The sequence below is a fragment of the Primulina eburnea genome, chromosome 13 (assembly GCF_022965805.1).
Source record: "Primulina eburnea isolate SZY01 chromosome 13, ASM2296580v1, whole genome shotgun sequence".
Taxonomy (NCBI): domain Eukaryota; kingdom Viridiplantae; phylum Streptophyta; class Magnoliopsida; order Lamiales; family Gesneriaceae; genus Primulina; species Primulina eburnea.
The window spans coordinates 1,544,224-1,679,445 of NC_133113.1; the positions used below are offsets into that span (position 1 = coordinate 1,544,224).

Sequence of the window (135,222 nt, forward strand, 5' to 3'; positions counted from 1 at the left end):
GGCTTACCTTTTCAATACTAATAATTAAATAATAAATGGATTTGGTCACTTTACTCGACATTGGTCTTTCCAAATCATTTATTTGTTTGTACGCTTACAAAATATATTAATTAGCTTGAATTTCTTTAAAAAAAAATACAAATATTTTTATTTGTATGTTCATTTCACTTCCAATTCAACATCAATTTTTTATTTTTATTTTTAAATTTTAATCTAAATTTCCATGTTAATAAATATTTCAGCATCGTTTTTAATAAATAAGCTTAAAACAACAATGACACTCAATAATAATGCTGTCCACTTAAATCGAAAACTTTTTATGTAAAAATCAACTATATATATACACACAAGATCATTTACATTAATTTTTTTAAAATGGATTATAATTCGATTTCGATTTAAGTAATAGATAAAGAATCATAAATAACGAATCGAAGCGACGAAGAACTCACTGTTATTATCTTAAACATAACAAAGTGGGAAAGCACTAGGACTTTTCAATATAGTGGCTTGCATTATTAATGGAAAAGATTCAGCCGTTGGGGACAGTCAAATATAAGAATCAAAAACATATTTACAAAAATATTTAATTTTTATTTTTATTTTTTAAAAACCTCTCCAACAAATTCTATAGCAATTGTATTGATGGTGTTTTTCCATTTTCAAGAAACAATGGGAGTCATCCTATAATGGGCAGCCATTGAATTTTGCCAATAATTCGGACCACACAGGCATTTCTTTCACTGGTAATTTTTTTTAAAATTTTTGGTTTCTATGAATCTCTCTACCCTCAATAGCCCTCTGGCTGTTAATTAATCCCCAGAAATTGTTCAAAGTTGAGCTCTTAAATTTGCGCAGATCATTTTTTTCTATGCTAGTATTATGTGTTTCTTGATTTATAAAATTTATTTCTGTGTTTGAACATAGAATGTTGAATGTGTTTTGATCCCTCCATTACTATCATCATCATCAATGGGGTTTGACCCATTTTGTCATGAACTTTGCTGTTGTCTTCTTTCTTGAATCATAGAATGTTTAATATTTTTCTGCATTAAAATAAATGAAACCATTCTTCTATGAAATTTGAAAAACGATTCTTCGCGGCTTTAACAAGTCTTATAAACTGTACAGTCGTCAAACACCACGTTTGGATTGTTCTATCCGCATGGTTGATTGTTGCTCCACGATAACAATCGAAAATCCAATATTTGTGGATGATAAGTTTTGTGCCAGTTTCGTGTTTAACAGTAAAAACTGTAAATATTCTGACTCCATTTTAAAAAGTTGTAGGCCATCTGCAAGTTTGTGGTTTTTGGGACTGTAAATATTGCTCTGCAAACTTGCCAACTGTGTGATCATGAGTGACACAATGTCAGGACCTCTCGAACTCCCTGTTAGGCAGAGTAAGCATGTTTTTTGCATGTATCCTACGTTTCTTCTTCGAAACAGATCAAAAACTTTAGTTGTGGATATGAGTCAATGCCATTTTTGTGTAAAATTCTTTGCAGGTCTTGAGAAGATCGATGTTGAAAACTTGGAGGATGAGAGGAAAAAGAGGCTTGGATCCCTCAAGAAGAAGGCAATCAACGCCTCGACCAAGTTCAGGAACTCCTTGACCAAAAAAGGGAGGCGTAACAGCAGAATTATGTCCGTTGTGTTCGAGGATGAGCATGATGCCGAGGAAGTTCAGGTCGTGGATGCTTTGCGTCAGGTGCTGATCCTGGAAGAATTGCTCCCTTCCAAACATGATGACTATCATATGCTATTGAGGTATCTTCCTTTTTCATCCCATGTATCAGACAAAAGATTACAAGATTTCTGTTTCCAGCACGGTATATTTTTTATGATTATGTTCACTTATCCGTGGTCAGTGGTTGATTCAAAAGGTTGTCCGATTGGGTTGAATCTCAGGCCTCTCAAATTACTGAGCTGGCCTCGTTTTAACAAAAGTCATAGCCGATGTTAATGATACATTTCAGATGTTTCACATCATGCACCAACTTTAGTGCAATTTCTCGATCACTCTGTCACATGGACAGCAAAACAGAATGACAAGAATAATTAGTACTCCCCGGACTTCATCACCACAAATAGAAATGAGTTCCGGCTTACAGTGATCATCCCCAGATAAGAGCTTTTCGATGAAAATAATGAACGAGAACTTTCGAGAAACGAGCGTAAAATTAAGAATGTGACTTTAAACACAAAAACAGAAGGTGGTTCACATTATATTTCTCGGACTATGCAGGTTTCTGAAGGCCAGGAAATTTGACATTGAGAAAACAAAGCAAATGTGGGTTGATATGCTTCAGTGGAGGAACGGCTTCGGCGTTGACACTCTTATGGAGGTACTTATAATCATAGTACACTGCAGACAATCATCTCTATTGATCGAATAATCAAATATTTAAAATATACTTTGAACTTATGTGCGGTTTAAAATATTTCAGACACAAATTTTTTGCTAGGACTTCGATTTCAAGGAGAAAAGCGAGGTCTTAAAATACTATCCCCAAGGGAATCATGGTGTCGACAAGGATGGCAGGCCAGTTTATATTGAAAGGCTCGGGCAAGTGGATGCAACCAAGTTGTTGCAAGTCACGACCATTGATCGTTATCTGAAATATCACGTTCAAGAATTCGAGAGGACGTTTAACGATAAGTTTCCAGCCTGCTCCATTGCTGCCCAAAAGCACATTGATCAGAGCACCACTATTCTGGATGTACAAGGAGTGGTACGTATCGTAGGGCGTCTTGAAGGTTTCTTCACCTCAAAATCAGACTTCTTTTAACAACTTAGGTTTTTATCTAAGAATGTAAATGAATCCAGCTTGACTCAGCGAGTTTCTTAGCCGGCTCTAAAAATCCATAGTCTAGATTATCGAATTCGAGTCAAACTCGAACATGCTCAAAATTTTATCAAAGTAAATTTGAGCCCAAATAATTATGCTCAAGCTTTTGTCAAACTGAATTTGAGCTCAAATAATTTTGTTCATCAATCTCTGACGAGTTCCAATGTTTTATTAATGTAATATAATTTATATTAAACAAATATATTTCGAGACATGAGATCAATAGTTCAAACAACTAGCAAACATTTTCAAATATTTCGAGCTGACCTCGAATTTAAGCTTTTATTCAAGCCAACGATATTAATTTTTTTGAGCTTCTAACCAATCTCGAGCTCGATTTTAATAAAAAAAATACAAAATAGTTGATAGATGGGTCGACTGTGCCGAGTCTCGTTTGTGGTATTAAAACTTTATATTATCTAATTATGATTTAGGGACTGAAAAACTTCAACAAGTCTGCCAGGGAACTGATTCAACGTCTTCAGAAAATAGATGGAGATAATTACCCTGAGGTATATACTTTCCTTTCCAGATTAAATACGGGTTGTTTTGGTTTTTAATTTTAGAATTATATTGATTATTGACTTCTAATGAATACCATATAATTGGTTTTTTTTTAAAAAAAAAAATTTGAATTTCAGACGCTATGCCGCATGTACATTATCAATGCAGGATCAGGATTTAGGCTACTGTGGAACACTGTCAAGTCATTCCTTGACCCTAAAACCACTGCCAAGATTCATGTAAGCCTCATTTTAGCTCTTCTAAATGACACTGTGCATTCTTGTACCGATCCAACCTCCACATACTCTCATTCCTTCTGAGTAGCCGGTTTTCTAAAAATGGTGATATCCACACGAAGGGAGGGCGTACATGATAGGTCTCATATTGGTTAAGAGATCGTTCTTAGTCCCCAATTATATGGTGGGCAACTGGCTTTATGGGAACTGATTAGGACAAAACATTTTGCTTGAATTTCATGAAAATCAAGATTCAAGCTGCTTTCTTCTTACCAGGTTTTGGGTAACAAATACCAGAGCAAGCTGCTTGAGATCATCGATGCGAGGTAAATATTCTCCAGACATTCAAATACTTAACATTATAAACGAACCTTTTCTTGTTAAGGTTCCGTCATTGAATCTATTATTTTGCTCTTGCACAAATCAGTGAGTTACCAGAGTTTTTGGGTGGAACTTGCACCTGTTCTGATAAGGGAGGCTGCATGGTTTCTGATAAGGGCCCCTGGAATGACACTGAAATTATGAAGGTTATTATTTTTTGCATCAAATCTCTACTGTGCTTAAGTCTTCACATCAAGAATTATCTAATTTTGTAATTATTGTGACTTCAAGATGGTTGGCAATGGTGAACACAAATGCTCAAACAAGATCGATGTTTCAGCCAATGTGGATGAGAAAACTATTTCAGAAGATGACTGTGCTATGTCCAAGGTATGCAGTCTTGAAGAGATTTTCACAACTGTCATTCTTGAAATTGAAACCGGCGGCTACTTATGAAATATGCAGAATGTGAAGAAAAACTATTCGTTTAACTCAATGACAAATTCTCCAAGAGACTACTTTGCACATCCACAACTTTCCCCTGTTCGTGAAGAAGTAAGTTCTCACAACGATTAAACATGGTAGTATTACATTCGCTTGCTGCATCCATTGTATAATCATGCTTAGGTCTTGTATAATCTAACTGAGATCAAGGCAATCGATAGATATCACTTTGCATATAACAAAATTAGATTTCTCAAGGCATAAAGCAACAACCAAGCCAGAATTCTTGTTCAAGAGGAGCCAAATTATTAAATCATAAAAAAGTTCAGGGCCGTGAAAATACATATGATCCAGATTGAAAAAGGCAATCATACAAATGTAAAAAAAATGAAAACAGATTGGAGTTGATTGCCACTGCTGGCCCCCTCTCTCAATTTTTGTTTTTCCTTACCATATCATCTCTTTCACTTCATAAATGTACCTCCACCTCAAAGAACTAATCTTGAGGCACGGACGTTCGACTTTCCCTACTTGAACACCTATCATTTGTTGTATTCTGAACGAACCACCTTTCTATAGATAATTGGATTATCAGTAACTGATAAGAATTTCTCCTTAGGTGACCAATAACCGTGTCAATGCATATGAATCTGATACATATGCTCAAACGGTTGACAAGACTGTTACTGCAACATGGATAAGGGGAGGATCAAAACATGATAACTTTGCTGTTTCTAAAGGTACAAAGTCATCATTTGTTCAACATTTTTCCTTGGATTTTGACTAGGAACAACTTTTTACACATAATCGGGTGGTTTACCCATATCTTCTTCCTACATCAACAGATAATTTCCCTGTGCATGATATCTGTAAGCCTTCAAAAGGACTTAGCAACTATCTCTTTGCTGGAGTGATGACCTTACTAATGGGCGCTGTTACTATGGTTCGTATGAGTCGTAACATGCCTAAGAAGCTCACAGATGCTACACTCTATTCTAGTTCTATGTGTGATGTTGACACGATGATAAAAGGTTCCAAAAATGCATGTGAGTTACCTGGAACTGCCATTTCAAGTGAAGATTACTATATGATGATGAAACGCATGAGTGAACTAGAAGAGAGGGTAATGGTTCTCAACAAAAAGCCAGCAGTAATGCCTCCTGACAAAGAGGAGATGCTAGATAATGCTTTGAACCGCGTAGATACTTTGGAGCAAGAGCTGTCAGCAACCAAGAAGGTATTGACTAGATTTTTCACTTTTTTCTTTCACATTTACGCATCCAATGTAGATCAGAGCCGCTCGTGATCTTGCCATGAAAAATCAAAGTATTTTACCACTTAATTCAGAGTAGGTTGGTTACTGAAGGTATATCTTCAGTGAGGCATTATCTTGTCACTGAAGTTGGTGATAAATCTTATTAACACTTGCTACCATTTGCCATGTCTCGCATGACACTATGTTCTAGTAAGCTTTGAAGTCATGAGGTGTGACTTCCGATCAGTACAGCAAATAATGCAACTCCAACCGTAGCAAAACATAAGAATAGATCTACAGCTCTATTTTTTTTCTACTTACAGCTCTTTTTTTTTCTGCTTACAGCTCTTTTAAGTGTATTGATTCTTGTTGAATAATCTGAAACTCATGGGAGACACAGATGATATTGATAGATTTAATTAACCCTTTTAAAATATTAAATTTACAGGCTCTCGAGGATGCTCTCTTTCGACAAGAGGAGGTCCTTGCCTACATAGAGAAGAAAAAGAAGAAGAAGAAGAAGAAGAAGTTTTTTGCTTTCTAAGTGGAGAAACCTAAACAAAACTGAGTTAGAAAGTGTTACGATTCTTTTAGAGATGGTGATTTTAGACTCAAGAAACACCATTCTTTGAACTCCCCACATATTTTATGCTCGCTCCTGTTTTGCTAATTTTAAGGCCTTTGTAAATCACAAGGTTTGCTACTTGTGTCTTGTGCTAGGTTTCTTTGGGGCGTTTTAGGATAGCATCCCTCCGTTGGCATGCCATGCATCTTCTTTCATGCCAGCAACTTCTTGGAAAGGCCAATTGAATACTTTTGGTTTTGTGTTAACCTAAAAAAATATGTTTGATTTTGTTGATTAAAGATTCTATTATCTGCTTTTGCTTATGCTTGCGAGTTTGAATGGTAATCACAAATCTTCAAATTTCAGATTGATTTTTTTAATAGAACAAAATAACTTGCATCCTAATGATAGAGCTCTTCAACACAAGAATAATTTCTCCAAGACAAACAACCATAACTTCAAATAATATTCCATGTATCTCCCATAACATCATTCAAGAACACACCGTACAAGATGTTTGCAGAAAAAAGATGCATACATGTATGCATTCAATAAAATTTCTCACGTAAGATAAGTCTCGTCAATGAAGTTCACAAAGCCAATTTTTCTCAAAATTATGCTGTGCTTAAGACATGAAACCGAGATGAAGATAACCTCAACCCTCGAAGCTCCAACGATGAACCATCTCACCAGCAAAACTTTTTCTTCTGGAACATGAAGCAGGAGGCAAGTCAGCACCAAACCTTACCAAAGTCCCACGATAAAATTAAAAATTTTAAGAAATAAATTCATCTTGACTCACCCGATACTTGGCTTCTTGACCGTCTAGATAAGCAAGCAGATCATCTTGCATCATTAAAGCCTCGTGCAGAGCCTGCTCAAATACAAATTTAACTCTCATTTCAAAAGCTTCTGAAATATGAAGGTTACGTAGATAGGTAGATTGCAGAATAATATATCTTGAACAATGGAAAGACAAAATACATACATAACACACCAATGCAGAGGGCAAGAAGTGTGCAACAATTACCAGAACTGTGCGAATAGTTAACATGAATTTTGTCATTTATTATTAGCTACATAGTTATTTGGGTTGCAAGATGCAAAGCGAGTGCACGCTTTATCGAAATAAAGCGCGTTTGACACAATTTCAAAATTCAACATATAAAAAGTAATTTATATTATTTAAATTAAATATTTTCTAAAAAATAACAAACAATATAAATAAAAATTCATTAATATATCGTAGACGTAGAGACAAACAAGCGCAGACGCAGAAAGAATTTGAGACAAAGACGCACAGAGCCGCAGAGAATTTGAGCGAGGCCCAAGGGAGATGAAACGAATGCATGCATATAGCAAGGCTTTTTTGAACATTAAATAGGGACGGGCTTTGTTATCGGGCATTAAAATTTGTGGGCTTGATTTATGTTATATATGTATTATGTACGTCACAAGCGCACGGGCACACATCTTTAAGCAGCACCGCTCCTGGGCAGAGTCGCGCCTTAATGCGCTTGGTAATAACCCAGGAACTCGCGCGATAGGTGCAGGCTGATGCTCGCCTTTTATAACTATGATTAGCTCCTGTTATCTGATTATGATTTTCCTTTTTATGTATAGTCTAGTTTTAGTGTTCACATATACTTCAGATTTAACATAGCATCAGACGTGAATATTTCTCTCTTTATAAGCATTATTATAAATCCGAGGTAGTGACCACACACTTAAGTCCTTCCAAACAAAGAGGCTTGTGTGCTATAATTCTTCACAAAGTGTATCCGATGAGACAGTAAATCCTCAGTTACGTAGATTAAAATTGTATATTTTTCCATTATGTGCACAGTTTTCACAGTAATAACATCATACAGGATATACTGGGGATTTACCTTTTTGGTTGCAATCAACTCTGCTTCTAGGGCATCCACCCGGCAAACAGCAGCATTCAGAAGCTCTTCTTTCTCGTAGGGCATCTCAGATGGTTTTGCCTGAAGAGAACTGACCTTGTCTTCAAGCTCGCCCAACCTCTTGAGGACAGAAGATAGGAGATCTGTCTCTGTAAAAACCGGTGTTGGCGATGGTGGCCGGAACTCCTCTTTTAACATTGTGTCAAAGGCAAATCCTTGAACGGTTAGTTCATGCTGTGATGAAGCATCACAAAGTTTCTTGGAAGCACGGAATGATATTGAACGGAAGAACATGAAAAGGGTCATGAAGAAAGCCATAAGAGCTGCCAAAAACCGAGCCTGCGACCCTTTTGGTGTGATTTGAGAATCCGGCAGTGGAAATATCTCTAAATTAAAATTTACATTAACATCCTAAATAAATATAATTTTACATGGAAATAGAAGTAGGGACATCGTGAAAGTATTCCAGGTATTGCACATGGAGAAAAAGTCTACCTTTAGAAACATAAGACTTTGTGGGGCTTGTTTGCTTTTTCCATCCAGAATCAACAGCCTTGTCAACCATGGGAACATACTCATCATATCCTGGGAAGTTGCCGACATAACTAGCCATTCCAGTAACCTTGCCCTGGAATAAGAGAAATATTTTCACAATAACTCGATAAAAGATAAAACAACTTCAATTTTTTAGGGTTTAAGATAAAAGTAGAAATAAGTTAAAATCATCACGTATTTCTTTATTCCATATTTTCCAAACTTACTATGATGGAAAAGGGACTGTGAAACATGATGGTTCCAGAATTTATGAAAAACTAGAGATTATCTACCACAGCAAACAATTAAATTGTATGGCCAACAATAAATGAAATTTACATTCATCCACCTAAATAGAAGGGAAAAAAGGAGAAACACAGAAAGGACGCAGTGTTCGTCAAGCAATACAGGACAAATCAGACTCAGAAAGCCATCTCATTCACAAAAACTGTATTATAGCCATGAATATTTAGGATTAACATTACCTCCTCACGAACTGGAGTCAACCGAAGATGTGCATAACTCCTAACGGCTTTCGGTGAAGCAACGTCTTCAGCATCAGAACCAGATTCTGCTGTAGAAGTATCACTGCCTTTCAGCTGCTCCAACCCCAATAAGCGTATACTAATATCAGTCAACTCAAGAAAGTGTGTTCCAAGAAAGTAAAACCAATGCAGAATCCTTACCCTTGCGTAATGAGGCTTAGCATAGACTACCTTCCCCTCACTATTGATAATTTTAACCACCTGTCTGGCTCGTCGTGTTTCACCATTAAGCACCATCTGAAGAGCAATGTCGATCAATCATTTTTCTTTAAAATGAAGCTAAATAGTTCCTAGAAAATCTCATTCATGTATCACAACAATCTATCATAGTTGTCAGTCGCGCATAGCGCCCCGTAGCGCAAAGGTTAAACATGGCTAAAGCGCATAACGAATAGCGTAGCGAGGATTATTTGAAAGTAAAGCGCCACAAGTATATAAATATATAATATATAGCATATAGTAACATCAATTCAAAAACCTTAATTTCCAACATAATATTCCATCAACTTTAATTGTAAAATAATAAAACCTGAAATTATTTTAAGTTTTTTCATTGAAATATCATAGAAGGCACAAAAATAAAGTAAGAAATGCAGAAAAATATAATTTCCAGCAAAAAACTAACTAACTACATGTAAAACAAAAAAAATTAGAAAAAAAGGACAGAAAATAAGCATTTAGCTTCGCTTTGCAATAGCGCTGCTATTTCAGCTATCGTGATTGCCGCTATAGTGCCAATAACGAGGATAGCGAGCGCTACTGCAAAGTCCATGGCGCGAAGCGATTTGGTGTCGCTTCGCCACGCTATTCGCTATAGCGAGGGCTATGGATGCTATTGACAACTATGCAATCTATGACTTTAAATATCCAGGCAAGTCAAGACCTTCAGTATCTCTGGATTCTTCCATGGCCCTTTATCAGAGCGAAGGCAACCCCCTTGGTCGGCGCAAGTGCACATTCCTCCCAGAAATTCAGGCAGTTCACTGCACAGGCCCAGATCAAATTTTTAGAACTGTTCTGAAGGCATCTCTGTAATAGTTTTCTTTTTATGATATCTAAAATGATAAAATGGGTATCTCATAAAAAATAATTTTCTTAATTTTCACCTTGCATCTATAATTTCAAGCAACTTGTTTTGATATTTGTTTCCAAGAACCTGTAAAAGCGATCGTAAGACTAAGATACCGGTTATCACACAACTCAAATAAAAGTTTCCGAATGACAAGAAGATAAGAATCGGCCTACGTGAATCTTAGTGGCAGTCCTGGGATCTACAAAATTTTTAACAGTATTCCACAATAGCCTAAATCCCGGACCAGCATTGATGATAAACATTTGATGAAGTGTCTGCAGAAAGGTATAACGTTGTGACAACAATAAATTAAACATAATGCAGTAACTAAGCTAGAAATATGAAGGTTACTTCAGGATAGTTATCGCCATCTATCTTCTGAAGCCTTGTAATGAGGTCTCGAGCGTTCTTGTTAAAGTTTTTCAAACCCTAAAAAACAGAATAAAGATACAACTCTTCAAAAAGACAAAAGACAATGGATTTTTGAATCAATATAATTAATAGACATGCCAAAAGGTGTGAAACATACCACACCATGAACATCCAAAATTGTTGTACTTGAATCAATGTGTCGCTTCGCAGCAATTGTACAGGCTGGAAACTTGATAGCAAAGCTTTTCTCAAATTCTCTCACATGGTATTTTATATAACGGTCAATAGTGGTAACTTGCATAAGTTTGTTTGGCTCAACTTTCCCTAATCTTTCAATGTACAATGGCCTTCCCTCTTTATCAACGCCATGATAGCCATGGGGGTAATACTTTAAAACTTCATTCAACTCAGCGAATTCAAAGTCCTGATGGGAAACACAATTGATCGATCAAATATTTATTAGAACATTTTGAACACCAGTACAACAGGAAATATACTGATCGACAATTAAAAACAAGGAAAATTATGTATCAAGTCCGGCTACCTCTGCAATTGTGTCAGTCCCAAATTCTTTCCTCCACTGAATCATATCAGCCCACATGAGCTTTGACTTCTCAAGATCAAATTTCCTTGCTTTCAAAAACCTGTAGCAGATGTCTCAAAGATGTTACTAAAAATTTTCACAGCAGGTAGGAAGCAGGTTTCAATTGTTAACCCATGAGTGCAAATGTCATCTGTTAGTTATCTCCAGAGAATCTTCGGACAAGTAAACATGCATATAACCACCTCTACTAAGTAAGAAATAGAGTTTTGTCCTAAATGTCTTTGTGCCATAATTGTTTTAAAGTAAGGATGTGCAATGCAAGGTGAGCCAGCCAAGCTCGGGGTAAGATCACGATTGCAAATTTTTTGAGCTCGAGCTTTTCTCAAGGTCCAAGAGCCCTAATCTAAATTTACAATGTCATGACTAATTGATAAACATGTGCATACAACTAACATAAAGCCGTCAAGAATACTAACCTCAACATCATATGATAATCATCAAACTTTTCTGGCAACAGCTCATCTAATATCAAGGCTTGTCGAAATGACTCAACAGCTTGCAATTCTTCAGCATCGCGAATATCTTCAATAGAAACAGAACTGACTCGGCCATCACTCTTTCTTCTTCCACTTTTCTTCTTGAGAGAATGCTTGAATTTAGATGATGCATTGAGAGCTTTCTTTTTCAAAGAACCAATCCTCGTCCTCCTTTCATCCTCTGAATTCTCAAAATCAGATTTCCTTTCTCTTCTCTCATCATGTGCAGATGACCCTTCAAAGCCTGTTTACAAAGAAAATACATATGCAGGAAGAGGAAAAAATTTATGGACTGGATAAAGAAAAGGAAAGCATGATCTACACAGTACGCATTGTTTCGTAATAAATTTGTGTTCTCTTAGAAGCTCTGCATCAACTAATTTCACAAGTGTAAGTTGAACAATGTATCACTGATAAATCCCATTCACAAAATACCAAGTAAGAGTGGTTCACCAATCAACCACAGTCTCCGCTATGACAAGAACATACATGCATATCAAAACAGAACATGCAAACTTTAACCAAGTTTTAAAACAGGCCCAACCGTTTAAAGACTATAGAACTCCATTATTAGCTTTGAATTTCAAGGAAAAATAATGATTTCAAAGAAGTATCGAAAAAAAACACAAGCAGACAATTTTTTACTGTTGCAGAAGAATATTTAACTAATAGACAAAGTAGCCACGACTTCAAGAACTAAGGTCTTCTACAACAAGAGATTTGGTCGGGAAAAAAAAGTAAATAATGTTGCTCCTCGAGAAGGGATATCACAATTCTAATCAAGAATACACCATTCAAAACCAAGTAAAATCATTTAAATCAACACACAGAATGACATCAAGATACCCCAACACAAAACTCAGAATTTCACAAGCCGAATCATACACATCATAAACACAACTCAGTAAAGATGAAACCCATAAACCTCGAAGTCAACGAACTCCAAAAAACAAAAAAGCCACTTACAAGGCCTCGCAAACCGATCCAAGGGTCCCGACATCCCGATTTCTTTATCACCAAAGCAATTCCCAAGTTCTCGATGATCGAACAATCAACCGCACGATCCAAGCATCGAGCCAAATCTGAAAAGCTCAAGAACCACACCACAATTCAATTAAATTCAACAAAACCCTAGAAAGAAAAACCCATGATCGAAAACTCCAGCAAGACTCTTTTTTTTTTCACCAGAGGAAAAAAAACCCACCTCAAAAACTATCGGCACGGATCACGAGATCGAGTTAATGCATAGTCATTCGTAACGGTAGTCGATTCAATTAAGAGGAAGAGGATAATAAATCCAAAAAAACGAACACGTCTCAATTTCTTTATATCAATTTACGATTATAAACAAGCAAACATACGAGTAAGAATCGCCGTTTAATTGAGCGACGGCGATTTCCAAGTGGAGAGACGGAAAGGGGAGGACGGATTCAATGCGAGAGGCGGTTGTTGTGGTTTAACGGGATCGTGGAGTGGTGGCCCAGTACACGTGGCAGGAGGAGCGCGGTGGGATGAACAATCTGCTGGCGGTGGTTGGAGTAAATGGCCAAAAGGACTTTGAACAGTGATTATTGAGTAATGATTCCGTGACCGGTCTGTCATTTTGTACGTTGCAGTCGTTGGATCAGTGGTCCCACATATTTTAATTTTTGATATATTTATTCTATATTTTTTATTTTTATTATTTTACTAATTTAGTATGTAATTAAAAATTCAGTTGTATAACAAATTAATTTTTAAAAAAAATCTCTATTTTAACCTTTTTTTTTATCATAAGTGTAATAGTCTACATAATTTCAATTTAGTAATTATACAAGTTTGTGTTCAATATAACATTGACAAAAATACTTGAGTTTGCAAAATTAAAATTTAATTTTGTAAAAATAACCAAATGGACATTTAAGTTAAAAAAAAATCAATTAATTATCTAAAAAAATGATGAGGGATGACATTGAAACAAAAGTAAGTATCTTGTGAGACGATTTCACAAATCTTTATCTGTGAGACGGGTTAACCTTACAGGTATTCACAATAAAAAAGTAATACTCTTCGCATAAAAAGTAATATTTTATCATGATAACTCAAATAAGATATATGTCTCACAAAATACGACATGTGAGACCGTCTCACACAAATTTTTGCTTTGAAACAATTTGAAATGTTGGCATGTGGAAGTTTTGGAATTGATTTGTGTGATTTTAATCCGTTGATGTAATAAATAAATGTAATAACATCATTAAAGTGAACATCTTCCATAGCCCAATTGATATTTCATCATCTTTTCCTTATAATGATTCGAGATCTCTTTTTTTTTTTTTTTTTTCTTTTTGTAATATTCAATTATAATGAAAAATGATCCAAGAAGCTACAGGCCAATTGATTCTTAAATACTTTAATATAAAAATTAAGACATCAAACTATATTTTATAAATGAAGAAAATTTAAGAGTTATGCTATAATCGATTTAAAAAAAATGGATATTGCACTCACTCTAAATCCAATTATTATCATTGGTTTAAATATACGGGTTCATGTTTTACCTCGCATAAAATTATTTGTTAATACAATGACATTCATTAGATTTATCATGAAGATAATATTCTTCAGGTTGGTTGAATTAAACTATTTTTTTTTATGTTTGCACTAATATCACTTTATTAAAGGAGATCTTACTATGCAAGCATTGTTATGATAAAATTTGAGCATAGTTTTGATAATTAAACTGATCCGATTTTATAAATTTTTAAATGCAGATCGCTCGAGAAATTGTCTACAATGGATCATCTGAACTGATAAGCTTACAATGGAGATCAATTGATGTTCTTACAATGGAAATTTGTTGATATGTAGACATTATCTAAAGGTATGCTTGGTAAGAAAGAATGAGCATTTCTATCTCATTCCATATACTCATAATTTGTAATACATTATTGGAATGAGAATGCTCATTTCAATAGGAATGGTCATCTCATTCATTTTGGATGTGAATGATCATTCTCAATCTCAATTCTTACCTATTTTACAAAAAAATTATCTTATTTAGTTTAACTAATTAAGATCTATATCTTCATTATAACGATAATATTCTTTTAGATATTTTATTTTTAATCTTGATAATAAAAAAAAGGTAAATTGGAGGTAAATCACAAACCAAAACATAAATTGACTCTAACTCCCTACATCGAAAAAAAAAAATATTGTTTAAACTCCCTAAAAATATATAAATGAAAAAATTGCTCTTATATTTGATGAATTTAATTGATTGATTTACTGATGCCAGAAATGGTATTAGAGCTTATAAAGAGCCACAAGCCTCTATCGTGTGATCTAACACGAAGCACGACTCGTCGTAGGGGACAACCTAGGCTTTGATAAAGAGTTACAGGTTAGCATCTTGATAGGTACTGTGGGGACCCGGACGCTAATCAAGTTCTTAATAATCATTGGGACTAATTAATCAATTATAAAACAGGGTCTAAAAATTTTTCTTTTTAAATTGCGGAACGTAGTGAAATAAAACATATATACATCTCAGTATATAAAATACAAATCCTGTATTACAAAACATTTATTCAAACTAGAGTTTAACATCTAATATCAATTGTTCAAACCCTATCTCAGATCAAAGTCCGAAGTCTCCACTCTAACTCGATCTCTCCTCATCTCCTCGACCCTGAACCTGTCCCACATGTTGTCAAGTACACATACAGACAAGACAACAACCGGATAAACCGGTGAGAATAACTCCCAGTATAAATCAATGAAACATGCAATCATATAACAAATATAAAGCATGTAATCAGGTATCAACAATATGTAACGAATCTGAAACATAATCAATAACACACTGTCAACTATACTTGTAGCTACAAAATTCAGACTAGACTCAATCCTAGTCTAGGGATCCCGGTTCCAGACGTCGGTCTGCATATATCGACTAACAGTAATAGAAAAGACTCCAGTTCTATCCACGTCGATATAGTATCGATTAACAGTAATAGAAAAGACTCCAGTTCTATCCACACCGATACAGTATCGATTAACAGTAATAGACGAAGCCCTGATTCTATTCACATTGATATATTATCGATTACCAGTAATAGAGCAAGCCCTGATTCTATTCACATTGATAGGACATCGATTACCAGTAATAGAACAAAGTCCGATTCTATCCACATCGATATAACATCGATTAACAGTAATAGAAGGAACGATGAATCTATCCACATCGATATAATATCAATCAACAGTAATAGAAAAAGCTATACATCTATCCACATCGATATAATATCAACCAACAGTAATAGAAGAAGCTATCAGTCTACCCACATCGATAATCAATCATCCAGTGACAGTCTTTGGCACAACCGCCAATACACCATCTTATGACATCGTGCAATGTGCCCGTGGCGATCCCACCACTAACGGCACTTCTGTCATAAGATTACTCTTCTAATGCCTGTAATCTATAACTCAAGAAAACAAGTATAACAATCAATCAATGTAAATATCAATGCAATAAAGTAAAGTATGTGATTTAGGAAAACTCAAATCTAAACCGACTCAAGTCCATCTCCCAATACCACATTGACTTATACCTTTATCTTCTCGTTCAGAAGATGAAGAAAAATTCCCGACTCTATCTCGGTCCATTCCCAAATCTGGTAATCACAATATTGAACAGTCACAATATCAATAAATAACCCAATCCGGAACATGCTCTGATCAATATTTAAATCAAAATATACTCTGATCAATATTTAAATCAAAATATACTCTGATCAATGTCCATCGACATACAGTATCATAATACAATCTAAATCAATACCGACTCTGATCAATATCAATCAACTGATGTTTTCGACGGTATAATAATATTGTCTCGATAATCCCGTCAATCCAAACATCACAGATATAATACCAAAACTCATAATCAATACTGACATAACTCCTAATCTCAACGATAACACAAATCTGATATCGAATCTCTGTCAATATCTTTCGAAAATCATAATAAATACAGAAACAATCTGTTCTTCAATCTGACTTCAATTATATAATATCTACTGTAGCAGGAAAACCATATCTGAATCATATTTAATTCTGACAATATCATAAATTCAAATCTTGTCTAAACGTAACAAAACTTACGTCCAGTTGTAGCCTGCGTTGATAGGAACACAGTACTATAATCGGATTCAAAAACAGACGGACGGATTTCTCACAAAAGGCGTAAGGATTTTCGGATGAAATTCTCTTTTCTTTCTTACCTCTGAAGCAAGAATCGTACATGTATATATATATATATATATATATATATATATATATATATATATATATATACAAACTTGCATGTAAAAGAAACGTGGCATCTTTTCTTACATCTTGGTCGGCGCTCGGGCGGTAATAATTTACCGCTCGGGCGCGACCCTTTCTGCCCAAGCCTTTCGAAATGTACCCTTGGCGCTCGGGCGGTCAAAAACTACCGCCCGGGCGCCACCTCTCTGCCCGAACTTGTTCTTGTTGAACATTGGCGCTCGGGCGGTCGTCATCTACCGCTCGGGCGCCACTACTTCTGTCCAACACTCGTGTAATTAGTATACTTTGCCCCAATCTGGTCTCGCAATGGCCCGGCTACATCATTCACTTTCGTATAATCTCAATCATATCAATTAATCAACGTCTGATTACATGAATTAATTCTCGGGCATTACATTTCTCCCCCTCTTAGATCTGAGTTCGTCCTCGAACTCACAAGCAATCAATTCTGATATACCAGAAAAAATGTATAATAGAGTTTAACATCCAAACTCATCTCACTAACATCATTCTGAGGTATTTTTCTTTGATCAATCTCTGATTCTATTCTGAAATAAGAATTCAAGAATTCTAATATCATAATACTTCTCAAAATCATTCTGACAGAATCCATCTCGCATTACTGGCTATATAACATCCGTCTATGCCCATTTATTCCTTCGTAACAAAGCAATAGCAGCAATTGTTATGTCATATGTTTATCCCAATCAAATATCTATTCTATCTTCGACTTCAAGTACCAATCATCACCATCCGACGTTGGTTTATTAATTCTATCCATTCTGAACTATCTTAATAGCTATTGTCATGCAGTAAGTCATGCAGTGACAATAAATCATAACAACTAGTGCTAACATCCAGCACCAAAATTCTACCAATATCTTCCAATATCTGGATAACACCCTCTGACTATCTGTCAATCTGTGAAAAATCTGCGAAAGAGCTCATGATATCTTCTATCACAAGTAAAAACTCAATCAAAATCACAATCTGATATAATCTACTTAAATTTTCTGTTCCATCTGAACATTTCTTTGACATCGATCTACGTCATCTAGTTCTGTTTGTACGTAGTCTGGTACAAACTGATAGATATGGATTGAGTAATCTGTCAATCATAATCATATCATATCTCAATCTGGAGAAAATGACGGTACTTTCATTACGAAAGCCATAGAAATGTACTCTCATTTCTATTCAGAAATATACAAAATCTGTAATAATCTTCTGATTTCTATCTTTTTGTCTTCTTCTGTTAGCGATTCAGACATATCTGTACAATTTCTGCTAACATTGCGGTACAATTTCTGTCATAACTGATTTAATCTGTTTATATTACAACTATCTGTTCGAATATTATACCTTATCAAACATCAAGATGAAAACTGAATCCACTACTGTGCATTTCTGACACTATCTGTGCTTTCAGATTCGAACTATTCTGTATAACCAATCAGTTAATAATAAAAAAATAAAGAAGAAATACCTACCTGGTATTCGGCTCTGACTACAGATATCAAATTCTGTTATACAATTCTGAAACATTCTGATATAACATTTCTGAACTGTTGCAACTCTCAACTGTTTACAATATTCTGTATCAAACATACATGCAAACCACAGTAATAACAGTCATATTCGAAATAAAGACAACCTATACAGATCTAGTGAGTTTAAGAAAACTCATAAAACAACGATTGCTGGCAATACTGATAATTCTGACTACTGATCAATCTTCACAGTGCCTAAATCATCTGCCATATCTCATGTGCAAATAGAATATGCTCCCAAACAATATAAGATGTCTCAAATACTGATTTAGAGCAATCACAATACGCAAGCAGATATAACATAATAAGGGATCTGTAAAACTCAGCAATTCTGACTTTCTGACATTTTTGCTAATTCTGATATATCTGTTACCTGTGTCGTTTACAGTCGCTGATTTCTGTCTCAACTGTGCAAATAAATCGGTATACAAACTGCAGATATCACATATTCTGAATACAATCTGTTTCAATTATGATTCATACCTGACTAATTTCTGTATACAATAATCACGGTTCTCTGAATATTCAATAAAATCTTCAAATATTCCATTTAATCAATCAGATGCTGTTAACATATCAAATATCATAGATATAACAAGCATAAAATCATCAGAATATCCCTGAATCTAAGAGTTAGCAATCTGTACCCTTCTATTAATCTTCCATATCATTCTGTACTGAATTTAAGTATATAACCATTACCTGGTATCGATTCAATTCTGAAATCTACCTTTCTGATATCAACACATCTGAAATCTTATCTAGGCAAATATCAATCAATCCTTACGTAACTATCAAATCTGTAGTTGCTAAACTCGATTTCAGTAGGTCTACTGAATACATAAGGATACTATATGTTCCTTTCTGTAATAATCGAGTTATAAACAATGCATATATCACAGAAATTCTGAATCTAGAGTCCTTACCGGAAAATCTCCGTTTATCAGCCAGATCTGGTCTGAATCTTACCATTTCTGTAATAATTTCTACAATATCTCTGTACTTGTTCATCATTACAATTTCAGTAATGCAATTAAATCAGATCATCATACACAAGTACAGCCCAGTCTAACTCCATCTCATTCTTATCTTACTGCAGTATATATATATCATCATAAAAATCTTAGATATCATCATTTTCCTCAACAATCAAGGACATTAATACCACAGTATAAACAAACTCCATAGATACAGCATATCTCCATGCTACTCAATCACAAATAATCATAAAAATGCCTTAGTACATATCAATACATATGCAATATAATCATAAAGAAATAGTACCTATGATGTTCTGGGTCTGTTCTTCTGTCATTATCACCAATGACTCTGCTCTCTAGAATCTTCGAGGACCCTTCTGGGGACAGACTCTAGCAAAGTGTCCCTGTTGTCTGCAGATATGACAAGTACCAGTCACTCCCTGGCATTGCTCTGTGGGATGTCTTCCCCCACAAGTTCTGCAATACACCCCAGTATAGCTCGGGCTAGAACCGCTGGAACTAGAGGAACCACCTCCTAATTTCTTGAACGGTTTCTTTCGAGCTTTAAGCAACTCTTGCTTTCCACTCGTGCTGCCACGTTCAAATCGGAGAGGGGATTGCTGTGTCTGGGATTGCTTCACGCTCAATCTTCCCAATTGTCTAATCAGACTCGCCTCCGCCCTCCTTGCTTTACTCAAAGCATCAGCAAAATGATAAGGTTGCTGCATGTTCATCAATGCAACTATTTCTGAATTCAATCCTCTGACGAACTGATTCACTACAGTTTCGTCATTTCCAGCCAAATGAGGAGCAAAATGCAGTAGCGTAGAGAATTTCGCAACATATTCTTCAACATTAAGTTGACCTTGTCTCAAATTCTCAAATTCCGCTCTTTTGTCCTCCTGATATAAAACTGAGAAAAATCTTTGATAGAATTCAGCTTTGAAGACTTCCCACGTGATCACAATACCACGTAGTTCTAAGATGCCTCTGATCGTAATCCACCAATTTCTGGCAGCCTCCCGTAACTGATAAACTACCAATTTAACTTTCTGTTCATCGGTACAATCCAGTAAATCGACCAGTATTTCTATGTCATCCAACCAGTTCTGACAATCTTCCGATGTCTCAATACCACTCAGAATCGGTGGCTGAAGTAACTGAAATTCCCTCAACTTCGTTTCCATTGGAGTTTCTGACACATCTATCTGAGATTTTGATCTATCTATCTGATCATACGAAGTACTGCCTTTTTCAGGAATCCTTCGGGGAGCTATATCTGATTACCAAAACATTAGTAATCCAGTACAACCAATCTGTTCTAATCTTTCTCTGATCATCTTACTGCTGATCAGGAATCAGATCTGATTTATATTCAAGAATACATAATACCCATTCAAATCAAATAATCAGGGAAACATGTATCTCAAAGCAGAAACACATAGTCTCATGCTAGCACACAATGTCAATCAACATTAAAATAAATCTCATGCTAGCAATCACATGCAAGGAAGAAAATTCAATCTACCCCGCTCATTCTCTTCTATCTCAGTCTACAGAACCTACGGCTCTAGAACCTACTGTTCTGGAACCTAATGCTCTGATACCACCTGTTGTGGGGACCCGGACGCTAATCAAGTTCTTAATCATCATTGGGACTAATTAATCAATTATAAAACAGGGTCTAAAAATTTTTCTTTTTAAATTGCGGAACGTAGTGAAATAAAACATATATACATCTCAGTATATAAAATACAAATCCTGTATTACAAAACATTTATTCAAACTAGAGTTTAACATCTAATATCAATTGTTCAAACCCTATCTCAGATCAAAGTCCGAAGTCTCCACTCTAACTCGATCTCTCCTCATCTCCTCGACCCTGAACCTGTCCCACTTGTTGTCAAGTACACATACAGACAAGACAACAGCCGGATAAACCGGTGAGAATAACTCCCAGTATAAATAAATGAAACATGCAATCATATAACAAATATAAAGCATGTAATCAGGTATCAACAATATGTAACGAATCTGAAACATAATCAATAACACACTGTCAACTATACTCGTAGCTACAAAATTCAGACTAGACTCAATCCTAGTCTAGGGATCCCGGTTCCAGACGTCGGTCTGTATATATCGACTAACAGTAATAGAAAAGACTCCAGTTCTATCCACGCCGATATAGTATCGATTAACAGTAATAGAAAAGACTCCAGTTCTATCCATACCGATACAGTATCGATTAACAGTAATAGACGAAGCCCTGATTCTATTCACATTGATATATTATCGATTACCAGTAATAGAGCAAGCCCTGATTTTATTCACATTGATAGGACATCGATTACCAGTAATAGAACAAAGTTCGATTCTATCCACATCGATATAACATCGATTAACAGTAATAGAAGGAACGATGAATCTATCCACATCGATATAATATCAATCAACAGTAATAGAAAAAGCTATACATCTATCCACATCGATATAATATCAACCAACAGTAATAGAAGAAGCTATCAGTCTACCCACATCGATAATCAATCATCCAGTGACAGTCTTTGGCACAACCGCCAATACACCATCTTATGACATCGTGCAATGTGCCCGTGGCGATCCCACCACTAACGGCACTTCTGTCATAAGATTACTCTTCTAATGCCTGTAATCTATAACTCAAGAAAACAAGTATAACAATCAATCAATGCAAATATCAATGCAATAAAGTAAAGTATGTGATTTAGGGAAACCCAAGTCTAAACCGACTCAAGTCCATCTCCCAATACCACATTGACTTATACCTTTATCTTCTCGTTCAGAAGATGAAGAAGAATTCTCGACTCTATCTCGATCCATTCCCAAATCTGGTAATCACAATATTGAACAGTCACAATATCAATAAATAACCCAATCTGAAACATGCTCTGATCAATATTTAAATCAAAATATACTCTGATCAATGTCCATCGACATACGGTATCATAATACAATCTAAATCAATACCGACGCTGATCAATATCAATCAACTGATGTTTTCGACGGTATAATAATATTGTCTCGATAATCCCGTCAATCCAAACATCACAGATATAATACCAAAACTCATAATCAATACTGACATAACTCCTAATCTCAACGATAACACAAATCTGATATCGAATCTCTGTCAATATCTTTCGAAAATCATAACAAATACAGAAACAATCTGTTCTTCAATCTGACTTCAATTCTATAATATCTACTGTAGCAGGAAAACCATATCTGAATCATATTCAATTCTGACAATATCATAAATTCAAATCTTTTCTAAACGTAACAAAACTTACGTCCAGTTGTAGCCTGCGTTGATAAGAACACAGTACTATAATCGGATTCAAAAACAGACGGACGGATTTCTCACAAAAGGCGTAAGGATTTTCAGATGAAATTCTCTTTTCTTTCTTACCTCTGAAGCAAGAATCGTACATGTATATATATATATATATATATATATATATATATATATATATATATATATATATATACAAACTTGCATGTAAAAGAAACGTGGCATCTTTTCTTACATCTTGGTCGGCGCTCGGGCGGTAATAATTTACCGCTCGGGCGCGACCCTTTCTGCCCAAGCCTTTCGAAATGTACCCTTGGCGCTCGGGCGGTCAAAAACTACCGCCCGGGCGCCACCTTCTCTGCCCGAACTTGTTCTTGTTGAACATTGGCGCTCGGGCGGTCGTCATCTACCGCTCGAGCGCCACTACTTCTGTCCAACACTCGTGTAATTAGTATACTTTGCCCCAATCTGGTCTCGCAATGGCCCGGCTACATCATTCACTTTCGTATAATCTCAATCATATCAATTAATCAACGTCTGATTACAGGAATTAATTCTCGGGCATTACAGGTACCCTTTCTTCTGTCACTCTATGATTGATCATTGGATCTCTCATCCCATAATGGAGAAGTCTAGGCTCTGAGGGGAGGACCAGAAAGAAATTGTATTAGAGTCTAGTTAAAATTATTTCAAACAAACAAAATTGTTATTACTATAAAATTAAATGTTTGAAGATGTGAATTTTCTCAAATAATATGGATCTGAATACAAGTCGAGATTAATTATTTGCGGGACTTATTCCACAACTTTAGAATATTTAAAACAAGAAGATTTAACTTTAGATATCAGGAGCAAATGGGAGCTTATCAGAATCCAAAGGTAAAATAATGGTTCGGTCTAATAAGTTCCAGGAAATAGTACCAGATTATGATAGTATGTTGTATTATGTACCACAAAAAGTGGAAAAAATATTTGAAAAACAAGAAGAAATACTTCTAACACTAAATGATATTCAAATAAGAATCCAAACTCTAAAACAACAAACAAGTTTTAGTAAAAGATTTTCGGTAGGAAAGTTACCACCATATTTTGGTACTGAAACCTTATTAAACCAAAGAGGGACGACCAAAATGATGCCAAAACCTTTAACCGAAAAAGAAAAAAAAATGATCAATCTAATTAAAAATATTTCAGAGAAAAAAATTAATCTGATGACAAATTTAGAAAAGATTGGCTTCGATGATTTCCAAGACCTTGTAGAATCTTTTGCAAATCTCAAAGTCGTAGATCTAAAGATGAACACAATTGGCGATGAATCACCCGCAATAACTTTGTGGGGACCCGGACGCTAATCATGTTCTTAATCGTTATTGGGACTAAATCAATTATAGTAATCAGTGTCTAATTTTTTTTTTAAAATGCGGAAGGTAATGGAATCAAACTCCTATATATATCAGTATAAAAGTATAAATCTGATAAAATATACAATCATACATACTCAGGTTCAACAACTACTATCAAGTGTTCAAACCCTAGCTCTAATCCAAGTCCGGTATCACCACTCTAATCTCGATCTGTCTTCACCTCTGTGACCCTGTACCTGTCCCAACTGTTGTCATGCACACATACAAACAAGACAACAGCCGGATAACTCCGGTGAGATATAAATATCCCAGTATAAACAATGTATTAAATGCAATCATATAAAATATATATAAAAGCATAACAAACATCAAAACATGTATCTAATCTGACTACATAAATCAATGACTCGTGATCTAATCTTATCTTATCTCAAATCTAGGGATCCCAATCTAATTTAGACTTTGGTATGCTGTATCGAGTGTCTGAGATAGACGTCGATCTACATCTAAGGCTCTTCGATACACCGTAAGTCTAGAGTCTTATCGGTTCTGAGAAAGACTCGGCGGTTCTGCCCTAGCTAGGCTGATCTGCCCTAGACTCGGACTCTGACTTTGTTCTAAGTCAATAAATTAACATATCAATCTGATAATCTGCAAATATCAATGCAATATCCATCTGATAATCTGCAAATATCAATGCAATAAAATAGAGTATGTGATTTAAGGAAACTCAAGTCAACCTAACTCGAGTTGTGCAATCCCGAATCAACATTTATTTATACCTTTCTTGCTGTCGATCTGATACAATCAAAGTCTTGATTCAAAGTCTGTCACTGTTCAATCTGGCAATGACAATATCAATATTCTGTATCAATATTCTAATCAAATCACAATGTCTCTGTTTTATCAAATCCTGACAGTACAACAGTACAATCTTGCGATACTGGTAATACTATATCAGTCTATACCAATTCTAATAATTTACAATCAACCACTGTACAAATCTGATATCAGTTCTAGTCAATTTCATTCTGAAATTCATAACAATTCCATATTCAGTCCGTTTCTTAATCTGACTTCGATTCTACGCTGTCTAACATGTCAAGAACAACATATATGAGTTTCATTCAATTCTGACAATATCATAATTCCAAAACATGTCAAAACGTAGTAAAACTTACGTCCAGTTGTAGTCTACGTTGCTAGGAACTCGATACCGAAGTCGGATTCAAAATCTAACGGAAGGATTTCTCGCAGAAAGCGTAAGGATTTTCGATACAATTTCTCAGCCCTTTTTTCGACTTTCCTTACTGATTTTCGAAGGATTTCGTACATATATATACTCGTGCATGCAAGCTAAGAGGTGTCTTCATTTTTCGCACAACACGTCGCACCGCGAGTGCGGTAGATGTAAGACCGCGGGTGTGCTCATGCTTCGGCAGTCTTATCTATTTGCTAAAATTGCACGACCGCGGGTGCGGTCTTGTTCGCACCGCGGGTGCGGTCTCAGTTTTTCAAAAATTGCTACCCTACTGGACATGCACCGCGGGAGCGGTGTCTTCCTGAGCGCGGGTGCGGTGTTGCTTCGGCAACACATGCTGAAATTCAAAATAAATAGCCGCACATTCTCTTAAATCATGTCTCAATTGGCCCTTTCGTAATCACGTTAAATTATAAGTCAATAATCCTTGATTAACAGTGATTAATTCTCGGGCATTACAAACTTGGTCATCTTCTCATGAACCACCAAGGGAAAGTGTAAGATCTCATATACAAATATGAGAGAACCCCAAAAAGATTTTCATGTTGGTAGAGAAACACACCAAGCGAGAACCATGTCAAGGATAAGTCAAATTCTCTTGTATCAAACACCATATGAGAAATATGTTTTAGAACATATACATCCTTATGGGGTTATGCTTAACCTTAATATACTGGATTTCAAAAACAGAGAAGATCTCATAGATGATTGGATATCAGCTATGAGAATCAAAGCAGGAACGCTTGATTCCAATAGAGAATGATTCATTAAACTTTTAGAAATAAGTATTATGGAATCAGTGAAAATTGCCTGGGACATGACTTCGATATAAACCAAATAGTCGGTCCTAGTCGAAGAATCTCTCAGTGGGATAGCCAGAAGAATGACTACCCTATTTAAAGCATCATAATTTATATGGATAGACTATTTCAACAGTCAAGACACAGATAAGCAAAAGAAATATACTCAAGCTCTGTATGGAGAGAAAGAAATATATGTAAGCTTTGTATAGTCTTGAATTACATGACATCTGTTTAGTGGATGAATATATTATGTTATTCACTGAATATAGATAGAATTCAGAGATCGAAGAAAATATAGCAATATAATTTTTCTTCGCTAAAGTGTCAGGTCCCTGGAGAGAAATGCTAATTAGGAAATATGTCTTTGAAAATCCAGATATTTTAGCACAAATAATCTCTTTTCTCAAAGGAAAATTGACATAATGGTGGCATATGACAACATTACAAAATAATTACAAACAATTAAGAGGTATCAACAAACATACTCATTTGAGTTGTAAAGAAAATGATCTTCTAATAATAATTGGAAATAAGCCACAAAAGCAAAAAAAAAAAAAAAAAAGAGCTTTAGATGTCATCCTTATGTCAAAAGTGGAAGAAGTGAAACTAGTTCTTGGAAACCAAGATCAGTGTGGTCCAAGAAAAAAGTTAGAACTTACAAATGTGGGTAGAGAAGTAGACCATCAAGAAGTACGATTTCATCCAAAGCATCGAGCACATCTCGAAGCACGGGAAAAATATCTACAAAGAAACTTTCAAATGAGCTCACACTCGAGATAATGAAAATTATAAAGATTGTAATTGCTTGGTATGTGGAGCAAGGGGTCACATTTCGACCAACTGTCCAGAAAATTATAAAATGGGAATAAAATGCTTCGATTCTACCCCAAATATTGACGAAGCAGTTTATTACCAAAATATTATTAAAGTATATCAGTTTGATGATATAGCATCAGATGAAAGTATATATGAAAATGAAAAAATTTTGAGTCAAGAAGAATCTGATTGAATAGAATCAGAATCAGAATCAGGTTGAAGAAATTAAAGATGAAATACAAAAACTCAAGATAGAAATAGCGCGAACTATACCCTGGATTTATATAGGAGCAATCCAAATTATGATAAAAGCTACTTTAAAGAATGAATAGATTCTCCCATAGATGTTGCTATATGTGATAAACGAATGGATAGCCTTCAAGATTCAATACCAAGAACAATGTCAAGGAATCTCTGTGCAGGGAAAATTGTAGCAGTAATTTATCCAAGAATTGCTTATAAATTTCATATGTTCTATTTAATACATATCATTCAGAATTTTTTATTAAAATGAGTTTATTGAAATACCAGAGATATTCGGAAAAGTTCATCGGGCAATTTATCGAGAAAGAATTTGAGTTTCAATTAATACAAGAAACATATATCCAGATCCAAGACAAAACGATATTGACTGGAACCAAGAAGATTATCTTTTCAATGAGATAGAAAACCAAGTTACAGGTGAGGAAAAACACATGCCCAAGAAGTCCAACTGAGAACAAAAAGTTTTTCAACAATAGGAAAACTTAGATGTTCGGAAGGATGGATGTAAATCGAAATAGTATATGATATTATAAGACAAAAAAATCAATTTACTTTTAATATTATATACTATTTGGAACAACATACGATATGAACTTACCAAAGAACGATCAATATCGAAGAATTGTAAGTTCATATCAAAGAATTCCAAGAAAAATAACCAGATCAATTGGTTTTGGGACTAGAGTTTCTCGAGAAACATAAACCTTGGAAACATATGGAAAATGAAATGAAATTCATGGTAGATGATAGAACATAGAAGATCCAATGACCACGAGCCAATTTTCGATATACATGCCAGTATGATGTTATATAAACAATATAAAGAATAATATTTTGCTTCTTATATTAATTCAGGTGCTGGAATCTGTACAACAAAAAGAGAGTTTTTCCAAAAGAATTGGAAGAAGAATTACCTCATATTGCTGGACATGATTTCTCTAAAAGAATCTTAATCTTATGTAAATGGATTAAGATGATAGAAGTATTAATCGGAGGTATTGGAAAAACACCTTGGTACAAGGTAAATACACTACCGCTTTATTTTCATTATATAAAAGCTGATATTATGTTGGAAATAATTTCTTATAAATGTTTTAATCTTATACACAAGAAAATGAGACTAGAAAATTAGTGTTCCCAACATCATGTGATCACAAAGTCACATTCCAGAGACTAAGACATGCATTTTACAGAAAATTAAAAATCCAGTTTAGCAGCAAGCGCGTTGATGAAGGAAAACTTATGAATCCAAAAATGAAGAATTCTAGACGGTTTGGAGAAACAATGCTCCAATTAAGAACAGATAAGGACCTCAAACCAGAGGAAACAGAATTCCTTAAGATAGCTTTACATCAGAATGATGTATAGTTTGAATAGAAAGTATCCCTAGAAGATGCCAACAAAAGGATCAAAGAGAATTACAATGAAGATCCCTTGACATGGTGAGATAAAAATCAACTCAAAGTCAGCCTTAAAATCAAGGAAGACAAAGAGTATAAATTTTTCAGACGCGAGCCTAACCCGATGAACATAACTGGTCAAAAGATATGTATATTATTATCAAGAAACATCTGGACCTTGGTTTAATAAAAGAAGAAATTTCATCATATAGCAGTACATGCTTTCTTGTAAGAAAATCATGATGAAAAAAAAAGAAATAAAAATAGATTAGTTATTAATTACTAAGAAATTAATAAGATTCTGGAGTTTGATTGGTATTTTATACATAATAGATAACATGTAATCAGTTATATACGAACGTTAAAATATTCTTTAAATTTGATTGTAAGTCTTGTTTCTATCACATTCGGATACAGGAAAAAAACAAGAAATTCACAGCTTTCTTCACACCACAATGACACTATATCTGGAAGCCTTACCAATGAGATTGACTAATTCACCCTGGATATTTTAAAGAAAAATTGATAATCTATTTAGATATTATTTGAAATTCATGTTTGTCTATATTGATGATGTTTTAATATCATCTAACAAAATAGAAGAACATATCAAACATTTAAATATTTTTTCAAAAATTTGTACAAAAAAATATTGGTTCTATCTTAAAATAAATCAGTCATTGATATACAAAAGATTGAATTCTTCGGAATAGAAATAAATGAGCTATGAATAATTTAGCAAGAACACAAAATAGAAAATGTGCAAAAAATTTCAGATATATTAAAAGAAAATAAACAAATTCAAAGTTTTAAGGAGTTGTTGATTTTGCTGCAATGTTCATTAAGAATCTATCAAAACACAGGAAAGTGTTTAGTCAATTACTGAAAAAGATCTAAGATTTATATGTACAGAAGAACACACGAAGAGACTTGGCCAATTAAAAGAAATTTGAAAAAATCTTCCAAAAACGGCTATTCTCCAAGATGAAGATGATCTGATATTATAGACAGATGTAAGTGATCATTGATAGACAATAGTTTTAACAAAGCTCACTCCAGAAGGAGAACAACCATGCAGCTATTGCAGTGAGCTATTGCACTGATCTATTCTCAGAAGCAGAAACCATACGATGACATATCAACAAAAAAAATTTAATGCAATATAAAGGTCCTTTGAAAAATGACCACTATTTTTATTAACAAATAAATGTACTTTAAAAGTTGATAACACTATTTTAAAATATTTTTTGAAAAAAGAATAAAATCTAAATCCAAGAAGACTGGATTATTAAGATGACAAGCTTTATGTCGAAATTATAATTTTGATATTCTGATTATCAAATCTCATGAAAATATTCTTGCAGATTTTTTAACAAGAGATAGACAGCGGTGATATCGATGTCATCATAAAAATGAGAGACATTTGAAAGAACATCTTGAAATACTTCAAAACAAATTTAACAAGCTTACTCTAAATGCAGAAGTTGCGGGTATGCGACAACAAGCCAATAAGAGAATTGTATCTGATCGAATTATAGGATATTTATTGGCTTATACATAGCTATGGTCTGTAATGCAACGACCTATCCTCCAAGGCATTAAGAAGCAATTGGTTTCTCATATGGATAATTTTCGAGTACATGAATATATATATACATGTAGCAGAGAATTCAAGTACATATTGCACAAGTGTTAATTTTGTATCATCTCCAGATGAGTCGGTCAAAACAAAAATTGAGACTCCAGTTCTTTATCAAGAGTCTTCAAGTCAACCCTTTACCTCGGGGATTGAAAAAGAGATATCAACCTTAGACCTCATATAGACAAGGGTATATCTAAAGTTGGCACTAATGAATCTGCAGTTTTTTTCATTTTAGGTATATCAACAGAAGTGGGAGAAATCGAAGAAAATAATATGCATTAACCCAACCACAATCAGAGTTGATGTAGTTGGAAAATATCATAGGGTATAGATGAAACCAAATTCATATCCAAAGGACATAGTATGAATTTGGGTTCTAGTATCAGTTTATACTACATCACTCAGCTTTCTAGAAATTTCAGGATGACCTAAGTGGATCTAGAAAGTTGTTCATGAAACATGAGCAATCAACGACTATTTTTCCAGATGAGACATTCTGGAACTATACTTTTCAGCACAACACCAAAACCAGCCGGAAAAAAGCTCACATGAAGCCTTTCATTTTAGAGGCTAGATACAAATACTCAAAAAATGTATAAAAATCCTCCATCTCTTGTTACCTTAATAACTGAAGATGACATCTCTACCAGAAGTACGTGTGGTCTATGAGTTTATCTAACCGATATTGACAAATTCAATTTTCATTTAAATTTTATCATAATTATGTAAATGGATCTGTCATGTTAAACACTATTACAGGGAAAAAAACAAATTTTGCAGAAGAATTATTTAAAAAGAAAAGAAATCTTCTTTGTAATAGCAAACTCTCGGGCGGTAACACGGCTCATGTGGAAAGATAGTCAGAAAGCATCTGTCCAGAATGCCAGAATCAAAAAGAGCTAGAATTTGGGAAAGATTTTCGGCCAAGATCTAATCAAAAGCATAATGCAGATACAAGTCCAAATGGTGAAAGAACACACAAAAAACAATTTTCTCGGGGACCACACAAAAACATAAGTTTCTCGACAAAGATAAAGCAGACATGTGATCCAACTACTTTGCCAGTGGAGAATTGACTACCATTAAAAGACGATTCCACTAACTGATGGAAAGATGGACCACTCAACTTCCAATAAAGTTAAGCCACCAACTAGTGGTTGAAGGGACCACCACTCACAAGATGTTGTCGGTCACAACTAACAGAATAATTCACAAAATTTGAATTCTAGATTCAAATCCATCAAGACTTCTATAAATACCATGGTAGAAGGAAGATGAAGATATCATTCAACCTCTTTATTTTCTTTCAAATAAATTGTAATATTTATCTTTCTAAATTTATGTGTTATAGTGTCCTCTCATGTATTATTTTCATATCGAACTACTTTATTATTTACCCTGATGTAGGAAGCCAAAAGAGTTGTGTTATGTATTGTTGAAGGAATATACGTTGGACCCATATGTTGCGACTGTGTGATTGGACTATGAGGAGCAGTCTATAAAACCCAATATATACAACCCAACGACACTCCAGTCAAAAACCTAAATTATTCAATTTATTCTACGGAAGCATGATAAGCCATTAAAAAAACAATCATCTGAAACATGATATATAGGTTGGAAACTTTGTGTAATTGCACGTCTTTGTTTTATATGTCTTTAAGAACATGTTCGATATGTATAACAATGTCATATACCATAATTATGAAGATGAAGGATATTTTTGGAAAATTTACAAGATTAGTGAGCTCAAACAAATATTCGGAAGAATGACGAGTGCGGAGAATGTTATTTTATATTTGGGGATGAATAGTTATTAATAGTTTGCCCAAAATATAATGATGATAATCTAACAATAATATTAATAATAATATTATTATTATCATAGATATATGACACGTTAAGATCATCAACGAGTTCAACTTGAGCGTTTCCAGCGACCATTCCCGTGGATTATTTCACCCTACCCCTGCAGGCAGGGGTACATCCAAGGGCCAGAATTTTTTCTGGCCCAATTTTTTTTTTTTTTATTTTTTTATTCCTCATAATATGAATCTCAACCTTTAATCCTGAGTGGGGGCTATGCCCCCACACCCAAGATCGAACCTTCCCATTCCCATTTAGATCGACGGTTTTAAGATAACCAGTTATAAATTTCATGCCATAAATAAGACAGCAAACCAAGAACCGATTTACTACTCATTTGTTGTTTTTTTGTATCTTTCGACAGCTGACGCCAAAATCAACGGTCTACCCCAAGGCCAGACAAATTTTTCCTCGAAGAAAATGGCAAGCCAACATTCAAGAATCCAGTTTCCTACAAAGAATTCTATCGAAATTCCGCGGATCGAGATTCCATCTTGTTAGTGTTTTCTTATTGCCTCACCATGAAATCTGAACCTGCGACGAATTAATGTGAGGTTCTTCAAAAATTATGATAATTTTTTTTTGCGGTTTCGTTTCTTTTTCTTCTGAAATTGTAATCATTTTGGTTGTCCATATGTTCTTGAAAACACCTGCATTGAAAAAGCCAACAGATATTTTTTTATGGGTTGGAGTTCTTTATACTCTTGAATAAATGTGCATTATGCAATGCAGTAAAGGGATCAAGAATTCTGACGAGATGTTTTTTTTTTTCTTTTTTTTTTGTGTGAAAATATGCATAAAGTTCGATTTTTTTTTTTGCTTCCCTCGTGCATTTGTTTATAAAAGTTTCCAAAAAGTAAGTTTAGAGGGTGATTAAAAGGGGAAAAAAACCAAGACTGACTGCACAAAGTAAGTTTAGAGGATGATTATCAAAAGCGAAAAAAAAAAACCAAGACTGACTGGCAACAAGTGTGCTTGATGAGCCAAAAAGCTCAGGCCTTTTAGTTTCGATATTAATATTATAATAATTTAGTATCCACTATGCTTTAGCTTGCAATACTTAATGTTAGACTTTGGTGTTTCGCCAAGTTTCGATCTTTTTAGACCTTGGTTTACATGCTCTTGAATTGTTTTGAGATTTAATTTTCAATTTTGTCATATTTGCTTCTTAGGTGAGAGATAAAACATGGTTTTGGATAAAGGCTATTATGATATCTTGGGTGTTGAAGTGGATGCCTCACATTCCCAGATTAAGAAGGCCTACTACCTGAAGGTGATCTTTCGAATTGAATGACTTTCATTTTCAAACTTTTTATGATTGTTTCGTACTTTGAGTTTTAGGCAAGGGTTGTGCATCCGGATAAAAATCCTGGAGATCCAGAAGCTGCTAATAATTTCCAGGTAACATGAAGTAAACTAAGATGCAACTAAGTTGTAATCTGATTCCAGTTCGTTTACTTTCAAAAATTTCTTTTGTATGTTCGTGTTATAATTACCTCTCTACACATACAAGAAGTTGTAGTGCGAGAACTTGAATACAAGAATGATCTCTAATGCCATTAGCTCTTATGTTAACTTTAAGTTAGAACGCTGGTGTTTTCGATGAAAGTCGTTAGGTAACATGTGAAAATGCTACGGTTGTGTCAGCATGGAAATTAGTATAAGGTTTTAAATTTCATTTGGAAAATAACTAACAAATTTGCATTCGTTAGTAGGAGAAAGGCTGATCATCTTGTTCATCATTTGTTTCGTAGTTTGGTTTCTCTCTCTGGTTCTTAATCCCAAGAATTTTAGCCGGAATTTTCGTAAATTTATGTTGGGGGAGATGACCAACTCAATTTTTTACAGTTTTCTGACTTAATGTGTTATGTCCATGACATAGCTGAAAGATTAAATAAATTGTAAGCATTAACTTGAATTCTAGAGAAAAATGGATACTACATAATAGTTATCGGTTTATCTCAAAACTTCTGAAGTTGAAGACACATAGGCAATATATATAATATGAAAAAATAACATTAATTGGAAGACAAAAAACCGAGATAAGGATTTCGTGCAGCAAGCACTAATAGTCATAGAGAGAGGGTCCTCGAGTCCTAGCTTTGCCCCTGAGGTAAGTGAAACGGTTTATTGCGAGTCTACTTAGGTAGCGATTTCTCAAAGAGTTGCCCTGTTATGAGATACCTTTTCATCTATTAGGCTAGTTTTTTCAGTTGATTTTTCATGTTATAAAGTGGCTATCGTATGCTTTCATCGGATTCTAATTGTGTGTAGGTACTTGGAGAGTCTTATCAGGTGCTAAGTGATCCTGGAAAGCGTGAAGCATATGATAAATATGGGAAACAAGGAGTACCAAAGTATATAAAATATGAAAGTTTTAGAATTCATTTGACATGTGGGAGTGCCACTTTGATTTGAAAAAAGTAATAAGAAGTTGAACATGAACAATTTATTGTTTTTTGTGTATTCTCCTTTTATCCAGCGACTCTATGGTTGATCCTACAGTTCTATTTGGGATGATGTTTGGAAGTGAATATTTCGAGGATTATGTCGGGGTGCTTTCATTGCTTTCATCGCCACCACCTGAATTTGATCCGGGATTACCCCCTGAGGTTCAGCAACCAAAACTTGAGAAGATAATGAAGGTTTGCTACAAACTTGTTTTAAATTTTAGGAAATATTTGTGTGTGATGCATAAGTGGTTGCGTGTTTCTTTAACCTACACGAAGGCGATGCAAGATGAAAGGGAAGAGAAGCTCGCAAAAATTCTGAAAGATCGTCTTGAATTATACGTTAAAGGTGAAAAGGATGACTTTGTTGAGTGGGCAAGATTAGAAGCTCAGCGTCTCTCTCAAGCTGGTAAGCCATTTTGTCGCTGCCAATTAATATCTATTAATGAAGTGACCCTTAGAGTTTGGTGTGGATGGTGAAGCTTTTCTCACAATTCCACTGATACTCTTGTGTCCTCAACCTCTTTTTCATTGTAATTTTTCAATCAACTAACCAAACAATGAAATATATTAATACTTAGCATAGTTATAGATGTTTTTATATTTATGCTATTTTCTTTTCATGCAAATTAAATTAATTTTAGATCATTTAAATTTATAATATAAATTATTAATTATATATATATAAATATTATGCACAACGCAACGTGTGTGCATTGACGACTAGTATTTACTGAGTTTATTAGTCATAGGACAGAATAGCACCAAAAGACGACTCACATTGTAACCGAAAACCGAATTAATTGGGGAACAATGAACATTCAGTTAGTGTAGTGGAAGACTTTTTAAATAAATTTTGAGTCTCTGAGTGAATTTTCTCGTTCTGAAAGAGTGGACACATTTTTGTATTCTCTAGCTTTTGGCGAAGCCATGTTACATACTGTTGGTTACATCTACACGAGGCAAGCTGCAAGAGAACTCGGAAAGGGTAAGCGCTACATGAAGGTACCATTTCTAGCCGAATGGGTTCGGGACAGAAGGCACTCCAGAAATACCCAGGCTGCAGCAGCTCAAGGTGACAATGCCCCCCCCAAAAAAAAATCAAATTTCATTTATAGTTTTTCTACAATCTTAGGCTCTTCAGCCCCCAAACAAGTGATCTTTTTGGACAAACTTTGAAGCTGGTATTTGTTGGCATTTCAGCTGCTGTTTCGTATATTCAACTCCAAGAGGAATGGAAGAGGTGTAACAATGAAGAGAATAAAGATGAAAGGATGACGAAAACCGCTGAGGAAATAAAAGACGCGATGTTTGGTTCTTTCTGGCAGATGAATGTGGCAGACATAGAGTTTACCTTATCTCATATCTGTCAAATGGTAAGTTTCGGTTCGAGTCTTTTGCAACATTCGATGCTATTCTCTACTACACAGTGTCCCGTAACTTTAAATCTTTTCAAGGCATCGCAATGTCATCAAGGAAGTATTGATGCATTTCATGCAAGTCTTGATACTTATTTAGCGGTTTCATGTTGGAATTAACAACCAAGTTGAGCACATATGGTATGAAAATTCTTGACAAGATCTTGAATTATTACATCAGGTTCTCAAAGATCTTAGTGGTTCCAAGGATATTCTCAGGTTACGGGCGAAAGGTTTGAAAAAACTCGGGACAATTTTCCAAGTAAGTTATTTCCCTAGTGTCAATCTGTTGCCTACTGATCACACCGGGGGTGTATGTGTGAATATGTTATTGATGAATACTCAAAGAAGCATTGGTAATCACCAAAATGTACAAATCTCCTTGTATTAATAATTTGTCCTATATGTTAGACTGCTTTCAGGTTTTTGTCCACTAATTAGTCAAAATTTAGTCTTAGCCTGGAAACCCTTTTTTTGTTACTTCTAGTCCTTTTTAGCCGGAGTTATCTGGTGCCATGTCAACAATATCCGACGTCATGTCAACAATGTCGTCATCATTTAACTACACATACATTTTCCTGCACTTGTTGAGGTTAATTTATGTTAATTTTGCTTTGTTAATATTTGTTCTTTTAACATTAAAGAATTGTTTTTTTTATATATTTTCTTTTTAATGCTGGGGCTTTATAATATACACACACATATATTTATATATATTGAGTTTTTTTTTTATATATATATTTTAGGGTGCTAAGGCAAGATACAGTAGAGAAAACAGCTTGCGACTGGAAAGCACCAGCAGCATAATTGATGTTACTCTGTTCAAGCCAACCTTAAGTTGAGGTTATTTTTGGATGATGTAACATGTAAGTATTCAAATTTTGCTTGTATTTTGATTTTTCTTTTTTCATGTTTCGTCCAATCGTATGTATTAAAGCCAATCAAATAATAATCCAACAATATAACTATTGATTTTCCCTGTACATTGATTCTTCTTTGTTTAATATGAGATCATTTATGGTGTGTACGTGTATGTGTGTGTGTGTCTATATATATATATATATATATATATATATATATGTTGAAGCATCAATAACTTCACAGACTTTGTGATAAAATCATGATACATATATTATTCTACGATTTAAAATATTTGAACATGACGATTAAATTGTCATATTTTATATGTAAATCATTGTCACATTTTATATGGATGATTTACAGTTCCTTCCATTTGGAAACATCATTAACCCATTAGATAACATCTTTCATTAAATTTTGGTCTGATTATATCTGAGGTTTGTCATAAATACAAAAACTCCAACTACATTTAAATATTATGTTTACCTCTTGTTATTTGTGAAAAATAACTAATAAATCTAATAAATTCTAAAATTAAACATACATCCGTCAAAATTATTTTTATCTTACATTTTACACCTTTAAATTTATATTTATTTTACATTTTTAGAGAGTTAATTGTATATAATTGAATTTTTTTTGTTAATATGAAAAATCTATGGAGAAGTAGATATAATTAATCTTAAAATTTTTATGGAAACACAAAATACAAGCTCTTGAGTTGTGCGCATCTAGATTACTCTAGTAAATGATAATTTTTTTTTTTTAATTTACAAAATTCAAATTCTAATGATACCGAATGATGAAAAATCTATTTATATTATGGTGTAAATATAGAGTCAAACGAGGTGATTGTAATATCATTTAAATTGGTACCAGTAATCTAATCTATTTCAGTCACATGGTTCAAATTGACTATCATATATGTCAAACCAATCTTTTTAAAAGTAAACCAGCAATCGAACATGCAAACTTATTTCAATGATTTGGTTAAGAATTTGTTTTACGACATATTTAATTGCATGCCAATAGTATGAAACAAATGTAACTTGAAAGATCACAGACAGAAATATCTTACAACCCCGTTTGGAAAATACAAAGGCTCCTAATCTTTCCCAAAATCCGTATTATAATGTGCAGTTGATTCAAGCTTCTTAGCTTCATTCAGTTTCCTTACGGCCTGAAAAATTATCCACCACGAGAGTCGATTATAATTCCATCTCAAAGACATTTAAGCACCTTCCTAGTTGGCTAAATGCATTGAAAAAAATTAATTTGGATAATGGGAGTTGAGAAAATTTTACCTTCATGAAATCTTCATGGATAACATAATCGCGCTCTGCACGAATTGCTGACATCCCAGCCTCCGTGCACACGTTTCGAAGATCAGCTCCATTAAAACCCTGGCCAGCCCAACCCCTCAATAACAATTTGTACTCCAACTATATTTAAAAAAATCGACTGATGTAACATCTCTAGCTTACCTCAGCAAGTTTAATCACAGCCTCATAATCTATTTCACCATGTTTAGCTATTCCGGCAGCATGAATCTTCAGAATTTCCATTCTTGATTGCTCATTAGGCAGTGGTATTTCTATTTTTCGGTCTAAACGACCAGGGCGAAGAAGGGCAGGGTCCAGAACATCAGGTCTATTTGTGGCCATTATCATTTTCACCTACACACGCCAGTCAAGACAAGTCACATTCTAGACAAACTAGCTGCAGTCGGTTCCTCTTCAGCTCCATGAATTAATATCGTATTGACACTCAAATGCATATTTTGACATTTAAAAATATTGAGCAATACCTTTCCAAGCTGGTCGAACCCATCAAGCTGGTTCAGCAATTCCATAAGTGTCCTTTGAATTTCACGATCCGCGCTAGTTCCTTCACTGAAACGACGCCCACCAATGGCGTCAATCTCATCCATAAAAATGATGCATGGCTACAAATGAACAAAGTTATCGTCTTTTTTGCGAATCAACTAAGATTTTTATCAAACTCATGTTTGTGAGCCAAAATGTGAAATTGTCGTATCTACATATTCCTTACTTGATGGTCGCGGGCATAACCAAACATTTCTCTGATCAATCTTGCACTCTCGCCGATATACTTATCGATAATTGCACTCGATACCACCTACAATCACAAATTCGCAAGAACAAGCGCACGTAACACAACTAAGTGATTCCAAGAAAATAGGAGAGTTGTGCATAAAACACAGAGCAATAATAATTTCTTACCTTTAAGAAATTTGCATCAATGTTGCTAGCAATTGCTCTGGCCAATAATGTCTTGCCAGTTCCAGGAGGTCCATACAGAAGAACCCCCTAAAGAGATGTGCATGATTATGAACACGTAAATATACAAGCCAGGTATACATGAAACTTGCCAACTTCACAATCATTTGTTACCTTGGGAGGTTTAATGCCGACCCTTATGAAAAGTTCTGGATTCATTAAAGGTAATTCAATAGATTCCCTTAGTTCTCGGATTTGATCGGATAACCCACCCACAGCAGAATAACTCACATTTCCAGGGTCTTCATGAAGCATACTATATACGACTGGATCAACCTGAGGGATAAACGAAAAACTAGTCACAAAAAAAGTTGGAATGAATTATCACCATGAATAATTGCTGACAAACACCCAATCACTAGCACATCCATGTACCTCACGAGGGAGTGCTCGCATAATCGTGAGCGTAGTCATATCAAGAACTACTCTGGTGCCCGCTGTGAGTTTCTCTTTATCCACTTTACTGCGGCAGCCCACCACGTATCTTGGTCCGCTGCTGGCTTTGACTATCACTGAAAGTGATATATAATGTCAATGGAAGTTTATAAAAGATGAGCAAACCAAAAGGCCAAAATCCGAAAAATGATAATACATATTATTAGCCAAAGCTCTGGGATAAGAATCCTTCATTCCAGTAAAAGGATAAGAAACGTCAACAAGAAGATAGATGCGCACTAAAAGGTTACTCACAGCGTTCATTATCCAGAGGCCTGAGAACTTCACCGATGATCTGTCCAACACTCTGGAGAGACTTCAAGTCATCCTCCGTTTTAGCGTATTCCTTCTTTGTTGCTCTCAAATTCTCGCGTACTACATCAATGGTATTTTGTGATTTTTATCGTAGTCTCACGTGAGATGATACAGAAGAAGAAAAGAACATGCTTTATGAGATAAAACCAAAACTTCCAGAAAAACCTTGTTGGCATCTAATTTATTGTGAGTAAGCAAGCAAACAGCCTTTCCAAATCGGGAGTCACAAAAATCCAGAGATACAAACTACCAAATACAAATAACAAGGGCTTCAACATCTACTCCTATTCAACGGCAGCAAACAATTAAAATAGAAGGCACAGACACTCTAATTGACCTGTCCTCTAGATAATGACACATCTATACAAACATCTTTTTATAGTGCAATTGACCCGACAAATCATTAACCAGCTTAGACAGAGGCAGAACATGGAGGCGGGACGGCTTGGTCTATTTTGAGAGACAAACTTCTAAACAAAAAAATGTAACAAATGTGAAGTAACAGAAGATAGACGTACATGGAAAACCCTTGAAGGGCTTAAAATACACGGGCAGAAGAGAATACTCACTGTATTGAAATCGAGTACAAGTAAAATAATTGTCTGCAAGACCCAAAGTCGATGCATATATATATGCAAAAATTATCATAATTAAAATTGCACCAAATTAGTAGCACCACGAAATTTTCGGGCCAAACCCAACAGATTCGGGTAACGGACCTCTAACAGTTACAAAAGTAACTCACGAGTCATGACATTTCAAGATTTTATCTTTTAAGGAGAGGCGACTGTCGTCTAGCTCACAATTTCGCAAGGAAAACCATACTTAACAATTCAACTTCCTTCAACCATTCATTACATACACTCATACGCGAAACACTACACATATAAAAGCAATTGGTGAAAAGACAACTCCGCGGCAAACGATACATGTAAAATTAAATGAAGAAAAATTAGGGTTCAAGAGATTGAAACCAGATCGAACGCGGCCTTCGAGCTCTTTATGATGAAGGAGCTTTTTCCGGTAATCTGCAACCGCCGTCTTGCGGCGGGCGGCATCGTCGTTCTCGCTTGCCATTAACGTTCTCTTTTCTATTTGATAGTATTGTTGGATCAAAGGGATGTTCGATTCAGCTTATAGTTCAAGGCAGAAGCACTTTCTTGTACGGTCTCAGAGTTATTGGGCTAGATTAGGATATTGTCCTAAGATGGCCCAAAATAAAATATTCTAATTTTTTTAAAGAAAACTATTTAATTTTAAGTTTTTGCTCGATACTAAATAATCGCCAAATTTTTTTTGTTATGCTATATTTAAAGCAAGGTTCTAAAAGTGTGAAGCGTTTCGAAACGCGGATGTCGAGCTCCAAGCTTTTTAAATTTAAGCGAGATTATCATATGCTTAAGCGTGAAAAAACTTTTTTACTTTTAGTGTAATTGTAATTATCTCAAACATAAATAGAGAAAATAATACATAAATATGATAAATTTAAGTCTGATGTATAAGCGGAGCTTATCAGCTTAAACAGGCTTTTTAGAACAATGATTTAAAGATTTTCTATGAGTTTGATGAAACAGAAGAAACATACTGCAAATACCTCAAAAATGGACAAGATGGAACAATGCTTAAATACAGAGCAGGGGGGAGCGATGGCCGCTGAGCGCCAACTGCGTGCATTGGAGTGAACTGTGGAGTGCTCGGAACATCATGATAAAGACGTGTAAATGCACTATTCCTTTCAATCTTTCCTTTGTCATTTAATAATGTTATTTTGCTTATTTCTTTTTTCAGAATCGACGAATCCGATGATATTTCGTTTCAAATTGTCTCTTTCTTTGAATCAAACTTTTCCTTACCACAACCGTTCGGGTCCATTCCAGTTAAAGACCTACATGATATCCAGACTCATAAAGAGAGCTTACAAGATAACGAGTGCCTGAAAGTGTGGCATTGAAAGTACGTATGAAGGAAAGCCTAGAGAATAGAATCGCCAGTGCCAACAGAACCTTCTTTAGCTGAATTCCAAATTCCTTCATACACGGACCCTGATAATCATATATTACATGGTTGATCCTACCTATCCTTCTGAGTTAGGATACATCACAAAAACGAGGGGAGAATAACGCATCCAAGGCCGATCAATCCAAGCTCGTTTTTAAAACTGGAGGCACCATACAAGCACCAAAAGAATCACCAATTCTGTACTTTACAAAGCTAGGGGTGAGATGAGCTATTTAAAACGAAGCTAAAGGAAAAAAGAAGTGCCTATTGCTCCCTCTTCTTCTTGCTACAGTCGGATACCCCGTCGTCAAGCATGACAAGATCATCAGTACCATCGATTTCTTCCACTTTTCTTTTAAATTTTGTTTCACTGGTAACAGAATGATTCAAAAGAGAAGAACCAGGTATGTCGGATAGCTTTCTTTTGTTTCCAGTTTGTGTCGGGATAATTTGTAATTCATCTTCTTCAGTTTCAAGAGAGTAAGCCACAGGTACAGCGGATGTGCTAGCACCATTGTCAACAGCAGGCTCGTCGATATTTTCTTCTGATGGGGGTTGTGTCCAGCCAGAGAGAATCATCGCATCAGGTTCTTTCTCCTCGTCAAATTCCTCCCTGAAAAACAAAAATTATTTGCATGTCGAGCACTTTAATTTTTTTTTTTTTTCAAATTGGCAAATTTAAGCAGCGGGGCAAATTGGGACTACCTATTGGGTATCAAACAGAACGTGAAATCATAAACCAAATAAACTTCGTATAACAAAATCGAGCAAGTGATATGGATTCACCAACTGATTCAGAAAAAATTATACTAGTAGAAACATGAGGGAAAATGGAGCAAGTAGGAATTAAAGAAGAAATTTGTCTCATTATGTCTCCAATCTGAAGGACAGAGAAGGGGTGTTGATTTTGGATACTGCAAACACATTAGGAACCATGCAGACTGAACACCTTTTGATTTAGGGAATGCAATGTTTCGTACACACATGTTAATCTTCGTGATAATTAAAAATCAAGGCAGTTGGCAGTCAACACAAATGGAACAAGTACCGAGCTTAAATAAATACTTAAATTCAATTTGCTTTATAATTCAAACAATCAGATCCGAAATATGATTAAACCATAGTCAGTTATCTTCCCTGGACTAAAATCTATTGAAAGAGTGACATCTTAAAAGTGGAAGTGTAGAACAAGTATAACGTAATGCCACACATCTAGAAAGTTCGGTAAAGAAAATTGCATTGGGTTCTAGAGAAAAAAAGCTGTGAAATACTGAACAGGAGGCTGTATCATGAAACAAACCTATGCTCGACATTTATGCTACATTTAAGCTCTTGCTGTAGATCCTCAACTGTGAGCATTGTTCCGCTAGTGACTGGAGAAGGAAGTTTAGCCAGTACCTAAAGCAGATGCAAAAGCCAAGTGTAACACCATCATTGCAAAAAAATTGGGAACAAATTGAAAATAAAAAAAGTACACACACACACACACACATATATATAGAATTATGAAATTTGAGGCAATCTACCTTTTCAAGGTTAGCTGCATAATTAGCAACCTCGTCTTCCTCAAGATCTTCACCAACCTCATAAAGAAGCAATGAACCATGCATGATCAAAGGCAAATTCATGCCAAGCTTTGCTTTCACAATCTTGTCAACTATGTCCCTCAACTTTGAACGATGTGTATTTACCACAAGAGTCAATGGTGTCTAATGGCAAAGATATATGGTGGGATTAGAATAAAAATGTAAAAACTTGAATTTGTTCCCTTTTGTCAAAATAAAACAAAATTCCATGCAACACTGACAAATTTGAGGAGAGAAGGAAGGCGCCAACAACCTTGGAACAGACATAGCATGACTTGTTTGGCTCAAACGGCTCAACTGGCATAAGAAGCATTTTTCTTGAAGAATGTTCAAGACAATAAGTCATCCTACAAACACAAGATCCTGTTAGGACGTAAAACAAAATTAATACAATAAAGTATTAGTGTTGTGATCTGTTTAAATAGGAAAGAAAGCCAATTCAAGTCAATCTCAATTCGGTCACATAGTTCCTCAGAAGATTCCTACTGTGCAGTGAGTATTGTTAGGGTAGTATTCCCCTAAAATCCGAAACAAAAGGAAAAGAGAGAGAGGAGAAAATGTATAACTGCCTAGGGTGAGGGTATTGTGCATTGCCGACCAGCGTCTGCTAAATCTTTAAAATGTAAATAACCTTATGTATGAATGACTAGGCAATACATGAAGCACATGGTGACAGAGTAAATATAACCCACCTGTAGCTTTTAGCATCATTTTGCAGCACCTTAACAGCCTCAATCACAATCAACCCAGCAATGATGGCATTTGTTGTGGCAACAGCATGCACGATATTGCCAGCAATACCTTTAGCCTCAAAGAGGCTATGCAACTGGATGCCAAATGAAGAAGCTCTGATATTTGCAGCAGCAGTAACAAATTCCACTGCCAATTGATCATCTTTATCAAAAATCATGTTACCAATCTCCTGAAAGATAAATGTTTTTAACATGCCAAAAATGAAGACATTGCATAACAGACATTACATATTTTCACCAGTCTCAAACCTTTTCTCGTTTTGCAAAGAATAATCTTACAGCCTCCAAAAAGACTTTTGAGTTTTCCTTTAAGCTCCAAAGATCTTGTGGGTTTTTCAGATTTAGAGACGCCATTGCAGAAACCGATAAAGTATCTCCGGGGACAGAATTCTTCTCCAGATTCCCATTCTGGCCAATCAGTTCAGCCGGTAGCACATCTTTGCTATAAATAGGCCTCGGCCTTTTACGATTTTTCCATGTCTCTTCATTGGACAGAGCTACCTCAATGTTATAGCCAAAAACATGATCATATATTCTCCTTGCATATTTTTCAATATTCTCGTCTATTTTGCGCTCGAAAACATCTTCTGTTGGTTCTGACGAAACGGAGGCATCACTTGAACGAACATTCAAATCATTTTCTCGATTTTTATCCCCAAGTAACTTAGCAAAAAGCAGTTCCTTTGCCCAAACAATGCAATGAACAAACTGCAATATTAGCGTTCAGTATCATAGAAAAATACTTGTAACATATGAAATATGAGACTATAAGAGACAAATCAAGGGCTTCCTTCAATAACTACTTATGGCATCATAAAAATTATAACACTTCTCAAATTGACAAACGCTGTGATAAAATATGCACAGTGTATGTAACAACTGTAGGTCTTTATATTGAAAATAAAAAAAGGAAAATAGAAGAAGCAAAAATAATGATAAAGTGCTCACACAGACTTTGCTATCCTTATTCAACTATAAACCATCAACTCAATAACCCAATCCTATATCATCATCTACTTGGTAAGTAACTAAATTATGAATACCAAGTACTCACTGCTCACACATATAAACATAAACATAAAGCCAGTCACCCATATGCATCACAAGAACAAAGGAGTATTGACATTAAGCTGTTGTTACCTTTGATGGAGTACTTGTGATAGTACAAACGGGGTAAGTTTTAGGAGCTGGCTTGGACTGGCATTCATAACATTCTGTTCTACCCTTTACATGAACGGTAACCTGTTTCCGTAAATTAAAAAAAGAGGGGGTGAGATATCATGAAAAATTAATAGCAAGTATATGAATTAATATATGGCAATTGACACAGAAAAAGAAAAAAAAGTCACAACCTGTCCAAGAAACCCAGTAGTTCCACTTTCAATCAACGGAACAGAAGCGGCCAAGCAAAGGCGGTTCACATGTCGCCGGGCATCTAAATTGTCAAGCCCATTCAAAACAACATTGAATTGCCTGAAGAAATCAACATTGAAATCAGGATCCCTTACGTTTGCATGGTATGGTGTGATGTTGATGTGAGGCCTAAATCTTAAGACAGCATCACGAGCAACCTGGTTTAACGTTTAGCCAAACAACTTGAGGAAAAAGGGCTCAGTAAAAAAGCAGGCATCTTGAAAGAGACTATGTCGACACTCACTTTAGCTTTTGATTGCCCAACATGTGATTGTCGAAACAAGAATTGTCTATTAAGGTTGCTCACTTCAATTGTATCCATGTCAATCTGAATTGAGGCAAGGTAATTATTCTCGACGAGCATCACATTTTTAATACCACCATTTGGTGGCACAAAATATTAAAATCAAAGCACCATGAAGACGCAACAGCTGAAACAATCCAAAGCAGCACAGATAAAGTAAAACCAAATTCAAAACAAACCATTTTCAATTCAAAATTCAAATCCCATAATTTTAAGTTCCGAAGCAGCTTAAATAACACGTGTAAACTCACGCATAAAACGTTGCCACAATAGCTGAAGTAAAACCCACGGAACAAACACTACAAAGTGCAAGTAACAAGCAAGACCAACAACTAGGTCCACCAGATTGGCATTCCTAAAACCCTAGTGGTATATGAAAGAGCCGAGTCCTAAATCACCAAAACAAAACAGCCGACGTAATAAGGAGATACAGACAAAGTACACTCACGATATGGATATCTTCGAACCCTGAGAGTGCCAGGGTTTTGAGAAGCTCACACCCTATGCCACCGGCTCCCACCATAAGCACTTTAGCGCCCTGAACACACCACGAAATCGCAGCAATTCACCAGCTAATTCGAGTAAAAACAGAATATAACTCCTCATTCGCATAATCACGTACATAATCTACCTTGATTGGAGATGACTGTTGCAGTTCCGTAGCCATTGCAGAGAGTGTGTGTCCCCAAAGTCAGCAGTTGAGGAGTCTTCGCCTTCAAATTTCTTAATGCGCTGCGAATCTATTCTTTTCACCACGCATCCACACGCATCGTACAAATTTTTTTTTATCATTATCGATGAACTAAAGTGTAATTTGACAATTTATGAAGTGATTAAATTAATATTTAAATTGTTGAAATAAAAAAATAAAATAAAAATATATGTTAAAATTTAAAAAACAAAACAAAACAATAAAAAACAAAAATATAATATTAGTATTATATAAGGGTAAAATAAGAAAAAAAAGTTGATGTCCTCTTAAGTAGTTACTATCATGTACTCAAACTTAATATAATAGTATAGATTTAAAAAGAAATTAAGGGATTTACATTTAGCTCTCCAATTTAAGGAATTTGTAGATTTATTATCGTTACAGCAGATTTATGCTCAAGCGCTGTCATGTTGCATAACTTTTTAACCTAAAATACATAATAAATTTTTAAAAAACATGAAATTACATATAATTAAAATTTTAAATTTTACATGTCATTTAAAAAATCAAAAATAAAAGAAAATTATGAACTACACACGGAATCTTTTACGAAAATTTGTTCTAGCATCTTGATAAATTATTTACGTTGTACGTCATTCAACTTTAGATCGTTAACATTTTTCTGTACGATATGATATTATTGCTCCGTCTCCCTTACTTCATTCTTCTATGTCCTAGATTGCTCAATTTTTGCATAATCTTGCGAGTCTTTGCATCCTCCATTGCATATCTTGATCAAATCCACGGCTATTGGAATTTTTTATCCTTTTCGTTTCATGATTTTTTTGAAGTCGTTCATTTTCATCAGTATATTGATCTTGCCAAATTCATGCACGTTGTTTCCTTCATCGGTGGTGCGTGCATTGGAGCGCAATGAATTATCTACTCCACTTAATTGATATTTCAAATGTGTTATTATTTGTTCGAACAAGACATGTTCGCACAAATTATTAAAAATTAAACGTATCAAACATTATATATAAAAAAATACAATAAATTACACACAAAAAAAGTGGTTTATAAAAAAAAATCTCAAGCAACCGTAAACAATTTACGGTTGATTTGTTTATATGAATTGAGTTGTTTTGTTTGCATTTAATTTATTATATTTTGTTTATACATAATATTTTATGAGTTTATTTTTTTAATAATTTGTGTAAACGAAGCTTGTTCGATCAAAATATAACCCAATTTGGAGCACCAAATAGAGAGAATTTGAAGAAAGATTATGAAAACAATTCACCATCAATATTTTTCAACTTATGATTATTTGAGTATTTACTATTTACTTCAGATTCTTCTACATTATATGCAAATAAAAATGTCAATTATTTTTATTATATGCTTCCCCACATCATTTACAATATTCAATGATATCCTTAGTTTTAAATAGCTAAAAATTCACAATCTGGCAACCCAATAACACCTTTTATTCGTAAAAAGAGTTTCGACATGTTAATCATTTTTTTTGAAAGGATAAAGAGTGAGTCTCATGTGAGACCGTCTCACGGATCTTAATCCGTGAGATGGGTCAACCCTACCCATATTCACAATAAAAAGTAATACGTTTAGCATAAAAAGTAATACTTTTGTATGGGTGGCCCAAATAAGATATCTGTCTCACAAATACGACCCGTGAGACCGTCTCACACAAGTTTTTGTCAAGGATAAATCAATGAAAAATAATAGCAATGAGACAGATGAGTAGAGAGAAAAAGTTAAGCGTGTTGAACAGATTATTTTTGCAATAAAGAAAAAATTTCGAAATTATTAAAAAATACTTTGAAAATTTTAGCATTTTAAAAAATATTAAATTACTGTAATATCAACACTGAAACTAAAAAGTAGACATCTTTTACATATTAAACATGTTTTATGTGACCAATCATGATTTTGATCATTTTATCCGATAAAATCAAGTCATTAAATTAAGTTCAAGGAGTTTCCTAAAAGTTACTTCCTCAAATTTTTGTTATTTATCGAAGTATGTTTCCATCAATTTCGGCATCAATTTTTAGCAAATGTAACAAAATAAGAGCCGACGACTTTAATAAAAGTTGAGACGACGTGAGTAAATATTTTCAGCGTGAAACATATTCTCATTGAAAATATCACTTAAATACTGTGAGATATGTTATAAAGGTCGTTGTTTGTTGTCATCTTCTTCGGACCTTTGCCTACTCGTATATAGGGGTGTCAATCGGGTGGGTTGGGTCGGGTTTCGGGTCAACCCGCAAATTTTTTTTATTTTTTTTAAACCCGAACCCGAAACAATCCGAAAACCCCCAACCCGAACACGAACCCGTATAACCCAATTCAACCCGTCTAACCCGAATTTTATTAATTTTTTTTAAATTTTTTTAAAAAAATTAATGAAAAAAATTCAAAAAAATAAGAAATAATAATAGTATTTTAATTTAAACACACAATAACAAAATTTTCGATTTAAATTTGAAAGTTTAATCGTAGAAAATTAAAAGTATATTTACTAAATGAAATAAAAAATTGTTAAAAAAAATAAAAATATGCAAAATAAATATCAAATGATGAAAATTTAGCACATAAATATACAATAAATTTTGTTCAAACATACAATATATAAAAATATAGGTAATATTTTCAAAAAAAAGTTCGTGGGTCAACCCGCGACCCAACCCGAAACCCGCCTAACATGACACTAACCCCAATCCACCCAACCCGAACCTGAAAAACCCCAACCCGAACCTGATTTTTTTCGTGTTGAGTCGTGTCGGGTTGACGAGTCGTGTCGCATTTTGACACCCCTACTCGTATCCATACTGGATTTATTTTATCATTTGGGGCAATGAATTCTTGACTCATATTTACCACAATTGGTGCTCTTTTTTTAAAATAAAAATATAAAACGTAATGTATAAAAGAGGAAAGAAGAAGACCGAGGGTTTTACGGTCAATGGCGACAGATTTGATATGCACTAAAAACAATTGTTCTGGCATTAGTAATTTCCCCGTGTGGAAAAAGGAATAATAATAAAATACAAATGAATTAGCTTGCGTCGTCTGTCTCCGTAGTCAGCAGTTGAGTGTCACGAGACCATCGGACTTCCCGAGAAGCATTTCATATGTCTTCTGCTTCTACTGATTTCCCCCCAAAAGAAGAACCCACCCATATCATTTTTTCATTTAAATCGGCAGCAATGTGAGTAATTATTCGTATCTCCATGAAAAGGATTTTCTATTATTAGTTGTACTTTTGTCTGGGTTTTTGTTTTTTTGGTGCTTTTCGAGCATTTTGAAGTAAAAATAAAGATATTGTTACCCTTGTTTTGAAACCCGTGGATTAGTGTTGTTTTGTTCGAATATCGACATCTGATTTGGAGTAACTCTCCCTTTTTAATTATTTTTTGTTGGTTTAGTGTAACATGTATGCAGCTACTGAAATGTATTAGGGGGATGCCTTTGCGAAAAGGTTTCCGGACACTACTCCAGTCGGTAATTTTCTCATAGGATTTTTCTTTTGTTTTTGCTTTTTTTTCCTTTTCTTTTTTGTCTGGAAGTATGGGCACGTTCTATATGGAGGCATGTTTGTATGTACATCTTGTATTGGGAAATCTAGGGGAGAGGGAGTACATTTTGATTTATCTAAAAAATAGGATCCATAAGTCAATTTATATAAATGTCTCTATGTTTTAATATGTTTTAAGTGTAAGTTCACCGTTAAATTTGATTAAAACCCTTAATATTGCATTCATTCTACTTTCATTCAGTCGACTCAAAACCTAAATATCTCTTTCGACGTTTTTCCTTCCGTTCCCTTCCCTCGATGCAGATCTATTTTTATTTCCGTAAATTCCCTTCTCTCGACGCTCGGAAATTTTCGACGCAAACTCAATCGAAGAAATGGCTAACCAAAACCTGGTAATGTTCATGTTTATTTCGATTTATTGCTTCTGCAAGCGTGATTTGTGGTTTGTGTTTGTGTTGAAAAAGAAAGGGTTGACCTACACTTGGGTCGACACAAGCTTGGTCGACCCACGTCATTGACCCAAGCGTGGGTCGACCAAAAAACATTGGGTCAACCCACGCTTGGGTCGACCCAAGAGTGGGTCGACCCAATTTTTTTGGTCCACCAAAGAACATTGTGGGTTGACCCACCCAAATTCTCCGTTTATTTTTCTAATGTATTTATTTGTATTTGTAACAGGTGTATTTGCCAAGAAAACTAGGCAGAGATGCAATTTTTCGCTGCAAATTGACAATTGAATCTAGATATAAAGAGATTGCCGAGAAGATTCATCACTACCTCAACAACGACGAGAGAGCCCTTTTTTTTGAGCAGTCTCCTTTTGGTAATTTGGTTAGGTATCATAGAGATTTTAACATTTCTAGTCAAATTATCTGGTATTTAATGAGTAATCAGATAATTGATACTGGTAGTGATGATTTGTGGATGGTCGTGCGCAAGAAGCCGGTTAGATTTTCTTTGATAGAGTATTGTTTAATAACCGGTCTCGATTGCGCTATAGAGCCCGAAGATCTACCAGATGGAGATGTCTTTGGCACCAGACACTTTGCCGGCAAGTCTAAGATTGGTTTGAATGATTTGGAGGCAAAGATCAGTGTCCAAGTGCAGAATGAGACTGGTATAGATGTGGAGAAGTTAAAGATGGCTAGTCTTTACTTCTGTTGTGCCGTCTTCGGTGAGGGGACTAAGAAAAAGACGATCAAGATCAACCCTAAATACTTGAGGCTTGTAGATGATTTGAATAGGTTTAATACTTATCCTTGGGGTAGAATAGCCTATCGTGTTGCGGTCCGATGTTTGAAGAAGGACCTTTTAGGACGATATACTCACCTCACCGAGGCACATGGTCGGAAAGAAGTTGATGGCACCTTCCTTGTCGGTGGTTTTGTGCTGCCTATGCAGGTATATTATTTTTTGAATGCTAAAGTGGATTTGTTATCTTTATTTTTACTAATAACATTGTTTGAAATTTATGTTACAGATCCTCGCTTATGAATGTTATCCGAGCGTGGCACAAAGGTTTGCAAAGAGAAGAGATATGAACGGTTTGATGTTGCCCAGGATGTTTCAGTGGGTGACTAACACGTGGCCCTCAAACCATGCCCCATCTGCTGTTGATGTCAGTGCAGCCTTTGGTGACTGTGCCATAGATGTAAGTAATATGAATTGATTTGATATAATAACCGTGGACATAAATTTTTAATTAATCTGATACATTATTAATTAAATGTAGGATTGTCTTGGATGTTTGATTCCTACTCCCGAGGAGCTCATTTCACCTTATTATACGACCGGAGTTTTTGTTGATTCTGCGCCCGATGCGGTCATCACTCGGGTACTCGAGCTGTGGAGGCAGGGTCAAACAGTCATATGTAGCGAGCACCCTCTGGAATCTCCCTCAATCCGGCACACGTCTTTATCTCCGGATGGTTCCAGCACCCGTTCTGCTCATGCCACTAGATCCAGCTCCAGCACCGGTTCTCCCATATGTACGGGTCCTAGAGTCCACTTTGGACTCAATCCTTCCCGCTGCCCATCACCCCTGGAGCATCGTTTCGAGAGGCAGTTGACTGCATTGGAGGATTCCGTTATGTCTTTGCGTCTTGAGATGAGAGCGGGATTTATTGAGACCAGGGCGAGTATAAGGCATATAGATATGGCTTTCGATGAGTTGAGATCGAGTTTGACCGAACAGATTAGAGCGGGTTTTGCTGAGATCAGGTCTCACACGCCAGGTGTTGCTGAGATTAGGTCTTCGACGCCAGTGCGTGAGGACAGATATTATAGCATAGCCTATAGCAGAAGGCGGAAGAGGAAATCATCCGAGACAGATTTTGGTGATTAATTTTATTAATTATATTTATGTTTACGTAAGAGATTGATTTATTAGAATTGTCATTCTAATTTTAATTTGTTTGATGTATGTATACTGTTAGGTGTAGATGATAATATGGCTAGGGAAATTGGCAATAGTAGCCAAGAACACCCACAACCTATATTTGAGCCTGACCTTCCAACCATAATAGAAGAATCCTCCGAAGGTGAGGTAATGCACTTTTTGATTATATATTTATATAAAGTATATTAAATAATAAACTTTTTGGTTTTAGATATTCAAGTGACTCCTGATGCGGTTATGTCAGGTGGCGAAGCGACCACGTCGAGAGGTTAGTATGAGTATGAATCAATTAAGCATAAGTATAATCACATAATTTCACGAGTATGTTTTATAATGTCATATATTTTAACATCCTATGATACATGTTTGTTTTGACATATGAATCACAATTCAACCATGTTACATGTTTTAATATATGAATCACAATTTCACAACTATGTTACATTTTTTAAGAATTTCACAATTATGTTACATTTTTTAACATATGAATTACAATTTCATTAACATATGAAACACATATTTATATTGGGTCGACAAACCAACAATTATCTAGCAATTTGGGCCGACCCAAAGTTCCAGCCTTTTGGATCGACCCAAAAACAAAATTGATGTAACAAACAAAGGGTCGACCAAGGTTCCTGCCTCTGGGTCGACCTTGTAACTTTTGGGTCGACCCAAAGACTGGAACTTTCAGTCGACCTTGCTTGCTTTTGGGTCTAGCCAAAGGCCTGGGTCAACATTTGTTGTTTGCTTTTTGGTCGACACTAATGCTGTAGCTTTGGGTCGACCCAAATGCTGAATCTGCTTCTATCTTTTGCTGAATTCATCAATTGGAGGAATTTTGTTCTGTTTTTTTCTGCCAAGTCTCTTCTCTAACAAAAGAGCCAAGATCACTGGAAAATTATTGTTGTGTGGTCATTCACTTTCATCGGGAACGAGATAAACAGTCTCTGAATAAGTCATGCACAATGTCATAGTAAAATAGTACTCTGAACACAAATCATATAAATCAATCTTGGTTAATCAACTGGCTGCAATAGCATGAGCACATGAGATTCTATCAATATCAAAAACTCGGCATGTGCATTTTTTTGATTCCAAGTCCACTATGGCTGAATGTCCACGGCTCCTATCATCAAACTCAAGACATCCTAATTCAAAAACTTGCATTCCCTGGGCATCAGTGAACCTGCTACGAAGAATCCCCTCGATGGTAGGGGTCAGATTAGTGGTAGCAATTGATGTGTGGCGATATCGGGCAATTGATCCGTGGCGATATTTTGGCTACTTTTTACAGTCTTAAATTAAAGCAAGCTTCCAAACTGATTCTACTTAACTCCTTTTTCACCCCTTCTCTGTTTGGAAATTCTTGACCAACAAACAAGTTTGAACCATCCGTGAATGAAATGTGTCATTATCAATATCCACATCTGCAACCACATTTGCGTCATTACTTGCAACCACATTTGCCTCGATCTGATAGTCATGGATGAGATTCACATCACGTGCTTCATCATATATCTCAGCCGTGTTACTACGATCCAAATGGATGACATCCACGTTATGTGCTTTGTCGAAAAACTCTCTGCTATCATTACGATCCAAAGAAACAATATTCAAGTGAAAATAATCATCAAAATGTCTATATTCGTTAAAATTACTATTGTATTCATCGATACCAACTTCGTGCACATTATCAGAAACATCAAAAGAAGCAACATGTTCAATTTCAACTTGAAGCACTGACCTACTTTTCGGACAACTAAAATACAAATATGCTTTCAAATCATGGTCATTCTCTATATAAATCGGTTGAATGTTGCACGGCAACTCAAGAAGATAACTTAACCTCAAGTTGGCAGTATCGTCTACTTTCCCAACTCTATATAGTTCACTTTTTAAATTTTCAAAATAACAAATATCATCATCTACTGGAGTAGGAACAAACTTTGCATTGGACCCTGGATTTCATCCAGCTCTTCACTCACTTCCCATTTACCATCGGAATGAACAACAATAACTGTAGGCATATCCTACAAAATTCACCAAATATAATTAAAATGGGCGAAAATTTGTATAAAGAAAAACATAAACAAGTGTGGACACACCAGGTCGACCCAAAATTTTGTTGGTCGACCAAGAAAAATTCTTCTTTGTCGATCCAAAATTTGTTGGTCGACCAAAGGGTCGACACATCACCAATACTTGAACCAGCAGCAACTAGGTCAATTAAAAATTTGATTTGGCTAAATGAAGAAAACAATGACACGGGGTCCAAGGAAAATGGAGAAAACTTACTTGTGCATGAACCGACAGAATTTTTTTCTTCAAATACAAAGGAATCGGTCTTCAAATAGGAATCGGGCAAGATGTTGGAGTAGATTTAGATATAGATCTGAGGAATGAGCAAGAACATGTTAGGAGTAAACTGAGGGGAGGTGGTGAAGTTGGATTTAATGTAGTTGATGGGGTAGATGGCTATTTTAATGGTTTTTTTATTTGGGGAGCTGGTAATCCAATTTTAAATGAAAGATGTGTGTCGACGGAGAAGAAAGAGAAGAGGACAATTAATTAATTAAGTTAAAAGTTTAATTACAGTTAATGTAATAATCAAGAGTCAATTCCTTGTTTCTTAAAAAAAAGGTCAGAGTCCTTGTTTTTTAAATATTTTGTGACTCACTCCTATTTTTTTAATTGTCTTTGATTTTGTTTCATGAGTTTTTGAACCATTTTTTGTGTCGATTCCATGTTCGTTGTTAGTTAGAGGCAAGGATTGGTTGTTTTTGTTGTTGTATGTTCCTTAAACAATCGGTATGGAATCTGGGTGGAACTTCACAAGGCATGCACGGATCTCAACTTTGTTGAATTTGATATAGACCCACTTGAACTCGAGGGCGGAGTCAGGATCATTATTCACTGTAGGCAATAATATACTACAGTTAATAAAGTAAAAAAAAAGACCGGTTAAACAAAAACCATAAATAATGTGTTCTTATGTTAGAACACAAGCTACACAAAGCCAGGAGCATCTTTAGTCGATGGAAAATGCCAGAAAAATGACAAAAAACATTGCGTACAAAACAAACAATCTAAACAAAAATTGATAGAAAATATAAAATTTGCAGAGGAAAAATATGCATGAATTCATTCTCGATTGCAAAAAAAAAAAAAATTTAAACAATTGAATGATCAAATAATATTGAATGAAAAAAGTGATCCTTAAATTTCATAAAATTCTGGATTTTATTGGTAATATAAAAAATGAGACATTAGGTAATATGAATGGAAATGACTATTAATCAATCATAAGAGGTATGTGGTTTATGTGGAAAAAATTGTATAGAATATTACATATTGTCAATTAGAATAGTACTATCAAGTAAAAATTAAAAATTTTGAGTCTAAAATTTAGGTCTATAAATTATTAAAGAAATTTTTTTGTTGTTTTTTAAGTTAAGTTTGGGGAATTACGCAATATTAGAAGATCAAAATTTAAAATTTTTGATCTAAAAATTATAATATATATACTTAAATTTTTTCCTAAAAATTATAATATATACATAGTTTTTTTTTGTCCGAGTGTAGGCAAGTGCCGGCACTGGGCTTTAGCTGGCTCCGCCCATGCTTGAACCAATGGATCTGCCATGCATAGATTTATTGTTGTATTTTGATAGGTCCCAATCAAAGAGAAAATAATGTGTTTAGATATAATTCAGCTCAGGGTGAGGGCACATCATATTTAGGCCCTTAATTTTGGTGCATCAGCATTCAGCAATATAAGGGGTCAAAAGCTTGCTAAGAAACTCCACCGGTTTGATGGTCCATAGGTGCTTCTGTTCGGTAGAGTATGTTGTCTAAATTGAGATATTGTGCTACGAATGTCTGGTAGTATGGCTGTATGGGCATGAAGGTTGTAAAAATATATTAAAAATTGTTTTCCTATGATGAACTTAGAAATTGTATGTCAAAATTTAAAGATAAAGAACTACTTTCAAACTGTAACTTGATTTAAATATCAGTTATATGCGCAGAAAATGACTGGCCATCAGTTGTTAGTGTTACTTCAAATTTATTGGTGTTTATAATGTTTTTATTTACTGGATTTGAGTGCGTACCGACAGATTTGTTCCAAAAAGGGCGGAAAAGGATAAAATTAAATGAGGGAATTGGGTACAACGACAGCACTTTCATTGCTTCATGGCGATTTGAGTCTGAGCAGAAAAGGAAAAAATCATGTTCCAAACTTTCAGATTACTCTGATCCATTATGGTCAAACTGTTGGCTTGAAGAGTTGGAGTCTGGAAAATTTGGGAGTGTAACCAATGATATTAAGGAGCTTCTTGCTCGAAGGAAGAAGTTATTGGACTCTCACTATGGAGAGGATTCTTCACTACCGTACAGGTGTTCTGATGTGCAAAGTAAAATGGTGCCAAGGACAACTGAAACAGCTGAACCTGATGTCATCGACCTTGATGATAATCAAGAAGATGAAAGTAATGCTTTAGTCCAAAAGTTTGCTACATCTGTGCAGCCACCCCATCTGGCGGGTCCAGTTGTTATCATTGATCTAGATGATGACAATGGTGTCAGAAGTGAGAACTCTACTTCTCCATATATGGAAGTGAACTTGAATCCTTCTGGAAAGCTTCTTATTAAGGATTTTGTGGTAAATTATGTCTGAATTTGTTTACATATGGAATCATATATGCTTATTCTGTTAATTGTGTCTGCATGACCTTATCAAATTGAGAGTTGTATTTGTGCCGAAACCATGAAAAAATATTGTGCCACATACTTGTTATTTATTCCACGCATTACATTTTGAGTGGGGATGAGGGTGTGGACAATCATCTGGTTTTGTTATCTGGATTTTCTTGTATGGCGAACTAACAAAATTCATGCATTGATCACGTAAACTGTTATCTATTTGATTTGATTGTCATTCACTCGATTGTATCATGACTATGCAGGAACAAAATTTTTCTCGACGCCAAAGTTCTGGAGTAGGAAATGTATGTATGTCTGGCAAAACCCAATCCTTAGAAGGTAAAAAAGCGTCTATTTCTGGTACGGATGATGACATGGAGATGGATGAAAGTAGTGAAATGTCTGACACCAATTCTGATGGTCTGGGTGGCATTTGGAATGAGATGACAGTTGCATTAGAGTGTTCGAAGGTAACTGTGCTTATGATCTATTTATGTGATTCCTTTTAATATTATTAATGGTCATTGCACTTCTTTCAAATCACATAGCTACTTATGACACATATTTAAATGCTCAAAATCAATGTGTCTGATTCAGGCAAACATTAGGTTCTGGGTAGTCTAAGATTGACTCCACAGTGGTTTTTGGTGCTGCAACTGTAAGATTGTAACTTGGAGCTGTTTGCTAACATATATAACAATTTTTTGGTGATGTTAAAGGTATCTTTTCTTTAAGTAAATGCAACTTAGCATTTTTGCTGAAAGATATGATATTTTTTAAATTTTTCAGTGGAAATTATGAGATCGTAGTATTGTTTTTTTTTATGAACGGCCTCATTTTCTCAAAACAAACCTCCGAAATCCCGGGAACAAAACCAAACATATCTCTATATAAATTCTGTTATTTTGAAACCCAATAATCTATTACCTGTTTGTCATTTGCATTTCTGTACTAAAACCTCTTTGTCCTGCCGTGCGATCTTCTTCTTAGCCAAATTCTTTTGAGATAGCTATCCACCGCGTATCTATGTTGGTTTCTTCTAGTAATTAAAATAGAAACTTTTGGTGATGAAAATCTGGCAGTTGTCCGTCCATTCCATAATTTTTAAAAATCTGAATCACTATTACATGTTTGGGAGTGGTTGAAAAGTCTTTTGATATGTCCCAGAAAGTCAATGAAGTTCCTGATGAATATGAAGCTGAGGGTGAAATTGAATGCCTACATAATTTGATACTGAAAGATGATATTGGTGATGTCTGCCGCATTTGTGGAGTAATTAAGAGAGGAATAGAGACGATTATCGAGTATAACTTCTCCAAGGTATGGATTTTCAGTTCAACGGATATCATTGCTATAATTTTATGTTTGTAGTCTGATGTGAGCATTTCAAGTGGTCCGCGTTGATCTGTCATAGTTTTTTCTGTAAGCTAACTTCAGTTTTCTAAAGAAGCTTTGCTACCGGTTTATACTGTACATACCAAAAACCTCGAATTTTAATCTGTACGAGTGTGCTTTTGCTTGATTTGTGTTACTCTAATGCATTTTGTGCTTATCAAGTCGATTATGTTTGATGTGTCGTAACTACCTTTCTACTTTCATATGGAAAAAACTAAATAAGTTCATGCTCATAGTGCACATTGTAAGCGTCTTTTTCCATCCAGGTCTGACATATTGTTTCATTTTGTACTTTGTTGTCAGTGTCTAGAATGCATTGATAAATTGTGCCATTCTAGGTTTTTCTGGAAGCATTATGTCTGGTTTGTGGCTTTAAATATTTTGCTTCATCAGGATTATCTATGGATTAGGACATCAATATTCCATTATTTATCTTAAGCTGCAGGTGCATCTTAACGTTTTCTCATTCCATGAATGTGCACCAAAAGAATATTGAAACTGGTTAATCTGGATGGAGTTCTGTTTCTTATCGAATACTTGTCTGGACAATTGTTTAGTTACTTTTGTAACTTATTTTTTCGTAGGCGGAAGTCGGACGTGGTTTTGAATACATTCAGTCTTTACCTTTCAGTGCTTATTTTGAAATTTCTCCACGATAATTTTGTTCCACCTCTAATTCCAAATTCTACACTGAAGCCATCTGTGTCTGTGCATTGTTTATTTGGATCGATGGTAAAAACGAGATTTTACTCTGACCACTGGTTTACTTGCATCCAATTCAAATTTAGAGCACAAGGAGCACAAGGACTCACCATTACGAAGGGCGTACATCCAGAGACATAGAAGAAGTTTTCCCAGATGGATTTAAACCATCTGGTTGTGATTTCACTGCTGCTGAAATCTATCCACATCCACGACACAAGAAGGAGATGAAGCCACATCAAGTTGAGGGATTCAATTTTCTAGTAAGCAACTTGGTGGTGGAGAATCCTGGAGGTTGTATTATGGCGCATGCCCCTGGTTCTGGTAAGACATTTATGATTATCAGTTTCCTTCAGAGTTTCATGGCAAAATATCCATCTGCCAGACCTCTAGTTGTTCTGCCGAGGGGAATTTTGGCAATTTGGAAGAAAGAATTTATTAGATGGCAAGTTGAAGACATACCATTGTACGACTTCTACTCCGTCAAAGCTGATAGTCGTGCACAGCAGCTTGAAGTTCTGAAGCAATGGTCAGAAGTGAGGAGCATATTGTTTTTGGGTTATAAACAATTCTCCTCTATTGTATGTGACACTGATAATGGGAAAACTGCTGTTGCATGCCAAGAGATTTTACTGCTATGTCCTTCGATTCTCATTTTGGATGAAGGGCACACTCCTCGAAACCAGGATACTGATGTTTTAACCTCCCTTGAGAGGGTTCAGACTCAAAGGAAGGTTGTTCTTTCTGGAACACTTTATCAGAACCATGTAAAAGAAGTTTTCAATATTTTAAACCTTGTTCGCCCAAGGTTTTTGAAAATGGAGACATCTAAAGCAGTGAAGAGGCGTATCTTGGGCAGGGCGGAAATTTCCACCCGTAGGAACTTGATGAAAAGTGGTAGAGAGAACGAATTCTATGAATTGATAGAGCACACCCTGTTAAAAGATGAGAACTACACTAGGAAAGTGACTGTCATACAAGATCTCCGTGAAATGACGAAAAAAGTCTTGCACTATTACAAGGGTGACAATTTAGATGAACTTCCAGGACTTGTGGATTTTTCAGTGTTTCTCCATCTCAGTCCCTGGCAACAAAAAGAAGTTAAAGAGCTAACAAAGCTGGGAAGAAAGTTCACCATCAATGCACAAGGCAGTGCAATATATGCGCATCCAAAGTTGAAGGCTCTCTCCCAGAATTCTGGTGTTAAAGATAGAATCGACGAGGGGAAAATTGATACCATATTGGAGAAACTGGATGTGAGAGAAGGTGTTAAGTCTAAATTCTACCTAAATCTCCTCCAGCTATGTGCATCTAACGGCGAAAAGTTACTGGTTTTCAGCCAATATCTTCTGCCCCTTAAATTTCTCGAGAGATTGACTTCTAAAATGAAGGGTTACAGAATTGGTATAGAGATGTTCATGATCACAGGTGACTCAGATGTGGAGACTCGAGAATCTTACATGGAAAAGTTCAATACTTCAGCTGACGCGAAAGTTTTTTTTGGCTCGATTAAAGCATGTGGTGAAGGAATATCCCTTGTAGGGGCGTCACGCATTATAATATTTGATGTTCACCTAAACCCTTCTGTCACACGACAAGCAATAGGGCGAGCATTCAGGCCTGGCCAGGTGAGGAAGGTTTATACATATAGGTTGATTGCTAGTGGCTCCCCAGAGGAAGCTGATCATACCACCTGCTTCAGGAAGGAGTCCGTGGCAAAATTGTGGTTCGAATGGGACGAATTTAATGGTTGCCAAAACCTTGAAATGGAAACTGTCAATGTAAATGATTGTGGAGACTTGTTTCTTGAAATGGAACGGTTAAATGAAGATGTGACTGCAGTTTTCAAAAGGTAAGTTAACTTCTTTTCCTTGGAATGCATGTAATTTATTTACTAATCTTGATTTTTTTTCACTTATCAAAAAATACCCATCTTGATTTTTTTATAAAACATAAACTTTTTTGGCTGTCTTTCATAAGCTCAAGGTTTAAGAAGAAATGGTCTATAATATAGTATCATAGCAGCACGCACAGGTTTGATCCTGCAGAGAAAATTCTTATTAATTATTAACATGGTCTTGGGTGGTTATTTCCGAGTGTTGTTCAATACTCGATCATTTGCATGTAAACCTTGGTTATTAGTCTCAGGCTTACACGTGAGTGAAAATGTGGAAATACAGGACTATAGTTTGAATCATATTCTATGAATTCGAACCTTTGAGATAAATGGTTTATGGTAGTTCTTTTTTGGTTGTTTGGGATGATTTCAGGTAAAATTGTGGCTATACACCAAAGTTTTTTTTTGTCACAACCGTCTCCTTTATTCTTGGATCTTGAAGATCTCTGATGTCAGGCTGCAGCCCTGTTCGGAAACGACTCTGTCGAAGGTAAATAGTCTAGCAATGGAACCATTATAGGTTTGGTGTAGCATTGTGAATATTAGTGGGGATTGTTATTTGTTTCTAAGAAATACGTACTTTGCCTGAAGAATGCTACTTTTAATGAATGGACTCATCGCATGGTGATTTGTATGGTATCGTTTTTAAGAGCCTCGGTTTTGGTGGGCAATTCTTGTTCCACAACTTTGTGAAATCTCGAAAGATTGAGACAAGTTCGTTTTCTTATTTGAATTCCATTAACTAACTGTGATTTTTGTATAATCGTATTAGACGATGGATCCATCAATGTGCAAATTAATGCAATAAAATGTAAAATTACATGTCTCCGTATAGAAACAGGAAATTTTGTTTTCATAATCATTTATCTAGCAATCGGTTATAGACGTTTAATCAATGTTGCCTGCTAATAGTAATGAAATAAAGATTGGATCCAAATCGTTGTTATTTCACCTTTAATGCGCCAAAGGTTTAGTTGGTTCCAAGAAAGGAAAAGGACAAGACAATGCCTTTATCAAACTGTTAAATAAGTTTTCCCCCAAAATATATTTTCAAATATTGCATATTTTCTGAAAACCTAATTTAGTTGATTTGGTTTTAGAACCATAAATTTTTTATTACCAAACAAATCGAAACAACTAATTTCGGTTTGGTTTGATTTGGCTGATTAGTTTTTAGTTTTGAGTTTTATAGTGAATTAGTGTATGAGATTATAATTTGTAAATTGTAGTGACTTACAGGGACTTACATTTTACAGAAATTGAGTGAACATTTATTAACGGTCGCCTTTCGGATACGATAAAGTGGACGTTTAGCGAGACTAAAATGTTTTTTAAGTAAAAAAATCATATATTAAAATAATTATGAAAACACAAAAATTTTTGTGAGACAGTCTCACATGTCAATTTTGTGAAACAGATATTCAATATGGGTCATCCACGAAAAAATATTACTTTTTATGTCAAATATATTAAATTTTATTGTAGATATGGACATGATTGATCCGTCTCATGAATAAAGATCCGTAAGACCGTCTTATGAAAGACTTACTCTTATGAAAATTACATAATTTTTCAAAGAAAAAACCTAGATTTTGTAGTTATGTTTATTAATTTGGACTAAAAAAATCTATAATAAATAAATTTTCAATGTATTGTATCGTTACAAAACTCACTAATGATATAATAGAAACAAAAAATCAAATAAAAATATACTTATATTAAAAAAAATCACACTAAATTAACGAATTTTATTAGTTCATATTTTTTTATATTAATGTAGTCGGTTTTGATAGGTTTGATTTATTTTATTCAAAGTGTGAATCAAACAATTTTTTGTTACTATTTTGTAGATTTTACAATCAATTCAAATCGAAATTACTTAAAAACCGACCCAAACCATATGATTTAGTTTAGTTTGATTCAATTTCTGAACATTCTTAGAGTGATGCATGGGTAAAAATGATATTCTATTTTTTATTTGATATGTTGGGCAAATCAGAAGAGCATTAAATCTCCTCGAATAAGGTTATAAGTGCAAATAATAGCTTTCGAAATTCAATTCAAGAACACTTTACAGATAATAAAAATAGGTAATAATAATTATTTTATAAATCAGAATCATATTATTATTTCTTCCTTTTATTCATAAAGTTGGTGATGTGAAAGCAAACAGTAGCACAACACTGTGTTGTTGCACGAGGCTGCGATTGATATCCCTATAGGCTATGACACTGATAAGTGTACCAGAAGACTGGCTTCATTCTCTTGAATCATCAAAAAAAAAATTATAATTTAGCTACAATACATAGAAAATTCTAAAAAAATAAAACTCCATGAGAAATATGACATTGGTCTGTCTTTATTGTCAAATTTCAGTAATTTAGTTAGATGCTTTATTGATTTAGCAATTTTAGTTATTTTTCTGAATGACATTTATCTACTGTGTTTTATGACATTGACGCGTCTAATGAAAAGAAAATGACTAAAAATGTAAAACAAATACCGAAATCGCCAAACAAACAAACATTAAATCAATAATTTTTTTTACACCTATATATAGATGATCTAATTGCATACATATGTTACATATCAGAAACTGAAAACAATGATATTGTTAATTTAGTCGATTGATATAAACATTTCTTGATCAAATGTTTTAATAACGACCAAACTAATATAGTAAAATTCCATGTAATTTTAAATGTAGTTTGACGTGACATGACTTTGTTAATTTTGATGCAATTTACTTATCAATAAAATCAACTATTTAATGCTAATAAAGTGTTATTTATTTCTTTTAATTAATATTTTATGTACCGTTGAGACATTGCTTTATCTGATTTGGATCTAATGTTTGGTGTGTCTTGTAAAATGCTGGAAACCCCACAAAAACACTGTGAGTCGGTGTACGGACACGAAAAGCTACTAAGAAAGAGATCCATGTCCTAAACATATAATTCCAATTAGTGTGGCGCAAAGTAAAAACTGTACATTTTGAGCAGTGAGCCATTCTACGAAATGAAGCTCAGCGAGAAAGGTGGTAAAGTTGAACAAACAGTAGTGGAAACCTAATCAGCAAAACCCTTGGAAGAAGAGTGCCTGTTCTTGAAGACGATCAATGTGTTTTTTTAATAGCTTTAGAAGATTGTTTGTTTGATTAGAGGAAAGCCCTTTTGTTCATTTGTTTATTTTTGTTCTAATTAAACTCGCGGTTTGAGCTCGGATTCTATGTTCTTGTAGTAAGGGACATAGAATCCTTGACAAAGAGCACCTTATTCTTGAAGAAGAATGTGTTTTTAGAGGTGGAAAAGATCTTCTGTTTGATTAGAGAGAAGAAGCCCTTTTGTTCATTGGTTTGTAGCTTACATTTTTCTCTCTTCCAAACTCACGATTCGAGCTCGGGAAAATGCTTGTTTGGTTGTTGGCCGGGAAGCCTTTCCCTTTCTTTTTCGATCCGTAAATCCGAAAATTCTTTTTTCTTCTTACATTACCACACACACTCTAGGTATGATTTGAATCCTCGATTTCGCCATGAGCTAGAAACAAGTAACCCACCTCCGGGAACCAATTCCTTGTTTCTTCTAGTACGTGACGACGACCGTAACAAAAGCGGGAAGAGCCCAGCTAGCTAGAAGTAACGCAACCATTTCTTGAAAATAGGACATTAATACCAAGTTTTCCTAGATATTTTTCATTCATTGCGATGATGAGAAGAGAAGAAAAGGTAGCTGATAGTGGCGCTTCTCTAGCAACCAAAAGGTGCCAAGACTGCGGGAATCAAGCCAAGAAAGATTGCCAACACTTGAGGTGCAGAACTTGCTGCAAAAGCCGGGGATTTGCTTGCCAAACCCACGTTAACAGTACATGGGTTCCTGTTTCTCTAAGGTACCCGAGGCACCATCTAATAACGCTGCAGCAGAAACAGCATATTCATTCGCCAACTGTTCATCACCAAGAAGACCATCAACCAAACCCTAAAAGATACAGAGCCACTAATCAAGGGCCACCATCATTAGGTATAGTACTGTTTTCTTTCTCGCTGCTTTTTGCCTTAAGATCTCGCATATCCCGCGCGATCACGTACTATACGGTGTAATAATTGGTTCTTGATCGAGGATTTGGCGTGTGGTTGATGTTTATGAATCTTTCTGCAGTGTGCATATAGTAAACCCACAAACCCTAGCCAGAACTTTCACTTAGTAACCCTATGCGGTGTTTCAAAAGTGGTGAAGAACATAACATTAACCAACTTTTTAAATTTTAAAATCTCTATATATATATATATATATATATATATATATATATGTTCACATATTTTTTCAATCCATATACTGCAGCCCATGATTTTTAAACGAGATGCTTAGTTATTTAAGTTTTGATTTATGATTTTCTAAGTTTAAATATTGGCTAGCTAGAATTATTTGTTTATATGATACAATGTTTTATAAATAATAAAAAAAATTCACTAGAGTTGCACATCTAATTAACACGTGTTTTTAGAAAACAAAGGGTTTTTACAAAATCAAAATAATTGATCTACGTATATGTATGATGAAATTTATAAGAATGTATGTTAAAATCATTTCTTGAAATTATGAATAATCCAAGTTGGATTTTGTTCACAGCAAAATCTTTCAATTTAAAGATAGCTAGCCTTAAATTAAGCATTAGCACATACAATTTTTAGATGTGGTAACTTCATTCTAATATATATGCATATTACATCAAATATACATGCTATAATGTTCCACGATTTCTTGATATCGTGAAGACAGATGATAAATCAACTTTCTTTTGCAATTTGTTCAATCTTAGGTCTACAAGAAGGCGATTTTCCCGTGGAGGCCAGTTTCCCTGCTGTGTTTCGTTGCGTTCGTGTGAGTTCACTGGACAACGCGATAGATCAGTATGCATATCAGACATCAGTGAGCATTGGAGGTCATGTGTTCACAGGCATTCTGTATGATCAAGGCCATGAACTGGAGGGAACTGGAAACTATGTTACAGGAGAGAACTCTACTTCACCCGGCATTGGCTTGTTGCAGCAAGAAAATTGTGTCCTGAGTACAACTGCTACTGCTACGGCAACTGGTACTTCATCCACTCCATATCCTCTCCCTTTTTGTGCATTCACCACTACTACTGCACAGTTCTTCGATCAGTACCCAAAATCTTGAGGAAATGGATGCCAAGTAAATGTACAAATACAGTTCATTTTTGTATATTTGTTTCAAATAAGTATATTGTATAGGGTTTTATTGAGATTGAAGATTAAAAAGGGCAGAAGTAATATTTAAGACATGTTGAGTTTGTTGATTCCAATGAGAATAATTTGTGATTTGAATATGTATTTTTTTGTTTGTGTTGCTCAAGGTTGTCTCATTTCCAATGTATATATCATGTTCTTTTTTGGTGATTTAACAGTATAACTATGTTTAAATATTAGCAGTTGGTGTTGGAGAAATCCATAAACCGCAGAATCTATCGTGCTGAATCATTAAGAATTTGACTGGAAAACTTAAGTGGAAGCGTACTTGAAGCCATATTTCTGAATTCTTTAGAACATGCCTTGATCTTCCAGATCTACGCGCTCTTTCCTTTAGAGAAACATTTAGTTTTCTCTTTTAAACCATTTTCTTAATGGGGAAGAGAATAGAGAACGTGATAACGCAAGATATGAGATCATGACCCATATATATAGATAATGTTTAGCATTATCTTCTGATATTTCTAATTTAGCCCATCATAAAAACATAAATTACATTTATGTCTCTAAAGCCCACAACCTATTAGATATATTAAAGCCCAATAACCCGAAACCTTAGTTGATCACTTTATTTTGAGCTTAACTTAATAGAAAACCCACAATACATATTTATTCACATATAACCCATATAAATAAAATTAATCCAACAGTTGGATCCAATAAATTCCACGTGTTAATATGTGCTTAATTTAATCTATTTTCTTATCGATAGGATCTAAAGTGCTTAAGAGGCTACAAGTAAATTTTGAAATACTTGTGATATATTGTCTCCGTCAAATATCCTCTCCGATCCTCGCTAAAAAAAATTCATGATCAACAATGGCTAATTAAGTCGCTAAATAATTTTTAGCGACGTAATTTGTTCTCCTAAATTTTTTTAAAAAAACTGGGGAGATAGCCATGAAGTCTACTCGTCTGTTCAATCCGTTGCTGTTGAGTTTCATATCATGTTATGATGAATGAATGCTGCAATTGTGCTGCTGCTACTTAGTTTTGGTTCTGCATTTATAGATTGTAGCATAATTGTTATATTTAATTTGTTCCCATAATTTTTTTAGAGGGACGGAAATAAGTTTGTCTAAATATTTAATTTAAAGTACAAATATAATATTTAATAGAGTGGTCTCCTGTGAGACCGTCTCACGGATTTTAATCTGTGAGACGGGTCAACCCTACCCATATTCACAATAAAAAGTAATACTCTTAGCATAAAAAGTAATATTTTTTTATGGATGACCCAAATAAGAGACCTGTCTCACGAATACGACCTGTGAGACCGTCTCACACAAGTTTTCGTCTATTTAATATGTGCACTTTTATATATAAAAAAGGCAAAAACTTGTGTGAGACGGTCTCACGGGTCGTATTTTTGTGAGACAGATCTTTATTTGGATAATCAATGAAAAAGTATTACTTTTTATGCTAAGAGTATTACTTTTTATTGTGAATATGGGTAGGGTTGACCCGTCCCACAGATTGAGATCCGTGAGACGGTCTCACATGAGACCTACTCTATAAAAAAAAGCCCATCACCCAATGATACTTAACTTAAAACATATGTCACCCAATGATACTTAACTTAAAACATATAAAAAAAAACAAAAATTCATTAGATTTTTTGTTGCAAGAACGAAGATAATCACAAAGCCACCAAATCTTCAATCTTTAATTCATAGTTAAACTCATCATCATGTTGAAAATATACAAGAATATTTTAATTTTAACTTGATTTTACAAAATGCATATAAATCTATGAACTCTTGGTATCCAATATCAATTGAGTCATATAAAAAATATTCACAATATTGTAAACTTTATTTATCAAGTATCATATATAGGTATTTTCCAATAAAAATAGATAAAATAGTACCATAGTCAAATAGATAAACCCTAGGTTTCTTCTTCTTCTTCTTCTTTTTTTTCGTCGTCGTGGTCTTGAGAGAATAATCGTTATTATTAACAAATGTTTTGAATCTTCCTTTAAAAAAAAAGGCAAATATTGTGAATCAGTATTATATTATTAAAACCAAGAAAATGCTAAATTCCCCCATGTATTTGTTGCATATCTATTTTGACACACATGCATGTCTAGACCACATACCTCTATTACACAGTGTTAGATATATAACGAATATTTTCTCCATATATTAAATATACAAAATAAAAAATAAGAAATATTTTTAAATATGTAAAATAGATACATGTGCCCATAGTATATAGCGAATTGCTCCAACTATAAATGTTCCGACCCCATTTGGTAGCATTTTGGGTAGTTTTTATCTCGTCATGATGGCGATTGTAAGGGTTGTTTAACATAAAAGTGCAAAAACAATAAATTGTGTGGATCAGATTTAGGTGTTATGTGTCGGTATTGTCAACACCGTTCACAACATGCAGCAGAATGTATTATTTATCACACACATAAACTTTAATAACCAGAATAAGACAGATTAAATTATGTATACATATTTATACTTAGCTTGTACAATGCCTCATGATAAAATAATCACTAGAAAAAATATAAATCAGTTACAAAAACTCAATACTAGTGACGCGTATTAAAAAATGTATTCCTCAACAACCCAAAGAAATAAATTGCATCTAAAATAACACAAATAAAATCACAGATGCAAATATTGTATTCTGTACCTGACATTTGTCATGACTAGGCCGCTACTCTCTTTTTTTTTCAGTTCATAAACACCAATCAGAAAATAACCAAAAATATTAATAAGAATACATTAATAAAAGGGAAAAAACCCCATTAATTTCCCCAGAAACGGGAGAAGATAGCTGAAAATCAGCATCAAGAACTCTGGTAACTTCACATTTCTTGTTGCAACCATTCATTCCATGTATATATTATGCATATATATATGTACGAATCGCGTATCATTCGGATAGCAACTTAAAGGTTTTATTTCGTTAGTTATTATCGGTTTAACGACTGAGATATAATTTTCTTGCACCTATTAAAGTTCAATGAACCACAAGATTTGTTTTGTTTAGCAATGCAATATTTTTCATCCATCTCAAATTAGCGAGAAATTATTTAATAAACTAAGTATACTGATATTAGAGGGGAATTACAAGTTCCCTCGGTAGTTAACGATCGAACATGCCAATTTGTCGTAATTAGTGGCATATTTATTGTGTTAAAATAATTTTTTTGTTGCTATATGGGTTTTTTAATATGTGGATAGAGTATGTAAATTTTTCTTTAAAATGCATACAAATCTATGCATTCCGATCCACTTCTAAATTTGAGCTATTCTCGTTAATCAAATTCGATCTACAATATTGATCTAAGGTTTATATTACCAATTTGTTACATCTGAAATTATTTATATGTGGTAGAAAATGCAATCATTCAGCATAATATATTTGCCCCACATGTGACTTAAAAAGACTCATCAACACCAGTGACAGCAAAGCCGTTGATATTTAGATTCCATATCAACTCAACATCTTGCAACATTATTGTTGTCTCACCAACGCGAAAATGAAATGTATAGGTCTCCCGACGCCATCTTTTAACGAGAGCTGTAATCAAATGATTATCATATTTGAGAAATTCACAATGAATAATTCCATAAAATCACATCAGTTAAATGCACAAGAACACTATAATGTATTATTTTATATTCACACAATTTTGATATAATATTGTCGATCGGCGCACACCCTTAATGTTTTATCCAAATTATTTACTGATATCACACTGGATATATGAGCTTGTGTCTATGTAAAACACTATCATCTATTAGTCCAGCGTTAAATTTTATCGTATATTTCATATATAAAAATTAATAGTGAGAATAAAAAAACCCCACGATAAAACCTCTCAATTTCATTGCATTTAGCGACAGATATATAAACTCCATATATCTTAGCGACTCGTTCCTGAAATAAGATCTTACAATACTCCAAAACAAGCTATAAGACTGTAAGACATATGGCTTATGAAATATTTAAATAAAATTAAACAAATACCATTTAATTATTAAAAGATATCAACATATTAATGTTCATTATTTTGAAAAAAAAGAAATTTTTATTTAGGGAAAGCCCAAGGCCAATCATCCTCTGTTGACTGTTGACATCTTTACCCATTATGGAATTTTATTTACATTTTTTAAAAAATTGGTTTAACGTGAGACGTATCTCTTACCCGTCCCATAAAAAAATATCATTTTTTGTTAGTAATATTATGAAAAATATTGTGTGATATAATGCCGAATTGAGCGAAAAACATTTCAATATTTTTCGCTGCATAATTATTATTTTTTGTTTGTTATATTATGAAAATATTGTGTAATATATACTGATTTGAGCGGAAAATATTATTTTTTATGTTCAAAATATTAGTTTTCAATACAAAAGCATCATTTTTGTCAGTTATGTTATGAATAAATATTTTGTATTATATGTTCAATTAATCGAAAAATATTCCTTTTGATATCAAATATATTATATAAGCTTATTTGAATAAAAAATAATGTTTTTTTATATCAAAGTATTATTTTTCAATATAGATATAAACAAATTGAAAAATCTTACATATTCGTGAGACCGTCACACATTATCATTTCATTTATATTGTTTAATGTAATTAAATGAGTGTAGTGTTTTTAATTAAATCAAACAATTCACATGAAATAAAACATTGGCAATATATTTCTAGTAAAAAGAAACATTATAATATAAAAGAATTAAAGAGATTTGGAAGAAATAAAATGAAAAGTTGAAAACATTTCATCGCCTTAGTATTTCAATATATATACTCTTTCTGTATCCTCAATCCCTTGATGCGAGACATCCGTTAAAAAACGTGCTTTGACGAAGTCCATCAACTCCTTAAAGTCGCATTCCTTCCAAATTCTTTTATGCTCAGATTTTGAAGCAACTTTGAACCTCAGCCAAGAAATCTATCGTGTTTTACCTTGGAGCACACGGACAACATCCTCTGCTCGTGCTTGGATCCCTTTCAGATACTCGATAAGTACACGTTGCTGATACGATCCACCCTCCTGAAACAAGGTCGAGGGACGAGTTTTTTGTAGGTTATTGTTAGAAGTTACCAGCCGTGTTGTTTTTAACTGAGAAAAAGCAAAAGTATTACATGAGAAAGCTTACTGTTCTAATCAAAGTCCGCTCGATACGTTTTTTGATAACACCGTCTAATTCTTCATGCGAAATATCACCTTTGCCAATCTTCAACCCATCAATCAATATTGCATTCCATTCTGCCTCAGAAGCTATTCCATGTAACAGATCGGTGTAAATATAGATGTCATGAAGAACCGGAAACTATACAGATCAGATAGGCTGATTTCTAGTTCGTTGCTGAAGAAAATTAAAGAAAAATTTGGACATGAGAAAGTACCTTGAATTAAGGTTTCAAGAAACTGTTCGGCTTTCAATACCTCGTTTCCTGCCCAAAAATAATAACAAAGGATCCGTCAACCTCTCCAAAAATAGATTTCAGGTGGCACTGTTCATGTAAAACCATTGAAAACAGTGAGAGTGGAGCTTAATAAAATGATTGTTGCACATGATTAGAAAATAGATGCCCGATAAAAACAGCGAAATGCTGAAAGGATTAGCAAATGTAGTACTCAAATTTATTTACATATATCATGAAGAATTAAATGATTCACCAGATTAATCAAATGGTTCCAACGATTAACACAAACTTGATGCTGTTTGTGTATTAAATACACCTTTTTTGGCATAACTACGTTTGGAGAGAACTCTAGATGCATAGAGTTGATAGACCTTTTGCAGCATAGCCTCAAGCCCCGGCTTATCACCATCTTCTTTTGCCTGCATATCAGTAACATTCACTTGATCAGTGCCAAATTCATATACACTTCATATAATTGCAATTTCATATTTTATGCATGCTTAGTGAAACATGCACTCAACCCAATAAAATTGAAATGGAAATGTAACAGTCAAAACAGGGATATGGAAACCCCGGACACCACAGAATCTTAAGATATCGTGAAATTGTGATATACAAACGACGACAAATATCTTACTTGCCGCAGCTGTGCATTAACTTCCGAGAGGAATCCCTCATCAAGCTGACCTTCTTGTTCTCTTTGGTTTAATTCCTAAACATACCCAGCAAGTTATACAGAAGGTAAATTGTTCGAAAGAATTAGTTACCCCAACAACAAATTAAAATCACTCCGTTGAATTTTTTGGATGAAACCAAATTATTTGGCCTGCGAGGAATACCTCTTAAAAAATGTGGCAATTAATTGATTATAAAAATATCATCTGGCTTACATGTTAGAATAAGTTCGAATGCAGAAATAATGGAGGAGTAGCACCAACCAAAGCTAAAATAAAAGGCAACAATTTTGCTAACATCTTTTATAATTTAAAAGTGTGATATTGAAATTAAGTTCAGACATGGAAAACGTACTTTCTGCATGAGAATAAGAGCATTAGGGTCTCTAGGAGGCCAAGGAATTTCTTCATCTTTCTCGGCTACAGGTTTCAAAATAGCCTTAAGCACATCAGTAGCTGACTCGATCTTTTCCTAAGAAAAAATAATCCTCTTATGATAATACAGAAAAATGTGGATGCAGAAATTGAAGTGGTGGATAAGTAATACATTTGTCTTGTGGATGAGATGATCCACAATACCCATCAATATTTCAGCCAATTCTTCATAATCTTTCTGTGGAATGAACAACAAAAGGAAATTTGATTAAGAAACACACAGTTGAGTAAGAATTATACATGAAAAAAACTGGATCAAGTTTAAAACCATGCTTTATCGTCTTCGGATTTGCACGTTTCTGTTCTAGCTGCAAGTCTTATCCAAAAACCCTCATTGAAAGCAAAAATATTCTCTGCGACAACTTTCCGAAGCTGCTTCCATATATTAAAAAAACTGGATCAGATTATCGCAGTGTTTAGATGAAATAACACAGTTTATCTTCTACTGAAGGGGTAGAAAATATTATTAGGGTGTGTCTGATAGTATAGATTTAGGTTATAAGAAATAAAAAAATAATTATGAAGATTGTTCAGACTTGATTATGAAAAGGATAATGATCACATAATACATAAGCTAACTGCCTTCTGCAACTTAGGAAAAATATAATTTCCAGAAACTAAAATAACAGATGCAGTCACAACTTACAAATAATTTCTTGTTTTCAAGCTTTAAGAATGATGTTATATGTTTAGTTCCTTTACATAAAATGTGAGATGCCCGAATAATATTTTATTATTTTCAGTCATGTCAACAAAGAAAATCATTCTGCACAATCTTGTTCAAGCAAAAGCATAAGCTGGTGATTCAAATGAAATTTTTTTTAGTGACCTGCCAAATATAGCCCAACATGTAAAGGAGATGTATATCTGTACATTAAGAAACCAACAGCAGGCCAAAAGTCTAAGATGAGAGCTCAAATCCAGAAGATCAGTCTTCTAGATGGAAGGGCCTCTTAAACTTATTAGTCACTCCAAATCTTTCCTTCTGACCATTGCATATTTTCCTACGGAGTCAATGTGACGTAATAATCAACAAAGATTAGAAGGCTTACTTCCTTATCATCTGTATCCCTCAGCATATCGATGAGTCTATCTACTTCCACCATCTGCTTGAATGATTTCTCAGCATCCTTACTGACTGCACACATCAAATTTCTCCTGTTTGTTAAATCCAAGCATTAGGAAAATTAGAACTCCAATAGATCAAATAGTAGCATCAGAAGATCCCAGTTTGGAAAAAAAACCAGTCTTGATAATTTCTACACAACCAGTTAATTTCTACATAGGAATGGATTTTAAACTGACTACTTCGAATCTGTTCCCTGGCCTTTGTAATTCTTGATTGTGTGCAGTGCTTGTTACTTTCTTTAAACCGGAATATGCCAATAAAGAAGCATAAATTTATATTAAAAAAGACTGAAACCAGCGAGAAAAGTTGCAGGAAAAATACCTCTGCCGCAATCCCACAAAATTCAATGAACTAAACCTCCTTTCTCCAAGCTTTATATTGTTCCATCTTTGAAACAGCAAACACTAGAAATCAGAAAATATCAAAAGAATGATTTCCATCCATCAAAACTAAAACGCCCCATTTTCCCCAAAACAGCAACCAAGATTTAACTCATCAAAACTAAAACGCCCCATTTTTCCCAAAACAGTAACCAAGATTTATCTTTCATCAACTACAAAATCAAAGACTTTAGAAAGTTGCCCTTAAATCATAACAACTGCACATAATGAAGTACCGAGTAAAGGTGGAAATTCGAGCCAATGAAGCACACAGTAGTAGTTGGGGGCACTACTGCCATATCTATGTGATTGCTTGCTGTAAAATTGAAGGAAAACGGATAATTTTTCAAGACAAATGGCGCAATCCCGAGAGAACAGCCAACTTTACAGGGCTATCCTCAAGGCTAATGCCAATGTTGGAACTAAAAGCGTGTACAACTTCGAAGATACTATCTGAATAGAACTCGCTTTGCAGGAATTGCGACTTTCAGTGGCAATTGTTTAATAATTTGCTTCTACTCTTTCAAATTGTAAGATGTAAAAAAAGTGATATTGTGCGATTGTTTTTTCTTGGAACTTAAACCTCTAGTGTCATTTTCTGTCTCCACGTGTTTGGCTTAAATTCTATAGTAGTTGGATTCAAAAATAGTTATATCCTTCCATTTATATTGTCAAAATTTCCGGTGATACGAGTCGTAGATCGAGATATTTGGTGGAGCAGAGCGGACCAATTCGACAATAATATCACTTTTTTTATTCAATAAGATACCAAAGTGCATCATTGACTCATTTCATACTAGAAAGTAGAAACAATCGCAAGAAATCATTTGCTAACGTGGATTCTTATTTCTCAATGATATTCCACAATCAAGACAATTAGCTAAATCTCGTTAAACTATTTCATAGAAGTTCATTGATATCTTCTTTTTATAAAGCAAATCGACTTCGATTCTTAAATAACCACGTCACTTCTGCTTCTATTTTAATACAAAATTCTCTTTTTTCGTGCCGGACTAGTACTTTGCATTTCCCATATCATGAAAAATCATTTTCGCTCGGCTCAGTAACTCATTTTGATATATCTAAGAGCCCGGAGAGAGGATGTGGAATAAAATGTAATTTTTTTTAAACAAAAATATAGAAGATAGTTAATATCGTTTATTACCCACTCATGTGAAAGTTAAAAAAAAAAACATAAAATCTCTTGTGTAAAATAAATAAATAAAATTTAAAATTTGGGCATAAAACTCGACTCACAGCATTGACATCAATGGAGCTAGTGTCGACCTTCGATGGCCCAGAATGCCACCTGGGTCGGCCAGGTGAAGGTGGAAACGAGAGCCGTTTCTTTGCAGATCCCTTCTCTCAAGTATTACCACTTGCCATTCCTAATGGACTTGGCAACTTAGACTTTGCCTCTGCAGATTGAGTGGATAAGCTTTCATAGTCTCTAACTGATGAACCAGAAATACTATGCCTCCTATTACGCTCGGATTGTAAGCTAAGAATGCTTCTTGAATCATCTTCTTTACTTAAAGCACTCCATCCTCTTGGGCTCGCGGGTTTCCATTTTCTTGCTGCTACTGAAGATGCAGATGCCTTTGGAGGAGTGGGAGTTCCAAGTGACTGGTAGCTAGAAGGTGGCTTTTGGTACATTGGTGATGATAGATTTTCTGAGTTTAGTATGTGACGTGCAAAAGATCTGGTAATTTCTCCTTGAGTAGTTCGGGGGATAGCACTTTTTGTCCATACAGAATCACTGTAAATATCTTTCTCTGTCGAACTTGGAGTTTCCCATGGCCGATCAGCCATCCATCGTTTTAACCAGCTCCAACCCCAGTGAGGATTAGTTGGGTCCATGAAAGTAAATTTGAAGATACTGCTGACTTCTTCCACATTTGCTGCTCAGTTCACATGTCGTCAAGTTAACAAAAAAATGTAAGATTTATGATTCCTTCAAACATTTACGGAAGTGTGTAGTTCCATTAGAATGTTTCAATTGTTACAGATTTTTCTTCACCTTGGATTAAAAATTGAATAGGTTGTTAGATATTATTCTCAGAAATTCATGTTTTGCACGTATACATGAATATAATATGCGGAAGCTTTAATCGAGAATTACCTCCGGCCATTGAATCTCCTGTAAGTTTTTGCTTTCCTTCGGTTTGAAGCTTTCTGATTTTCTTTCCCTTGAAGCCTTCTAAACACTCCAACACTCCTTTAGATGGTGTCTTTTCTGTATGAGATTGTGTGTTTAGGGACCTCAATGCCTTCGGTATTTATAGGCACACTCAAACCATCACCGAGTGTTTTGGGAGCTCGAGATTCAAATCAAATTTGTATACGCATCTCAATTTTCAAAATTTGAGGCTGCCGTGTACAAATTTTCAACACGTTTATTTTACGGTTACGGGTCACAATTTTCTTACATTCTCCCACTTGACCCGTATATCTCATTTACCATAGGAGAAAACAAAATACATGAATCATGGCGATAGGTCATCTAAAAGCGATTATTATCTTCCATGTATCACAATGTATTATATCTCTCAAATAACTTAATGAATAAACCCTATGTTTATTCGAGGTCCAACTTTATTGATATTTTTCATGATAACTGAATATGTATATAACTGAATATGAAAAATATCATAACTTAATGAGTTTCATTAATTTTGTTTTTACAACAAAATTACATAAAAGAACCAAGTCCCATTCTTTCTGTATGATCCTTGAATTTCAATGGTGGCATGCCTTTAGTCAAAGGATCTGCAATCATCAATTCAGTGCTAATGTGCTCGATAACCATGGTTTTATCTTTAAAACGTTCTCGTATGGCTAAATACTTAATGTCGATGTGCTTGCTTCGACTACCACTTTTGGTATTTTTAGCCATAAAAACAGCAGCTGAATTGTTACAATATATTCTTAATGGCCTAGATATAGAATCCATAATTCTAAGCCCTGAAATGAAACTCTTCAACCATACACCATGTGAGGTTGCCTCAAAACAGGATACGAACTCAGCTTCCATAGTGGAAGTAGCAGTCAATGTCTGCTTTGCACTTCTCCAAGATAGAGCTCCACCAGCTAGCATGAAAATATATCCTGAAGTGGATTTTCTTGAGTCAATGCAGCCAGCATAGTCTGAATCAGAGTAGCCAATTACTTCCAAATTCTCAGTTCGTCTGAACATAAGCATATAATCTTTGGTCCCTTGAAGGTACCTCATGACTTTCTTTGCAGCTTTCCAGTGATCTAAACCTGGATTACTCTGATATATTCCCAACATCCCAACAACAAATGCAATGTCAGGTCTAGTGCAAACCTGAGCATACATCAAGCTTCCGACAGCAGAAGCATAGGGAATGTTTTTCATTTGTTCCCGCTCTAGATCATTCTTTGGGCATTGGCTTAAATTGAATTTATCGCCTTTCACAACGGAAGCTATACTTGGTGAACAATCTTTCATCCGATATCTCTCTAAAATTTTGTTTATATAGGTTTCTTGAGACAGACCTATAATACCTCGAATTCTGTCTCTATGTATCTTAATGCCAATGACATAAGATGCCTCACCCATATCCTTCATATCAAAGTTTTTAGAGAGAAATTGTTTCACCTCATATAACAGACCCTTATCATTGGTTCCAAGTAATATATCATCCACATATAGAATAAGGAAACAAACCTTGCTCCCACTGACCTTCTGGTATATACATTGATCCATGGGGTTCTCAACGAATCCGAATGAAGAGATAACATCATGAAATTTTAAATACCATTGACGGGAAGCTTGTTTCAATCCATATATAGATTTCTTAAGCTTACAAACCAATTGCTCACCATTACTAGAGAAGAATCCTTCAGGTTGTTTCTTATAAACCTCTTCCTCTAGTTCTCCATTGAGAAAAGCTGTTTTCACATCCATTTGTTGCAAATCTAAGTCAAAATGTGCAACTAATGCTAGAATGATACGAAAAGAATCTTTCTTAGATACAGGAGAAAAAGTCTCCTTGTAGTCGATTCCTTCCTGATGAGTGAATCCTTTAGCAACAAGTCTTGCTTTATACCTTTCAATGTTGCCTAATGAGTCTTTCTTTGTTTTGAAGACCCATTTACATCCAATGGCTTTTGCACCATCAGGCAATTGAACAAGTTCCCAGACTCCATTAACTGCCATAGAATTCATCTCTTCTTTCATAGAATTAAACCATAGTTTTGATTCATTACAACTCATGGCTTGTGAAAACGTTTCAGGATCATTTTCGGCTCCGATGTTAAAGTCCGATTCTTGTAAATACACAACATAATCACTAGATATAGCTGATCTTCTTATTCTAGTAGATCTCCTAAGGTTGTTTGGTTGATTAACAATTTCTTGTTGTTCTTCATTAACAACTTGATCTACTGGATTTTCATCAGCAATTTGTGGAACTTCAGTAACTGGTTGTCTGACACCCATTTGGTCTTGAGGGGTGTGAATAACGACCAATCTGTCATTTGAGTAAGAGGGTTGTGCATTAATGTGATCATTCTCAAAAATTATGTCATGATCACTCCCACTAATCAAATCATTCTCAAGAAATTTTACATTTCTTGATTCCACAATTCTAGTGTTGTGAGATGGACAATAGAATCTGTACCCTTTGGATTTTTCGGCATACCCAATGAAATATCCACTTATAGTTCTTGGGTCCAGTTTCTTTTCATGTGGGTTATAAACTCTTATTTCAGAAGGACAACCCCAAACGTGTATATGTTGCAAACTCGGTTTCCAACCTTTAAATAACTCAAATGGCGTCTTTGGGACAGCCTTAGTTGGAACTCGGTTTAATATATACACAGCTGTCTTAAGAGCTTCAGTCCACAAGGATTTAGGAAGTTTTGAGCTACTTAACACGCTCCTCACCATGTCCAATAATGTTCAGTTCTCCTCTCAGCTACACCATTTTGGTCCGGAGAACCAGGCATAGTATATTGGGCAACAATCCCATGTTCCTGGAGAAACTTCGCAAACGGACCAGGTGCTTGTCTATTCTCAGTGTATCTACCATAATATTCTCCACCTCTATCAGTTCTCACGATCTTAATATGTTTTCCACATTGCTTCTCCACTTCAGCCTTAAAAACCTTAAAGGCTTCTAGTGCTTCGTTTTTGTTATGAAGCATGTAGATATACATGTATCGTGAGTAATCATCAATGAAAGAGATGAAGTATTTCGGACTTTGCATGTCCATATTTGTACAACAAATATCTGAATGTATGATTTCTAATATTTCCGTACTCCTCTTGGCACCCTTTTTAGACTTATTGGTCTGCTTTCCCTTAATGCAGTCCACACAAGTCTCAAAATCAGTAAAATCTAAAGTACTAAGTACTCCATCATTTACTAATCTTTTAATTCTCTCTATGGAGATGTGTCCCAATCTCCTGTGCCACAATATAGAGGAATCTTCATTTATAACACATCTTTTAATACCTCCCTGAACATGCATAGTGGTGTTATTATTTTGTAAAAAAATAGAGAAAAGACCATCAATCATTATACCATTTCCAATAAGATTTGATTTATAAAACAAATTTATTGATTTATTCAAAAACTGAAATGAATAACCAAGAGGTACAAGTTTTGAAACTGAAATTAAATTCCTAGAAAAACTAGGAACATAAAAGGTCTTTTCTAATTTAAAATATAGCCACTATTCAACACTAGGCAGCAAGTCCCAATAGCCTCCACATGCGAAGACATCTTGTTTCCTGAATAGATGCTTCGCTCATTTTCTATTGGCTTCCTTAGGTTTTGCATACCCTGCAAGGTATTTGTAACATGGATTGTAGAACCAGAATCAATCCACCATGTGTTATAAATCATATTAACCATATTAGATTCATAACAGACAAATGAAGTAGGAATACCTTTCTTTTCAAGCCAGTTCTTAAATTTATTACAATCCTTCTTAATGTGTCCCGTCTTTTTACAGAAGAAACACTTGGATTCTTTCTTGATGTCAGGTTGGGGTGGAATTATTCCTTTCCCTTTTCCCTTGACTTTGGCTTGCTTTTTATACTTTCCTTGTGTAGTCATAAAAACATTTTCACTCGTTTCCATTAACAACCTTCCTTCCTCTTGAACACACATGGTCAATAATTCATTGACTGACCATTTATCCTTATGTGTGTTGTAAGAAATTTTGAAGGGTCCATATTGCTGTGGAAGAGTGCATAAAATGTAGTGCACAAGAAAAGTCTCAGACATTTCCACTTCAAGTGTCTTTAATCGAGCCGCTATATCCCGCATTTTCATTATGTGCTCTCGCACACCTCTCACACTGGTGAGCCTTAATGAAGAAAATTCCATAATTAGGGTGCTTTCAAGTGCCTTATCTGAAGACTGAAACTGTTCATCAATAGCCTTCAGTAACTCTCTGACATTATTATGCTGATCGACAGAACCACGCATACCAGCAGAGATTTTGATCTTTATGAACATTACGCATAGTCGATTAGATCGCTCCCATTTTTCATAAAGATCAACGTCATCAGGAATGCTGGTTTCAGTAATAGCTGATGGTTCGTCTTTCCGTATAGCATAATCAATATCCATCCACCCCAATTGAAGAAGAATTCTTTCTTTCCAAATTTTATAATTATCGCCCTTTAGATCGGGAATGTTACATTTCATATCAGAAAAATTCGCAGGTTGCATAACTGCACAAAATATCACATGCTTAAATTTTTGAGACAATATCATGTTTTACCAATGTAATTCATGTTTTAAAAATCTAGTGACATAAAATTTGCCTGTGGGCTAAAATTTTAATTCAATAAGATTTTTCTGTAACTTTATGATAAAACTATCAAAATGTATTTTCCTTAACTCCTGTGGGTAAATTAAGAAAAATATAATTTGATATTTTAACCTAATTAGTTATATAAATATAATAAAAATCCCTGTGGGGTAAATTTTATTATGTTTATATAATTAATTACAATTGATGTCCATTATGTGATCCAAATCCACTTAATGCATAATTTTTCATAATTAAGGATGCTGTGGCTATTCTTCAATTATTTAAAATTATACGGTTCACTGGACAAAATTTTGGCTTTACTTAATGCTTTATATAATAATTATTTCGTAATCAACACTTTACAAGAGTGCTCCCAGGAAAGATAGGTAGTGCTTAGGCCCTTTAAATACCCAACTCCTAGACAGAGCAAATGTTCATCGGGGAGACCAGTGGCTAGTCAAGGCAATTTAAACCGGTCTATGAAGAACTCCCTCAGATCATGTTTTCTTACGTCACCTTATAATTATTATTCAACTTAATTATCCACATTTATGTGAATCTTTATAAGCCAAATTTTTTCATATTAATAACTTTATATTCACATTTTTACCTAATATGAACAATTACATTCCCCATCAGTTTTTCTCTTCAATCAGAGTAGTGATAAGTGAGGATCACATTTACATAAAATGTGGGCTCCTCATCAGTTTTTCTCTTTTATCAGAGTAGTGATAAAGTGAGGATTATTTGTTCATTTGTGAATATCTGAAATATTTTATTATATTCACATCTTACTTGATATGTTCATTTCAAATTATAAACTTAATATAATTTGATATGAACACAATGTGAATATTGTTTTTTCCAAAATATTTTTCAATACAATTTGCATTTAAAAAACTTAAAAATAAATGCAAAAATAATATTAAATTTGCATGTACACATCAAACACATTGACATTATATCTAACATGCAAAAATAATTTCTAACATGTATTGAAAATTGCACTGAATTTGGAAATATTTTAATGTGTACAAATTATTTAACCAAATGCTATATGTATACCGAATTATACATATAACTTAATAACATATTAATCATTATTTATTTATTTATTAATAATAATAATAATAATAATAATAATAATAATAATAATAATAATAATAATAATAATAATAATAAATAATGATGTGGGACCCACATGACCAATTATCAACTTTGCATACATGGTCGTTGGTTGCAGAGACTTTAATGAAAAAAAAAACATATTCACGTGGTATGTTCCATTATTTGAAATTGAAGACAACTCGTATTATAACTCTTCGTCTTCAACCTCTTCGCTTACAGAAAAAAAATCACGACCTTCATGGCCTCGTCCATATTTTCAAAAAATTTTACTCATCTCATGTCAAAATTTGAGAATCATATTTCCAAAGAGTTCATTATATATGAATTTCAGAAAAAGAAGATCAGTTATTTTCAAGATAGAGGTATAACGTTGCTCTGATACCAAATGTTAGATATTATTCTCAGAAATTCATGTTTTGCACGTATACATGAATATAATATGCGGAAGCTTTAATCGAGAATTACCTCCGGCCATTGAATCTCCTGTAAGTTTTTGCTTTCCTTCGGTTTGAAGCTTTCTGATTTTCTTTCCCTTGAAGCCTTCTAAACACTCCAACACTCCTTTAGATGGTGTCTTTTCTGTATGAGATTGTGTGTTTAGGGACCTCAATGCCTTCGGTATTTATAGGCACACTCAAACCATCACCGAGTGTTTTGGGAGCTCGAGATTCAAATCAAATTTGTATACGCATCTCAATTTTCAAAATTTGAGGCTGCCGTGTACAAATTTTCAACACGTTTATTTTACGGTTACGGGTCACAATTTTCTTACATAGGTCACATATACAAAATCTTTGTCAAAGAAAGGTTAAATTTCTAAATTTATGCATTGCTGGTGGATGGAGATAAAGTTAGCACCTGACGAGTGTATGAATAAGCCAATGCTCTTTCTCGCCTCATAGCAGCTTCGTAATTGTGGAGCAAGCTCAACTCAATTTGTTCTTCCGATTGCAGACTGTCATCCCATTCCTTTCCCATCTGTAAAAGATCTTGACATGTTTGTAAAGAAAAAAAGGGCATTAGTAGAATTAGAATATACCAACTTTCAAGCTCTCCAGTTCTTTAGCACGTTTCTGCAGGAGCTGTCTCTGAAGAGCTCCATTCTCTTCTAACATCATCCTGATGCATGCATTTAAAAGTGTTTGCTGTTTGACGATTCACAATCGGCCCATCAACAAGTGAGTTCAGTATGACTAGTCCCTCTTCGAGCTCGCAATGCTCTCCTTGCCTAAATGTTAGCAATACCATAAAAACTCGATTCTAATCAATTAATTTTGTTTTTCAGTAAGGAAATAAAAGTAACACCAAATTTTCTGATTCATGATTCTTTAGAAAATATGTGTATCCCTTCTATTTTATCAAACTATACCAGGTAACCACAGAATGCTGTCTGAATTTTGATTGCCGCTGTTTCCTCCTTTGATTTTCCGGCAAATCTGGCCACAGTAAAAGTTTGAGGTAGCTCAGAAGTTACTGGTGTGGCAGTTACGGTTGGAAATTTCAAGTAAGTTTAAAGTTTGGATAATAATTATGTCTCATGAATGTGACAGTGTCTTTGGCTCTCCACAATCTTGAGTTAGTTCACTTAGTTGTGTCTCATTGTCTTTTGACTTTCCACATTCTTGAGTTAATTGAAGATTTTTGGTTCTTCATATTCTTAATTTTCTATAATTTTTGGTGTGTATTTTAGAGCTTATAAATAATGTGTTCATTTTCTCATTCCATATATATAAAAAAATAATTTTACAAACACTCAAGATTTCTATCAAGTATTTTCTTGCATTTCATATCGTTAGCTTTTCATTTGCCTCCGTTAAATTTCAGTGATAAAGTGAATGTACATTTTCAGTTCGTCGATGTAGTTACTTCGTGCTAAGTTGCTGCAAAGTTTTTCCGTTGTATCATGAGAAACAATTGTCCGTCCAGATCCTCGAAGCACCGTCGGAGGAGACAAATCTGTTTTAAGTAAACTATATTTCATACAGACTTCAGTTTGATTTACTGTTTTCTTATTGTTCTTTTATACATGATATTCATATTGTCAATAATATACTCATTTTCATTTAGTATTTTGTTTTTATAAGATTGTTTTTATTCCCTACTTCTTATATTTTTTTCGTCTATATTGCTACATCCTCATCAGTCGTCATGAAATAGTTTTCTTTCTTGAAAATATCATGTAAAGTCAACTTTTGATAATGATAATATATATATACTTAGGCAAAAACTTGTGTGAGACGACCTCATGAGTTGTTTTTTTTGAGACGGATCTTTTATTTGGATCATCCATGAAAAGTATTACTTTTTATGCTAAGAGTATTACTTTTTATTGTTAATATCGGTAGGGTTGACCCGTCTCACAGATAAAGATTCGTGAGACCGTCTCACAAGAGACCTATTCATATACTTATACACACACACAAAACACATATATATACATAGACATATATAAATTTATAGAATCATTATTTAATTTCTTAATTAATCAATTCTAGACTTCTCTAGAATATTCCATGATAATCTTGTACACTGCAGTCATCACTAATAATAATATTTTTGGGAACTGCTTGTTTTACTCTAGCTTAATTACCAGTTAAACTAAATTCAACAACTTTCATTACATTAAATTAACTTATAAACTCCTTTGTAAGCAATCTGTTTGATCTCCATCAAAATATAGTTGTCAAATTCAACTCCTTGAATATGACTATCTCAATAGGAATACACAATATGATACTTATGTAACCCTCAATGGTTCAGGTATACAACTAGCTGTGGGTTCACAACTTCATTGTGATTCAAAATTTATTGTTATTCGAGTTTATCCTTATTAGCTTAATTTTTTTCATCAACCCTTTGATCAAGATATCAGAATTCAAGTATGATTACACTCATTGGATCATAGTAAGAGCGTCTAGTTGCATCACCTCATGATCTTATAGGTATCACTGATAGTGCCTGCAAGATCCTTAAGTTATGGTTAACGTAAAGTACAGTTTCTTCAACTCATATATCACGAATCTGCAGCCTTTGGCATATATCGAGAATTGCAAATGAATTCGATAAAATGTGATATTTCTTTGGATAATAATAGTATCATTGTATGTACAATTAGGAAAACACATTTCCCTAAAAAAAATTCTTGCTATAGCCAGAAACTCATTGCACTATTAACTCGCATATCACATAAGACATCACCACCTGTAAGCCAGCGGTGAAAATCTCCTCTTGGCCTTGGTAATTGTTAGATTAATATAATGTCTAAAGCTTGTACAAGGTCCAGTGTGTGTTGAATTTCAAACTTAATTATTTTAAATAGATAATGAAATGTGAAATAACAGGTAAAGTACGTTGTAAAATATTTATCTATATTCAATCGAGCAAATTTTCATGGTAAATAAATGAAATTTAGAAGTTACAAATGTTTGCATTTGAAATCCATAAATTTCAAACTAAGATCGTTCAAATGAATTATGATTCACAATATTCTCCTCTTTCTCATATTACCGATTCATGCACCTTACATAATAATGGATAAAATACAAATTTAAAGTGAAAGAAAGTAAATTATTAATAAAGAATAGTTGGAAAAAATGAAGTCAATTAAAGGAAATTATATCTTTCAAAAATTGAAATAAATCACAGGAAATTAAATTCAGAAGAAGAAAAATAATTTTAGAAGATGAAGACTTGCATGTATTGAATAATGCAAAGTAACGTGCATGTATCTAAAAGTTTTTGTATAATTTGTATATAAAAAATAATTGGTATAAATTAAAAATAGTTCTAAAAGTTTTTGTATAATTTGTGTATAAATATATTTATTTTGTTTTTGTATGTATAATTTATTGTTTATGTATATACATACAATATTAAGTGGAATATTATTTTTTATGATTTTAATATGAGATTTCATAACATTAAAATTTACATTATGTTCATATTAAATTAAATAAAATTATTTAGAATTTTAAATGAACATATCAAGTAAAAATGTGAATATAAAGTTGTTTAATAAAAAAATTTGGCTTATAAAGATTCACATAAATATGTATAATTAAATTAAATAATAATTATAAGGTGAGAAAACATGATCTGAAAGAGTTCTTCATTGATCAGTTTAAATCGTCTTGACTTGCCACTGGTCTCCCTGATGAATCTTGCTCTGTCTAGGAGTTAGATATTTAAAGGGTCTTAGCCCTACCTAATTTCTTGAGAGCACTCTTGGAAAATGTTAATTGTGTCACTAAATAATTATTATATAAAGCATTAAGTAAAGCCAAAATTTTGTTCTGTGAACCATATAATTTTAAATAATTAAAGAATAGTCACAACATCCTTAATTATGAAAAATTATGTATTAAGTGGATTTGGATCACATAATGGACATCAATTGTAATTAATTATATAAACATAATAAATTTTACCCACAAAGATTTTTGTTATATTTATATAACTAATTAAGTTAAAATATCAAAATTATATTTTTCTTAACTTACCCACAAGAGTTAAGGGAAAATATTTTGATAGTTTTATCATAAAGTTCCAAAAAAAATCTTACTAAATTAAAATTTTAGTCCACAGACAAATTTTATGTCACTAGATTTTTAAAACATGATTTACATTGATAAAACATGATATTATCTCAGGATTTTTAAACATAACAAGCATATTATATTTTTATGTAGTTATGCAACATGCAAGTTTTTCTGATATGAAATGTGACATGCGGGGCAAAGTGCTACGTGCATGAAAACAAAGTGCTATGATCTCGGGGCGTAGTAGAATGGTATTTGGATGGTCACCAGCAAAGAACACCGGGAAATAAGTGCTATGTGTGGCAAAGTGCTACGTGCATGAGAGCCACATCTTGAACCTATGAGGAAAAGCGTACATGACTGAAGCCACTTCTTGAACCTTATTTTTCCTTATACATACGAATCAAATTCAATGATGGCCCACCATGGATTCACCTAACCAGCTTGTAGCAAGCCAAAAGTTCGACTTAAACCTTATCTAAATGGATTGACTAGTCAGGTATATTCGTAGGAGTCACCTCTAGATTCTCGGTGCTGGTGGATTGATGGGTCAGGCCACGACGATGACGTCGTATTCTGAAAGAGGGGTGATTGTGATATCTCTTGTCGTAAATGATAAAAATTAAAAATTTAAAATGAGTTTATAATGGGCTAAAATGAACTTCTATAGCAACTTAGGTTAATCATTTTCATAAAGCGATGACGAATACGAAGTAATTTCTACAAGGACCCACTCTGCAGTCACGTAGGCACGGGCCATGCAGATGCGGGACTGGGCTGTGTAACTCCACTCGAAATTGATATCAAGAAAGAATCTAAGTGTTTCTTCTGTAAAATAACATGACACATGAAGAAGGACTGCAACAAATTTAAGGATTGTCTTGAAAAGAAAGGTATTCCTATTTCATTTGTATGTTGTGAATCTAATATAATTTATAACAAATAGTGTATTGATTCTGGTTCTACAATTCATGTTACAAATACCTTGCAGGGTCTTTAAAGTCAAAGGAAACCTCAAGGAAATGAGCAGAATATCTATTCAGGAAACAAGATGTCTTCGCACGTGGAGGCTATTGTGACTTGCTATTTTATATTGGATAATGCTTTTATTTGAAATTGGTAAATACATTTTATATTTTCAAGTTTTTCTATGAATTTAATTTCAATTTCAAATATTATACCTATTGGTTATTTCTTCCAGTTTTTGGATAAATCAAAAAATTTATTTTATAAATCATATATTGTTGAAAATAGTACAATGATTGATTGTCTTTTCTCTATTTCTTTACAAAATAATAACACAACTATACATGTTCAAAGAGGTATCAAAAGATATGTTATAAATGAATATTCCTCTATACTATGGTATCAGATATTGGGATACATCTCCATAGAGATAATTAAAAGATTAGTAAATGATGAAGTATTTAGTACTTTAGATTTTACTAATTTTGAGACTTGTGTGGACTGCATGAAGAGAAAACAGACCAATAAGTATAAAAAAGGTGCTAAGAGGAGTACAAAAATATTAGAAATTATACATTCAAATATATGTTGTCCAGATATGGACATGCAAAGTCCGAAATACTTCATCTCTTTCATTGATGATTACTCACAATACATGTTTTTCTACATGCTTCATAACAAAAATGAAGCAATGGATGCCTTTAAGGTTTTCATTGCTAAAGTGGAGAAGCAATGTGATAAATAAATTAAGATCGTGGGAACTGATAGAGATGGATAATATTACGGTAGATACATTGAGAATGGACATGAACCTGGTCCGTTTGGAAATTTTCTCCAAGAACATGGGATTGTTGCCCAATATACTATGTCTGGTTCTCCAGACCAAAACGGTGTAGCTGAAAGAAGAAACCGAACATTATTGGACATGGTGTAGAGCATGTTTAGTAGCTCCAAACTTCCTAAATCCTTGTGGACTGAAGCTCTTAAGACAATTGTGTATATATTAAACCGAGTTCCAACTAAGGTTGTCTGAAAGACACCATTTGAATTATTAAAAGGTTGGAATCCGAGTTTGCAACATCTACACGTTTGGGGTTGTCCTTTTGAAACAAAAGTTTACAACCCACATGAAAAGAAACTGGACTCAATAACTATAAGTGAATATTTCATTGTGTATGCCGAAAAATCAAAAGGTACAAATTCTATTGTTCATGTCAACATTAGAATTGTGGAATCAAGAAATCCAAAATTTCTTGAGAATGACTTGATTAGTGGAATGATCAATCAATGACATAGTTTTGAGAAAGATCACATTAATTCACAACCCTCTTATTCAAATGATAGATAAGTCGTTATTCACGCCCTCAAGACTAAATGAGTGTTAGACAACCGATTACTGAAGTTCCACAAATCGCTGATTAAAATCCAGTTGATCAAGTTGGTAATGAAGAACAACAAGAAATTGTTGATCAGCCAAATATATGGGTCAAGTAGGAGAATGTAAGAAAAATTACACGTATATATCAAAAGATTGAAAGACGTGAAGGAAATAGTGATGGTCATAGCCTACATTTTTTACAAACGGTACAAACCGCCTCTACTTTAGAAAATTGAGACACGCATACGCCTCTTTTTTTGACTCTCGAGCTCCCGATAAACTCATCGATAATATGAGAAATGCCTATAAATAGCGGTGATTGAGGTCCTAAGCACATATTTCATAAGAACAAAATACACTATCTCCAAAGAGAGTTGGAATGCTTAGAAAGCTTCAATCGAAGGAAATCAAAAATCTTACAAATCATTTAATGGCCGAAGGTAACGCTCGATCTGCTTCCGCATATTATTTATCATGTCCATAAATGTGTAGAAACATGATTTTGTTAAGAAATTTCTAACATTTTGAGTAAGAATCATGTCAGTCAATTGTCCATACTTCTCATCTGTCCATGTCTACCCCTCGTTATCATCCTTCCATTAACATGTCGATATAAAATATGTCGGATTTAGAGCGTTATTGGTCTCTCACTAATCTTATCCTCTATGTGACCTAGACCTAAAAAAACTAAAAGGACAAACATATAATTTTTTTTTACAATAGTCTCCTAATTCAATTATTGTGGCATAAAATTAAATGAAAAATTCGGTAAAATAATAATAATAATAATAATAATAATAATAATAATAATTAAAAAAACTTAACCAAATTATGGTAAATAAAATAAGAGAAAATAATTAACAAACAACTAATTTGGTGAAAATTCTAAATCAAATACGCATACTCCAACAACAATTCTTTTAAAAATAATAAGTGGCTGATTTGTTTTAATTTTGTCTGTTTTTTGAGGTTTATGCTTTAAGATTTTAAAACAAAAACAAATTCAGAGTTCGGCGATCAGGTAGGATGATTCTGAATTTTTAAATTTATTTTTGCTCGAGTATACATCTTTGATTTACGAGTGGCGGCTTGAATTTTTTAATCTGCCACCTTAAATTTCAGAAAATGGGACCAAAAACAGCAAAGTCGCATAGCAGAAAATAGTAATTCATACATACTGCACAAAGTTACCATTTTCTAACAATCCCAATTGGTCGGTCTGTGCTGCTAAAAGTTAGTCTACAACTTTAATTTAACATCAAATGACTATACAAAATCATAAACTACCCAAACTCTATGAATTTGTTTCAGTTAGTTATGCCGAAGATCGCAATGTGCTCCCTTCCTACATCGACCATTTGCGTAGTATGGACACATCATTTCTCGCTTATTAAAAGAACCTCTGGGGCCGCCACCACCGTATGACGACTGCCTCTTCCAAGGTCTGCCACCAACGAAACCAGGATCTCGACCCTGATCATTATGATGTCCCGAAAACTGATCACCGCCGTAGTTCTGTGGGCCCACCCACAAACCCTGGTTCCCTTGCGGTGCAGCACCCCATCCTTGGTTTGTATTTACTTGTGCAGGCCCTTGAACAGGAGCGGGTGCTCCCGGATTAGCACTCGGTGGGCCCCACCCATTCCCAGGTATTGAACCTTGAACCGGAACAGGCGGAGCAACCCAACCGGGACCCAGAGCCTGCACCGGTCCTGGAATATTAGCCCCAGCATTTCCAGCGGGAGCAATCCAACTGGAATTTGTATTGACTGTGGGTTGCATAGGTGGTCCTCTGTACATATTTGTGTTTGCCGGTGAGGGATCCCCCCATCCCATGCCAGCGTTCGCATGTGGAGTACCCCTGTCAGAGTTAGTACCATCGGGCACGGCAGGAGGATATATGTTCGGTTGAATACTTTGAGCTGGCATCTGATATTCAGGTTGAGATGCAGCATTGGTATTTAAATTTGAGAAATTTGCAGCATAATTCTGCATGTTCGGCGCAACCCAACCATAATTAGGAGGTTGAGGTTGAGGTTGAGGCTGGGCCGAGCCACCAATAACCTGAGTTTCAATTAAAGAACTTTGACTGACAACTTGGTGGACCATGGTCGAGTGATGGCCATGCATCTGTATCGCATGCGGTACACTCTCTCTTCGTGGTATCCCCCCTTCGTTTGTTGTGGTCGACTGAAAACAAAAAGAGTTTGCCGGACGCGCCTGAAATACTTGTGAATTAGGTGTTGGGCTAAAAGTGGTGCTAGACTGGACAATAGTATTCAAAACCGATGCATCAGCAACAGAACGAGGCCCAATATTAGTTCTCTCAACACTTCGCGATGGATTAGCACTGATGAGACCGCCACCTTCTCCTCCTGTCCATGCTGCATTACTTTGTTTAGGAGTAGGAGATGGTAAGTTGGATATATCATTTCCAGTCCATTTTTCAGAAGACAATTTTGTGTGTGACACGGGGCTTTGATCGAAACTAGTTCTATTCTTAATATGGAGTAAGGATGTTCCAGAAGCCCGATCAAAATGGCTGGTCGAGATGGGTAGACTCTGGAGGGTATCAGCTGATGGAAAAACATTGTCAACAACTGGTTTCTCTTTCTTGAACTTACCTTCCAGCGCATCAGCCATAAGTATGGAGTCTTCTTGATTATCTGTAATTTTCCAGATCTTCAGATCAGTAGGAAAGTAACCTGTGTTGCTCCATTTACGTAATTGCATCATAGAAAAGGGCCCTTGAACTTTTCCTGAAGGATCTTGATAATGCCACATCTTTTCTGTTTCATTTATTATAGTTGAAGTTTCCGCAATCCTGACTGAGAGAGATGCTTCTGAGGTTACTGATGAAACACCAGCAAGTGATTCACTTCGGGACACATTGCACTTGCCTCTGTCGGAAGAGGCAGAATTAGAACTCAGGTTCTCCAAATATTTGGAATCTTGTGCATCTTTTCGGGCTTCTAAATTCCAAGAAATTTCGTTTACCATCTCACCACTATGAGTAGCATTGCCAGAAAAATTATTACGAGACAGATTTCTGCTCAATTCCCTGTCCTTGCTTGAAACTTTTCCTGCACCACCCCTTACAGAAGTGTCATTTCCAGGAGAGACAAGGCCGCTCTCTCTCCTGCTAAAACTGGAACCTCTAGATCTCAAGAAATCATCTGTATACAGCAAATCATTTTACATAAACAGCTAGGACCAGGTAAAGGTTACAGTATTCACACCACTAGTTGTGGAAAGGAAGAAAACCTCGTCTAATATCTTTAGTTTCAAGGTCATTCTCATCAGATTCATAACTTGGATCCATCTTCGGATCAGCATGTATTTCAGGAATTTCCTTCAGTTTGCGACGACGCTCTTCAGGGGTCTTCAAAACGTGTAACTTTTCCACACACTCTCTGAGCGTGGAAACAAGTCAAGGCTAACTTGTCACTTTCAGTCATATATAGCATATGAAATCCACATGCTTAATATCTGCCTAACAGCACTCATATTAACCATTGGATTAAATGACAAGTTTTAGAGTTTGCATTGATAGATGATCTCATTTCATTAAAAAATTTGACAAAAAAAGTGACAGTTCTAACCGATTTCCACCTTCTCCGTGCTATGAAAAACAAACTTCAAACAGAGTATATCTACTATTGTCTAGCTCTGCATACGTATATTTGTTGATATACAGGAATTGCAAATGGTTGCCAATAATCTAAATAACTCACAAGCAGAGTAAATCTTTTAGCTGCATGCGTTGCATAGCTGCAAAAAAATTATTCACACTTCTACAGACTTAAGACTCAACATGACAGGCAAAAAGTGAACTAAATTATTTAATCGATCAAAAGGAAAAAAAGGATATTCTTTCCGACGTCCTAAATCACTTGCTCGATCACGGAGATGACTGAGCCGCAAAGACTCTGACTCCAGCCACTGTAAGTTACCACAAAGAAATACGCTTCACTAGATAAAAATGACCTAACATATGGAACTCTTCATCCACAAGGAGAAAAGTAAATAAACAAACCAGGAGATATCAGTTCAGGATTTCAAATATCATATAAGAATAAAAAATGTACACGGGCAATGGGCATCAATGAAAGGGTACCGTGTCAGTTGACATTTAAAATGATAGTTTAACAAACAAATTAAAGAAAAAAGACCAAAGACACTTAAATCATGCAGCCCTCGAGCCAGCATTTACACTACCCTTCTCATTAAGACATATTTTGCCATCTCAATGCCAATTCACCCATCCTTTCCCCATATAGAGTCCATTCTCGCTAACAGGCAGAATATGATGCAAGTCATATCCCAGCCGCCATACCAAGTTATTTGTATTTTCCTTCTAGAATTTACCCTCTCCCCATCCCTCAAGTGACTGACAGATATCAAACCCCTTCTTTTGTAAATTGTTAACAAAACAAACCCCTAGATTTTTGTCCAGATGACCAGAACTAAATATAGTCTTTTGTCCAGGAGACCAGAACTGAATATAGTCTTGGCGCTAAATAGGATGCGGCAGTTTATTAATATAATCAAACAGGCCGAATTGCCTAAATTAGAAATTATCAAATAAAAACAAAGTCAGGGAGAATTTTCTAAGTGCACAATCAGAGGGTTATAAGTAGCAAGTCTAGATTAATAGGCAAAACCTCCTTAATAAAAGACCAGTAAGAACCGAAACTAGGACATATTCCAGAATAAGAGTGTTCAAAAGAATAGACTTAAAAACACTTTTTATAAGATTATTTATAATGTTGAATGCGGAAGTTGATTTAAATAATTCTTGGAACAGCAATTTTCAGAGACAGAAAATGTGGCTTCTGCTTCTTAATAAGTTTATTTTCACTATTATATCCAAACATGAAAAGTGCTTCTGTTTTTACACAATTTGAAAAGTATTTTTAAAAAGGGTATTCAGAAACTCATATTTTCTTATCTTCCAAAAAAAAATATCATATTTTCAATAAAAGTTAGATTTTACTCTAACATGTAAAGCATATAGTTGAGATTCTTCAAATAAATATACAGTTACACTGTTAAGACCAGAACAAGTCGCTCAGCGTTTCCATCATACATGAGTACCAAAACTTTCATTCCCGGTTATTTTAGGAAGAAAGAAGGGTTAAAGATATATTTTTTTAACATCCATTATAATTTCCATAAACAGAACAATTTCAAAAGAACAGGAAACAAACACACATCATTAACTCTGGCCTCCTGAATTTCCATGGTCTTGTCAAGAATTTCACCCTGCAAACCACAATTATCGTTATCCAAGAGTGCGGCAAAAACAAGAAATTCTCTAGAGGTATGCAAACACTTACCACAGTCAGCCTGCTGATCAGTCCACAGTTGATACTCTGGCGCAGGCGTTTGCATTCCTCCTGTAAAAGTTGAACAAATCACGATATGTGATTGACTTCTAAAATCGATTTAACTTGAGATTTCGAAAATCTGAACATAGTTTATAACATCACAGCTTAATTTCAATAAGACTGAGTGACCGACTAGTGCATGATAGTTACCCAGTGCATATCAAATACATCCAATAATTTCAACTAGAACTTTTACTAGATTGCATTTTAAAGTACATTGATAAATCACGTCAGAGATTGGGGGAGTGGGGGACAAACTTGGGGGTGGGGAATGCTATGTAGATGACATAAGAAATTTTCTCGTAAACAGAGGTATTGGAGGCTCTATGGTAGATGCAATCACCTCAGTGAAATCCTGATTTGAGATTGTATCAATTGATGTGACTTCGGTCTTGTCTAGATTTAGTATCTCCAACACAATGTTGGTGGTCTTTTTACCAATTTTGTATGGTTCCTTTGCCGTGCTCGTGCCTGCAGATGAAATACAAATATAATTCACTTTTACTGTTTTTTATTCGAGGGGGTGCATATTAAGGAGCTGATAGCTACTATGGTGAAAATAGTCAAAGCTCAAACAGAACTTAGAAACAATACTAGCTGTACAGTGGTTACATAACAAAGATAAAGTTCTTACATAACAGTGGTAACATACAAATAGAAAGTTCTTACCTACAACTTGCACTAATCTGTACAAGTCTTGTTTTTGACTACTACTGGAAATCCTTATCCGAACAAACATCCCGATAACCTTATCATGATACTTCTCCACATCCTCAAGCAAGTCCTCCATCAATTTTCTTCGCAGGTAAATTAAGCTAATGTTGTGCGTGTCAATAGCTGCATAATCATCAAGATTAGACTGTGGCCCCCGAAGACGACCTTTTTTGCGTGTTTTGTGTTTCCTATCTTTCACACCCTTGGTCAGATGGTCGGTATTGCCCGCCATATCTAACTGGTTATTTTCGGTGTCAACAATACTTCCTTCAACATCATCATTCTGCTCATCTCTAAGAGGAAAATGAGATTCCAGAAGTTTTAACATTTCAAAATGCCCAACTCGAGGTTTCCCAAATAAAACTTCGAGTCTTGCATCACATATGATTTGACTTTTCCGGCGAGGATCACGTAGTTTGTTTCTTTTTATATACTCAAGCAAAAGACCTTGTACATCAAACTGGGAGAGCACAGATGCATCACCATTTTTCATGTGTGAAACAAATTCAAGTAGCTCTTTTGATGCCCACTCAGAGTTGGCTGATGACGCAACACCTTTGCCCCCAGTTGTAACACCAGCCCTCACCAAATCCTTTTCTTTGGTGAGGGATTTCGATTTTTTCCCTTTCCTTTTTCTTTTAGATTTAATAGTTTTCAGATTCTCAACAGACTCTTCTGAACCAGATCCTTCATCAACGCCATTAGCCTGGGCATCCGATGATTCTTGTTTACTGGGACCAGACAACGTATCTTTTCCCTTCCATGGGTTTTTAGCCTCTGTGACCTCAACCGATGAAAGTGACAGCTTAGATTTCAATTCGGTGTAGTAATCCTTGAAGAGATACTCCCAGCTACCTTTATCATCGAAACTTGTTAGAGCCTGTATCAGTCAAGAAGGGCCACAATATAACATTCAGAATATGTCCAAACATAGATCACAATGATTCAGGGACAGGAAATGGGCCAAATTAGTTAATGTACACTTTATCTAGAAACTGAACATAAAGGTGCTATATAAGGACTAAAATCTGACATCAAAACAAAAGAAAGTAAGAAGCCAATGCTCAAATGCGAACAATAAATAAATCTAACAACATAATTGAGTTAATCTGGTCCAGCTCAAATCTAAAACACTCATAACATATTCCAGTTAAACGACTAATTAGTCTAGTTCAAAATAAGACAATCTTTGAGATACTTGGGGATTGTGTACAAAAATCATATGCTCACATTTGGCTGACAAGAAAAAGCAAATATGTCTCCCTTAAGTTTAAGCCAGATTTGGATGTCTGGCAAATGGAAACAAAAAATTCCAATAAGCCAGTCAAGTGAAAAATATAACTATAAGCAAAAAAAATTATAGCTGCAAAAGAAAACCTAAAATAAAACCTTGAGTCAAAATAATAGAAACTTCAGATTTACAGACCAGTTTGCGTGAATCATCTTCCAGTTCAAGATAAATACACTGGGACAACAAACAGGTTACTCATAGAACAACATAAGGTCAATATTCAACTTTGGGAAAAAAATGCCACTAGTAACCTGTCCGACTTGAAACTAACATATCATATCAACCAAACCATTAGAAGAGAGGGAGAGAAAGTACATACATCATTGTTTTCCTGTTCAACGTTCTCAATTAGCATGACGGTTTTCATGCAGGTCTCACAAAAACCTTTATTTCCTCTGACACATAAGATAACCGCATCTTTACTACATTTCTTGCACAATGAGAATGTACATGTGTAGCACATAAAGAGGGCATTCTTCTCGCAAATGCTACACATATGCCAGCCTGAAAACAAGAAAAGCACAATATGAGAGTGGAACACTATATAGGCTTCAAATTCAGATTAAGATAAACATAAGTTGAAGCAGAATACTACGCCGACCCCACCATTGTGGCCGTTAGAAGAGGCATAAAAAGACAAACTAAGGCATTTCTTGGATCAAATTGAATAGAAAGATTTTGAAATCATATTTCACGTCCATTCCACCTAAAACTGCAAATAGCAAAGGGCACACAAGCCTAGACATCATAAACATGCTCCTATCTCACACATATAGTGTTACAGGGTCAAACAGGGACAAACGGGACAGGTGGTTTGTTGCATGGTTCGTCCTAAGTTAACCTTTTGTGGATTAAGACCTTTAACTGAAGACATGGGATTGTTATTTATGAAAATAGGAATTTAATAGAGATCACTCTCCATTGCAGAAGTTACTCAAGTTGTAAATGAATTTTATTATCAATTCAATGTTTAAATTATGTTTGTAAACTATACTGCACATAGACAGAGATTTAAGAGGTCAATCTAACATGTGTAATTCATTCCAATAAAGCGAAAGCATCCCTTTTCTTTCTTACCAAAATATTATGTGATAAAAACCTGGGATGCAAACAATATTGGGCATCCTTGATGTTAGAAGTAGCCAAGGTGAATTTTAAACCCTAGAATATATTTACCTTGGTTAGTTTTTATATTTACTTGATTGCGGACTACATTTGCACGTTCAGTTGTGGTACTTTTTGCATTAAATTCCGCTATAGTCAATATCAATTCCGTGCTGCTGGATTAGAAAGCTTTGACGACGGTGCAAAGCTTAGGATTAAATCCTTAGCGCATCGATCTCGTACTTGTTGAAGTGTGTTCAGGAAAGATCCGAACACTTGCAAGGTAATATATAATGAACAGTTCTAGTTGGTGCAACATATCAATTATCACAGACATCCATAACTCTTATCATTCCCAAGGTATGTCTTTATCACCATTTCTACCAGTTGATATTTGCGGCGAAAGTAACCCACTTAAGCATCAGCCAACAATGTAAATATAACAGATTTTTTATTTAAAAACCGTTCTGGACCTAGTCTAAAAACTCTTTTAATGGTCAAACCGGTGAACCGGTTGTGGTCACATTTTAATTTTTTTAAGATTCTTAGATTTTTTTAATTTGATTATTTTCTTATATTTTTATTTAAAAAAAATTATTTCTTATATTTAAAATTTTATTTTTAGTTATATATATAAATATTTGGATTTTGAACTTTGTTAAAAATATTAGTTTGATAATATTGGAGCGCATTTTGATTTATTTTTTGTCTAAAAATATAAATACAGTTATATTTTATTATACGTAGCAATCCCTAAAACCAATTTAACCGATTAAATTTTACAAAAAATGAACCGGCCAAAATAAATATACAAACCGAATAAATCGAACCGATTTTAAAATCGGTTATAACCGAAATTTTAAGTAGAAAAATATAATTTTGAGATTTTATTAAAAAAATCCTTGAACTCTAGAGTAGAACTACAGCTATTATATTGTGCAAATATGCTTTTGAAACTAAAATCCTTTTAACATACAAATTGACAACAAAAAACCTCTAAGCTATCAGCTGAAAAGTGAGCATACACATAACAAGCGATATGCCTTTATTTATATCATCTAATTAATGCGGGGACCAATCTTTGAACACATTCGATAAAGGATGCCATTCGAGTACAAAATGCAGTAGTTCCATGACTCAAGAAAACATAGTCGCACAAACACAATGTCACACAGTATTTACCTTGAAGATTTTTCGATTAAGAAGACGAAAATTACAGACACGATCACCGAATCTCACGCGGAAGATAATTTAGAATTTTAGTTAGAGCAGAAATCAGAATTAGGTTAGGATCAGACAATTATATTGGGTTCAAAAGTTTGGAACATGTATGAAAATTGGGCTTCCTTCTAGTTTTATTTCTAAAAGCCCATATACAAATTATTTTTACTAAATATATATACTAAATCAGTTAATTCGGTTTAACTGAATTTACAAAATTAAAACTGAAACCGAACCAAATCGAATTAACCGATTTTAAAATTTCAAAATCGAACTACCGAATTAACCGAACCGAATTTTTCAAAAAAATTGGTTTGGTCGGTTTTTTCGGTTTATCCAAACAGTTGCACACCCCTAATTATATGTATATGGTTAAGATTTTAAATTTAAATAATTATATATTTTGAATTATTTATTTATATACATATTTAAGATCTTTAGAATTTAAAATATATTACTTGTTATATTATATTATTATTTTTATATAATATAACGGTTATCCGGTCCAATTTGTTGAACCGTTTTTATAAAGTAAATCGGTTCGATCACCGGCTCGGTTATGAAAACATTGTTATATATAAGTGGAATTAGAGCAACTTAAAAATGGGAAAAATAGACTGAACTGAAGGATTTATTTTGTCCGGGTGGATATGAAGAAAAAGGGGTAATTGTCTGTCAGAGAAACAGATGAAAGATAAAATGACACCAAATCAAATTCCCTCTGTATGTCCATCACATGAAGGAGGGATCAAAATTGAACCACTATAATAATACTTATGATAGTCTTAACACATTTGACACGCAACCATCTAAAGCTAAAAATCTGCATCAATATTCTGTATTTCCATTTCAATTGGAATTGAAAGCAAAGTCCTTTTTAAAATTACAGACCCAAAACCTAATGAGGTTACCGAACAGGTTATCATGAATGAACAGATCAACCAGACATAGCAGCTTGCAACTAGTGATAATTAATACAAACCAATTTAGTAATTTTATAGTTACTTAGAATAACACAACTATTAATGGTTGGTTTCCAGATGCTTAGATAAAAAGCAATTGTAATCCTCAAAGCGTCAACAAAAGGATCAACTATCATCAATTTGTGCATGAGTTTTGAGGTGACGTAAAGAAACACATACCACAGTTCCATCGACCCTTCGACCTGAAAAAAGCTTCGTCTCGATTAACACAGGTTGGATGATATGCCTTTGGGCAACCTCTGAGAAACAATGGAAGAAATGTAATGGATGAGAAAAATTAGATAGTCAGCAAACACTAAATAAAAATAAAGGAACTCTTTCTTAAGCAAAATTGAAAATTTCAATCCCGCACCTCAAACCTTACCTCCGATCACACAACACGAGCTCCCCACCATCAAAGCAAATGAAGCAAACGTCTTCTTCAGCTGTCTTCCTTGATGAGGCCTTTCCAGCGTATTTAGAAACCAAAGGACTTTTAGAAACCTTTCCTCTCTTCCGCTTCCCTCCGAATGCATTCCCAGATTCAACCACATCTGTTTCTGTCTCCATTTCAGTGTCTCGAGTTCTTATCTCCTCCTCGGCAGTAGGTGTATTGTTTTCATCCTGTACTGCAGCTGACGAATCATTCATCCCCTCACAAGGATCACACGTGGAGCTACTAGTTATCTTTGTCTCAAACTTTGTGTCTTCCCATGCAATTTCATCAGCCACCACATCCACTGCTGTCTCTGTTTTCACTTCAGCATCTTCCATATGAACCTCGGGTACATCATTCCTAAAGTCTGAATCCAATCCCTCCACTGTTTCAATTCTACAGTTTCCTGCAGCAAGATCCTCGTGTACTATTATGTCATCCCTATTTTCCACCACAGTCGCGCACACATCTAACTTGAAATCCTTCTCAACTTCCACACTCGTGTTCTCAACTTCCAGCATCTTCGCATCATACATCATATCCTCCTCCGCAGTTAACTCTTTACTCTTGGCAAGCTCATCTGTAGCATCAACACCAGCATATTCCGTATCACCTAGCTCATGAACCTGCACATTTTCTCTGGCATCAAGTATATCTGGGCTCACCTCAGTTATTAGCTCCATACCTGTTTTAACATCTGTGACATGTGTTTCCTCGGAGATCAAGGAGCTAACCTTTTCCTCTTCAACATCAGAAGATGTTTCGGCTGTCTCAACTCCCAAGCAATTGGCAGCTAAGTCAATCTTCTCCACAACATTTGCATCACTTGCCACCATCAAATCCGGATCATTTTCTAACGTCAGACTACCCACCTCCACTAGTCCCGGTTCTGTAAACTTCTCTCCTTCACTCATCTTCCCCTCCAACTCCTTTCCCGATTTATCATTCCATGGTTCCATCCCCTCCCTATCTTCTAGCAAATCATTGCCGCTCCCAGATGTCTGGGAATGAGAACCCGAAACAGTTTCGGCTACGTCAGTAACAACTGATTCCACCTTGGAATCAACTACGGCCATAACTTTTTCCTCTTCTTTCATTCCGACCCGTTGGTCCACGGAAATTTCGTCCCTTCTCGCCTCCGCCTGCCACCCAGAAAACAGTTGCGCATCCCCTGCACAAGTTACATTCTTTCCAACGTTAACATCGTCCACTCTCTCACATACTTGCTCTGATTTCATTTCTAGTACATGTTCCCCAACCTTAAGTGGCTCGTCCACCTCAGCCACCGCTACCGCCTCCTCCATGATTTCCGACTCTGCGGTCAAATGATTCTCCAAAACAACCTGTTCTTCTCCATCTTCGGCTGCCACCTCCTCTAAAGACTTCATTTCAGTGATTTCTCCGCCGACATTCACATTCAATCCACCCAATACAGGAAAAAGTTCGCATTTTTCTTCAATCTTGGTTTCTTCAATTCCCAAATTTCCCTCTTCCATTTTCCGACGTGATCACGTTCAATTCAGTCTCTTCATCCTCAGCGCCACTGTGATTTCCAATTCCTTCACAAAAACCTAACCCTGGTTCCGAATAATGGCCTAGCTCTAGCCATGTAAGCTCGAATGTTTAGCAGATAACTGGATTCGATAAAATTAGGATTGGGCCGGGTCTTCCAAATTTTGGGCCTAATACAATTGGACTTGGAATAAAAGATAATGCCAAGCCCGTAGCTTTCTTGTGAACTTGGACGACTTGGGTTGGGGGCCTAGATTTAGGAACAACAGGCCACATCTATGTTTTCTCCCGCGGACTCAAATTCTATAATAATTTGAATTATTATTATCGTATTATACTATTATATAAATTATTGTTTCATGTCACGAACCAAATAATATTATGTTGTTTTTTACTAGACTAGATTACGTTTCTAAAATCGATGTTTCTGAAATCCACGACTTTGGTTTCAGTAAAATGTGTAGCTGTAGTAGAACCGTTTTAATTTGATTTGGACTATAATTTTAGAGTAGATTTCTTGTGAGACGGGTCAGCCCTACCAATATTAACAATAAAAAGAAATACTCTTAACATAAAAAGTAATACTCTTAGCATAAAAAGTAATATTTTTTCATGGATGACCCAAATAACTGATATTCGCAACAAAAAAGTAATGTTCTTTGCATAAAAAAAGTGCTATTTTTTATTAATAACTCAAATAAGATATTCGTATCACAAAATACGACCCGTGAGACCGTCTCACACAAGTTTTTGTCATAATTTTATTACGACAATTAAATACCCTGTTACAATCAACACTTTGATTTTCAAATATTAAAATACCACTTTCATTGTTAAAAAGTAAATCACTAACCCGGCAAATATTTATTAGGAAGTGTGAATATGATGTATATATCACAACAAAAAAACGGTAAAAACTTAATGACTCAACTAGAGTGAATTTTCGAAAATGAAAATAGGAAAAGTTAAGTGAAATTTGGTTGGCAGTTTTATCTTGATCGATCCGACATTCGACGTACTCAAGTCGCGCTCGTACGCTTCACACAAGTCATCCCCTTTTTCAGTTCAAATCAAGCTCTTGATTTGCAACCTCCTGCAAGTAACGTGTGAGAAAGAATTTTTTGGTCAATCATTCTTACAATCTTATAAAGTCTAACTCAATATAAACTCACTCATACCAACTTTATTTTTTACGTGACACAAGCTCATTATTTCATATAATTACATCATTCACTCATCCAATTTTCATTTACTCGAAATGAAAAATACATTGACAAACACAACGCAATAAATACAACTCAATAATATATATAATATTTTCATGACACAATTTATATAATATGATTCAAAAAATTATTGGATTTATGTTATTTATTTACTGACGTCTGACTTCACCACCCACCCCATGATTGGAAACAAGAAACTCTCAAATATGGCACCAAAATTAAAGCTAGCCAGCCTAAGAGCCCTTTCTCCTTCAATCCCATCTCCCCCAGTCTAGGCCAGCATGCTTGTCTGAAAGTGGAAGATATCAGCCATGAAAGTATACAGTCCTTCGACTTGCACACGTTTGTCTCCTGATTTTTCAGCCACGGCGCCATGGGTTTCCACGACTATGCTGACGTATTGTCGAAATCCATCTTGTTCTTCAACGAGAGAGGGAGCGGTAGGGGTGGTCAAATTTTTTTATTAACCGCTCGAACCGAATTGTACCGTACCGTTTTTCCTAATTTTTTTAAATAAAAACCGCGATAAAAATTAGTAACCATAAACTGTACCGCATACGCGGTTCGGTTATTTTTTTTGCCAAGAACAGCACCAAACCTCACTGCCTAAATACTTTTCATAATATTTGATTTATGATTATAATAATTTGTAAACAATATATTCAATTAAAGATGTCGTCATTCATTATATCTCAACTCTATTTAAAATTATGGCAAAAACTTGTGTGAAACGGTCTCACGGGTCGAATTTGTGAGACGAATCTCTTATTTGGGTTATCAATGGAAAAGTATAATTGTTTATGCTAAGAGTATTACTTTTTATTGTGAATATGGGTAAGGTTAACCCGTCTCACAGATTATTATCTGTGAGACGGTCTCACATGAGACCTACTCTAAAATTATTAATCCAATAAAGAAAAGTTATCTTCTTTTTAATTATTCTTCGTATTAGTATTTTATTAGAGTTTTTTTTTTACAATAATATTTTTTTGAAGTTTGAAAGTAAAAAAAGAAGATAAATAGCGTAAATGTCATTTTTGTTGTGAGTGTGTTGTGTTGTTAAATTATTAATAATTTTGAATCTTGATTATTGTTTTATCTGGTTTTATCTTTGTATAATTTGAAGTATATTTTATATTTGAAGATACTATATTGTTGTTATTTTTAAATAAATTAGAATATCATGTTAAAATATTTTTCATTAAAAAAAACTATAAACCGACCGCAACCGTCTTAAACCGCTCAAAATCGTAAGCCCAATTTTACACGTATAACCGCGATTATTTTTTTAAAATAATAACCGACTGCATATGGAAAATCAGTTTGAATTAAAAAAAAAAAAAAAACTGCAAAACCGCACTGTGATCACGCCTAGAGAGCGAGGTATTTTCCCGCGGACCAGAGAATCCCGTGGCGTGGGCATTCCGGGCTAGGCTACGGGTAGCAGGTGGCGTTGAACCTCACCGATGGGTACTCCGACACCGGAGACATCAAGTTCAACTTCCCGATGGCCTTCACCACCACCAGGGACGGAGCTACAATGGGGCTAGGTTGGGCTTTAGCCCCACCTATTTTTTTTTTAAAAATATAGATATACTTTATTTTAAAAATTTTGTTGACTAGTCCCGATCAATTTTTTCTCTCTTATTCACTATGTGCACTCTCTCCATTTTTTTCCCTCAAGCCATCACAATTTTTGTTACTCTCGGCAATGTCTCTGCATAACCGAGATCAGTCGTTCTGAAAGCCATGGAGGAAGCAGCAAAAGGAATGTCATATATGGTTTGATATAGTAGTAACTACCCTCGAAGGATTCATCATTGTGGTTCTTCAATCCTTTGATCAAAGATCATCCACAATTCGTCTCTTGTAAGGAGGGTTCGGTTTATTTTAACTCATCGGATCCTAATCCTAACATTTTGGTTGGGGCTATTGTGGCCGGTTGGACCGCAAGAAGACGACGATGACATAGTTGATTTTAGGAAGTCTGAGCCGGCGACTTATATGGATGCTCCATTTGTGGGTGTTCTAGCTTATTTTGTGGCATTCCTAACTTAAGTTAGGAGAAAACACCCCCAAGATTTTGTGCATAAATCCCTACTTTGAATTCCCCTCTGGACTAGATTACAGTACAAGAGTCTCTCATCTCTCAGAAACCAAGAAGGAAGAGACTAGGCGTAGGGAAGAGTGGGTAAAATAGCTCAATTCACCTATTCAGTTTAAGTTGATGATGCCATATAAATTTATAATATACTCATTGACATTTATGTGTTTAAGTGATGTACATGCATATACACATAATCGCACCTTGCTGGTGGTAACGTTGTAACTTAAATATTTTAAATCGTATAATAACACAAACATCTCATTTCTATTGTTTTACTCAGCAGGAACAATTATTGCAACACAACAATCTGTAAAAAAAAAAAATCTTTTAGAACATTATGTAATTTTTGTTCTTCTGATTGTTTAGAACTTTTTTCATAAATAACATGATCTTAATTTCATTTAACTTTCGAGGTAAATAGTTTTTTAGACTAGATTTAAATTTTTATTTTTTGTATTTGGTGTTACAAACAAAGAAGATCATCGTCTCCTTGAAGTCAACAATTTCATTAAAAGAATGATGTGAAATATCAGCCATGAAAGTATTACTAGTTTTGAATTTTGATTATTGTTTTATCTAGCACTACGAGAATAAATGTTTATGGTGACATTCATAAATGTCATCATATTCAATATTTAGTGACATTTAAGTTTCAGTGACACCTCCAACAAATGTCCTCTATTCCAATATCGTCTTAAACTTCCTGACATTTTTTAATATCATTATAAGATATTAATGACAACTTCATACGTGTCACTAATTATTCATATAATGACAATTTTAAATGTCAGGAAAACTCATGTTTTAAATACATTTATACATGCCTTGTTATTATAGTAATAATGAAAAATTTATATGTCAGTTAAAATCATTTATAATGACAACTAAAAGTATTGTGTATGTTATTTATAGTGACATTAATAACAAATGTGAGAATATTTAAGTTGGATAAATATTGGAGGAGGGAAAAATAGATAAAATAAATGTGGAAATAAAAAAACATATTAGATTAGTTATCCTGACATTTTTAATTGATGTAATTTTTTATATGGAATGAAGCAATTATTTTCCCTCCTACAATATTTATCAACCCAAATATTCTCACATTTATTTATAGTGACAATTTTTAGTTTTTTTAATGATTTTTTACGATGTGGGACAAATAATTGTTTTCTTCCATATAAAAAATGGCATCAATTAAAAATGTTAGGATAACTAATCTAATATGTTTTTTTATTTTATACAATATTAATTTTTTGCAAGTGTCATTATTAAGTATTTGTAACAACATTTAATTAAAAGTGTTTACAAAAAAGTGTCACAATAGCATTTTTTGTTGTAGTGTAGTTTTATTTTTGTATGATTTGAATTATATTTTATATTTGAAGACGCGATTCTCAACTGATCGTTAATCAAATGAAAGGGATCTACACTATTAATCAAGAGGGCACTCAAGCCTTACTTCATCAAGGCATGCAAGCAAAGGTTGGCTAGACTGCTCGATTGGAGGATTGGCAACGCTTGTTGCGAATTACTGTTCTTCATTTGCCTTAGTTGTGTGTCGGGTCAACGGAAACACTTGCACTTACTGATCGGTATATTGTTATTGTTTTCAAATAAATTATAATATATATTAAAATATTTTTCATTAGAAAAACTATAAACCGACCGCAACCGTCTTAAATCACTCAAAACCATAATACCAATTCTACACGTAAAACCACGATTATTATTTTTAAAATACTAACCGACCATATATGAAAATTCGGTTTGAATTTTTTTAAAAAAAACTGCGAAACCGCACCGTGATCACCCTTAGAGAGCGGGGTATTTTCCGGCGAACTAGAGAATCTCATGGCGTGGGCATTCCAGGCTAGGCGACGGGTAACAGGTGGTGTGGCGACGGGTAGCAGGTGGCGTTGAACCTCACCGGTGGGTATTACGACGCCGGAGATAACATCAAGTTCAACTTCCCGATGGCCTTCACCACCACCAGGGACGGAACTACAATGGGCTAGGTTGGGCTCTAGCCCTACCTAATTTGAAAAAAAAAAAAATAGATATATTTTATTTTAAAAATTTGTTGACGACTCTCAATCAATTTTCTCTCTCTTATTCACTCTGTGTGCTCTCTGTGACAGCTCCATTCTTTTTCCTCAAGTCATCACAATTTTCGTTACTCTCAGCAATGTCTCCGCATAACCGGGATCAGTCGTTCTGAAAGCCATGGAGGAAGCAGCAAAGGAAATGTCATATATGGTTGGATAGAGTAGTAACTACTCTCGAAGGATTCATCATCGTGGTTCTTCAATCCTTTGATCAAAGATCATCCACAATTCGTCTCTTGCAAGGAGGGTTCGGTTTATTTTAACTCATCGGATCCTAATCCTAACATTTTGGTCTGGGCTATTGTGGCCGGTTGGACCGCAAGAAGACTACGACGACAGAGTTGATTTTAGGAAGTCTGAGCCGGCGACTTATATCGATGCTCCATTTGTGGGTGTTCTAGCTTATTTTGTGGCACTCCTAACATAAATTAGGAGAAAACACCCCCAAGATTTTGTGCATAAATCCCCACTTTGAATTCCCCTCTGGACTAGATTAAAGTACAAGAGTCTCTCATCTCTCAGAAAACAAGAAGGAAGAAACTAGGCGTATGGAAGAGTGGGTAAAATAGCTCAATTCACCTATTCAGTTAAGTGGATGATGCCATATAAATTTATAATACATTCATCGACATTTATATGGTTAAGTGATGTACATGCATGTACACACAGGGGCGGATCTAGGATTTAGGGACAGGGGGGGCCGCTAAGTTTATTTTGCGACGGTTTTCTCAAAAACCGTCGCCATATGGCGACGGTTATAAGAAACTGTCGTGAAATTTGCGACGGTTTTTTAAAAACTGTCGCTATATGGCAACGGTTTTAAGAAACCGTCGCAAATTTTGCGACGGTTTTCGTCACAACCGTCGCTAAGCCAGAAAAAATAAGCGCTCCCAGGTTTCGAAATCGGGCGGATGAAACATTATAAGTGGCTTTAGCCACTGAGATACATGGACGTATCATTCTTTTTGTGGAGGCCATATATATATATATATATCTATTTATATATTTAGTTTAAAAAAATTTAATATATACTAAAAATTTTTTTAAATTTTTTGGGGGGGCCGTGGCCCCCGTTCGCCCTACACTAAATCCGCCCCTGTGTACACATAATCACACCAAACACGAGCATTTGCTGGTGATAACGTTGTAACTTAAATATTTTAAATCGTATAATAACACAAATATCTCATTTCTATTGCTTTACTCAGCAGGAACAATTATTGCAACACAACAATCTGTAAAAAAAAAAATCTTTTAGAACATTATGTAATTTTTGTTCTTCTGATTGTTTAGAACTTTTTTCATAAATAACATGATCTTAATTTCATTTAAATTTCGAGGTAAATAGTTTTTTAGACTAGATTTCAATTCTATTTTTTTATTTTTTTATTTTTATTTTTATTTTTTTGTATTTGGTGTTACAACCAAAGAAGATCATCGTCTCCTTGAAGTCAACAATTTCATTAAAATAATGGTGTGAAATTAATGCGCTCACAATTTACTATCACTTGTCAAAATCTTCGAAGTTTCAAGTTTCAAGCCATAAAAATTTCCTCAACTTCTTCACAAATTACATAGCCAAATCAAAATTTGAATGTCATAAATATTAATGTCTTGATAAAACCTAACTATTCTAATATTAGAGAAACACATATAACATTTAGATTTAGATACATAACATAACATTAAATTAAATATATTTTAATGTTAAAAGTAGGGATATCAATTGGACAAGAAAGGACGGATATCCGACCTGCATTTGACTCTTTTCCGATAAGTTTGGATAAGTTAAAGAAAGATTTAAGATAGGTTATTGGTTCGACATAATCAATTATGTCGAAAAATATCATGAAACATAGTAGTCTGATAAGCTGGAGCCATTAATTACGGGCATGATCTTGCCCGTGTTCTGATTTAAATTTTAACCGGGGCGGCGAACTTGATCCGAACTCGTCGGTTTGCCATCTCAAGTAAAAAGTGATGGTCCTCACGCGTAATCAAGTACAATTTGATTAGTTGTGGAAACAAAATGGACGTATCACCAACCAAGATATGTGTGCGCCAATTTATGGGTTAACTCGACCCTACCCCTGCGGGCACTGCCCGCAGAGGTCGATCTAACGGCTCGGATTTTTCCGAGTCAATTTTTTTATTTTTTTTTAACATGGAGGTGGGCTCGGATCACTCATGTGGAGTGATCTTGGCCGTTCATTACCCATGCAGGCACTGCCTGCACGGGTAGGGTGAAACAAACCCAATTTATGCCACCAACAAACAAACCAATCCATATTGAGTAAAATGACTAGAAAACTATATTAGATGACTTATGATCCCAAAATTTTCAAAGAAAATATTATAATATGGGTTGGTAGGATTATGTATCTATTTAGTTTTAAACATTGTCACGCACTTAAAATTATAAGGTTTTCTTTCTAAAACAAAATCATGAATTGAAAAACAAAAAGACAACAAAGGTAAAAAAAAAAAAAAATTCATTAATTAACACTAAATATGGATTAGTATGACTGATAAGATGACCATTGATTTATCACATTTAAAAAGTATAATATAGCAAATATTATTGTTTGCTTAACAAATCCGTTGTAGTCTAGTTGGTTAGGATACTCGGCTCTCACCCGAGAGACCCGGGTTCAAGTCCCGGCAACGGAATATTCATTTTTGAAGCGACGTCGTTGGACTCAATATTTGTAACCTATTGCTAGTGTCTGTACGATACTACATACAAATTTGGCTTATTACTTGAATAAAAAAATTAAGAATCGGAAATGAATCAAATCATAAAAGCTCGTTAAACAAATCAAGCTCAAGTTTGTAATATTTTGCTTCTTAACTCGTAAATATACTCGTTGATAAGTTTTGAAAAATAATAATTTGATTTATGGATTTTGCACATTATTTATTAAATATATAGAAAAATTTATTAAATTTATTTATTATAATAAATTTAGAAATTTTAAGAATGTTATATTTTACGTTAAATATATAATTTATATTTTAATGAATTAATTGAAAATTCAAATGTATAATTCATATTTATTAAGCTCGTTTAGGCTCAATAAAATCTCGAATAAGCTCGTAAGTCATGAATATATTCGTTAAATAAAGTTCGACTCGAGTATAAACGAGTCAAGCTCAAACAGTCAAGAATTCGGTTCGGTTTGACTCGATTACATATTCTTTACTAACAGTGAGATCTTGTAAATTTTTTCCATTGCTATTTTAGAAATATGCGCTTTAATTTGTTGAATATGTCATGTTTCGTGGAAAGTGGTGCAACTAGCATGTTAATTATTGGGATTTGGCTATAATGATTGTAATTATTGTGAAATAATTAATTAGCTTTACAGTTAAAATCGTGTTTTAAAATATTTATATTAAGAAATATCTAATATAAATCGAAGTCTAATAGTTTCTAGGCTCGATTCCAGCCTTATCTTGGCGAGTATGCAAACTGCTCGATCGTAGAAATTTACTTCTTTAATTTATTTCGATTTTTTCGATTTTACTGTATTACGATCTTACGTTGTGAGACAAACATCATGATATCTATAATATATTCAATGAATTTATCTATATTGCTTGCATAAATATCCAGATAAAGTAAATGACATAATTGGATAAAATCATTCACATAAAAGTCAATAAAGCTCAAGCCACAAGTTGATTCACTGGACATTTACTCTAACATTTTTGACAGTAATTCAACATCAAATTTTATACTTGTGAGTTTTCTTTCCCAAATGAGGCTTGAATATCGTGTCAAAGTGTGCATCAAACAAGATTTTATTTCTTAGTTTTCAAAACGTATAACCTAGCAGTGATATTTATTATTACTTCCCAACATATAACTAATAACAATTTTAAAATAGTAACACTACAAACTTTGAAAACTCCAGAAAAAATTTCAAATCAAATTCTAAGCATTGATTTATTAAAAATCCAACTTTAAGATGTTATCTATCACAAATTCGAAATTAAGTATAATTCCATAGAATTAGAATAAATTTAGAGATAAAAAGAACTGATGATTATCTTGTAGTGTACGGAACTTTGGGGGGTTATCTATATTTTAGAACATATTTTGTGTTAGAACAATTTGCATAATTATTTAGTTTGTCGATAACGAACAATGTTCATCGTTGCGAAATTACGAAGATCATCAAGAAGAGCAATTCGGTTTGTTGGATATTGATTTGACTTAGTTCACCTAAAAATACAAAATATCTTCATTGTATCATGAAAGAAATTTTTCATATCTCTGTGACTAAAGTGAGGGAAAAAATATTTTTTAAAAGAAAGTATTACAAACGTGTTTTGGAGTTCATTCACAAATTATTTATATTCGAAATAAATTCTCAACATCCTGGACTGATTTGAACGAAGAGACAACTTCTTACTGAAGAGCTATTAATGATATACAATTTCAACATTTTTTAGTAGGTAACTTTGGACATTTTTAATGATATATTAAATACACAAAATAAAAATAAAATGAACTTGATAAAAATTTAAAAAATGCAAAAAATATTCATCAAAATAAACGATCTTAACAAACTCGACGATACGTTGACGATGTTATGATAAGTGAATAAAAATCGAGAACAAAGTCAAAATATTGCTTGTGTATATGCATGTTTATAATATCTTAATTTTATTTATTAATTTTTCAAATATTTTATATAATAATTATGAACAAAGTCAAAATTAAGGGTCTACTATAATTTGGAATCGTAGTAATAATAATAATAATAATAATAATAATAATAATAATAATAATAATAATAATAATAATAATATGACAAAAACTTGTGTGAGACGGTCTCACGTGTCGTATTTTGTGAGACATATCTATTATTTTGGTCATCCATGAAAAAATATTACTTTTTATGTTAAGAGTGCTATTTTTTTATTGTGAATATCGGTTGATGGGTATAAGACCAATTATTTGTTGGGTTAATTAAATCAATTGGGTTTGGCATTATTGAGGCCCAAAATATTGATTATGTTTGCAAAAGCCCAAGCACATTAGACTCTCTTAAAAATCTATAAATAGAGGAGTTTCCCCCCAATTGAAGGTATGCTCTCATTTTCATAAAAGTTCTTTAGTTCTCTGAATTTTCTTTGAACTGCTTACTGACTTGAGCGTCGGAGTGTCTACGTCAGGAACCCTCCGATGCCCACTTGACGAGTGTTCGTGACGCAGGTGACACCCAGCAAATTAACGATATATTGCCCACGTGGATCCGTTTACCAGCCTGGTGAGCCCGTTTACAGGCCCAGTAGACTAGTATATTAATCAACCGGATTCCGCGTACGCAGTTTATTCGACTCATTCTATTGTAGCTGCATCATCGGTAAAGTTGACCCGTCTCACAGATAAAGATTCGTGAGACAATCTCACAAAAAATCAACTCTAATAATACTGGGTTAAAAGTGGAAAAACAGTTCAACGACCATGGATTCGCTGACATCCCGCGATGCACAAAATATTGTAACCAAAGTTTGAAAATGAAAGTTTTATTATCTTTACTTTTCCTTGAATCTGAAAAAAAAAAGTACTTCCACTAAAAAAAAGTACCTTGTAAGCACGTCCTTTTCACTTCAATTTCATATTTTAAATAATATTTTTGTACTTCTTATATATATATAACTATTTTTTAAATACTTAATAAATTCTATTATTGTCAAAAGAAAATTAAATTATAATCATTATGCAGACTAGTGCTTCAAATGAATCAAGTCAAGCTACATTATAGCTTGATAGAAACATTTTTGGCTAATATTAGATCTCTATGTCCACGCAGGATTTTGATTCATCTTATAAATTCTTAAAATATCAAAATTACCCATTGTAAAAATAAAATAATCTTATAATAGCACATATATTTAAGTTTCAATATTTTATTTTATCTTTAATAATTTCTTCATAAAATGTGTTTTATCGTTATTTTCATCAGATGAAAGTCTTATAATAAAGAGTAGGTCTCATGTGAGACCGTCTCACGGATCTCAATCTGTGAGACGGGTCAACCCTACCCATATTCACCATAAAAAGTAATACCCTTAGTATAAAAAACAATATTTTTCATGGATTACCCAAATAAAGATTCGTCTCACAAAATATGATCCGTGAGACCGTCTCACACAAGTTTTTGTCTATAATAAGATTATGAGACGAGGAGTTCAAATATTTATTTAAAATTTATAATTAGTTCGAAACGATTCATGATATTGAAACGATTTAGACGAGTGTTCTAGTACAATTAGTTATGTGGTTGGTTATAATTTCGTGCAAGTACAATTAGTTATGGGGTTGGTTATAATTTCGTGCAAATAATATATAAATTTTGAAACAATGTAGAAATTATTTAGAGTAGATCTCTTGTGAGATGTTTGCACGAATTTTTATCTGTGAGATGAGTCAACCCTATCGATATTCACAATAAAAAGTTATACTTTTAGTATAAAAAATACTAATTTTTCAAGGATGACCTAAATAAGATATCTGTCTTACAAAATACGATACGTGAGACTGTCTCACGTAAATTTTCGTCAATTATTTAAATAAATTTAATCAAACGCCATCTTTATTTTGAACTAAAGTTCGTAGATGTGGTCGATTTCAGTGTGTGAAGTCTCCCCAGTCCTTAAATGGAAATGGGCTCAAATTCTTCGTTGGTCCCCATCTGATCTAACGGTAAAGTGATTTTGGCAGGACAGATCCTATCGTCCGCATTATACGCCTTCATTTAATACACTTTAATATACCCAAAACACCCACGTCGTTCCTGTGAACCATGTCAGACCTCTTTTTAAAAAGGACAGGGATAAAACCGTCATTCAACAAACTCCCCCACCGTCACATTTCCCACCGCAGTGGGAGACTTCGTCACTCTGTGTGCCCATTCGAGTGTGAGTTCGAGAGAGAGAGAGGGAGGCGGCGAATTTCTTCTTCGCAAGTTCGTGTTCCGTGGGAGCTGCATTGGAGTTTTTGCACAGAGATCGAGGTTGGTTAGCATTTTCTCCCGATTTGGTGGAGTACTCGTGAAATTGTTGTTACGGCGGAGAATCGCTGTCAAGTGTGGTTTTAGGAACAATGTCTTGTTCTATTATCGGTGGTTGATCAACGGCATTGTTTTCCAACTGTTTCCTGCCATATTCTGTTTGTTCACGGCTAGTTTTTCTGCGATCGTTGGTGGAAGGCTTTTAAAACTGTAATTACAGAGGAGAATAGCTGTTAACTGTTGATTTTGAAGCACTATCGACCATTGATGATCGGCATTTTTTTAAAACTGTTTTCTGCCGAATTGTGCGTCGAAATGTGAATTTTCTTTAATTTTATTACTGTTCCATTTTGTGACTTTTGGTTTTCCTTTTGCTTCGAGTCGTGTCATATTATTGCTTTCTTAAAAAACTAGTATAATATTAACTTTACTGGACTTGTAAATTATACTCACCTGAAAAAACTGACGTTATTGTTTTATTGTTATGTATTATACAGTTCACGCTTCCTCGAAGAGGCGACTTTTTTCAGATGGGCTAATTAAGGGTGATAGCTGAAGCGTACCTGAATATTTTGAGTGATTTACGGATCTACCAGATGCAGATTTTATTTTAATGCGTGATTTTCTCCCGTTATTTAGTGGTATTTTTCCTGGTTGATTTATTGAATGTAATTCAATTTATTTTGTTACCGTTAATTGGGTGTTAATTTGGCGATACCATTGCAGATCCAGCATTATTTGATGTATCGTGTGGGTTTATGGCAATTTGATATTTTGTCTTCTGATGAAATATCAAGGTTGTATATTTTTTCAGGGCAAAGCTTCCTCTCCGCCATTTTATCGAAATCCTAATCTTAAGTCTCAGTTTAGAGCCAAAACATTCCTAAGGTAAAATTCATTGTCAATTTCACTCTCCCAATAAAATAACAAATATTCTATGTTTTGTGCGAAGTGGGTGTGTGGTGTACATAATGGGGGTCCACTATTCAAGTTTGGCAGCATTTTTGTACATAATCATTACTTCGAGTCGAAGCATAGTTGGGGTCCCCATTAAGCAAAGTTAATCTATCAAATTGTGAGTTTTTCGACTCTGTCCCAAATGATATCGAGATTTCTGTTGGAAGAAATTGCTTTTGGCCTGCCATTATGAAAAATGTGTAATCACAACCAACCCCTAACAACTAGCCGTCTAGCCCCCTTTACCAAAACAAATTGTTTGATAATGGTTTCTTAAGCTTTCTATAATTATCTCTCTTGCTCTATCTTTTTGCAGATTTGCATGCATTAGAGTGCTGGAATCTTTATTTCTTATTGCAAGTCCAACGACTTGATTTACAACAGTGCTAACTGTCTTTGCCTTTTTTGTCCGGCAAGAATGGTCCCTTGAGTAGTTTTGTGTTGATTTCTCTTGTTGGGGTTTTTTGGGCGAGACTTATTATGGTTTTTCATATTTGGTGAGATTGGACTGGATTCTAGTAGGATAAAAAGGGGTCGAGGTGAAAATGGGGGCAATTGGTGCAGAAGATTTAATGAATTGGGAGAAGCTACAAGGCATGGGGAACGGAAGTGATGAGAAGATTCTTGTGTTGGTGAGGTTAAGGCCTTTGAATGAGAAGGAGATTGCACGAAACTGAAGTTGCGGATTGGGAATGCATCAACTCAACCACCATTTTGTACCGGAACAGCCTCCAGGAGCGGTCTGGACTTCCTACAGCTTACTCATTTGGTAAGTAGTGCATTTGTTGTCATGTACATCTGTATTTGATCATCTTTTTCAGTTTTGATCATGAAACAAATTTGCAATAATATCTCCCAGTCTTTCAGTATCCGGTACTTCGAAAATGAACTGAAAGTATTTCATCTAGTTTCCCTCATTTTTTATGCAAGTTCTGTTTGTTTTTCGTACTATTTCTGAACGGGACGCATCAGAATCCTTGGCAGAATATAGGTTCCAGGCTTGAGTGAATATTCTGGACAAATCACAAGCTTTTAAAGTAGCCTGTCGTGTGACTTTAATATCGAATTTTTGACTTGTTTGTGTTTGCAAATCACGATAGCTGAGGATTCTAATGAAACCATCTTTCTGCTTCCTGTATTGTGTCTGGGTTTGTGATGGTAGATCGAGTATTTAGGGGTGACTGCACAACCAGGGAAGTGTATGAAGAAGGAACAAAAGACGTTGCTCTTTCTGTGGTTGGTGGTATCAACTGTAAGTATGATACTGGATGACTTTGTTTGATGTTTGTTGATTACAACTGCCTTCGTCCAGATAAATTTTTTAATAAATTCGAATGTGGGTACGAAAAAGGAATGGCTGCAACAATTTTTCATAATCTTTTTGACCTTTTCATTTCAGCAACGATTTTTGCATATGGTCAGACAAGCAGCGGGAAGACGTATACAATGAATGGTATTACTGAGTATACAGTAGCTGATATTTATGATTATATACATAAGGTATGTAAGTTCTAATCCCACAATGCTCATCTCAGAGAATTGATGCATTTCTTCATTAGTGCAATTTCTTCCTTTCCTATAAAGGAATCTTATTTGCAACCATTTCTTAAAAATGGCACTTTCTTCTTTTTTCCTCCCTCTGTGTCCTTCCAGCATGAAGAAAGAGCATTTGTGTTAAAGTTTGCTGCAATGGAGATTTATAACGAAGTTGTTAGAGACCTCCTGAACACGGATAATTCTCCATTAAGGATACTTGATGATCCAGAGGTAAGTTTTGTATTTGTGGTCTTGTAAATACATGCATATATATTCCTTTAAATTATATTCTTCGTTCTGTAGAAGGGAACTGTTATAGAGAAACTCACAGAAGAAACTTTGAGGGATTGGAATCACCTCAAGGAGTTGCTATCCATCTGCGAAGGTAAGACATTTTCCATCTGATTATTTGGTTTATATTTGTGAGAATATTATGTCGTATGTTTACATGTTTCTTTAACTTTTGCATAGCACAAAGACAGATTGGAGAGACCTCATTGAATGAAACAAGCTCTAGATCCCATCAAATTCTTAGACTGGTTAGCTCACCTTTCTTTCCCCCCCAGTAATTTTTAGTGTAATTTTTCTGAAAAATATTGAAGTATCACGGTTTGTTGTCATTATCTTATTTTCCAGACAATTGAAAGTTCTGCTTGTGAGTTTTTTGAAAAATATTGAAGTATCACGGTTTGTTGTCATTATCTTATTTTCCAGACAATTGAAAGTTCTGCTTGTGAGTTTTTAGGGAAAGGCAACTCAACAACCCTTGCTGCTAGTGTGGTAGAGTAACATTAATTTTTCATATGAATTTCTCAATTTTTTCCGATGGTGGTAATAAATGTGCAAGTATTTAGACGGTTATTTATTCTATCTTTGCCTGCAGAATTTTGTTGACCTGGCAGGCAGTGAGCGTGCATCTCAAGCATTATCAGTTGGGCAAAGGCTGAAAGAAGGCTGTCATATAAATCGTAGTTTACTGACACTAGGGACTGTAATCCGAAAGCTTAGGTTGATGACCCACTCTAAATCCTAATATCTTAAATGCGGATAATTAAATCTGGTCACTCATTCATGCACTGAACTGGACGTAGTTCCTTTTTTTATTTACTGAGACTTTGTGTGTGTGTGTGTGTCTCTCTCTCTCTCTCACACGCACACGCACACGCACACCCACACCCTCTCACCATTATTCATGACCTCATTAAAATACTAATCTAGAGAAGAAGCATATCGTTTGCTCCTCCTCCATCTGCGAGTCAAATATTTTTCCATTTCAACTTTTGAATTATATGACTTCATGCAGCAAAGGAAGACATGGACACGTCAATTATAGAGATTCAAAGCTTACAAGGATTCTGCAGTCTGCCCTGGGAGGCAATGCGAGAACTGCGATCATTTGCACCTTGACCCCTGCCAGAAGCCATGTTGAGCAATCAAGGAATACCCTTTTATTTGCAACCTGTGCAAAGGAAGTATCAACTAACGCACAGGTCAATGTTGTGATGTCTGATAAGGCTTTGGTAAAACAACTTCAGAAAGAAGTAGCTAGGCTGGAGAGTGAGTTAAAAAGTCCAGGATCAACATGTGATCATGCAGCATTGTTGAGAAAAAAAGATGTGCAGATTGAAAAGGTTATGAACCATGATTCATCTACATGATATTTCACACTTCACTGGTCTAGTTCTAACAATTTTTGAAGTTTTTTTGTTTGACTAGAAATAATTTTGTTTAAATGGACTTTAGCAAATGCAATTACCTGGACAGAAATGAACTTTGCTTGGAATTATCATCTTTGTCCAGTTTCAATAAAAACTTAATGTGCTCTGACATGGTTTCAACAGTTATTCAGAGTATAAAAGTTTTCTCTGTGATTTACATATCCACATAAACACAACACTATAAACCTGCATGGATCCTGTGAAAGAGTTTATGGTACAAATTTCTTCTCAATATTGTTCACAGAGAGATGCTACTATCAACAGTTAAATTTACACAGCTATTAATCTAATCAGTTTTTTCCAATTCCCATTGCTTATTTGTTTGAAGTTAATATGGATCGCCTCTGTCAATATTTGCAGTTGGAGAAAGAGATTAGAGAGCTGAAGAAGGAACAAGATCTTGCTCATTCTCGGATTGAGGAATTACTACGAATTGTCGAAAACATGGGTTCACAAAAGCTCATTGGTATTCAATCTGTTGATTCGGAGTTTGAACGTACGGGGATATCAGATCCAATACTTTCAGAAAGCAGTGAGGATCATTCTTTATCTGATGCTGTATCTGATTCAAGTAAAGGAATAGATGAATCTACGACAGGGATTGGAGAATATTCTGATGACATGTGTAAGGAAGTTGGATGCATCGAGATGGCTGGATCTGAACAACATGAAATGTACGAGTCATTGCACCAGTCATCAAATGGTGAAAACAGAGAAAGAACGCCTAATATGTGGCAGCCTAGGTATGAGACCATCATTGCACAGGAGACCGCAGGAGCATCACCCACCGGAATTAGTGACGCCAAGAGTGGCCATTCTTTTGGTTTACTAGAGCAGAAATTTCAAGATTTGCAGAAGACCATCGATTCCCTAGTCACGCCTTACCCCGATTCATCTTCTCCTGGGGCCACATCAACCAGTATGACTGGTTCTGGAAGATTAAAAATGACACAAAGCCGAAGTGATAGAGCTAACTTAATGGTTGGTTCACCAGACTTCGAGATGCCTGAACAAAGTGAAAGCACACCACCAACAGTGTTGGAGAATACTTTCACCGGAAGACCAGAAGGTGCCTTCCAAAGAAAGCACTGGAAAATTCCTCCTGTTATTTATGGTGCAAGTAACGAGACACTGTCCAGAAACGATTCTCTATCCTCACACTCTGGTAGTTTCATAGATGAAACAAACTATAAGAATGCCCAAGGGGATGAGGACATTCCCACTCTTGGTTCGTTTGTTGCTGGACTCAAGGAGATGGCAAAGCTTCAGTATGAAAATCAATCCATGAATCAGGTGAGAGTGGTCCTGTCCTCCAATCTAATCCTCATTTTGCTAGAAATCACACTTACAATTTTTTTTTTTATAAGAAACGATATATTATTGATATTAAAGTGTCAAATTACATTAGTGGACTAGTGGTCCACTAAATCAAGAAGTGCAAGTAATTCTAATCTCTAATGATAAATAAAAGCCCAATCTCTCAAGATATCAAATATGGAGACATTCTTGAAATCTTCATGTGTGCCAATCCACAAAGCCATCGCTATCTTGATTCTTTCCCAGCATTGTTCTCGTGATTCGTCCTTGCCTTAAAAAAGTCTTCGGTTTCTTTCAAGCCATATGTACCAGCAGATGCATTGTACCACGACACGCCAAAAAGTTCTTCCTCTTGATCCTTTCTGCTGCCCCAAATCCATCGCAAATAAGTCTTTTGTTGTTGCCGGCTTAACCCACACCAACTGAAGATCTTCCAACGCCTTAGCCCACAAACCACTCGAAAATGAACAATGTATGAGCATATGATCTTGGCTTTCTGAGTCATTCCTACACAAAACACACCAATTCGGGCAAAAATTCATCGAGGGCCACTTTTTTTGCATCATATCCGAGGTTGGTAACTTCCCCTGAGTAGCAATCCATGAGAACACCTTTATCTTTATCGGTACCGTAACCTTCCAAATGATGTGAAGAAAGGGATAAGGTGGAAAAAGTGTAAGTGGAAAAAACGACTCGAAGAATGATTTGATTGTAAAGACCCCAAATGAATCCCCCTGCCACACTCGATAATCCTGCATCCCCTCCACCAACCTAACACTCTCTATCAACCCTAATAACTCTGTCAACTGATTAAACTCCTCATCTCTCACTGCCCTCCTGAAATGAAAATCCCAAGATTGATTTGAGAGTTGTCTGTCTATGCAATAGAAATGAGAAATTGGCATGTTGTGAACTGTGGACAATTGAAATAATGTAGGAAATAGCTCTTTGAAAGGAGACTCCCCCACCCACCTATCTTCCCAAAATCTAACCTTATCACCCCCCCTAACCCGTGTCGACACAAGTTGCTGAAAAGTCGGGTAAACTCGTGAAATAAACTTCCAAGGGCACTTAAACGTCACATTTCTTGCCAAACCCGCGTCCCAACCGTTGTCTTGCATCCCATATAAACTCACAATAATTTTCTTCCAAAGAGTTCCATCTTCGGTGCAAAATCTCCACCACCACTTCCCCATCATGGACTTATTTCGCAAGACAATATTTCCAATGCCCAACCCCCCTTTATCCTTCGGTTTGCACACATGTTTCCACGCCACCAAATGGCTTTGAACATCTCCATCCGCTCCATCCCATAAGAAATTTTTTGAAATCCTCTCAATCAACTTTGCAATGTGTTTTGGCATTCTAAAGAGGGACAAGTAATATATCGGAATAGAATTCAAAACCGACGATATCAAAGTCAATCTTCCTCCTCGCGACAAAAAAGATTTTTTCCAACTTGCCAATTTCTTGGACACCTTAGTCACAACCGGTTCCCAAAACGCAGCTTTCAACGGATTTCCCCCTAGGGGCATTCCCAAGTATGTAATAGGCCAACTCTCCTTTCCACATCCAACTTCTTGTGCCAACAGCTCAACCTCACTTATTTCACAATTGATACCCATCAATGCACTTTTTTCCAAATTTATTTTCAAGCCAGACATTAACCCAAAGGATCTCATGATTTGGACCAAAAATCTGATGTCCTCCTCGTTCCTTGCGAAGAATAGTGTGTCGTCCGCGAATTGGATGTGAGAGATCTCTATCTTGTCTCTACCAACCTCAATCCCCTTTATCATATTTGTTACTTTTGCCTTGTCAATCAATCTTCCCAAAACGTCCACAACCAAATTAAACAATAGCGGAGACAAAGGATCACCCTGTCGAAGACCCTTTTGCGCCCTAATTTTTCCCCTTGGCCTCCCATTAATCATAACCGAGAATGAAACGTTCGACACACATCCTTTAATCCATTTTCTCCATGTTTCTCCGAACCCTTTTTTTCCAAGCACAAAATCGAGGAACTTCATCACTTGTGATCGATCCATCCTCCCTTTCCAATCTGTTTATGGTTGTCCTACTCCTCCTTTGATTTAGCAGTGAGTAGAAAAACTTTGAATTTTGATCTCCCTCTTTGACCCATTTGATCTTGGCCTTTTGATAATTGATTTGATTCTTTCGACACATTAAATCTTCCAGCATCATCTTGTTTTCCTTTCTCTCATTTGCTACCTCTTCCGTCCCCAATCCCTCACTCTCCATCTCATCCAACGTGCTGATTTTTCGTTTCAACTCCCCCATTCTCATATCTATCATCCCGTAAACTTCCTCATTCCACCTCTTAATTTCCACCTTTATCGATCTTAATTTCATCATGAATTTATATCCCTCCTGAAGAATTTGATAAACTGAATTCTTGAATTTTATTAATGTCAAACAGAGTATAAATACAAGGAGTAGAGATTAGGAAATATCCTTAAACTAAGAAATAAAACAGAATCAAATCCTCAAACTAGGAAATAGAATAAAATCAGAAACAGAATAAAATCAAATCTAGGATCCTAATCTTAATAAGAAAAGAAACTAAATATTACGTATATCTCTCATATCTTTTAATAATTCGACACTCCCCCTCAAGTTGGGACGTAAATGTCATACATTCCCAACTTGTTACATATTTCATCAAAGTTAGGACCAATCAAAGCTTTGGTCAAGATATCCGCAAGTTGTACACGAGTTGGAGTATACTGCAGTAATACTTCGGTACTCTTAATCTTCTCGGCAATAAAGTGACGATCGATTTCGACATGTTTAGTACGGTCATGATGAACAGGGTCTTTAGCAATACTAATCGCAGCTTGATTATCGCACTTGAGGATCACAGACTCGTGGTACGGCATCTTCAATTCGGCCATCATTCTTCTAATCCATATCCCTTCACACGTGGCTAAGGACAACGCCCGGAACTCAGCTTCAGCACTGCTTCTTGACACAACGGGTTGCTTCTTGCTCCTCCATGTCACCAAATTTCCCCATACGAAGGAACAATAAACCGTAGTAGATCTTCGGTCAATACGACTTCCTGCCCAATCAGCATCTGAAAACATAACGATGTTACGATCATCATGTTTCTGAAATAAAATCCCCTTTCCGGGAGACTTCTTCAGATACCGAAGTATGCGGTAGACTGCATCCATGTGGCATTGCTTCGGATTATGCATGAACTGACTTACGTAGCTAACCGCGAAGCCAATGTCCGGTCGTGTGTGCGACAGGTAAATCAATCGTCCCACCAACCGTTGATACCGTTGTTTCTCGACGGGATCTCCTTCAGGTACACCTTCGGCCTCTCGAGTTGATACCATTGGTGTGCTTGCAGGTTTACAACCGAGCATCCCAGTATCGTTAAGTAGATCGAGTACATGTTTCCGCTGAGAAACGGATATGCCCTTCTTTGAACGGGTAATTTCCATACCTAGAAAGTAACGGAGAGGTCCCAAATCCTTCACCTCAAACGTTCGAGCCAACGTAGCCTTGATACTACTGATTTCCTCTTCATCATCTCCTGTTAATATAATGTCATCCACATACACAATAAAAATGGCAATTCTATTATCTTGAGAATGTTTAACAAAGAGCGTATGATCTGTTTGGCACTGGACAAACCCCTGGTCTTTAACCACCGTGGAAAACTTTCCAAACCACACTCTCGGCGATTGTTTAAGACCGTAGATGGACTTATGCAGTCTGCACACTTGATTCCCTGGTTCATTCGGAACCACTAAACCGTCAGGAACTTCCACATACACTTCTTCCTCTAGGTCCCCATTAAGAAATGCATTCTTAATGTCCAATTGCTGCAATTTCCAGTCGAGATTCGCTGCTAAGGAGAGGAGGATCCGGACAGTATTGAGTTTCGCAACCGGCGCAAATGTCTCTTCATAATCGATCCCATAAGACTGAGTAAACCCACGAGCCACTAATCTAGCTTTCAATCTCTCAACACTCCCATCAGCGTTAAACTTCACCGTAAAAATCCATTTACAACTCACCGCTCTTTTACCCGATGGCAATTCGGTAATCGACCACGTACCATTCTTTTCTAGAGACGTGAGTTCGGATTTCACTGCTTCAGCCCAACCCGGATGCAGAAGTGCTTCCTGTATGGTATTCGGAATGTAGATATTATCCAGCTTCGTGACATATGCTCGGTAGGACTGGGAGAAACGTCCGTAGGAGACCCACCTATCAATCGGATGGTTAGTGCATGTACGAGTACCTTTCCGTAGAGCTATAGGCAAGTCTTCCAGATTCTGATTCTGAGGGGCTGGAGTCGTAGTGCTTAGTGTAGTTGTCTCCGGAATTGGGATCGGTGTAGTGGTGTCTTCAGCGGCAAGTGTAGGATGTGCTGGAGCTTCACACTCCCCCTGACCTCGTCGCCACTGACCTCGCGTATAGACTTGGATGTTTGGCGAGGTGGGTGGACTAACATGGGTTTCGGTAGCTGGTGGGTTCGGGTTCGGTGGGACAGTAGGTGTAGTTGACTCGGGTGGTTCGGGATCAAGAAGGATTTTACAAAACGGGACTTCGATTGTAGGTTGTTTCTCCCCCTGAAGGACAGTTTTGGTATAATAAGGAGTATCCTCAAAAAAGTTAACATCCATAGTTGTGAATGTTTTCCGAGAGACGGGGCAGTAACATTTGTATCCCTTTTTGTTAGAGGAGTACCCGATGAATACACACTTGGTAGCCCGAGGATCAAGTTTACTACGGGAATGAGGGTAGATGTGAACGAAAGCTGTGCAACCAAATATTTTTGGTGGGAGATGAGATGATAATGCATTAATATGTGGGAAACTGGACGATAGGGTTTGAAAAGGGGTGACATACCGCAAGACCTGGGACGGGAGCCGATTGATAAGATAGGCAGCGGTCAAAACAGCCTCTCCCCACAAGTATTTCGGCACATTCATGGAGAATAGGAGGGAACGTGCGACCTCTAAAAGGTGACGGTTTTTTCTTTCGGCAATCCCGTTTTGTTGCGGTGTGTCAACGCAAGAGCTGATTTGGACAATGCCCTGCTTGGTGAAATAGGATCCTAAGGTGGTGTTGAAGTAGTCACGAGCATTATCAGACTTGAGAACCCGGATACGAGTATTGAATTGTGTTTGGATCATGGTGTTGAAGGCTGGAAATATATGGGCGAGATCAGATTTGTCCTTCATAAGAAAGACCCATGTAAGGCGGGTATGATCGTCGATGAAGGTGACGAACCACCGGGCTCCATTTATATTGGGTATCCGAGTTGCGCCCCAAATGTCACTATGGATGAGTGAAAATGGTTGAGAAGGTTTGTATGAGATAGGATTATATGAGACCCGAGTGTGTTTTGCAAGTTGACAGATATCACAATGAAAAAACCTCGACTTTTTATTAACGAATAAATTCGGATACAATTTTTCAAGATAAAAGAAACTTGGATGACCTAACTGAAGGTGTAAGCGCATAACATCACTTCCAGACTCTATATGAAAACCAAAACTAGAATTTGAACAGGAATGAGAGTGAGACTCGAGGCTGGATAGACTTGTATTGAGGAGATAGAGGCCTGAGCACATCCAAGCACTGCCAATCGTCTTCATCGATCCCAACTCCTGGAAAAAACACACATTATTGGAAAAATTAGCCGAGCACTGTTCATCGGTTGTCAATTTACTAATGGACAATAAATTGCAATCCAAAGAAGGAACATGCAGCACAGATTTAAGAGTAAGGTCGGAGGAAATCTGTACAGATCCAAAACCAGCAATCCGGGTCTTAGTGCCATCCGCAATCCGAACATGGAGAGAGTCGGTATTGGGTTGGTATGTTGTAAAGAGATTTCGGTTGCCGGTCATATGGTCGGAGGCACCCGAGTCGACAATCCAAGAGCACGAGAACTGCTGAGCGGAAATTAGAGCAAGAAATTCTGTACCTTTGGTAGCGTGAAGGCTGGTGGATTTAGATCCAGTAGCATGTTGCGCTAAGGTTGCATACATGATTTGTTGCAGTGCTTCAATCTGCTGCGGAGAGAACGGACTGTCGTTGGCCTGGTCGCCTGAGGGCTGAACTGAGAGGCCGCGGTTGGGCTTGGCAGTCGGAGGACGGGAGGATTTCCAATCAGAAGGTTTGCCATGGAGAAACCAGCAAGTGTTCTTCGTGTGCCCTGGTTTGGAACAATGCTCACATGTTGGCCGTGACTTACGCCTCTCTTGTTGAGTTGCTCCAGTAGCACCGAGTGAAGACCCGAGGAGGGCAGAACCATCAACCGAGGTAGGAGGTGGGGCCATCATGACCTTCTTACGGCTTTCTTCTCGGCGAATCTCAGCAAAAGCTTCTCGAAGACCCAAGAATGGCTTGGCACTCATTACTCTGCCTCGAACATCATCTAGTTCTTAGTTGAGACCGAGTAGAAACTTGAAGGTGCGCTTCTGCTCCACAATCTTGCGATAGCGCTGACCATCTTCCGGACACTTCCAAGCGTGGATTTCAAAGACATCAAGTTGCTGCCATTGTTTGGTGAGGGCATTATAGTACTGGGTGACACTGAGTTCTCCCTGCCGGAGGTCGTGGAGGGCTGATTCAATAGCCGAGAGTTCCGAGGTGTTATCGGAACTTGAATACGTCTCACGGACTGCCTCCCAAACATCTTTAGCAGTCTCGTAGAGAAGGAAATTCTCACCTACTTCCAAACTCATGGAATTGATGAGCCATGACATGATCAAGTGATTCTCCGTCTTCCACTTCTTATAGCCGACATCAGTCTTTGCTGGGGCTTCAATTTCTCCGGTGAGGTACTCTTCTTTGCCGCGTCCACAGATGAACATTCTTACGGATTGGGACCATTGCAAGTAGTTCGGACCTGTAAGGCGGTGAGGAGTGATAAGGAGAGAGTTATTGGAAGGGTTGGGATTCGATTCAAGGATATCGAATTTTTCCTCCGAAGAGGTTCCTGTGGCGAGACCGTGTTTTACCATGGTCGCTCTGATACCATGAAGAATTTGATAAACTGAATTCTTGAATTTTATTAATGTCAAACAGAGTATAAATACAAGGAGTAGAGATTAGGAAATATCCTTAAACTAAGAAATAAAACAGAATCAAATCCTCAAACTAGGAAATAGAATAAAATCAGAAACAGAATAAAATCAAATCTAGGATCCTAATCTTAATAAGAAAAGAAACTAAATATTACGTATATCTCTCATATCTTTTAATAATTCGACACCTCCCAACCTCGAACCGCTGCATTTTCCCACCACACCGCTGCCGAAGATTTGAAATTTTTATCCCTCAACCATACATTTTCGAATCTGAACGGTGTCGGACCCCACTTAATTTTTTCCATATCCAAAATGACTGGGAAGTGATCTGATGTGATTCGAGGCAAGATTGATTGCCTATAGAATGGATAAACCTCAGTCCAACCAGTCGTGAACATGAATCTATCCAATCTACAGCAAATCGGCTTATCCCTTAAGTTCGACCACGTGAACTTTCATTGAGTAACGGTGGATCACATAATTCCAGCTCTTGTATCAGTGAGTCGAAGGTCCTCATGCTTGAAGTTTGTGATTGACTGTTCATTTTCTCGCTCAAATTTCTAACCACATCGAAGTCACCCCCCAAACACCATCTCTCTCCACATAAAACCCTTAACCCCGCCATTTCATCCCATAAATTATTTCTCAGGCTCGGTCTACATGGCCCATAAACAGCCGTAAACCACCAATCAATGGACACATCCTTCTGGATTTTTATCGAAACCGAAAACTCCCCTATCAAGTTGTCCTTAACCGAGATGAATCTAGGATCCCACATAATCAAAATCCCTCCCGACCTACCCAATGCAGGTAGATTCACCCATTCCACGAACCTTGATTTCCATAAACTTGAAACGAATCTCCTATCAACTACCTCCCTCTTAATTTCCTGCAACACTATTAAATCTGGTTTTTCTTTAACAATGACGGCCCGAATCAACCCCCGACGTCTTGCTGAACCGCCTCCTCTGATATTCCATGACAGTATTTTCATTGCTTTGACCTTATCACCCTTGACTTTCGTTGGATCTCTATTTCTCTTTCACTCCATCAGCCTGAATTCCATCTTGATTGTCCGAGAGATCCACTCTATCCACCCCCATCTTTATTAAACAAGCATTTTCAGTCTCCCACTCAATTTTTTTCCCTTCGAGTACTCCATCTTAGCATGTAGTTTAGTAACATGTATAAGCAGAGCTGTTGCAATGATCTTAACCTGATCTGATGTTCTTAGGTTGAAGAGATAGGAAAGATAACTGAAAAGAATGCCAGGGATGCTGCCTTTGACCCAGTGCAAGATTGGTCCTTGAAATTTGAGAAGCTGCAGAAATTGATTATTGAACTATGGCAGGCTTGCAATGTGTCATTAGTCCATCGGACGTACTTCATCCTCCTTATTAAAGACGACTTCACAGATTCCATTTACATGGAGGTAGAGCATAGGAGACTATCCTTCCTCAGGGAGACTTTTTCTCGGGGTAGTTCAGCGGTGCATGATGGCCGAACTCTGACACTAGGATCAAGGTATAATCAATCAAACTCTCATTCAAACTTTACTTCTTGACAGCCAATTCTTGTTATGCTTTTCATAGACATGGTTCTGCATGTTTGAACTTAATTCAGACTCCCAGTATTTAAAATAATCTAGAAACATGAAACTACTTGGAGTTGACAGGAATAAGGCGTGGGAATCGAGTCAGGGTATGCACTATATTGCACATAAGATCTTAAAGTTGCGTGACGATTTTAAATTTGGTCAAAATGTTTAATGGTCAGAAATTTCATAAACACATGCATTTGAATTTCTCTTGGATTCACTCCTTCAAATTCTCTATTTGGACTCTTAACTTTCAACTTCAATTACCTACTTTTCTCGGAATGACAGCAAGAAAGCTCTTCGACGTGAAAGAGAGATGCTGAGCAGGCTTATGCATAAAAGGTACACTGAATATGAAAGAAGGAAGATGTACAATGAATGGGGAATCAGTGTGAATTCAAAACAAAGGAGGTTGCAGCTCATTCACCTCTTATGGAGTGACCCTGAAAATATGGACCATATCGCCAAGAGTGCTGCCATCATTGCGAAGCTGATTGGCTTCTCGCAGCACGGACAAGCCCACAAGGAGATGTTTGGACTTAGCTTCACGCCTCCACGAATGGCCAGAAGATCGTTTAGCTGGAAAAACAGTATGGCGTCTATTATATAATGGATTGTTTCAATACTTTTGTAGTATCAGAAGTTACAGCTGGAATTGCATATAGATTCTCGGAATTCAACGATTGTTAATGGCAGATTTTTCCGACTTTCTGGTAGGTAAGCTTTTTCCATGAGTTTTCTTCAGCCAGCTCCGGCTGAGAGCCTGATGTTCACGCACTGGAAAGTGTTTCAACCGTTTGTATTTGGGCTCTGAGGTAATTCAAAGTATAATTTGAATATTAGTCTGTCATTTGAAAACTGCATTCATTCTCTCTGTATGATATGTACAAATCTCGACCATTAGATCCTATGAACATGTGCTGGACAGGACACCCATAGAAGATGTATAGACGGTCAGATTATTATTTCGAAATTGTAATTCTATTTGATCTCCAATCACTCAAATATTGCGTAAAGACCAAATCATTTAAGCTTAATCTTTTGACGTATTGTGAAGTATTTAAGAAAAATGACTGTGAATATTAGCAACTAGCGTAGATTATGATGCACTCGGGTCGACTAATCTCACTATCCGTGAAACCATCTCAATCGGTATGCGTTCTTATGATCTGTAGCAAGAAACATAAATAAGTGTGGTATCAAACCACTAAAATAGACGTTGATAAATATTTTACCTTTTATGTATGTTGCGTTTGAAGTTTGATAAATTTAATCATGTTATATTTAAAAATAAAATGTTGAAATTTATATGAATGAATGAATTTTAAATAGGAATGTATAACTTAACCTACATAAAAATTAATGAAAGTAACAATCTACAAAAGCAAGCATTTATTTATATATATAAATAATATTTTTTCAATAAAAAATAATATTTTTTCATAAGTTGAGTCTGTTGGACATCCGTATAACAAATTTGACTTAAGATTTTTTTGTACATAAATAGTTTTCATAATATATTTCACTAAATAATAAAAAAAAATTAACATCGTTAAAAAGAAGAGTGGGTGTATCTCATAAATGGATAAGGGATTTTATTTTAAGAGTGAATTATTTATTTTTTTCTTTCGTTTTTTTTTTAAATCAGTATCCTTGAATTTTTGATAAATAGAAATGAATAAAGTGAGTTTTAGTTTTTAAAACGGAGATTGATATTTATAACTCAATCTTATTTATTACATAAAAACAATATTTTTTCATAAATTAGGTTGAATTATAAATTTATATAATAAAATTGATCTGTAAACCGTCTCACATGAGTTTTATGTTTGATTTAATATTATCATTAAATTAACTTTTCTTATATCATAATTTTTTATTTACTATAGAAACTCAAATACAATACGTGTTATATGTCAATAATTAAAATTTTAATAATATTTTAAATTTTGTCTCTATTTTTTATTATCGTATCTACATATATTATAAGAAATAAAAAATTAGTTTAATTTTAAAATTTGATATTAACCTAATCTCTCAAGTATGGGAACCAGATATTGATAATTTTTTTGTAAATACATAAAAATATATTGGGATGTACAACATTTTGATTTACAAAAATTTTGTTAAAAAAATTACAAATTATGTTAAAATTCAAGATTGAAAGTAATATTTTTCTGTTATTTTATGTATAGTTTTTTTTAAAGATATGTAATATATAACATAAACGTAATAATTGAACTCTATTAGGTTCATGTAGATAACTACTAAATTATTAAAATTAATTTATGTCTACTTTGAAAATTGTTAATACAAAACTATATTAAAATTTCAAATTCTTAAAAACACAAGTCTCAAAATTATAATTAGTACTAGTTTTATGCACATCATATAGCAAGAAAATTCTAAAGTGGAACAAACTTAGTTTTTATTTGGAGAAAAATGAATGTATTTCACATCGTCTATAGTCAATATGAAATTTTAATATTATATTTTATTTAAAAATATATATTTATTGAAGTACATTTTTACTAAAGCACAAAAAGAAAAGATCATGAACCATTTTCATCACCAGCATACAAAATTTTTTGAGTAAGTCTTTTGTGAGACTGTATCACAAATCTTTATATGTGAGACGAGTCAATCCTACCTATATTCATAATAAAAAGTAATACTATTAACATAAAAAATAATATTTTTTCATGGATGACCCAAATAAAATATCCGTCTCACAAAATACAACTCATGAGACCAGTTCACACAAGTTTTTGCTAAAACTTTTTGAGTTGGACATAACATCAAGCTCATTGATTTTGCTATTCAGACGCCACTTCCACAACAAAATCTTTAACATTCCAAAGTAATACTAACATCTCAGTTCAACCTCCTAATCTAAAATAGAGATGGAACAACATAGTCGAAACCGATTTTTTTTGAAAAACCAGACAGATGAAACCTCAACCATGAAAACTTAATTTTCCTGCTAAAGATTATTACCTCGAGCAATGAAATAAGACCACTGCTCGTCCTCGCCAGCAACCTAGTCGCCGTGGGGAGGGTATGTCTCATTTTTGCATTTATAGTGAGTGCCATTATTGGCAGCAATATCTGAATCCTGAGACTTTGAGCCATCATAATCGATTCCAAGGCCTCCGCCTATGTCGATGACTTTCATACAAGCTCCAAGGCGAACCAGCTCACAGTAAATTTGAGCAACCTCGCCGATAGCATCAGCAAGCAAAAATGTAGAAGGAATTTGAGATCCAACATAGAAATTCAGCAGCTGCAAACAATCCAGCATCTCGTGCTGCTGCAATTTCTTAACAATTCGGAGAATTTGGGTTTTTGTAAGCCCAATTTTCCTGTCTCACCTGAGGTAGAACCAAAATGATCGGAATGCTTGGTGCGGGGTTTTGCACGGAGTCCAATCACAGGCCAAAGATCGAGTTTCCTGCTGACATCTCATCTAGCTCTTCCAGTATCTTGGTTACACGTGCGATAATTTAAGATAATAAATATAAAAATAGAGAATAAATTGGACAATGAGATTTACGTAAAAAAACATTAAAAATTATTAGGGTAAAAAACACGTGCATTATGAAAAGAATTCCACTATAATATTTCATGGTGTACAACCAATCACTGTATTTTCAAAGAGAACACACACTCTTTTAATATAGGAGAACAAAACGCCTCACAAATATTATAGAACTAAGCACTCAAATGCTATAAGATGAGAGAAAACTCGAAGAACGGATACTATCAGAATGAGGGGAGGGAGCTCTATTTATAGATTCCTTGTCCGACGCATATAAAACGCGTTGTCTGAATTCAACTTTGCCAACCCACGTTTTTATTCAACAAATTCAGCCAACCATCTTCTTTAATGCATTTTCACTCTTTTGCTAGCAAAGTACAATGACATGATTCAAATGTAGCTTTCTGGCTGCAAGAGCAAGAGATATGTATTCTACATCGTTGAATCCATTGCACACCAAAAGCGCTTTTGGGCTTCCATTATAGAGACTGCTCATGGCTAAGAGAAGGTTCGGTTTGGACCCCACTTCCAGTCAAAGCGGAAGCCGGACCCAAATTTTACAATGTCATCAACCACAAACTTGTCTTGATTGCATTTCACTGGATAACGCCATGTTAATGGGCTTCATACACCTGCGACTGGATAGCGAAATCAAAAGAAGCCTGTAGAGACTCGTGGCGATTCTTCAGCACATAAGGGAAACGAATAACAAGAGGAAGCTGAAGGCCGATCCCGGCAGAAATTTTCGGGTAGGAAGATTTATTCATTACCTTGAAAAGATCGATTTCTTGGTGCACCAGTCTTAACACCATGAGGGTGGACATAAACATTGCCATTGGTGTTAACGGTGAAGTAAGACGCACCCAGCCCATCCACACGGTAAAGCAACACCGAGTGGGCGGGTGACCATTGAGTCAAATTTTGTTGAACTCAAGATGAATTTTGCAAGTGTTTTTGAGACTTCTCAAAATCATCTTTGACTTTGCAAAGCTCAAGATATTTTTTACTTAGCAAAACTTCATGTCGAGACACACATTCTTTTAAATCTTAATTTGAGACGATCAAATTTATCTTATTTCTTTTGATTTAATCTTCATATAACTCTTCATACATAGTCTACACACTTTCTAAGTTCATATTGATCCACATCCTGGATTTCTTGATTGCTCAAGTTATGGGGAGTTTTAGCATTGATACACAAAGATTTTGAAGTAATGTTGCGACAAGGTGTTGTAACACCCGAGGCAACACCTAGCGGATGACTTGCAACCATCGTCTTTCCTTCAAACAACAGACAAGGAGGTGTGATCTTCTCATTTACGGGATTCATGTTCTTCTTCCAAGTCATCATCACTCACGAAGACTCTCATGCCTTTGTTCTTATGAAGTCTGTAGATTAACTAAATGTTTTTTTCAAAGTACCAGTACACCACCCATTTTATAAGAATATTTGGTTATGCAAATTTTACACACAACAAAATAGTGGCTTGTACTTTTTTTTTTTGAATATCGAAGTGATCTCAAACTTTGCTTCGGTTTGCTCGAGCCGTAGTCGTGCTCGTTACTAACGTGTTGCTTGATCGGGCAGACGATGATGTCCCTACATCTTTGTTGGAGAGTTACATGGCTTCTTCCTCCTCGTGGTCAGGTTCGATTTCATTAAAGTATGGGATGTAGCCAAAATGTTCATCAAAGTCGGAATATATTCACCTATACCACCACTACAGTTTGAAGTTGTGGGGACCCGGACGCTAATCAAGTTCTTAATCATATTTGGGACTAATTAATCAATTATAAAACAGGGTCTAAATTTTTTTTTTTCAAATACAAAGCGGAAACGTAATGTAATTTACTCAAATTACATATTAAACATGAACATACAACTCTTGCGTTATCTACAATAATTCAACTAGGTTCAACTACACATCAGTGCTGAATCCTATGTTGCTTCGAAGCCCGGATCTCCACGCTATCTAATCTTCTCTCATCCTCTTTTTGACCCTGATCCAGCCCCACCTGTTGTCATGCACACATACAAACAAGACAACAGCCGGATACTCCGGTGAGATATAAATATCCCAGTATAAACAATGTAAACGTGCAATCATATAAAAACATATATAAAAGCATATAAGCAATAATCATAACATGTATCAAATCAGAACATGAAGCAATATCAAGAATAACTCTGATTCTAAACATGTACCATCATCAGGAACATAATCAACATCAAATAATATAAATCAATATCAAGCCAGGACTCACACTCAGACTCAAACTCAACTCAAACAACGCGTCGTCTCAGACACGACTCAACTCTAACCTAGGGATCCCGATGTCTGGATATAGGTAATTATATCGAATCTCAGTCGATAGGAATGAATCAATCCCTAAACGGCATCGATATAATTAATATCTCCAGTGTCTGGGCGAATCAGCCGCAGAATTGACGACTCAGTCAATAACCTGACGAATCAGCCAGTAATTAGGCGAATCAGCCAATAATCAGACAACTCAGCCTGTAATTAAGCGAATCAGCTTAAGTTTAGACGAATCAGTCAATAACCCGACGAATCAGCCGGTGACTAGGCGAATCAGCCTATGACTCAACGACTCAGAAATCAATACATACAGTCAGTATCTACGCAAATCAATCAATGACTAGCGAATCAGCAGTCCTTACATGCAGTGGCTATAATCAATAGACAACAAACATCAATCTCATCAATTACAAGAATCAATGTAATAAACTAAGTATGTGATTTAGGGAAACTCGAGTCAAACCTTCCTCGAGTTGTGCAATCCCAACTCAACATTAATTTATACCTTTCCTTCGTCAGTTTCTGGCTCA

At 35.1% G+C, this 135,222-nt stretch overlaps 10 protein-coding genes, 1 non-coding gene and 1 pseudogene across 24 annotated transcripts; 6 read left to right on the plus strand and 6 right to left on the minus strand.

The window, feature by feature from the left end:
- Positions 1 to 625: 625 nt before the first annotated feature.
- Positions 626 to 6,516, plus strand: LOC140810111 (phosphatidylinositol/phosphatidylcholine transfer protein SFH3-like). 6 transcript variants are annotated; one of them, XM_073167925.1, is made up of 14 exons: positions 626 to 731; positions 1,291 to 1,403; positions 1,509 to 1,770; positions 2,249 to 2,348; positions 2,469 to 2,735; positions 3,287 to 3,364; positions 3,494 to 3,595; positions 3,869 to 3,918; positions 4,020 to 4,119; positions 4,205 to 4,303; positions 4,379 to 4,468; positions 4,977 to 5,097; positions 5,203 to 5,594; positions 6,061 to 6,516. In XM_073167925.1, the coding sequence occupies exons 2-14, from the start codon at positions 1,358 to 1,360 to the stop codon at positions 6,154 to 6,156; spliced, it is 1,803 nt and encodes a 600-aa protein (XP_073024026.1). In that variant the 5' UTR covers positions 626 to 731; positions 1,291 to 1,357; the 3' UTR covers positions 6,157 to 6,516. The 6 variants fall into 6 exon arrangements, with proteins under 6 accessions (XP_073024026.1, XP_073024027.1, XP_073024028.1 ...); XM_073167926.1 differs by having other exon boundaries at positions 646 to 746; positions 1,285 to 1,403; XM_073167927.1 differs by having other exon boundaries at positions 663 to 746.
- Positions 6,517 to 6,621: 105 nt separating this feature from the next.
- LOC140810110 (phosphatidylinositol/phosphatidylcholine transfer protein SFH8-like) lies at positions 6,622 to 13,259 on the minus strand. Its single transcript, XM_073167922.1, has 15 exons — positions 12,892 to 13,259; positions 12,654 to 12,769; positions 11,628 to 11,931; positions 11,152 to 11,251; positions 10,765 to 11,031; positions 10,587 to 10,664; positions 10,409 to 10,510; positions 10,270 to 10,319; positions 10,047 to 10,146; positions 9,305 to 9,400; positions 9,104 to 9,217; positions 8,580 to 8,712; positions 8,067 to 8,470; positions 6,980 to 7,051; positions 6,622 to 6,884 (listed from the first exon to the last, which is right to left on the minus strand). Exons 2-15 carry the CDS (start codon positions 12,685 to 12,687, stop codon positions 6,864 to 6,866), a joined length of 1,875 nt encoding a protein of 624 aa, XP_073024023.1. The 5' UTR covers positions 12,688 to 12,769; positions 12,892 to 13,259; the 3' UTR covers positions 6,622 to 6,863.
- Positions 13,260 to 32,536: 19,277 nt separating this feature from the next.
- Positions 32,537 to 37,181, plus strand: LOC140809422 (chaperone protein dnaJ 10-like). Of its 4 annotated transcripts, none has more exons than XM_073167041.1 (10): positions 32,537 to 32,840; positions 33,459 to 33,559; positions 33,628 to 33,687; positions 34,561 to 34,643; positions 34,769 to 34,931; positions 35,016 to 35,145; positions 35,653 to 35,811; positions 35,940 to 36,112; positions 36,336 to 36,416; positions 36,901 to 37,181. In XM_073167041.1, exons 2-10 carry the CDS (start codon positions 33,473 to 33,475, stop codon positions 36,994 to 36,996), a joined length of 1,032 nt encoding a protein of 343 aa, XP_073023142.1. In that variant the 5' UTR covers positions 32,537 to 32,840; positions 33,459 to 33,472; the 3' UTR covers positions 36,997 to 37,181. The 4 variants fall into 4 exon arrangements, with proteins under 4 accessions (XP_073023142.1, XP_073023141.1, XP_073023140.1 ...); XM_073167040.1 differs by having other exon boundaries at positions 33,466 to 33,559; XM_073167039.1 differs by having other exon boundaries at positions 32,537 to 32,835.
- Positions 37,182 to 37,974: 793 nt separating this feature from the next.
- Positions 37,975 to 41,266, minus strand: LOC140808612 (26S proteasome regulatory subunit S10B homolog B). Its single transcript, XM_073165727.1, has 10 exons — positions 41,040 to 41,266; positions 40,006 to 40,125; positions 39,691 to 39,827; positions 39,430 to 39,591; positions 39,259 to 39,345; positions 39,068 to 39,154; positions 38,823 to 38,960; positions 38,500 to 38,691; positions 38,320 to 38,418; positions 37,975 to 38,195 (listed from the first exon to the last, which is right to left on the minus strand). Exons 1-10 carry the CDS (start codon positions 41,140 to 41,142, stop codon positions 38,121 to 38,123), a joined length of 1,200 nt encoding a protein of 399 aa, XP_073021828.1. The 5' UTR covers positions 41,143 to 41,266; the 3' UTR covers positions 37,975 to 38,120.
- Positions 41,267 to 42,200: 934 nt separating this feature from the next.
- LOC140808611 (SUMO-activating enzyme subunit 2) lies at positions 42,201 to 47,198 on the minus strand. Its single transcript, XM_073165726.1, has 12 exons — positions 47,142 to 47,198; positions 46,750 to 46,869; positions 46,567 to 46,656; positions 46,059 to 46,142; positions 45,754 to 45,972; positions 45,542 to 45,643; positions 44,651 to 45,109; positions 44,342 to 44,571; positions 43,903 to 43,996; positions 43,590 to 43,772; positions 43,364 to 43,461; positions 42,201 to 42,676 (listed from the first exon to the last, which is right to left on the minus strand). Exons 2-12 carry the CDS (start codon positions 46,783 to 46,785, stop codon positions 42,328 to 42,330), a joined length of 1,944 nt encoding a protein of 647 aa, XP_073021827.1. The 5' UTR covers positions 46,786 to 46,869; positions 47,142 to 47,198; the 3' UTR covers positions 42,201 to 42,327.
- Positions 47,199 to 49,864: 2,666 nt separating this feature from the next.
- Positions 49,865 to 62,077, plus strand: LOC140808895 (protein CHROMATIN REMODELING 35-like). Of its 3 annotated transcripts, XM_073166235.1 has the most exons (14): positions 49,865 to 50,008; positions 50,226 to 50,301; positions 50,639 to 50,727; positions 51,014 to 51,158; positions 51,336 to 51,736; positions 51,816 to 51,986; positions 52,068 to 52,671; positions 52,771 to 52,875; positions 52,945 to 53,001; positions 56,855 to 57,399; positions 57,704 to 57,910; positions 58,608 to 58,760; positions 59,624 to 61,389; positions 61,808 to 62,077. In XM_073166235.1, exons 3-14 carry the CDS (start codon positions 50,710 to 50,712, stop codon positions 61,809 to 61,811), a joined length of 4,176 nt encoding a protein of 1,391 aa, XP_073022336.1. In that variant the 5' UTR covers positions 49,865 to 50,008; positions 50,226 to 50,301; positions 50,639 to 50,709; the 3' UTR covers positions 61,812 to 62,077. The 3 variants fall into 3 exon arrangements, with proteins under 3 accessions (XP_073022336.1, XP_073022334.1, XP_073022335.1); XM_073166233.1 differs by having other exon boundaries at positions 51,014 to 51,736; positions 61,808 to 62,076; XM_073166234.1 differs by lacking the exon at positions 50,226 to 50,301 and having other exon boundaries at positions 49,867 to 50,008; positions 51,014 to 51,736; positions 61,808 to 62,076.
- Positions 62,078 to 65,140: 3,063 nt separating this feature from the next.
- LOC140810881 (protein SHI RELATED SEQUENCE 3-like) lies at positions 65,141 to 66,818 on the plus strand. Its single transcript, XM_073168788.1, has 2 exons — positions 65,141 to 65,450; positions 66,250 to 66,818. The coding sequence occupies exons 1-2, from the start codon at positions 65,141 to 65,143 to the stop codon at positions 66,609 to 66,611; spliced, it is 672 nt and encodes a 223-aa protein (XP_073024889.1). The 3' UTR covers positions 66,612 to 66,818.
- Positions 66,819 to 71,354: 4,536 nt separating this feature from the next.
- LOC140809957 (uncharacterized) lies at positions 71,355 to 75,189 on the minus strand. Of its 4 annotated transcripts, none has more exons than XM_073167745.1 (11): positions 74,962 to 75,189; positions 74,667 to 74,749; positions 74,269 to 74,374; positions 73,490 to 73,588; positions 73,329 to 73,394; positions 73,137 to 73,253; positions 72,745 to 72,819; positions 72,424 to 72,526; positions 72,087 to 72,134; positions 71,837 to 71,958; positions 71,355 to 71,730 (listed from the first exon to the last, which is right to left on the minus strand). In XM_073167745.1, exons 1-11 carry the CDS (start codon positions 75,022 to 75,024, stop codon positions 71,629 to 71,631), a joined length of 984 nt encoding a protein of 327 aa, XP_073023846.1. In that variant the 5' UTR covers positions 75,025 to 75,189; the 3' UTR covers positions 71,355 to 71,628. The 4 variants fall into 4 exon arrangements, with proteins under 4 accessions (XP_073023846.1, XP_073023849.1, XP_073023848.1 ...); XM_073167748.1 differs by having other exon boundaries at positions 74,269 to 74,354; positions 74,667 to 74,732; positions 74,962 to 75,187; XM_073167747.1 differs by having other exon boundaries at positions 74,269 to 74,354; positions 74,962 to 75,187.
- Positions 75,190 to 76,006: 817 nt separating this feature from the next.
- On the minus strand, positions 76,007 to 83,896 carry LOC140809135 (protein IQ-DOMAIN 2-like; annotated as a pseudogene).
- A 6,760-nt stretch (positions 83,897 to 90,656) lies between these two features.
- On the minus strand, positions 90,657 to 102,249 carry LOC140809272 (zinc finger CCCH domain-containing protein 19-like). Its single transcript, XM_073166849.1, has 10 exons — positions 100,598 to 102,249; positions 100,393 to 100,472; positions 97,245 to 97,429; positions 95,590 to 96,514; positions 95,264 to 95,391; positions 94,870 to 94,929; positions 94,745 to 94,795; positions 93,402 to 93,472; positions 92,795 to 92,949; positions 90,657 to 92,706 (listed from the first exon to the last, which is right to left on the minus strand). Exons 1-10 carry the CDS (start codon positions 102,142 to 102,144, stop codon positions 90,842 to 90,844), a joined length of 5,067 nt encoding a protein of 1,688 aa, XP_073022950.1. The 5' UTR covers positions 102,145 to 102,249; the 3' UTR covers positions 90,657 to 90,841.
- Positions 102,250 to 110,198: 7,949 nt separating this feature from the next.
- TRNAE-CUC (transfer RNA glutamic acid (anticodon CUC)) lies at positions 110,199 to 110,271 on the plus strand. The gene has a single exon. It is a non-coding gene; the product is annotated as a tRNA-Glu (tRNA).
- A 4,195-nt stretch (positions 110,272 to 114,466) lies between these two features.
- On the plus strand, positions 114,467 to 129,816 carry LOC140810693 (kinesin-like protein KIN-7E). The gene is given in 17 exon segments (XM_073168565.1): positions 114,467 to 114,629; positions 115,124 to 115,267; positions 115,441 to 115,514; positions 115,900 to 116,257; positions 116,259 to 116,352; positions 116,746 to 116,835; positions 116,983 to 117,083; positions 117,237 to 117,350; positions 117,423 to 117,504; positions 117,591 to 117,658; positions 117,834 to 117,899; positions 118,003 to 118,127; positions 118,423 to 118,750; positions 119,198 to 120,130; positions 128,471 to 128,760; positions 129,122 to 129,423; positions 129,551 to 129,816. Coding segments are annotated over 14 exon segments (2,739 nt in total). The 5' UTR covers positions 114,467 to 114,629; positions 115,124 to 115,267; positions 115,441 to 115,514; positions 115,900 to 116,128; the 3' UTR covers positions 129,568 to 129,816.
- Positions 129,817 to 135,222: the final 5,406 nt, after the last annotated feature.

Excerpts from the sequence above, each read along its gene's own strand:
- LOC140809272 (XM_073166849.1), bottom strand. The coding sequence starts at position 102,144 with ATGGAAGAGGGAAATTTGGGAATTGAAGAAACCAAGATTGAAGAAAAA. Across the intron at positions 100,473-100,597 it reads CTCGTGTTGTGTGATCGGAG|AGGTTGCCCAAAGGCATATC; the intron begins GTAAGGTTTGAG and ends ATTGTTTCTCAG. Across the intron at positions 94,930-95,263 it reads CAAATCAGGATTTCACTGAG|GAGGAATGCAAACGCCTGCG; the intron begins GTGATTGCATCT and ends CAACTTTTACAG.
- LOC140810111 (XM_073167925.1), top strand. The coding sequence starts at position 1,358 with ATGAGTGACACAATGTCAGGACCTCTCGAACTCCCTGTTAGGCAGA. Across the intron at positions 3,596-3,868 it reads AAACCACTGCCAAGATTCAT|GTTTTGGGTAACAAATACCA; the intron begins GTAAGCCTCATT and ends TCTTCTTACCAG. Across the intron at positions 4,120-4,204 it reads ATGACACTGAAATTATGAAG|ATGGTTGGCAATGGTGAACA; the intron begins GTTATTATTTTT and ends TGTGACTTCAAG.
- LOC140809957 (XM_073167745.1), bottom strand. The coding sequence starts at position 75,024 with ATGGCAGTAGTGCCCCCAACTACTACTGTGTGCTTCATTGGCTCGAAT. Across the intron at positions 72,527-72,744 it reads TTAATGCACAGCTGCGGCAA|GCAAAAGAAGATGGTGATAA; the intron begins GTAAGATATTTG and ends ACTGATATGCAG. Across the intron at positions 72,135-72,423 it reads ACGTAGTTATGCCAAAAAAG|GAAACGAGGTATTGAAAGCC; the intron begins GTGTATTTAATA and ends ATTTTTGGGCAG.
- LOC140810110 (XM_073167922.1), bottom strand. The coding sequence starts at position 12,687 with ATGTCGGGACCCTTGGATCGGTTTGCGAGGCCTT. Across the intron at positions 8,471-8,579 it reads AAAGTCTTATGTTTCTAAAG|AGATATTTCCACTGCCGGAT; the intron begins GTAGACTTTTTC and ends ATTTTAATTTAG. Across the intron at positions 7,052-8,066 it reads AGTTGATTGCAACCAAAAAG|GCTCTGCACGAGGCTTTAAT; the intron begins GTAAATCCCCAG and ends GTATTTGAGCAG.
- LOC140809422 (XM_073167041.1), top strand. The coding sequence starts at position 33,473 with ATGGTTTTGGATAAAGGCTATTATGATATCTTGGGTGTTGAAGTGGAT. Across the intron at positions 35,146-35,652 it reads TCAGCGTCTCTCTCAAGCTG|CTTTTGGCGAAGCCATGTTA; the intron begins GTAAGCCATTTT and ends TGTATTCTCTAG. Across the intron at positions 36,417-36,900 it reads AACTCGGGACAATTTTCCAA|GGTGCTAAGGCAAGATACAG; the intron begins GTAAGTTATTTC and ends TATATATTTTAG.
- LOC140810881 (XM_073168788.1), top strand. The coding sequence starts at position 65,141 with ATGAGAAGAGAAGAAAAGGTAGCTGATAGTGGCGCTTCTCTAGCAACC. Across the intron at positions 65,451-66,249 it reads TCAAGGGCCACCATCATTAG|GTCTACAAGAAGGCGATTTT; the intron begins GTATAGTACTGT and ends GTTCAATCTTAG.
- LOC140808611 (XM_073165726.1), bottom strand. The coding sequence starts at position 46,785 with ATGGCTACGGAACTGCAACAGTCATCTCCAATCAAG. Across the intron at positions 44,572-44,650 it reads TCTTTGCAAAACGAGAAAAG|GAGATTGGTAACATGATTTT; the intron begins GTTTGAGACTGG and ends TTTATCTTTCAG. Across the intron at positions 43,462-43,589 it reads ATGCAGCTAACCTTGAAAAG|GTACTGGCTAAACTTCCTTC; the intron begins GTAGATTGCCTC and ends CATCTGCTTTAG.
- LOC140808612 (XM_073165727.1), bottom strand. The coding sequence starts at position 41,142 with ATGGCAAGCGAGAACGACGATGCCGCCCGCCGCAAGACGGCGGTTGCA. Across the intron at positions 38,961-39,067 it reads GTTATGCCCGCGACCATCAA|CCATGCATCATTTTTATGGA; the intron begins GTAAGGAATATG and ends GTTCATTTGTAG. Across the intron at positions 38,419-38,499 it reads CTGTGATTAAACTTGCTGAG|GGTTTTAATGGAGCTGATCT; the intron begins GTAAGCTAGAGA and ends TGGGCTGGCCAG.
- LOC140808895 (XM_073166233.1), top strand. Across the intron at positions 51,737-51,815 it reads GTTTTGTGCTGCCTATGCAG|ATCCTCGCTTATGAATGTTA; the intron begins GTATATTATTTT and ends TTTATGTTACAG. Across the intron at positions 57,400-57,703 it reads TTCTTATTAAGGATTTTGTG|GAACAAAATTTTTCTCGACG; the intron begins GTAAATTATGTC and ends ATGACTATGCAG.